Source organism: Trachinotus anak, unplaced genomic scaffold, assembly GCF_046630095.1.
Source record: "Trachinotus anak isolate AG129_WGS33_773 ecotype Australia unplaced genomic scaffold, CSIRO_AGI_Tana_v1 ptg000008l, whole genome shotgun sequence".
Lineage (NCBI taxonomy): Eukaryota > Metazoa > Chordata > Actinopteri > Carangiformes > Carangidae > Trachinotus > Trachinotus anak.
This window is the reverse complement of record NW_027273859.1, coordinates 938,030-1,082,208: the sequence shown is the minus strand read 5'-3', so window position 1 is coordinate 1,082,208 and position 144,179 is coordinate 938,030. Positions and strand designations below refer to the sequence as shown.

At 40.9% G+C, this 144,179-nt stretch overlaps 5 protein-coding genes and 1 long non-coding RNA gene across 14 annotated transcripts; 3 read left to right on the top strand and 3 right to left on the bottom strand.

Annotated features, from left to right (window-relative positions):
* Window positions 1–58,396: 58,396 nt before the first annotated feature.
* Window positions 58,397–81,947, bottom strand: LOC139623510 (microtubule-associated protein futsch-like). Of its 4 annotated transcripts, XM_071481766.1 has the most exons (12): window positions 81,791–81,914; window positions 78,168–78,193; window positions 75,070–75,206; window positions 70,143–70,328; window positions 69,442–69,613; window positions 68,893–69,072; window positions 68,645–68,767; window positions 68,299–68,432; window positions 68,181–68,211; window positions 67,965–68,091; window positions 67,323–67,398; window positions 58,397–67,243 (listed from the first exon to the last, which is right to left on the bottom strand). In XM_071481766.1, exons 3-12 carry the CDS (start codon window positions 75,202–75,204, stop codon window positions 60,962–60,964), a joined length of 7,446 nt encoding a protein of 2,481 aa, XP_071337867.1. In that variant the 5' UTR covers window positions 75,205–75,206; window positions 78,168–78,193; window positions 81,791–81,914; the 3' UTR covers window positions 58,397–60,961. The 4 variants fall into 4 exon arrangements, with proteins under 4 accessions (XP_071337867.1, XP_071337865.1, XP_071337866.1 ...); XM_071481764.1 differs by lacking the exon at window positions 78,168–78,193 and having other exon boundaries at window positions 81,791–81,947; XM_071481765.1 differs by lacking the exon at window positions 78,168–78,193 and having other exon boundaries at window positions 68,299–68,429; window positions 81,791–81,947.
* A 3,958-nt stretch (window positions 81,948–85,905) lies between these two features.
* LOC139623509 (uncharacterized) lies at window positions 85,906–93,479 on the top strand. The gene is made up of 3 exons (XR_011691534.1): window positions 85,906–90,243; window positions 90,319–90,409; window positions 90,481–93,479. It is a non-coding gene; the product is annotated as an uncharacterized lncRNA (long non-coding RNA).
* A 2,015-nt stretch (window positions 93,480–95,494) lies between these two features.
* gcnt4a (glucosaminyl (N-acetyl) transferase 4a) lies at window positions 95,495–98,527 on the bottom strand. The gene is made up of 3 exons (XM_071481762.1): window positions 98,016–98,527; window positions 97,880–97,939; window positions 95,495–97,633 (listed from the first exon to the last, which is right to left on the bottom strand). The coding sequence occupies exon 3, from the start codon at window positions 97,630–97,632 to the stop codon at window positions 96,343–96,345; it is 1,290 nt and encodes a 429-aa protein (XP_071337863.1). The 5' UTR covers window position 97,633; window positions 97,880–97,939; window positions 98,016–98,527; the 3' UTR covers window positions 95,495–96,342.
* A 260-nt stretch (window positions 98,528–98,787) lies between these two features.
* On the bottom strand, window positions 98,788–110,867 carry LOC139623506 (ankyrin repeat domain-containing protein 31-like). Of its 5 annotated transcripts, none has more exons than XM_071481757.1 (12): window positions 110,751–110,866; window positions 107,972–108,247; window positions 107,690–107,851; window positions 107,458–107,600; window positions 106,782–106,938; window positions 104,782–104,891; window positions 104,506–104,587; window positions 104,294–104,411; window positions 102,969–103,701; window positions 101,565–101,705; window positions 99,557–99,677; window positions 98,788–99,292 (listed from the first exon to the last, which is right to left on the bottom strand). In XM_071481757.1, the coding sequence occupies exons 2-12, from the start codon at window positions 108,234–108,236 to the stop codon at window positions 99,141–99,143; spliced, it is 2,184 nt and encodes a 727-aa protein (XP_071337858.1). In that variant the 5' UTR covers window positions 108,237–108,247; window positions 110,751–110,866; the 3' UTR covers window positions 98,788–99,140. The 5 variants fall into 5 exon arrangements, 4 of the variants coding, with proteins under 4 accessions (XP_071337858.1, XP_071337860.1, XP_071337859.1 ...); XM_071481759.1 differs by having other exon boundaries at window positions 98,790–99,292; window positions 104,294–104,390; window positions 104,521–104,587; XM_071481758.1 differs by having other exon boundaries at window positions 98,792–99,292; window positions 104,294–104,390.
* A 491-nt stretch (window positions 110,868–111,358) lies between these two features.
* Window positions 111,359–122,520, top strand: LOC139623505 (3-hydroxy-3-methylglutaryl-coenzyme A reductase-like). Of its 2 annotated transcripts, none has more exons than XM_071481756.1 (20): window positions 111,359–111,649; window positions 112,430–112,606; window positions 113,718–113,829; window positions 113,945–114,032; window positions 114,442–114,526; window positions 114,610–114,715; window positions 114,999–115,105; window positions 115,184–115,303; window positions 115,384–115,544; window positions 115,912–116,165; window positions 116,242–116,408; window positions 117,245–117,439; window positions 117,522–117,680; window positions 118,193–118,350; window positions 118,453–118,558; window positions 118,717–118,887; window positions 119,198–119,338; window positions 119,437–119,595; window positions 119,831–119,985; window positions 120,709–122,520. In XM_071481756.1, exons 2-20 carry the CDS (start codon window positions 112,442–112,444, stop codon window positions 120,761–120,763), a joined length of 2,664 nt encoding a protein of 887 aa, XP_071337857.1. In that variant the 5' UTR covers window positions 111,359–111,649; window positions 112,430–112,441; the 3' UTR covers window positions 120,764–122,520. The 2 variants fall into 2 exon arrangements, with proteins under 2 accessions (XP_071337857.1, XP_071337856.1); XM_071481755.1 differs by having other exon boundaries at window positions 111,360–111,649; window positions 112,385–112,606.
* Window positions 122,521–124,067: 1,547 nt separating this feature from the next.
* On the top strand, window positions 124,068–132,357 carry fxn (frataxin). Its single transcript, XM_071481763.1, has 6 exons — window positions 124,068–124,270; window positions 124,408–124,497; window positions 124,726–124,841; window positions 124,994–125,114; window positions 127,805–127,902; window positions 131,683–132,357. Exons 1-6 carry the CDS (start codon window positions 124,163–124,165, stop codon window positions 131,819–131,821), a joined length of 672 nt encoding a protein of 223 aa, XP_071337864.1. The 5' UTR covers window positions 124,068–124,162; the 3' UTR covers window positions 131,822–132,357.
* The last annotated feature ends 11,822 nt before the right edge of the window (window positions 132,358–144,179 follow it).

Genomic DNA, 144,179 nt, shown 5'->3' with positions numbered 1-144,179 from the left:
GAGTTTTTGACGTCGGCAGATATCAAACAGTAATCTTAGGATACAGTCAGCTTAACATGACTGAATGTGAGTGAATACTGTTCAGAATCAACAGTTGTGCGTTTTTTGGTGAAGCTTTTGAGTTTTTGACGTCGGCAGATATCAAACAGTGATCTTAGGATACAGTCAGCTTAACATGACTGAATGTGAGTGAATACTGTTCAGTTGTACGTTTTTGGTGAAGCTTTAGACGTCGGCAGATATCAAACAGTAATCTTAGGATACAGTCATCTTAAAATGACTCAGATGAGTGAATACTGTTCAGAATCAACAGTTGTGCGTTTTTGGTGAAGCTTTTGAAGTCGGCAGATATCAAACAGTAATCTTAGGATACAGTCAGCTTAACATGACTCAGATGAGTGAATACTCTTCAGTTGTGCGTTTTTGGTGAAGCTTTTGAGTTTTTGACGTCGGCAGATATCAAACAGTAATCTTAGGATACAGTCAGCTTAACATGACTGAATGTGAGTGAATACTGTTCAGTTGTGCGTTTTTGGTGAAGCTTTTGACGTCGGCAGATATCAAACAGTAATCTTAGGATACAGTCAGCTTAACATGACTGAATGTGAGTGAATATTGTTCAGTTGTGCGTTTTTGGTGAAGCTTTTGAGTTTTTGACGTCTGCAGATATCAAACAGTAATCTTAGGATACAGTCATCTTAAAATGACTTAATACAGTCAATACAGTTCAGAATCAACAGTTGTGCGTTTTTGGTGAAGCTTTTGACGTCGGCAGATATCAAACAGTAATCTTAGGATACAGTCATCTTAACATGACTGAATGTGAGTGAATACTGTTCAGAATCAACAGTTGTGCGTTTTTTGGTGAAGCTTTTGAGTTTTTGACGTCGGCAGATATCAAACAGTAATCTTGGGATACAGTCATCTTAAAATGACTTCATATAGTCAATACTGTTCAGAATCAACAGTTGTGCGTTTTTGGTGAAGCTTTTGACGTCGGCAGATATCAAACAGTAATCTTAGGATACAGTCATCTTAAAATGAGTCAGATGAGTGAATACTGTTCAGTTGCGCGTTTTTGGTGAAGCTTTTGAGTTTTTGACGTCGGCAGATATCAAACAGTAATCTTAGGATACAGTCAGCTTAACATGACTGAATGTGAGTGAATACTGTTCAGTTGTGCGTTTTTGGTGAAGCTTTTGAGTTTTTGACGTCTGCAGATATCAAACAGTAATCTTAGGATACAGTCAGCTTAACATGACTGAATGTGAGTGAATACTGTTCAGTTGTGCGTTTTTGGTGAAGCTTTTGAGTTTTTGACGTCAGCAGATATCAAACAGTAATCTTAGGATACAGTCATCTTAAAATGACTTAATACAGTCAATACTGTTCAGAATCAACAGTTGTGCGTTTTTGGTGAAGCTTTTGACGTCGGCAGATATCAAACAGTAATCTTAGGATACAGTCAGCTTAACATGACTGTATGTGAGTGAATACTGTTCAGAATCAACAGTTTTGCGTTTTTTGGTGAAGCTTTTGAGTTTTTGACGTCAGCAGATATCAAACAGTAATCTTAGGATACAGTCATCTTAAAATGACTCAGATGAGTGAATACTGTTCAGTTGTGCGTTTTTGGTGAAGCTTTTGACGTCGGCAGATATCAAACAGTAATCTTAGGATACAGTCATCTTAAAATGACTCAGATGAGTGAATATTGTTCAATTGTGCGTTTTTGGTGAAGCTTTTGAGTTTTTGACGTCGGCAGATATCAAACAGTAATCTTAGGATACAGTCAGCTTAACATGACTGAATGTGAGTGAATACTGTTCAGAATCAACAGTTTTGCGTTTTTTGGTGAATCGTTTGAGTTTTTGACGTCAGCAGATATCAAACAGTAATCTTAGGATACAGTCATCTTAAAATGACTCAGATGAGTGAATACTGTTCAGTTGTACGTTTTTGGTGAAGCTTTAGACGTCGGCAGATATCAAACAGTAATCTTAGGATACAGTCATCTTAAAATGACTCAGATGAGTGAATACTGTTCAGTTGCGCGTTTTTGGTGAAGTTTTTGAGTTTTTGACGTCGGCAGATATCAAACAGTAATCTTAGGATACAGTCATCTTAAAATGACTCAGATGAGTAAATACTGTTCAGAATCAACAGTTGTGCGTTTTTGGTGAAGCTTTTGACGTCGGCAGATATCAAACAGTAATCTTAGGATACAGTCAGCTTAACATGACTCAAATGAGTGAATACTCTTCAGTTGTGCGTTTTTGGTGAAGCTTTTGAGTTTTTGACGTCGGCAGATATTAAACAGTAATCTTAGGATACAGTCAGCTTAACATGACTGAATGTGAGTGAATACTGTTCAGTTGTGCGTTTTTGGTGAAGCTTTTGAGTTTTTGACGTCAGCAGATATCAAACAGTAATCTTAGGATACAGTCATCTTAAAATGACTCAGATGAGTGAATACTGTTCAGTTGTGCGTTTTTGGTGAAGCTTTTGACGTCGGCAGATATCAAACAGTAATCTTAGGATACAGTCATCTTAAAATGACTCAGATGAGTGAATATTGTTCAATTGTGCGTTTTTGGTGAAGCTTTTGAGTTTTTGACGTCGGCAGATATCAAACAGTAATCTTAGGATACAGTCAGCTTAACATGACTGAATGTGAGTGAATACTGTTCAGAATCAACAGTTTTGCGTTTTTTAGTGAATCTTTTGAGTTTTTGACGTCAGCAGATATCAAACAGTAATCTTAGGATACAGTCATCTTAAAATGACTCAGATGAGTGAATACTGTTCAATTGTGCGTTTTTGGTGAAGTTTTTGAGTTTTTGACGTCGGCAGATATCAAACAGTGATCTTAGGATACAGTCAGCTTAACATGACTGAATGTGAGTGAATACTGTTCAATTGTGCGTTTTTGGTGAAGCTTTTGAGTTTTTGACGTCGGCAGATATCAAACAGTAATCTTAGGATACAGTCAGCTTAACATGACTGAATGTGAGTGAATACTGTGCAGAATCAACAGTTGTGCGTTTTTTGGTGAAGCTTTTGAGTTTTTGACGTCGGCAGATATCAAACAGTGATCTTAGGATACAGTCAGCTTAACATGACTGAATGTGAGTGAATACTGTTCAGTTGTACGTTTTTGGTGAAGCTTTAGACGTCGGCAGATATCAAACAGTAATCTTAGGATACAGTCATCTTAAAATGACTCAGATGAGTGAATACTGTTCAGTTGCGCGTTTTTGGTGAAGCTTTTGAGTTTTTGACGTCGGCAGATATCAAACAGTAATCTTAGGATACAGTCATCTTAAAATGACTCAGATGAGTAAATACTGTTCAGAATCAACAGTTGTGCGTTTTTGGTGAAGCTTTTGACGTCGGCAGATATCAAACAGTAATCTTAGGATACAGTCAGCTTAACATGACTGAATGTGAGTGAATACTGTTCAGAATCAACAGTTGTGCGTTTTTTGGTGAAGCTTTTGAGTTTTTGACGTCGGCAGATATCAAACAGTGATCTTAGGATACAGTCTGCTTAACATGACTGAATGTGAGTGAATACTGTTCAGTTGTACGTTTTTGGTGAAGCTTTAGACGTCGGCAGATATCAAACAGTAATCTTAGGATACAGTCATCTTAAAATGACTCAGATGAGTGAATACTGTTCAGAATCAACAGTTGTGCGTTTTTGGTGAAGCTTTTGAAGTCGGCAGATATCAAACAGTAATCTTAGGATACAGTCAGCTTAACATGACTCAGATGAGTGAATACTCTTCAGTTGTGCGTTTTTGGTGAAGCTTTTGAGTTTTTGACGTCGGCAGATATCAAACAGTAATCTTAGGATACAGTCAGCTTAACATGACTGAATGTGAGTGAATATTGTTCAGTTGTGCGTTTTTGGTGAAGCTTTTGACGTCGGCAGATATCAAACAGTAATCTTAGGATACAGTCAGCTTAACATGACTGAATGTGAGTGAATATTGTTCAGTTGTTCGTTTTTGGTGAAGCTTTTGAGTTTTTGACGTCTGCAGATATCAAACAGTAATCTTAGGATACAGTCATCTTAAAATGACTTAATACAGTCAATACAGTTCAGAATCAACAGTTGTGCGTTTTTGGTGAAGCTTTTGACGTCGGCAGATATCAAACAGTAATCTTAGGATACAGTCATCTTAACATGACTGAATGTGAGTGAATACTGTTCAGAATCAACAGTTGTGCGTTTTTTGGTGAAGCTTTTCAGTTTTTGACGTCGGCAGATATCAAACAGTAATCTTGGGATACAGTCATCTTAAAATGACTTCATATAGTCAATACTGTTCAGAATCAACAGTTGTGCGTTTTTGGTGAAGCTTTTGACGTCGGCAGATATCAAACAGTAATCTTAGGATACAGTCATCTTAAAATGAGTCAGATGAGTGAATACTGTTCAGTTGCGCGTTTTTGGTGAAGCTTTTGAGTTTTTGACGTCGGCAGATATCAAACAGTAATCTTAGGATACAGTCAGCTTAACATGACTGAATGTGAGTGAATACTGTTCAGTTGTGCGTTTTTGGTGAAGCTTTTGAGTTTTTGACGTCTGCAGATATCAAACAGTAATCTTAGGATACAGTCAGCTTAACATGACTGAATGTGAGTGAATACTGTTCAGTTGTGCGTTTTTGGTGAAGCTTTTGAGTTTTTGACGTCGGCAGATATCAAACAGTAATCTTAGGATACAGTCAGCTTAACATGACTGAATGTGAGTGAATACTGTTCAGTTGTACGTTTTTGGTGAAGCTTTAGACGTCGGCAGATATCAAACAGTAATCTTAGGATACAGTCATCTTAAAATGACTCAGATGAGTGAATACTGTTCAGAATCAACAGTTGTGCGTTTTTGGTGAAGCTTTTGACGTCGGCAGATATCAAACAGTAATCTTAGGATACAGTCAGCTTAACATGACTGAATGTGAGTGAATATTGTTCAGTTGTGCGTTTTTGGTGAAGCTTTTGACGTCGGCAGATATCAAACAGTAATCTTAGGATACAGTCATCTTAAAATGACTCAGATGAGTGAATACTGTTCAGTTGTGCGTTTTTGGTGAAGCTTTTGAGTTTTTGACGTCTGCAGATATCAAACAGTAATCTTAGGATACAGTCATCTTAAAATGACTTAATACAGTCAATACAGTTCAGAATCAACAGTTGTGCGTTTTTGGTGAAGCTTTTGACGTCGGCAGATATCAAACAGTAATCTTAGGATACAGTCATCTTAACATGACTGAATGTGAGTGAATACTGTTCAGAATCAACAGTTGTGCGTTTTTTGGTGAAGCTTTTGAGTTTTTGACGTCGGCAGATATCAAACAGTAATCTTGGGATACAGTCATCTTAAAATGAGTCAGATGAGTGAATACTGTTCAGTTGCGCGTTTTTGGTGAAGCTTTTGAGTTTTTGACGTCGGCAGATATCAAACAGTAATCTTAGGATACAGTCAGCTTAACATGACTGAATGTGAGTGAATACTGTTCAGAATCAACAGTTGTGCGTTTTTTGGTGAAGCTTTTGAGTTTTTGACGTCGGCAGATATCAAACAGTGATCTTAGGATACAGTCAGCTTAACATGACTGAATGTGAGTGAATACTGTTCAGTTGTACGTTTTTGGTGAAGCTTTAGACGTCGGCAGATATCAAACAGTAATCTTAGGATACAGTCATCTTAAAATGACTCAGATGAGTGAATACTGTTCAGAATCAACAGTTGTGCGTTTTTGGTGAAGCTTTTGAAGTCGGCAGATATCAAACAGTAATCTTAGGATACAGTCAGCTTAACATGACTCAGATGAGTGAATACTCTTCAGTTGTGCGTTTTTGGTGAAGCTTTTGAGTTTTTGACGTCGGCAGATATCAAACAGTAATCTTAGGATACAGTCAGCTTAACATGACTGAATGTGAGTGAATACTGTTCAGTTGTGCGTTTTTGGTGAAGCTTTTGACGTCGGCAGATATCAAACAGTAATCTTAGGATACAGTCAGCTTAACATGACTGAATGTGAGTGAATATTGTTCAGTTGTGCGTTTTTGGTGAAGCTTTTGAGTTTTTGACGTCTGCAGATATCAAACAGTAATCTTAGGATACAGTCATCTTAAAATGACTTAATACAGTCAATACAGTTCAGAATCAACAGTTGTGCGTTTTTGGTGAAGCTTTTGACGTCGGCAGATATCAAACAGTAATCTTAGGATACAGTCATCTTAACATGACTGAATGTGAGTGAATACTGTTCAGAATCAACAGTTGTGCGTTTTTTGGTGAAGCTTTTGAGTTTTTGACGTCGGCAGATATCAAACAGTAATCTTGGGATACAGTCATCTTAAAATGACTTCATATAGTCAATACTGTTCAGAATCAACAGTTGTGCGTTTTTGGTGAAGCTTTTGACGTCGGCAGATATCAAACAGTAATCTTAGGATACAGTCATCTTAAAATGAGTCAGATGAGTGAATACTGTTCAGTTGCGCGTTTTTGGTGAAGCTTTTGAGTTTTTGACGTCGGCAGATATCAAACAGTAATCTTAGGATACAGTCAGCTTAACATGACTGAATGTGAGTGAATACTGTTCAGTTGTGCGTTTTTGGTGAAGCTTTTGAGTTTTTGACGTCTGCAGATATCAAACAGTAATCTTAGGATACAGTCAGCTTAACATGACTGAATGTGAGTGAATACTGTTCAGTTGTGCGTTTTTGGTGAAGCTTTTGAGTTTTTGACGTCGGCAGATATCAAACAGTAATCTTAGGATACAGTCAGCTTAACATGACTGAATGTGAGTGAATACTGTTCAGAATCAACAGTTGTGCGTTTTTTGGTGAACCTTTTGAGTTTTTGACGTCGGCAGATATCAAACAGTAATCTTAGGATACCGTCATCTTAAAATGACTCAGATGAGTGAATACTGTTCAGTTGTGCGTTTTTGGTGAAGCTTTTGAGTTTTTGACGTCTGCAGATATCAAACAGTAATCTTAGGATACAGTCATCTTAAAATGACTTAATACAGTCAATACAGTTCAGAATCAACAGTTGTGCGTTTTTGGTGAAGCTTTTGACGTCGGCAGATATCAAACAGTAATCTTAGGATACAGTCAGCTTAACATGACTGAATGTGAGTGAATACTGTTCAGAATCAACAGTTGTGCGTTTTTTGGTGAAGCTTTTGAGTTTTTGACGTCGGCAGATATCAAACAGTAATCTTGGGATACAGTCATCTTAAAATGACTTCATATAGTCAATACTGTTCAGAATCAACAGTTGTGCGTTTTTGGTGAAGTTTTTGACGTCGGCAGATATCAAACAGTAATCTTAGGATACAGTCAGCTTAACATGACTCAGATGAGTGAATACTCTTCAGTTGTGCGTTTTTGGTGAAGCTTTTGAGTTTTTGACGTCGGCAGATATCAAACAGTAATCTTAGGATACAGTCAGCTTAACATGACTGAATGTGAGTGAATACTGTTCAGTTGTGCGTTTTTGGTGAAGCTTTTGAGTTTTTGACGTCGGCAGATATCAAACAGTAATCTTAGGATACAGTCAGCTTAACATTACTGAATGTGAGTGAATACTGTTCAGTTGTACGTTTTTGGTGAAGCTTTAGATGTCGGCAGATATCAAACAGTAATCTTAGGATACAGTCATCTTAAAATGACTCAGATGAGTGAATACTGTTCAGAATCAACAGTTGTGCGTTTTTGGTGAAGCTTTTGACGTCGGCAGATATCAAACAGTAATCTTAGGATACAGTCATCTTAAAATGACTCAGATGAGTGAATACTGTTCAGTTGTGCGTTTTTGGTGAAGCTTTTGACGTCGGCAGATATCAAACAGTAATCTTAGGATACAGTCATCTTAAAATGACTCAGATGAGTGAATACTGTTAGGTTGTGCTTTTTTGGTGAAGCTTTTGAGTTTTTGACGTCGGCAGATATCAAACAGTAATCTTAGGATACAGTCATCTTAAAATGACTTAATACAGTGAATACTGTTCAGAATCAACAGTTGTGCGTTTTTGGTGAAGCTTTTGACGTCGGCAGATATCAAACAGCAATTTTAGGATACAGTCATCTTAAAATGACTCAGATGAGTGAATACTGTTCAGTTGTGCGTTTTTGGTGAAGCTTTTGAGTTTTTGACGTCGGCAGATATCAAACAGTAAACTTAGGATACAGTCATCTTAAAATGACTCAGATGAGTGAATACTGTTCAGTTGTGCGTTTTTGGTGAAGCTTTTGACGTCGGCAGATATCAAACAGTAATCTTAGGATACAGTCAGCTTAGCATGACTGTATGTAAATGAATACTTTTCTGAATCAACAGTTGTGCGTTTTTTGGTGAAGCTTTTGAGTTTTTGACGTCAGCAGATATCAAACAGTAATCTTAGGATACAGTCATCTTAAAATGACTTAATACAGTCAATACTGTTCAGAATAAACAGTTGTGCATTTTTGGTGAAGCTTTTGACGTCGGCAGATATCAAACAGTAATCTTAGGATACAGTCAGCTTAACATGACTGTATGTGAGTGAATACTGTTCAGAATCAACAGTTGTGCGTTTTTTGGTGAAGCTTTTGAGTTTTTGACGTCGGCAGATACCAAACAGTAATCTTAGGATACAGTCATCTTAAAATGACTCAGATGAGTAAATACTGTTCAGAATCAACAGTTGTGCGTTTTTGGTGAAGCTTTTGACGTCGGCAGATATCAAACAGTAATCTTAGGATACAGTCAGCTTGACATGACTCAGATGAGTGAATACTCTTCAATTGTGCGTTTTTGGTGAAGCTTTTGAGTTTTTGACGTCGGCAGATATCAAACAGTAATCTTAGGATACAGTCATCGTAAAATGACTTAATACAGTCAATACTGTTCAGAATCAACAGTTGTGCATTTTTGGTGAAGCTTTTGACGTCACCAGATATCAAACAGTAATCTTAGGATACAGTCATCTTAAAATGACTCAGATGAGTGAATACTGTTCAATTGTGCGTTTTTGGTGAAGTTTTTGAGTTTTTGACGTCGGCAGATATCAAACAGTAATCTTAGGATACAGTCAGCTTAACATGACTGAATGTGAGTGAATACTGTTCAGAATCAACAGTTGTGCGTTTTTTGGTGAAGTTTTTGAGTTTTTGACGTCGGCAGATAAACAGTAATCTTAGGATACAGTCAGCTTAACATGACTGAATGTGAGTGAATACTGTTCAGAATCAACAGTTTTGCGTTTTTTCGTTGAAGCTTTTGAGTTTTTGACGTCGGCAGATATCAAACAGTAATCTTAGGATACAGTCATCTTAAAATGACTCAGATGAGTGAATACTGTTCAATTGTGCGTTTTTGGTGAAGCTTTTAAGTTTTTGACGTCAGCAGATATCAAACAGTAATCTTAGGATACAGTCATCTTAAAATGACTCAGATGAGTGAATACTGTTCAATTGTGCGTTTTTGGTGAAGCTTTTGACGTCGGCAGATATCAAACAGTAATCTTAGGATACAGTCAGCTTAACATGACTGAATGTGAGTGAATACTGTGCAGAATCAACAGTTGTGCGTTTTTTGGTGAAGCTTTTGAGTTTTTGACGTCAGCAGATATCAAACAGTAATCTTAAGATACAGTCATCTTAAAATGACTCAGATGAGTGAATACTGTTCAGTTGTGCGTTTTTGGTGAAGCTTTTGAGTTTTTGACGTCAGCAGATATCAAACAGTAATCTTAGGATACAGTCATCTTAAAATGACTTAATACAGTCAATACTGTTCAGAATCAACAGTTGTGCGTTTTTGGTGAAGCTTTTGACGTCGGCAGATATCAAACAGTAATCTTAGGATACAGTCATCTTAACATGACTGAATGTGAGTGAATACTGTTCAGAATCAACAGTTGTGCGTTTTTTGGTGAAGCTTTTGAGTTTTTGACGTCAGCAGATATCAAACAGTAATCTTAGGATACAGTCATCTTAAAATGACTTAATACAGTCAATACTGTTCAGAATCAACAGTTGTGCATTTTTGGTGAAGCTTTTGACGTCGGCAGATATCAAACAGTAATCTTAGGATACAGTCATCTTAAAATGACTCAGATGAGTGAATACTGTTCAGTTGTGCATTTTTGGTGAAGCTTTTGACGTCGGCAGATATCAAACAGTAATCTTAGGATACAGTCATCTTAAAATGACTCAGATGAGTGAATACTGTTCAATTGTGCGTTTTTGGTGAAGTTTTTGAGTTTTTGACGTCGGCAGATATCAAACAGTAACCTTAAGATACAGTCATCTTAAAATGACTCAGATGAGTGAATACTGTTCAGTTGTGCGTTTTTGGTGAAGCTTTTGAGTTTTTGACGTCAGCAGATATCAAACAGTAATCTTAGGATACAGTCATCTTAAAATGACTTAATACAGTCAATACTGTTCAGAATCAACAGTTGTGCGTTTTTGGTGAAGCTTTTGACGTCGGCAGATATCAAACAGTAATCTTAGGATACAGTCAGCTTAACATGACTGAATGTGAGTGAATACTGTGCAGAATCAACAGTTGTGCGTTTTTTGGTGAAGCTTTTGAGTTTTTGACGTCGGCAGATATCAAACAGTAATCTTAGGATACAGTCATCTTAAAATGACTCAGATGAGTAAATACTGTTCAGAATCAACAGTTGTGCGTTTTTGGTGAAGCTTTTGACGTCGGCAGATATCAAACAGTAATCTTAGGATACAGTCATCTTAAAATGACTCAGATGAGTGAATATTGTTCAATTGTGCGTTTTTGGTGAAGCTTTTGAGTTTTTGACGTCGGCAGATATCAAACAGTAATCTTAGGATACATTCAGCTTAACATGACTGAATGTGAGTGAATGCTGTTCAGAATCAACAGTTGTGCGTTTTTTGGTGAAGCTTTTGAGTTTTTGACGTCAGCAGATATCAAACAGTAATCTTAGGATACAGTCATCTTAAAATGACTCAGATGAGTGAATACTGTTCAGTTGTGCGTTTTTGTTGAAGCTTTTGAGTTTTTGACGTCAGCAGATATCAAACAGTAATCTTAGGATACAGTCATCTTAAAATGACTTAATACAGTCAATACTGTTCAGAATCAACAGTTGTGCGTTTTTGGTGAAGCTTTTGACGTCGGCAGATATCAAACAGTAATCTTAGGATACAGTCATCTTAAAATGACTCAGATGAGTGAATACTGTTCAGTTGTGCGTTTTTGGTGAAGCTTTTGACGTCGGCAGATATCAAACAGTAATCTTAGGATACAGTCATCTTAAAATGAGTCAGATGAGTGAACATTGTTCAATTGTGCGTTTTTGGTGAAGCTTTTGAGTTTTTGACGTCAGCAGATATCAAACAGTAATCTTAGGATACAGTCATCTTAAAATGACTCAGATGAGTGAATACTGTTCAGTTGTGCGTTTTTGGTGAAGCTTTTGACGTCGGCAGATATCAAACAGTAATCTTAGGATACAGTCATCTTAAAATGAGTCAGATGAGTGAACATTGTTCAATTGTGCGTTTTTGGTGAAGCTTTTGAGTTTTTGACGTCGGCAGATATCAAACAGTAATCTTAGGATACAGTCATCTTAACATGACTGAATGTGAGTGAATACTGTTCAGAATCAACAGTTTTGCGTTTTTTGGTGAATCTTTTGAGTTTTTGACGTCAGCAGATATCAAACAGTAATCTTAGGATACAGTCATCTTAAAATGACTCAGATGAGTGAATACTGTTCAATTGTGCGTTTTTGGTGAAGTTTTTGAGTTTTTGACGTCGGCAGATATCAAACAGTAATCTTAGGATACAGTCAGCTTAACATGACTGAATGTGAGTGAATACTGTTCAGAATCAACAGTTGTGCGTTTTTTGGTGAAGCTTTTGAGTTTTTGACGTCAGCAGATATCAAACAGTAATCTTAGGATACAGTCATCTTAAAATGACTCAGATGAGTGAATACTGTTCAGTTGTGCGTTTTTGGTGAAGCTTTTGAGTTTTTGACGTCAGCAGATATCAAACAGTAATCTTAGGATACAGTCATCTTAAAATGACTTAATACAGTCAATACTGTTCAGAATCAACAGTTGTGCGTTTTTGGTGAAGCTTTTGACGTCGGCAGATATCAAACAGTAATCTTAGGATACAGTCAGCTTAACATGACTGTATGTGAGTGAATACTGTTCAGAATCAACAGTTTTGCGTTTTTTGGTGAAGCTTTTGAGTTTTTGACGTCAGCAGATATCAAACAGTAATCTTAGGATACAGTCATCTTAAAATGACTCAGATGAGTGAATACTGTTCAATTGTGCGTTTTTGGTGAAGTTTTTGAGTTTTTGACGTCGGCAGATATCAAACAGTGATCTTAGGATACAGTCAGCTTAACATGACTGAATGTGAGTGAATACTGTTCAATTGTGCGTTTTTGGTGAAGCTTTTGAGTTTTTGACGTCGGCAGATATCAAACAGTAATCTTAGGATACAGTCAGCTTAACATGACTGAATGTGAGTGAATACTGTGCAGAATCAACAGTTGTGCGTTTTTTGGTGAAGCTTTTGAGTTTTTGACGTCGGCAGATATCAAACAGTGATCTTAGGATACAGTCAGCTTAACATGACTGAATGTGAGTGAATACTGTTCAGTTGTACGTTTTTGGTGAAGCTTTAGACGTCGGCAGATATCAAACAGTAATCTTAGGATACAGTCATCTTAAAATGACTCAGATGAGTGAATACTGTTCAATTGCGCGTTTTTGGTGAAGTTTTTGAGTTTTTGACGTCGGCAGATATCAAACAGTAATCTTAGGATACAGTCATCTTAAAATGACTCAGATGAGTAAATACTGTTCAGAATCAACAGTTGTGCGTTTTTGGTGAAGCTTTTGACGTCGGCAGATATCAAACAGTTATCTTAGGATACAGTCAGCTTAACATGACTCAAATGAGTGAATACTCTTCAGTTGTGCGTTTTTGGTGAAGCTTTTGAGTTTTTGACGTCGGCAGATATTAAACAGTAATCTTAGGATACAGTCAGCTTAACATGACTGAATGTGAGTGAATACTGTTCAGTTGTGCGTTTTTGGTGAAGCTTTTGAGTTTTTGACGTCAGCAGATATCAAACAGTAATCTTAGGATACAGTCATCTTAAAATGACTCAGATGAGTGAATACTGTTCAGTTGTGCGTTTTTGGTGAAGCTTTTGACGTCGGCAGATATCAAACAGTAATCTTAGGATACAGTCATCTTAAAATGACTCAGATGAGTGAATATTGTTCAATTGTGCGTTTTTGGTGAAGCTTTTGAGTTTTTGACGTCGGCAGATATCAAACAGTAATCTTAGGATACAGTCAGCTTAACATGACTGAATGTGAGTGAATACTGTTCAGAATCAACAGTTTTGCGTTTTTTAGTGAATCTTTTGAGTTTTTGACGTCAGCAGATATCAAACAGTAATCTTAGGATACAGTCATCTTAAAATGACTCAGATGAGTGAATACTGTTCAATTGTGCGTTTTTGGTGAAGTTTTTGAGTTTTTGACGTCGGCAGATATCAAACAGTGATCTTAGGATACAGTCAGCTTAACATGACTGAATGTGAGTGAATACTGTTCAATTGTGCGTTTTTGGTGAAGCTTTTGAGTTTTTGACGTCGGCAGATATCAAACAGTAATCTTAGGATACAGTCAGCTTAACATGACTGAATGTGAGTGAATACTGTGCAGAATCAACAGTTGTGCGTTTTTTGGTGAAGCTTTTGAGTTTTTGACGTCGGCAGATATCAAACAGTAATCTTAGGATACAGTCAGCTTAACATGACTGAATGTGAGTGAATACTGTTCAGTTGTGCGTTTTTGGTGAAGCTTTTGAGTTTTTGACGTCAGCAGATATCAAACAGTAATCTTAGGATACAGTCTCTTAAAATGACTCAGATGAGTGAATACTGTTCAGTTGTGCGTTTTTGGTGAAGCTTTTGACGTCGGCAGATATCAAACAGTAATCTTAGGATACAGTCATCTTAAAATGACTCAGATGAGTGAATATTGTTCAATTGTGCGTTTTTGGTGAAGCTTTTGAGTTTTTGACGTCGGCAGATATCAAACAGTAATCTTAGGATACAGTCATCTTAACATGACTGAATGTGAGTGAATACTGTTCAGAATCAACAGTTTTGCGTTTTTTGGTGAATCTTTTGAGTTTTTGACGTCAGCAGATATCAAACAGTAATCTTAGGATACAGTCATCTTAAAATGACTCAGATGAGTGAATACTGTTCAATTGTGCGTTTTTGGTGAAGTTTTTGAGTTTTTGACGTCGGCAGATATCAAACAGTGATCTTAGGATACAGTCAGCTTAACATGACTGAATGTGAGTGAATACTGTTCAATTGTGCGTTTTTGGTGAAGCTTTTGAGTTTTTGACGTCGGCAGATATCAAACAGTAATCTTAGGATACAGTCATCTTAAAATGACTCAGATGAGTGAATACTGTTCAATTGTGCGTTTTTGGTGAAGTTTTTGAGTTTTTGACGTCGGCAGATATCAAACAGTAATCTTAGGATACAGTCATCTTAAAATGACTCAGATGAGTGAATACTGTTCAGTTGTGCGTTTTTGGTGAAGCTTTTGAGTTTTTGACGTCAGCAGATATCAAACAGTAATCTTAGGATACAGTCAGCTTAACATGACTGAATGTGAGTGAATACTGTTCAGTTGTGCGTTTTTGGTGAAGCTTTTGAGTTTTTGACGTCAGCAGATATCAAACAGTAAACTTAGGATACAGTCTCTTAAAATGACTCAGATGAGTGAATACTGTTCAGTTGTGCGTTTTTGGTGAAGCTTTTGACGTCGGCAGATATCAAACAGTAATCTTAGGATACAGTCATCTTAAAATGACTCAGATGAGTGAATATTGTTCAATTGTGCGTTTTTGGTGAAGCTTTTGAGTTTTTGACGTCGGCAGATATCAAACAGTAATCTTGGGATACAGTCATCTTAACATGACTGAATGTGAGTGAATACTGTTCAGAATCAACAGTTTTGCGTTTTTTGGTGAATCTTTTGAGTTTTTGACGTCAGCAGATATCAAACAGTAATCTTAGGATACAGTCATCTTAAAATGACTCAGATGAGTGAATACTGTTCAATTGTGCGTTTTTGGTGAAGTTTTTGAGTTTTTGACGTCGGCAGATATCAAACAGTGATCTTAGGATACAGTCAGCTTAACATGACTGAATGTGAGTGAATACTGTTCAATTGTGCGTTTTTGGTGAAGCTTTTGAGTTTTTGACGTCGGCAGATATCAAACAGTAATCTTAGGATACAGTCATCTTAAAATGACTCAGATGAGTGAATACTGTTCAATTGTGCGTTTTTGGTGAAGTTTTTGAGTTTTTGACGTCGGCAGATATCAAACAGTAATCTTAGGATACAGTCATCTTAAAATGACTCAGATGAGTGAATACTGTTCAGTTGTGCGTTTTTGGTGAAGCTTTTGAGTTTTTGACGTCAGCAGATATCAAACAGTAATCTTAGGATACAGTCATCTTAAAATGACTTAATACAGTCAATACTGTTCAGAATCAACAGTTGTGCGTTTTTGGTGAAGCTTTTGACGTCGGCAGATATCAAACAGTAATCTTAGGATACAGTCAGCTTAACATGACTGAATGTGAGTGAATACTGTTCAGAATCAACAGTTGTGCGTTTTTTGGTGAAGCTTTTGAGTTTTTGACGTCGGCAGATATCAAACAGTAATCTTAGGATACAGTCATCTTAAAATGACTCAGATGAGTGAATACTGTTCAGTTGCGCGTTTTTGGTGAAGTTTTTGAGTTTTTGACGTCGGCAGATATCAAACAGTAATCTTAGGATACAGTCAGCTTAACATGACTGAATGTGAGTGAATACTGTTCAGAATCAACAGTTGTGCGTTTTTTGGTGAAGCTTTTGAGTTTTTGACGTCAGCAGATATCAAACAGTAATCTTAGGATACAGTCATCTTAAAATGACTCAGATGAGTGAATACTGTTCAGTTGTGCGTTTTTGGTGAAGCTTTTGAGTTTTTGACGTCAGCAGATATCAAACAGTAATCTTAGGATACAGTCATCTTAAAATGACTTAATACAGTCAATACTGTTCAGAATCAACAGTTGTGCGTTTTTGGTGAAGCTTTTGACGTCGGCAGATATCAAACAGTAATCTTAGGATACAGTCAGCTTAACATGACTGTATGTGAGTGAATACTGTTCAGAATCAACAGTTTTGCGTTTTTTGGTGAAGCTTTTGAGTTTTTGACGTCAGCAGATATCAAACAGTAATCTTAGGATACAGTCATCTTAAAATGACTCAGATGAGTGAATACTGTTCAGTTGTGCGTTTTTGGTGAAGCTTTTGACGTCGGCAGATATCAAACAGTAATCTTAGGATACAGTCATCTTAAAATGACTCAGATGAGTGAATATTGTTCAATTGTGCGTTTTTGGTGAAGCTTTTGAGTTTTTGACGTCGGCAGATATCAAACAGTAATCTTAGGATACAGTCAGCTTAACATGACTGAATGTGAGTGAATACTGTTCAGAATCAACAGTTTTGCGTTTTTTGGTGAATCTTTTGAGTTTTTGACGTCAGCAGATATCAAACAGTAATCTTAGGATACAGTCATCTTAAAATGACTCAGATGAGTGAATACTGTTCAGTTGTACGTTTTTGGTGAAGCTTTAGACGTCGGCAGATATCAAACAGTAATCTTAGGATACAGTCATCTTAAAATGACTCAGATGAGTGAATACTGTTCAGTTGCGCGTTTTTGGTGAAGTTTTTGAGTTTTTGACGTCGGCAGATATCAAACAGTAATCTTAGGATACAGTCATCTTAAAATGACTCAGATGAGTAAATACTGTTCAGAATCAACAGTTGTGCGTTTTTGGTGAAGCTTTTGACGTCGGCAGATATCAAACAGTAATCTTAGGATACAGTCAGCTTAACATGACTCAAATGAGTGAATACTCTTCAGTTGTGCGTTTTTGGTGAAGCTTTTGAGTTTTTGACGTCGGCAGATATTAAACAGTAATCTTAGGATACAGTCAGCTTAACATGACTGAATGTGAGTGAATACTGTTCAGTTGTGCGTTTTTGGTGAAGCTTTTGAGTTTTTGACGTCAGCAGATATCAAACAGTAATCTTAGGATACAGTCATCTTAAAATGACTCAGATGAGTGAATACTGTTCAGTTGTGCGTTTTTGGTGAAGCTTTTGACGTCGGCAGATATCAAACAGTAATCTTAGGATACAGTCATCTTAAAATGACTCAGATGAGTGAATATTGTTCAATTGTGCGTTTTTGGTGAAGCTTTTGAGTTTTTGACGTCGGCAGATATCAAACAGTAATCTTAGGATACAGTCAGCTTAACATGACTGAATGTGAGTGAATACTGTTCAGAATCAACAGTTTTGCGTTTTTTAGTGAATCTTTTGAGTTTTTGACGTCAGCAGATATCAAACAGTAATCTTAGGATACAGTCATCTTAAAATGACTCAGATGAGTGAATACTGTTCAATTGTGCGTTTTTGGTGAAGTTTTTGAGTTTTTGACGTCGGCATATATCAAACAGTGATCTTAGGATACAGTAAGCTTAACATGACTGAATGTGAGTGAATACTGTTCAATTGTGCGTTTTTGGTGAAGCTTTTGAGTTTTTGACGTCGGCAGATATCAAACAGTAATCTTAGGATACAGTCAGCTTAACATGACTGAATGTGAGTGAATACTGTGCAGAATCAACAGTTGTGCGTTTTTTGGTGAAGCTTTTGAGTTTTTGACGTCGGCAGATATCAAACAGTGATCTTAGGATACAGTCAGCTTAACATGACTGAATGTGAGTGAATACTGTTCAGTTGTACGTTTTTGGTGAAGCTTTAGACGTCGGCAGATATCAAACAGTAATCTTAGGATACAGTCATCTTAAAATGACTCAGATGAGTGAATACTGTTCAGTTGCGCGTTTTTGGTGAAGCTTTTGAGTTTTTGACGTCGGCAGATATCAAACAGTAATCTTAGGATACAGTCATCTTAAAATGACTCAGATGAGTAAATACTGTTCAGAATCAACAGTTGTGCGTTTTTGGTGAAGCTTTTGACGTCGGCAGATATCAAACAGTAATCTTAGGATACAGTCAGCTTAACATGACTGAATGTGAGTGAATACTGTTCAGAATCAACAGTTGTGCGTTTTTTGGTGAAGCTTTTGAGTTTTTGACGTCGGCAGATATCAAACAGTGATCTTAGGATACAGTCTGCTTAACATGACTGAATGTGAGTGAATACTGTTCAGTTGTACGTTTTTGGTGAAGCTTTAGACGTCGGCAGATATCAAACAGTAATCTTAGGATACAGTCATCTTAAAATGACTCAGATGAGTGAATACTGTTCAGAATCAACAGTTGTGCGTTTTTGGTGAAGCTTTTGAAGTCGGCAGATATCAAACAGTAATCTTAGGATACAGTCAGCTTAACATGACTCAGATGAGTGAATACTCTTCAGTTGTGCGTTTTTGGTGAAGCTTTTGAGTTTTTGACGTCGGCAGATATCAAACAGTAATCTTAGGATACAGTCAGCTTAACATGACTGAATGTGAGTGAATATTGTTCAGTTGTGCGTTTTTGGTGAAGCTTTTGACGTCGGCAGATATCAAACAGTAATCTTAGGATACAGTCAGCTTAACATGACTGAATGTGAGTGAATATTGTTCAGTTGTTCGTTTTTGGTGAAGCTTTTGAGTTTTTGACGTCTGCAGATATCAAACAGTAATCTTAGGATACAGTCATCTTAAAATGACTTAATACAGTCAATACAGTTCAGAATCAACAGTTGTGCGTTTTTGGTGAAGCTTTTGACGTCGGCAGATATCAAACAGTAATCTTAGGATACAGTCATCTTAACATGACTGAATGTGAGTGAATACTGTTCAGAATCAACAGTTGTGCGTTTTTTGGTGAAGCTTTTCAGTTTTTGACGTCGGCAGATATCAAACAGTAATCTTGGGATACAGTCATCTTAAAATGACTTCATATAGTCAATACTGTTCAGAATCAACAGTTGTGCGTTTTTGGTGAAGCTTTTGACGTCGGCAGATATCAAACAGTAATCTTAGGATACAGTCATCTTAAAATGAGTCAGATGAGTGAATACTGTTCAGTTGCGCGTTTTTGGTGAAGCTTTTGAGTTTTTGACGTCGGCAGATATCAAACAGTAATCTTAGGATACAGTCAGCTTAACATGACTGAATGTGAGTGAATACTGTTCAGTTGTGCGTTTTTGGTGAAGCTTTTGAGTTTTTGACGTCTGCAGATATCAAACAGTAATCTTAGGATACAGTCAGCTTAACATGACTGAATGTGAGTGAATACTGTTCAGTTGTGCGTTTTTGGTGAAGCTTTTGAGTTTTTGACGTCGGCAGATATCAAACAGTAATCTTAGGATACAGTCAGCTTAACATGACTGAATGTGAGTGAATACTGTTCAGTTGTACGTTTTTGGTGAAGCTTTAGACGTCGGCAGATATCAAACAGTAATCTTAGGATACAGTCATCTTAAAATGACTCAGATGAGTGAATACTGTTCAGAATCAACAGTTGTGCGTTTTTGGTGAAGCTTTTGACGTCGGCAGATATCAAACAGTAATCTTAGGATACAGTCAGCTTAACATGACTGAATGTGAGTGAATATTGTTCAATTGTGCGTTTTTGGTGAAGCTTTTGACGTCGGCAGATATCAAACAGTAATCTTAGGATACAGTCATCTTAAAATGACTCAGATGAGTGAATACTGTTCAGTTGTGCGTTTTTGGTGAAGCTTTTGAGTTTTTGACGTCTGCAGATATCAAACAGTAATCTTAGGATACAGTCATCTTAAAATGACTTAATACAGTCAATACAGTTCAGAATCAACAGTTGTGCGTTTTTGGTGAAGCTTTTGACGTCGGCAGATATCAAACAGTAATCTTAGGATACAGTCATCTTAACATGACTGAATGTGAGTGAATACTGTTCAGAATCAACAGTTGTGCGTTTTTTGGTGAAGCTTTTGAGTTTTTGACGTCGGCAGATATCAAACAGTAATCTTGGGATACAGTCATCTTAAAATGAGTCAGATGAGTGAATACTGTTCAGTTGCGCGTTTTTGGTGAAGCTTTTGAGTTTTTGACGTCGGCAGATATCAAACAGTAATCTTAGGATACAGTCAGCTTAACATGACTGAATGTGAGTGAATACTGTTCAGAATCAACAGTTGTGCGTTTTTTGGTGAAGCTTTTGAGTTTTTGACGTCGGCAGATATCAAACAGTGATCTTAGGATACAGTCAGCTTAACATGACTGAATGTGAGTGAATACTGTTCAGTTGTACGTTTTTGGTGAAGCTTTAGACGTCGGCAGATATCAAACAGTAATCTTAGGATACAGTCATCTTAAAATGACTCAGATGAGTGAATACTGTTCAGAATCAACAGTTGTGCGTTTTTGGTGAAGCTTTTGAAGTCGGCAGATATCAAACAGTAATCTTAGGATACAGTCAGCTTAACATGACTCAGATGAGTGAATACTCTTCAGTTGTGCGTTTTTGGTGAAGCTTTTGAGTTTTTGACGTCGGCAGATATCAAACAGTAATCTTAGGATACAGTCAGCTTAACATGACTGAATGTGAGTGAATACTGTTCAGTTGTGCGTTTTTGGTGAAGCTTTTGACGTCGGCAGATATCAAACAGTAATCTTAGGATACAGTCAGCTTAACATGACTGAATGTGAGTGAATATTGTTCAGTTGTGCGTTTTTGGTGAAGCTTTTGAGTTTTTGACGTCTGCAGATATCAAACAGTAATCTTAGGATACAGTCATCTTAAAATGACTTAATACAGTCAATACAGTTCAGAATCAACAGTTGTGCGTTTTTGGTGAAGCTTTTGACGTCGGCAGATATCAAACAGTAATCTTAGGATACAGTCATCTTAACATGACTGAATGTGAGTGAATACTGTTCAGAATCAACAGTTGTGCGTTTTTTGGTGAAGCTTTTGAGTTTTTGACGTCGGCAGATATCAAACAGTAATCTTGGGATACAGTCATCTTAAAATGACTTCATATAGTCAATACTGTTCAGAATCAACAGTTGTGCGTTTTTGGTGAAGCTTTTGACGTCGGCAGATATCAAACAGTAATCTTAGGATACAGTCATCTTAAAATGAGTCAGATGAGTGAATACTGTTCAGTTGCGCGTTTTTGGTGAAGCTTTTGAGTTTTTGACGTCGGCAGATATCAAACAGTAATCTTAGGATACAGTCAGCTTAACATGACTGAATGTGAGTGAATACTGTTCAGTTGTGCGTTTTTGGTGAAGCTTTTGAGTTTTTGACGTCTGCAGATATCAAACAGTAATCTTAGGATACAGTCAGCTTAACATGACTGAATGTGAGTGAATACTGTTCAGTTGTGCGTTTTTGGTGAAGCTTTTGAGTTTTTGACGTCAGCAGATATCAAACAGTAATCTTAGGATACAGTCATCTTAAAATGACTTAATACAGTCAATACTGTTCAGAATCAACAGTTGTGCGTTTTTGGTGAAGCTTTTGACGTCGGCAGATATCAAACAGTAATCTTAGGATACAGTCAGCTTAACATGACTGTATGTGAGTGAATACTGTTCAGAATCAACAGTTTTGCGTTTTTTGGTGAAGCTTTTGAGTTTTTGACGTCAGCAGATATCAAACAGTAATCTTAGGATACAGTCATCTTAAAATGACTCAGATGAGTGAATACTGTTCAGTTGTGCGTTTTTGGTGAAGCTTTTGACGTCGGCAGATATCAAACAGTAATCTTAGGATACAGTCATCTTAAAATGACTCAGATGAGTGAATATTGTTCAATTGTGCGTTTTTGGTGAAGCTTTTGAGTTTTTGACGTCGGCAGATATCAAACAGTAATCTTAGGATACAGTCAGCTTAACATGACTGAATGTGAGTGAATACTGTTCAGAATCAACAGTTTTGCGTTTTTTGGTGAATCGTTTGAGTTTTTGACGTCAGCAGATATCAAACAGTAATCTTAGGATACAGTCATCTTAAAATGACTCAGATGAGTGAATACTGTTCAGTTGTACGTTTTTGGTGAAGCTTTAGACGTCGGCAGATATCAAACAGTAATCTTAGGATACAGTCATCTTAAAATGACTCAGATGAGTGAATACTGTTCAGTTGCGCGTTTTTGGTGAAGTTTTTGAGTTTTTGACGTCGGCAGATATCAAACAGTAATCTTAGGATACAGTCATCTTAAAATGACTCAGATGAGTAAATACTGTTCAGAATCAACAGTTGTGCGTTTTTGGTGAAGCTTTTGACGTCGGCAGATATCAAACAGTAATCTTAGGATACAGTCAGCTTAACATGACTCAAATGAGTGAATACTCTTCAGTTGTGCGTTTTTGGTGAAGCTTTTGAGTTTTTGACGTCGGCAGATATTAAACAGTAATCTTAGGATACAGTCAGCTTAACATGACTGAATGTGAGTGAATACTGTTCAGTTGTGCGTTTTTGGTGAAGCTTTTGAGTTTTTGACGTCAGCAGATATCAAACAGTAATCTTAGGATACAGTCATCTTAAAATGACTCAGATGAGTGAATACTGTTCAGTTGTGCGTTTTTGGTGAAGCTTTTGACGTCGGCAGATATCAAACAGTAATCTTAGGATACAGTCATCTTAAAATGACTCAGATGAGTGAATATTGTTCAATTGTGCGTTTTTGGTGAAGCTTTTGAGTTTTTGACGTCGGCAGATATCAAACAGTAATCTTAGGATACAGTCAGCTTAACATGACTGAATGTGAGTGAATACTGTTCAGAATCAACAGTTTTGCGTTTTTTAGTGAATCTTTTGAGTTTTTGACGTCAGCAGATATCAAACAGTAATCTTAGGATACAGTCATCTTAAAATGACTCAGATGAGTGAATACTGTTCAATTGTGCGTTTTTGGTGAAGTTTTTGAGTTTTTGACGTCGGCAGATATCAAACAGTGATCTTAGGATACAGTCAGCTTAACATGACTGAATGTGAGTGAATACTGTTCAATTGTGCGTTTTTGGTGAAGCTTTTGAGTTTTTGACGTCGGCAGATATCAAACAGTAATCTTAGGATACAGTCAGCTTAACATGACTGAATGTGAGTGAATACTGTGCAGAATCAACAGTTGTGCGTTTTTTGGTGAAGCTTTTGAGTTTTTGACGTCGGCAGATATCAAACAGTGATCTTAGGATACAGTCAGCTTAACATGACTGAATGTGAGTGAATACTGTTCAGTTGTACGTTTTTGGTGAAGCTTTAGACGTCGGCAGATATCAAACAGTAATCTTAGGATACAGTCATCTTAAAATGACTCAGATGAGTGAATACTGTTCAGTTGCGCGTTTTTGGTGAAGCTTTTGAGTTTTTGACGTCGGCAGATATCAAACAGTAATCTTAGGATACAGTCATCTTAAAATGACTCAGATGAGTAAATACTGTTCAGAATCAACAGTTGTGCGTTTTTGGTGAAGCTTTTGACGTCGGCAGATATCAAACAGTAATCTTAGGATACAGTCAGCTTAACATGACTGAATGTGAGTGAATACTGTTCAGAATCAACAGTTGTGCGTTTTTTGGTGAAGCTTTTGAGTTTTTGACGTCGGCAGATATCAAACAGTGATCTTAGGATACAGTCTGCTTAACATGACTGAATGTGAGTGAATACTGTTCAGTTGTACGTTTTTGGTGAAGCTTTAGACGTCGGCAGATATCAAACAGTAATCTTAGGATACAGTCATCTTAAAATGACTCAGATGAGTGAATACTGTTCAGAATCAACAGTTGTGCGTTTTTGGTGAAGCTTTTGAAGTCGGCAGATATCAAACAGTAATCTTAGGATACAGTCAGCTTAACATGACTCAGATGAGTGAATACTCTTCAGTTGTGCGTTTTTGGTGAAGCTTTTGAGTTTTTGACGTCGGCAGATATCAAACAGTAATCTTAGGATACAGTCAGCTTAACATGACTGAATGTGAGTGAATATTGTTCAGTTGTGCGTTTTTGGTGAAGCTTTTGACGTCGGCAGATATCAAACAGTAATCTTAGGATACAGTCAGCTTAACATGACTGAATGTGAGTGAATATTGTTCAGTTGTTCGTTTTTGGTGAAGCTTTTGAGTTTTTGACGTCTGCAGATATCAAACAGTAATCTTAGGATACAGTCATCTTAAAATGACTTAATACAGTCAATACAGTTCAGAATCAACAGTTGTGCGTTTTTGGTGAAGCTTTTGACGTCGGCAGATATCAAACAGTAATCTTAGGATACAGTCATCTTAACATGACTGAATGTGAGTGAATACTGTTCAGAATCAACAGTTGTGCGTTTTTTGGTGAAGCTTTTCAGTTTTTGACGTCGGCAGATATCAAACAGTAATCTTGGGATACAGTCATCTTAAAATGACTTCATATAGTCAATACTGTTCAGAATCAACAGTTGTGCGTTTTTGGTGAAGCTTTTGACGTCGGCAGATATCAAACAGTAATCTTAGGATACAGTCATCTTAAAATGAGTCAGATGAGTGAATACTGTTCAGTTGCGCGTTTTTGGTGAAGCTTTTGAGTTTTTGACGTCGGCAGATATCAAACAGTAATCTTAGGATACAGTCAGCTTAACATGACTGAATGTGAGTGAATACTGTTCAGTTGTGCGTTTTTGGTGAAGCTTTTGAGTTTTTGACGTCTGCAGATATCAAACAGTAATCTTAGGATACAGTCAGCTTAACATGACTGAATGTGAGTGAATACTGTTCAGTTGTGCGTTTTTGGTGAAGCTTTTGAGTTTTTGACGTCGGCAGATATCAAACAGTAATCTTAGGATACAGTCAGCTTAACATGACTGAATGTGAGTGAATACTGTTCAGTTGTACGTTTTTGGTGAAGCTTTAGACGTCGGCAGATATCAAACAGTAATCTTAGGATACAGTCATCTTAAAATGACTCAGATGAGTGAATACTGTTCAGAATCAACAGTTGTGCGTTTTTGGTGAAGCTTTTGACGTCGGCAGATATCAAACAGTAATCTTAGGATACAGTCAGCTTAACATGACTGAATGTGAGTGAATATTGTTCAGTTGTGCGTTTTTGGTGAAGCTTTTGACGTCGGCAGATATCAAACAGTAATCTTAGGATACAGTCATCTTAAAATGACTCAGATGAGTGAATACTGTTCAGTTGTGCGTTTTTGGTGAAGCTTTTGAGTTTTTGACGTCTGCAGATATCAAACAGTAATCTTAGGATACAGTCATCTTAAAATGACTTAATACAGTCAATACAGTTCAGAATCAACAGTTGTGCGTTTTTGGTGAAGCTTTTGACGTCGGCAGATATCAAACAGTAATCTTAGGATACAGTCATCTTAACATGACTGAATGTGAGTGAATACTGTTCAGAATCAACAGTTGTGCGTTTTTTGGTGAAGCTTTTGAGTTTTTGACGTCGGCAGATATCAAACAGTAATCTTGGGATACAGTCATCTTAAAATGAGTCAGATGAGTGAATACTGTTCAGTTGCGCGTTTTTGGTGAAGCTTTTGAGTTTTTGACGTCGGCAGATATCAAACAGTAATCTTAGGATACAGTCAGCTTAACATGACTGAATGTGAGTGAATACTGTTCAGAATCAACAGTTGTGCGTTTTTTGGTGAAGCTTTTGAGTTTTTGACGTCGGCAGATATCAAACAGTGATCTTAGGATACAGTCAGCTTAACATGACTGAATGTGAGTGAATACTGTTCAGTTGTACGTTTTTGGTGAAGCTTTAGACGTCGGCAGATATCAAACAGTAATCTTAGGATACAGTCATCTTAAAATGACTCAGATGAGTGAATACTGTTCAGAATCAACAGTTGTGCGTTTTTGGTGAAGCTTTTGAAGTCGGCAGATATCAAACAGTAATCTTAGGATACAGTCAGCTTAACATGACTCAGATGAGTGAATACTCTTCAGTTGTGCGTTTTTGGTGAAGCTTTTGAGTTTTTGACGTCGGCAGATATCAAACAGTAATCTTAGGATACAGTCAGCTTAACATGACTGAATGTGAGTGAATACTGTTCAGTTGTGCGTTTTTGGTGAAGCTTTTGACGTCGGCAGATATCAAACAGTAATCTTAGGATACAGTCAGCTTAACATGACTGAATGTGAGTGAATATTGTTCAGTTGTGCGTTTTTGGTGAAGCTTTTGAGTTTTTGACGTCTGCAGATATCAAACAGTAATCTTAGGATACAGTCATCTTAAAATGACTTAATACAGTCAATACAGTTCAGAATCAACAGTTGTGCGTTTTTGGTGAAGCTTTTGACGTCGGCAGATATCAAACAGTAATCTTAGGATACAGTCATCTTAACATGACTGAATGTGAGTGAATACTGTTCAGAATCAACAGTTGTGCGTTTTTTGGTGAAGCTTTTGAGTTTTTGACGTCGGCAGATATCAAACAGTAATCTTGGGATACAGTCATCTTAAAATGACTTCATATAGTCAATACTGTTCAGAATCAACAGTTGTGCGTTTTTGGTGAAGCTTTTGACGTCGGCAGATATCAAACAGTAATCTTAGGATACAGTCATCTTAAAATGAGTCAGATGAGTGAATACTGTTCAGTTGCGCGTTTTTGGTGAAGCTTTTGAGTTTTTGACGTCGGCAGATATCAAACAGTAATCTTAGGATACAGTCAGCTTAACATGACTGAATGTGAGTGAATACTGTTCAGTTGTGCGTTTTTGGTGAAGCTTTTGAGTTTTTGACGTCTGCAGATATCAAACAGTAATCTTAGGATACAGTCAGCTTAACATGACTGAATGTGAGTGAATACTGTTCAGTTGTGCGTTTTTGGTGAAGCTTTTGAGTTTTTGACGTCGGCAGATATCAAACAGTAATCTTAGGATACAGTCAGCTTAACATGACTGAATGTGAGTGAATACTGTTCAGAATCAACAGTTGTGCGTTTTTTGGTGAACCTTTTGAGTTTTTGACGTCGGCAGATATCAAACAGTAATCTTAGGATACCGTCATCTTAAAATGACTCAGATGAGTGAATACTGTTCAGTTGTGCGTTTTTGGTGAAGCTTTTGAGTTTTTGACGTCTGCAGATATCAAACAGTAATCTTAGGATACAGTCATCTTAAAATGACTTAATACAGTCAATACAGTTCAGAATCAACAGTTGTGCGTTTTTGGTGAAGCTTTTGACGTCGGCAGATATCAAACAGTAATCTTAGGATACAGTCAGCTTAACATGACTGAATGTGAGTGAATACTGTTCAGAATCAACAGTTGTGCGTTTTTTGGTGAAGCTTTTGAGTTTTTGACGTCGGCAGATATCAAACAGTAATCTTGGGATACAGTCATCTTAAAATGACTTCATATAGTCAATACTGTTCAGAATCAACAGTTGTGCGTTTTTGGTGAAGTTTTTGACGTCGGCAGATATCAAACAGTAATCTTAGGATACAGTCAGCTTAACATGACTCAGATGAGTGAATACTCTTCAGTTGTGCGTTTTTGGTGAAGCTTTTGAGTTTTTGACGTCGGCAGATATCAAACAGTAATCTTAGGATACAGTCAGCTTAACATGACTGAATGTGAGTGAATACTGTTCAGTTGTGCGTTTTTGGTGAAGCTTTTGAGTTTTTGACGTCGGCAGATATCAAACAGTAATCTTAGGATACAGTCAGCTTAACATTACTGAATGTGAGTGAATACTGTTCAGTTGTACGTTTTTGGTGAAGCTTTAGATGTCGGCAGATATCAAACAGTAATCTTAGGATACAGTCATCTTAAAATGACTCAGATGAGTGAATACTGTTCAGAATCAACAGTTGTGCGTTTTTGGTGAAGCTTTTGACGTCGGCAGATATCAAACAGTAATCTTAGGATACAGTCAGCTTAACATGACTCAGATGAGTGAATACTCTTCAGTTGTGCGTTTTTGGTGAAGCTTTTGAGTTTTTGACGTCGGCAGATATCAAACAGTAATCTTAGGATACAGTCAGCTTAACATGACTGAATGTGAGTGAATATTGTTCAGTTGTGCGTTTTTGGTGAAGCTTTTGACGTCGGCAGATATCAAACAGTAATCTTAGGATACAGTCATCTTAAAATGACTTAATACAGTCAATACAGTTCAGAATCAACAGTTGTGCGTTTTTTGGTGAAGCTTTTGAGTTTTTGACGTCGGCAGATATCAAACAGTAATCTTAGGATACAGTCATCTTAAAATGACTCAGATGAGTAAATACTGTTCAGAATCAACAGTTGTGCGTTTTTGGTGAAGCTTTTGACGTCGGCAGATATCAAACAGTAATCTTAGGATACAGTCAGCTTAACATGACTCAGATGAGTGAATACTGTTCAGTTGTGCGTTTTTGGTGAAGCTTTTGAGTTTTTGACGTCGGCAGATATCAAACAGTAATCTTAGGATACAGTCAGCTTAACATGACTGAATGTGAGTGAATACTGTTCAGTTGTGCGTTTTTGGTGAAGCTTTTGAGTTTTTGACGTCGGCAGATATCAAACAGTAATCTTGGGATACAGTCATCTTAAAATGACTTCATATAGTCAATACTGTTCAGAATCAACAGTTGTGCGTTTTTGGTGAAGCTTTTGACGTCGGCAGATATCAAACAGTAATCTTAGGATACAGTCATCTTAAAATGAGTCAGATGAGTGAATACTGTTCAGTTGCGCGTTTTTGGTGAAGCTTTTGAGTTTTTGACGTCGGCAGATATCAAACAGTAATCTTAGGATACAGTCAGCTTAACATGACTGAATGTGAGTGAATACTGTTCAGTTGTGCGTTTTTGGTGAAGCTTTTGAGTTTTTGACGTCTGCAGATATCAAACAGTAATCTTAGGATACAGTCAGCTTAACATGACTGAATGTGAGTGAATACTGTTCAGTTGTGCGTTTTTGGTGAAGCTTTTGAGTTTTTGACGTCGGCAGATATCAAACAGTAATCTTAGGATACAGTCAGCTTAACATGACTGAATGTGAGTGAATACTGTTCAGAATCAACAGTTGTGCGTTTTTTGGTGAACCTTTTGAGTTTTTGACGTCGGCAGATATCAAACAGTAATCTTAGGATACCGTCATCTTAAAATGACTCAGATGAGTGAATACTGTTCAGTTGTGCGTTTTTGGTGAAGCTTTTGAGTTTTTGACGTCTGCAGATATCAAACAGTAATCTTAGGATACAGTCATCTTAAAATGACTTAATACAGTCAATACAGTTCAGAATCAACAGTTGTGCGTTTTTGGTGAAGCTTTTGACGTCGGCAGATATCAAACAGTAATCTTAGGATACAGTCATCTTAACATGACTGAATGTGAGTGAATACTGTTCAGAATCAACAGTTGTGCGTTTTTTGGTGAAGCTTTTGAGTTTTTGACGTCGGCAGATATCAAACAGTAATCTTGGGATACAGTCATCTTAAAATGACTTCATATAGTCAATACTGTTCAGAATCAACAGTTGTGCGTTTTTGGTGAAGCTTTTGACGTCGGCAGATATCAAACAGTAATCTTAGGATACAGTCATCTTAAAATGAGTCAGATGAGTGAATACTGTTCAGTTGCGCGTTTTTGGTGAAGCTTTTGAGTTTTTGACGTCGGCAGATATCAAACAGTAATCTTAGGATACAGTCAGCTTAACATGACTGAATGTGAGTGAATACTGTTCAGTTGTGCGTTTTTGGTGAAGCTTTTGAGTTTTTGACGTCTGCAGATATCAAACAGTAATCTTAGGATACAGTCAGCTTAACATGACTGAATGTGAGTGAATACTGTTCAGAATCAACAGTTGTGCGTTTTTTGGTGAACCTTTTGAGTTTTTGACGTCGGCAGATATCAAACAGTAATCTTAGGATACAGTCATCTTAAAATGACTCAGATGAGTAAATACTGTTCAGAATCAACAGTTGTGCGTTTTTGGTGAAGTTTTTGACGTCGGCAGATATCAAACAGTAATCTTAGGATACAGTCAGCTTAACATGACTCAGATGAGTGAATACTCTTCAGTTGTGCGTTTTTGGTGAAGCTTTTGAGTTTTTGACGTCGGCAGATATCAAACAGTAATCTTAGGATACAGTCAGCTTAACATGACTGAATGTGAGTGAATATTGTTCAGTTGTGCGTTTTTGGTGAAGCTTTTGACGTCGGCAGATATCAAACAGTAATCTTAGGATACAGTCATCTTAAAATGACTTAATACAGTCAATACAGTTCAGAATCAACAGTTGTGCGTTTTTTGGTGAAGCTTTTGAGTTTTTGACGTCGGCAGATATCAAACAGTAATCTTAGGATACAGTCATCTTAAAATGACTCAGATGAGTAAATACTGTTCAGAATCAACAGTTGTGCGTTTTTGGTGAAGCTTTTGACGTCGGCAGATATCAAACAGTAATCTTAGGATACAGTCAGCTTAACATGACTCAGATGAGTGAATACTGTTCAGTTGTGCGTTTTTGGTGAAGCTTTTGAGTTTTTGACGTCGGCAGATATCAAACAGTAATCTTAGGATACAGTCAGCTTAACATGACTGAATGTGAGTGAATACTGTTCAGTTGTGCGTTTTTGGTGAAGCTTTTGAGTTTTTGACGTCGGCAGATATCAAACAGTAATCTTGGGATACAGTCATCTTAAAATGACTTCATATAGTCAATACTGTTCAGAATCAACAGTTGTGCGTTTTTGGTGAAGCTTTTGACGTCGGCAGATATCAAACAGTAATCTTAGGATACAGTCATCTTAAAATGAGTCAGATGAGTGAATACTGTTCAGTTGCGCGTTTTTGGTGAAGCTTTTGAGTTTTTGACGTCGGCAGATATCAAACAGTAATCTTAGGATACAGTCAGCTTAACATGACTGAATGTGAGTGAATACTGTTCAGTTGTGCGTTTTTGGTGAAGCTTTTGAGTTTTTGACGTCTGCAGATATCAAACAGTAATCTTAGGATACAGTCAGCTTAACATGACTGAATGTGAGTGAATACTGTTCAGTTGTGCGTTTTTGGTGAAGCTTTTGAGTTTTTGACGTCGGCAGATATCAAACAGTAATCTTAGGATACAGTCAGCTTAACATGACTGAATGTGAGTGAATACTGTTCAGAATCAACAGTTGTGCGTTTTTTGGTGAACCTTTTGAGTTTTTGACGTCGGCAGATATCAAACAGTAATCTTAGGATACCGTCATCTTAAAATGACTCAGATGAGTGAATACTGTTCAGTTGTGCGTTTTTGGTGAAGCTTTTGAGTTTTTGACGTCTGCAGATATCAAACAGTAATCTTAGGATACAGTCATCTTAAAATGACTTAATACAGTCAATACAGTTCAGAATCAACAGTTGTGCGTTTTTGGTGAAGCTTTTGACGTCGGCAGATATCAAACAGTAATCTTAGGATACAGTCATCTTAACATGACTGAATGTGAGTGAATACTGTTCAGAATCAACAGTTGTGCGTTTTTTGGTGAAGCTTTTGAGTTTTTGACGTCGGCAGATATCAAACAGTAATCTTGGGATACAGTCATCTTAAAATGACTTCATATAGTCAATACTGTTCAGAATCAACAGTTGTGCGTTTTTGGTGAAGCTTTTGACGTCGGCAGATATCAAACAGTAATCTTAGGATACAGTCATCTTAAAATGAGTCAGATGAGTGAATACTGTTCAGTTGCGCGTTTTTGGTGAAGCTTTTGAGTTTTTGACGTCGGCAGATATCAAACAGTAATCTTAGGATACAGTCAGCTTAACATGACTGAATGTGAGTGAATACTGTTCAGTTGTGCGTTTTTGGTGAAGCTTTTGAGTTTTTGACGTCTGCAGATATCAAACAGTAATCTTAGGATACAGTCAGCTTAACATGACTGAATGTGAGTGAATACTGTTCAGAATCAACAGTTGTGCGTTTTTTGGTGAACCTTTTGAGTTTTTGACGTCGGCAGATATCAAACAGTAATCTTAGGATACAGTCATCTTAAAATGACTCAGATGAGTAAATACTGTTCAGAATCAACAGTTGTGCGTTTTTGGTGAAGTTTTTGACGTCGGCAGATATCAAACAGTAATCTTAGGATACAGTCAGCTTAACATGACTCAGATGAGTGAATACTCTTCAGTTGTGCGTTTTTGGTGAAGCTTTTGAGTTTTTGACGTCGGCAGATATCAAACAGTAATCTTAGGATACAGTCAGTTTAACATGACTGAATGTGAGTGAATACTGTTCAGTTGTGCGTTTTTGGTGAAGCTTTTGAGTTTTTGACGTCGGCAGATATCAAACAGTAATCTTAGGATACAGTCAGCTTAACATGACTGAATGTGAGTGAATACTGTTCAGTTGTACGTTTTTGGTGAAGCTTTAGATGTCGGCAGATATCAAACAGTAATCTTAGGATACAGTCATCTTAAAATGACTCAGATGAGTGAATACTGTTCAGAATCAACAGTTGTGCGTTTTTGGTGAAGCTTTTGACGTCGGCAGATATCAAACAGTAATCTTAGGATACAGTCAGCTTAACATGACTCAGATGAGTGAATACTCTTCAGTTGTGCGTTTTTGGTGAAGCTTTTGAGTTTTTGACGTCGGCAGATATCAAACAGTAATCTTAGGATACAGTCAGCTTAACATGACTGAATGTGAGTGAATATTGTTCAGTTGTGCGTTTTTGGTGAAGCTTTTGACGTCGGCAGATATCAAACAGTAATCTTAGGATACAGTCATCTTAAAATGACTTAATACAGTCAATACAGTTCAGAATCAACAGTTGTGCGTTTTTTGGTGAAGCTTTTGAGTTTTTGACGTCGGCAGATATCAAACAGTAATCTTAGGATACAGTCATCTTAAAATGACTCAGATGAGTAAATACTGTTCAGAATCAACAGTTGTGCGTTTTTGGTGAAGCTTTTGACGTCGGCAGATATCAAACAGTAATCTTAGGATACAGTCAGCTTAACATGACTCAGATGAGTGAATACTGTTCAGTTGTGCGTTTTTGGTGAAGCTTTTGAGTTTTTGACGTCGGCAGATATCAAACAGTAATCTTAGGATACAGTCAGCTTAACATGACTGAATGTGAGTGAATACTGTTCAGTTGTGCGTTTTTGGTGAAGCTTTTGAGTTTTTGACGTCGGCAGATATCAAACAGTAATCTTAGGATACAGTCAGCTTAACATTACTGAATGTGAGTGAATACTGTTCAGTTGTGCGTTTTTGGTGAAGCTTTTGAGTTTTTGACGTCGGCAGATATCAAACAGTAATCTTAGGATACAGTCATCTTAAAATGACTTAATATAGTCAATACTGTTCAGAATCAACAGTTGTGCGTTTTTGGTGAAGTTGAAAATAAATCAAAAACTTGGGCTGTAAGCACATCTACACTCCTCATTGAAAAATCTGGATCCGGCCTTATGCCCCACCCACCACAAGTTGACAGAATTGGTTCATACATCATATAGCTAATATAACCTATGAATCCCTGGCTGTCTGAATCTGTTCTTATCAGACTATTATTGGTTCACTGCAGTTCTAAGGTGAAAATCCACAGCCATGGTGTTAAGATCTTATTTTGTTCATGGTATTATATAAAAAACATCATATGGACATGTGAACAAGGTTAAAACCTTGATTTTTTTTTATCAAAAGCCATCTTAAAAACACTGTTTTAAAATGAAAAGATAGTCATGTAGTGCTGTAAAGACTGACAGCTACTGTCTGAGTGTCCTCCTGACATTGCTCTGTCCCTTTTGTCCCTCATCATTCTGTTCAGTGTGCTCTCACCTGCTCCCTCTGTGCCTTCTCAGCAAAGGAGACTCTTTCAGGATAGGCCTGGACTAAGTGATCCTCTTTCCCGCAGCCAAAACACTTTGTAGTATCTGAAGTTCTGTATGTTATGTTGTGTGAATTTATGGATTTGGTATGTTTAGCTAGTAGTCCCCTGGTCAATAAGATTTAATGGCCTTAGTCAGAAGGTACTAGGGTGAAAAGATTTAAGGACCTTAGCTAAAAGGTTTTAGGTCAAAAGGTCTAGGTGCCACTGGGAGATGGGTGACTCCCTCATTTTATGTAAGCAAGCCCTTTTTCTGTATTTACAGAAACCATATGTTTTACCTTAGGTTCACGAAAACAACCAGCCTATATAGATGGGGAGTTAGAGCAGTTGTTCAGAGGAGATTCACATTGGCTTCGACTCCTCTCTCAGGCAATCTCGAGTGCTTGATTTGATGCTGGACTTCTTTGTAATAAACCTCTTTATATACAAGTAAGACGGTGTCAGCGGAGTTTTCTTCATCATCATCACATCATCGCTGCTTAAGAAACAACAAGAATTTGGCGTCACGAACAGGATTTCGAAGAAAGAGAGACAAGAATTTGGCGTCACAAAGTCCGGACGTGTTGTGACCTGCGGCGTCTCCAACAACTTCAGCGCACCTACTCCCGCACCAAGCCGCGGATACGGTGAGCATTTCTCACATGATTGGGCGCTGGTCTGTTCGTTGAGGCTGTTGTGTGTTTGCTGTCAGATCACACCGTAAAGAATGTGTGTGTGTGTGCCATGATGTGTTGATGTGTGGAGTGAGGCTCCGTTCTAAATTGGGTTTTATTGCGTTGTGAACAACGCAACAGGGGGGAGTATAATAGAGAAGATAGAGAATAAAAGTTTAAGAAAGGAAGAAGAATAAAAGTTGAAGTAAAAGAAGTAAAGAAGATAAGAAGTTGATGTAAAAAGTGTAGAATAGCCTAATTAGTAACGATAAGGTGAGCTAAACAACATCGTGCAAGATTAATGAAGATTGGGCCCTCAGCTTCTTAACGGTAAGACATGTGTGTATTAGTCACTGCGTGAAAGTTGGCTTTGAGGAATAGTCGGATTTGGCTGAAAAAAAAAAAGAGGAAAGTAGCAACCCTGGGCCCAGGGGAAATTGGAAACATGGAAAAAGAGACAAGGTAAAAGAGAAGATAAAGGTAAAAGTAAAGAGACAATAGAGGAATAGAAAGAAATGAGAAAATAAGAGTTAAAGAAAGAAGCCGCAGATTTGGACAGAAGCCCTCTGGGAGGCGGTTTTAGACGGGCCAAAAATCCTGGAACATCACTAGGTGAATTTCGGGTCAGTTCTAGGAACTGGAGGTGTAGAAAGGAAAATTCAATTGTAAGTTCCCACTCGAACACTAGTTGACGAACAGTGTCTGAAGCAGCCTCTCATTGAATATCTACACCTCATAAGGTAGCATAAATTTAGAAGGAAAAAAAGAGAGAAAAGAAGCGGTGAAAAGCATGCTATAGGAAAAGTATGAATGAGTTGGCTTTGAGAATTTGGGATTAAATGCTGTTTGTGTTTTTTGGGATGATGTTGAATTTGCTGTGTGCTTTTATTTTGTGAGTTTGCTCTGTGCCTTTGTTTGTTGGATGATTGGTCTCTGCCCGTGTGTCTGTGTGTGTGTGTGGAGCGCTGTCTCAGCTGTGTTCCAGCTGTGTGTGAAAGGCTGCGGAATGAGTTGGTTAATGTGGTTTATGTTAATGTGATAGATTTCATATTGAATAGGCATATATAGGTTGTGGTTGAGAACAGGAGATTTAGTAATCTATAAGGGAAGATATTTTGTCATTTAGTGTTAAAAACTTATGAGCCTCAAAAATAAGAGGACTTTATATGTATGTGACTAAAAACTTATGAGCCTTTGAGGGGGACTTTGATAAGATCTATGAGCCTCTTTCGAGGGGACGTTTTCAATCTGTAAGAATATATGAGCCCCAAAAAGGACGTATAAGATTTTGAAGAGAACTGGGAAAATTAGTGAGGATATTTTGTGTGCATAAGTATGGGTAAAAAGATTTAATAAGTATTAGAAAGGGAAATAAAGTAAAAAATTTTTTGATTAAGTTTATTGATTTTGGAGTGTGAGTTAGCGATGAGTGCAATGTGTGGTCCTTCTCTGTCTTTCTTTCTTGTTGTCTGTGAGTTTCTCAGTGAGTCTGTGTGTGTGTGATTGTATGTAGTGGATTTGTCTGTTTAAAGAACATACAGTCTTATTCAAAATAGGGTAGAAGATAGATTTGGCTGTTAATGGAGGTTCTGTATTTTTGGTGATTGACTGAGATTCTGCTCTGGTTTGTGTGTGTGTTCTTTGTTTCTGACTCTGTGCTTTGTCATGTGGAGTCTATCTGATCTTGGGGAGATATACGGAAATTGGGCTAGATGTTCACTCTCTGAGAGTTAGAATATACTGGAAGTTCTTGCTAATTTTAAGAGGTGGAGCAAGGGGGATACCCCACATAGAATGCAAATAAGATGGCTCTTTCTAATAGGAGGAGTGGTGAGGGTGCTCCCTCCCTTCTCTCCTTGTAAGGTAGTGTAATGGAGAAAGATGTTAGGTCATTATGATTTGGCAGTTTGTAGGATATTGGAATCATTGTAGAGTAAAAAGAGTACTAGGAAATACAGCTTGTGGATAATAATATACTATTGGAAGATTTAAGATGCTATTAGAGTGAAACAAACTAAAACATCTAAATTGATAATGTATTGTATGAAATGATAACTTGGTGTTTATTAATGGTTGTAGTTTAAAAGAAGGAAAACATCTGATGTAGATAAAAATGACCTAAGTGTTGGCAGATAATGTGCGTGAATCACACTGAATTGTTTATTGTGTTGTTTATAAGGACCTAGTGGGTTCATAAGATACTGAATTTTTGTCTGTTTTCTCTTTTTCTTCCTTTATCCACCTATGGTGTATGAGAGTGGGAGGAGGAGAGAAAGGAGACGAAGTGCGTCTGACTTGGGATCTTCCAAAGCACAGACGAGAAGGCAGCTGGCCAGTGCGTCACATGGATTGAGGCTTGCTGACGACAGAGTGTGCAGCTCCTGAATCCAGGCTGATCAAGGCTAGTGCGGTTTTATCCACAAACTCTTTTAACAAAACCTGCATTTTAAACGTTTGTGTGAACATTCATTTATAGTCATTGTTGGTGATACACATTTAGTTTGCTCTCACTTATAGGCTGTTATAAGAACATTTTTTAATTTGGAGTTAATAGAATACATCCATCTCTCTACATATGCAAAAGATAATACATGTTGTAGTCATTTAGAAGAAAAGCTTGGCAACGGACTGACCAGTTAATGCATTTAATCAATTAATGGAATATAATTATTGGGTTTAAATACTGTTGAGAGTTGCAAATGTGAATTTTATTGTCTGTGTATGGTTTATTCTGATCTGAGCTGCATTGAGGATTCAATATTGAAATTATTTGATGATTTTCAAGTGAATGAGTGTGAGCATTGGGTGATAATTAGGTGATTGACTTGTTACAAAGGGGGAACACGATTGGTGATAGTTTGTCCTGGTGGAAGTGTGTGACCTTTTGAGCTTTATATAGGATTGGACTTTCTTTTTATTTGCAGGATATTTGGGGAAGTTTTACTTAAAAATTTGGTAGATTGTGTGTTTAACCAATAGCATATGTGGACCCAGTGTTGTAATTTTAGTTCATATTAATAAGCCTTTTGATTTCTTTGAAGTTGGCAAATTTATTTCATTTTTCTTTTATTTACTGTGGGAAAATAGTGGCTTATAAATAATTTAAATAATTCTTAACTAGTTTTAATAAATAGTCTTAATTTACAATAAAGGGAATATAAGGGAACTATTACGATGTCGAAAATGGACACTAAAAATTTGAAAGTAATTACTCCTGTTGATGTAGTACAGAAGAATAATTCTTTAATTAAAGGCATTGCAAAGATGTCAAAGAAATGGCATAAGCGCTGGCCTGAAATTGATCAACCATGGCCAGAGGAGGGGACTCTTAACCCAGATGTGATTAAGACAATGCAGGTGCTTGTGTCCACATATAAGGCAGATCAAAAGAAGGGTAAAAAGGGGGTAAAACGTAAAGAAAAGAGACAAATAGAACTTGGCATTCTCCAGTTGTTTGAAAATGAGGGACAGAAATTGATAAAAGCTGCAAAGGATAAGAGAGATAGGGGTGTAGAAGAAATAGGAAAAAATGCAAAAGAAATAGAAAAATTAATGGCAGAAATTAATGCACCTTTCTCACATACGGAACCAGTAAAGAGACCCCCACCTTATGAGAAGGAGGTGAAGTTTAAGGAAATTTATCCCCAGCTCCCAGTGATCAGTCAGGAGGGTAGATATCAAATCTGGAGATGATGATGACCAAAGTGATCTGGAGGGAGCCATGGGTGGATATGAACCTGCAGTCAGACGGATACTGGCTAGAGCGGAGAAAAGAGGAGGCAAAACATGGAGGAAAAAGGACCCAGAAGATGATAGCTCTAATGAAAGTGAGAATGGAGACAGCGACGGAGACTCTGAGAGCGAGGGTCCTTCATCTTCGAGAGGGTTTTCTCCGACGACATCCAGTACCAGAGTAGAAGAAGACCGACAGAAGGCAATAAGAGAGGTCGAAAGAAGTATAGACGAATGCATTTCGTTCTTGGCAAAAGCTACCAGATCAGAAAGCCGAAAAGCACTGGAGAGCCAATTAGAGGAGCTGCAGATCCAAAAGAAAGAATTGCGGAAGAAAGGTTCCCAAAAATCGGACACGAAGTATTCATTGCGCTCAAAGAAAGGGGAGACATCTGAGAAGATGTGTCCAGTGGTTATCCGAGGACAGAATTTGGAGTACAAGCCCTGGCAGAGTACAGATATGTCAGACATACTTGAGAAGTTACCTACTCTTCAAGATGGAGCACATCCTTGGATTTCGAAGTTGGAAGAGATTATGGTGGGAACGCAGTTTGCCATGGGAGATATTAAGAGACTTTTGGCTAACCTCCTTGGGGTTCCAGCTATGGAAGAGATTCTACAGAATGCTGGACTTAATCGGTATGTGGGAACAGCTGTGAATGATCCGGAGCTGTTTGCTGCAAATAGAGGTAGAGTGTGGAGAGCGCTGAGAGATACATTTCCAACAAATGTACATCCTGATAATATTCTTATTGAGCCATTGGGACAGGAAGAAAACCCGAGGGCCTACGTGTCAAGAGCCCATCAAGTGTGGAGAAATATTACAGGAAATGACCCGGATTTGAATCAAATGGAGCAGTCAATTCTGCGAGTCAAAATACAGAAAGGGCTGCCCCTACCAGTGAGGAGTAAACTGGCAGAGGTGGTTGGTCTTGGAAGTATGACAAAGGGTGTTTATACGGATCATATAGCCCATCAAGTGGAGCTATATAGGAAAAAGGAGCATGATCAGAAAGAGCAGGTTCAGAGGATGAGGAGCAGGAAAGATGATGAAGGTTGTGATGAAAGATCCTCAGCAGGTGAATGTGATGCATTACAGAAGAGAGAAACTAAGTGGAAGGCATATGGATTTGATTCCTCGGTGTTACAAATCACAGATCCATGGGCAAGTAGGAACTTATGGTTCCAACAGGTAACTCATTCCGTAAGATCGGTTAGGAAAATGAATTGTCCATGTGTGGTGAAAATCCCATCACCAGGAACATGGCCTTCAATTTTAGAGACGGTACCACAACCACTAACTGTTGTATGTCAATTTTATGCACTATCGTGGTTGTTGTATCAGCAACAATCAGCAAAGGATATGTTGATGGCTTTGTCGGTGCATCTGTTTAGACCTAGATTTAATTGTTCTTGGTTAAGGGAGTTACCATATGTGAATCTACTGGATCAGTATGAAAATATGATAACAGCAGTTCCTGATGCAATGGAGGTGAAATCTGTGAGGGCTACAGACTGTTTTTGTTCAAACGATACCCATAATGGGCCTGGGATGTTTATGGGAATATCAGACTGTAACAAGTATATGATGAATTTGGGTAAGCGTAAACATAAGGCTAGTGATGACTTGTATGAAGTGACCTTTTATGTACCACATCAAAAACAGAGTAGAACTTTGATGGTGCGGAACCAAATTTTGCCTGGAAACGTGACTATAGGGAATTTCAAGGATATTTGGTGGGTTTGTGGTGATAAAGCATACATATTTTTACCGTATGGGTGGACAGGATGCTGTTATATGGCAACGCTGAAACTCCCATATGAGGTTTTTGCTATCCAGAGAGGAAAAGTACCTGATGAGGTCCAATCTAATGCTATTTCTGGGAGTAGAAAGAAAAGGGAACTGGCACAATTTCACAATTTGGAGTCCTACCATTGGAGGATAAGTCTAGGAGAGAAGTGGGGTATAGGATTATTTCCATGGTATGGTGTGACGTTTTTGGCAGATCACATTGATAATATTACTTACACCCTACAGGGTTTTGCAAATGAGACTATAAGAGGTTTTGAATATTTGTCAAATACTCAAAGGAGTCATAGATTGACATTGCTGAAACATGACATGGCCCTTGACTATATTTTGGCCAAACAAGGTGGTATATGTGTGGCTTTGAATTTAACTGGGGATGCTTGTTATACTTTGATTCCTGATAGTTCTGATAATATGACTAGTGTCATAGAAGCACTGAGGCGTATAAGAGATGCGTTTGGCCCATCGGAAGGAGCTGGATGGACTACGAATGCTTGGTTGCAGGAGAAATTAGGACCAGTTGGAGCAGTGTTGGTTCAGATTTTGGTAGCAGCTCTTCTATCATTGTGTGTGATGTTTTGTTTTTGTACGTTGCTGTTGACCTTTGCGAAGGCTATGATATTGAGATGGGTTGGTATTGTGATGCCTGGAGATCAAGGTCAGATGCCATTATTACATAGGACAGACACAGACGATGATGAGGTAGAGGTCATAGAAGGCAAACTAGTAGAGCAATATCCATTTTGAATATCTGAATCTTTAACATATATTTTCTGTTATTGTTTTTTAGTAGTTTCTTATTATGGAGTGGTATGATTAAAGGGGGGAAATGGAAAAGGTGATTTATAACAAGGAATAATGTGAAAGTACGATATTGTGAATTTCATGTCTACTTATAAGGTGTTAATTTGCATTTGATGTTTCAATTTGCATCTGTTGTTTCTGCAAAGATACTGTTTGGTGTTTTCTTTTTTCCTCCTAGAACGATATTGAGGGAAGACCACTGTGAGGGTGGTTGGTTCTTCAGGAATTCTGACATTCTGAAGACGTTCAGATATGGACAATAAAAAGGACTGGCCAGATTTAAAACACCATCAACACTACACTGGGAGTCGACGCTGCTGAGAAGCTGCAGTGTGATGCATTTTTCTGTTTTCTCTTACATATATTTTTATAATATTGGATTTTGTTCTGTTTATTGTAATCTGTGATAGTAATAGAGGACGTTTATATAGTAGTGATAATTTAGCCAAACTATTATGTCTTGCTTAGTTTTGAGTTTCTTTATTACATGAGCAGTATTTTTATAGTGCTTTATAAAGTTTTTGTTTTAATTGATTGAAGAATGATGTTTTCTGCTATTGAGTAAATATACTGGGATCTCAGATGTTTTCTTTTTTTTTCGGGGATGCTTAGGGATATTGGTGTTAGGCAGGGAAAGGTCCATTGGAAGGTGCGATGGGTCGACCAGCCTGAATTTGGACATTGTTTTGATTTTATTTTCTGAGGTTTCCATATGTATTTGCTTAAGTCATATCCCTATACACATTGTCAAAATTCCTCTTTTTAATTGGTCTGGAGTACTATATGTGGTCGCCTAAGGCAGAGGGGCCGCGAGAGAATTTTCCTGTCTAGATTGTTTGATGGACATTTCAGGACAGATAGCTGCCTGACAGGTTTTTCACTCTCGCACTCCATAAAGTTGCTAAATTACTAAGGTTATGCTGTAGGAGAAACTGTTATACTTCTTATAACTGCAAGCATGTATGTGTTATTCATTTATTTTTCGAGACTCTGCGTAGTCTCGAAGGGGGGAAATATGTAGTATCTGAAGTTCTGTATGTTATGTTGTGTGAATTTATGGATTTGGTATGTTTAGCTAGTAGTCCCCTGGTCAATAAGATTTAATGGCCTTAGTCAGAAGGTACTAGGGTGAAAAGATTTAAGGACCTTAGCTAAAAGGTTTTAGGTCAAAAGGTCTAGGTGCCACTGGGAGATGGGTGACTCCCTCATTTTATGTAAGCAAGCCCTTTTTCTGTATTTACAGAAACCATATGTTTTACCTTAGGTTCACGAAAACAACCAGCCTATATAGATGGGGAGTTAGAGCAGTTGTTCAGAGGAGATTCACATTGGCTTCGACTCCTCTCTCAGGCAATCTCGAGTGCTTGATTTGATGCTGGACTTCTTTGTAATAAACCTCTTTATATACAAGTAAGACGGTGTCAGCGGAGTTTTCTTCATCATCATCACATCATCGCTGCTTAAGAAACAACAACTTCAAGGCCCCAAAGTTGACAATCACCACATATCAACCTTCACACCAAAAACTAGACGGAGGTCCTTATCTTTTTTACTGAAGATTATGTGAACCTGCCATCTATGAGAGACAACATGTTTCACCAGTGAAGACCTTCCTGACCATCCTGACTGCAACCTCTTGAATGGGGAGATGAACCTCCTGTGTCTCGACAGTTCCTTCAGAATCTCATCACTGATGAATGGTGATATGTTTAGAGATCATCATTGTCTTTACTGGTGTAGTCAGTGGTGAGACTTATACAAAAGTGTTGATCAGTACACTGCTCTCAACAAGTTTCTTTCTTTGTCTTTTCAATATCAACCAAAAAAATTACAACTGTACTGTAAATCTGAACACCTGATTTAACATTGCTGTAACCCCCAACTCTCTCCACGACCAGACTGCACTCACCACTAACCAGCTTGTAGGGATTAGGGTTTTATCTTTATCTTATCCATACACTTTTTGACCCAGCTAATAATATCACTTAAGAATTAGATAAATTAAATAAAGAACACGCATTAGCATTGTCTTGAATTGAATTGGCTTTTTTATCTGAGCAGTTGCTCAAATTTGTGGTAAACGAAGGCGGATTTCCTTTTAGTTTTTTCTAACAATTGGCTATTGTTAGAAAAAGCGATGTTGTTATGTAAATAACACTGGAAGACATTGGACAAAATTGTTGAAAATATCTCTTTTATGCTTGTTGATAGATGGTTGTTTGATAGAGTTCTTATTGGCCTTTTACTTTTTATTGCACTTAAAATAACATAAAGTACAGCAACAGTGCATTTGAGTCATCTTTTCTTCACCTGGTTCTGTGTCCAGTGTAGCCTCTCTGCCCTGCTGTTTGTTCCGTGTGTGTGTGTGTGTGTGTGTGTGTGTGTGTGTGTGTGTGTGTGTGTGTGTGTGTGTGTGGTATTTTCAGTTAATGTTTATCTTGCGGCTGGCTGTCATAAATGAACCAATGTATGGGAAATGACGTGTTGACTTGAAATATTGATTTTCAGCATTAACATTGTCGATTATGGTGACTAATTGCGTCACCCCAGGCACGTGCACAGACAGAACCAGCCCTTTTGGCCTCTGACCAGATAAGTGCTCTTTTTACAATACTTTTTTATTTTTTTTATTTCTCCTTTTCTAATTTTATATTTAAGTTATTAAATTTGGCTCGTGGCATCAGTTCTCATCTAAAAAGCATGTCAAATTGACCAATAACTGTGTTTGAGTTACATTTCTGCAAGACCCTCCCTTTTCAGCTTCCCTCATCACAGTATCCACAGTTAACCTACACAGACTGAGAGGACTGCAGAACAGCACTTTTAACTGACCTGCCTTCACCGGTGACAAGTAACAAGTGTTTGTCCTAAGCCTTGGTATTGTTTGTCACTGTTGTGAAATTAAACTACTCTGTCTGAATCCACAACAGTTAACTGATTTCTCTCAAAAAGTAGCCAGGGCCTTTATTTTACCCCTTACCTTTAGAGGTAGGTTTCTGTTTCTAACTCCCTCTGTTTGAAATGTAGAATTGATCTTAGCAAAGCCTCATTTTGGTCAACTCTCATCTCTCGTGTTGAAGTTACTGCGTTACGTATTGATGAAAAGTCAACACTTCCATGACCATTTCAAATTAAAACCCCTCCAGTGTTACAGTGAAACAAAACAGATGAACACACTGTGTACAGGGGGACACATGTTACACAGAACACAATTAGCCTAATTGTTGCTGCATTCTAGTTTGGAAGGTAGATTGGTTGGTTTATCATTATTTTATATAGTTAGAGACCAGCTTTTTTCAGTTTGACATTAACAAATCTTTATTTGTTGAGACTGAATTATTATTTTATAGACAAATCTATACACATGAAAATGCCCTAAAACACAGTGTGTCATTGTTTTCTTTGGTGTTGCCTGTTCTTGTGATAAATGTAGAAAAAGTCAGTACTAAAGACCATTGTCTCTGTGTAAATTGATAATTTATCTGCAAGTGTACAGTATTGAAATGAATAAATATGTAAGTAACTTTATTGAATTTAATAATTATGAGAAGAATGTCCCCCTTTCCCCTTGAGCACCTGCCCCTCAAAATGTCTGTGCATTGACCTGCTGCAGCCCTACAAAAGATTCCATCAAATCAGTCTTACAAAGTGACCACAGAGGTTTGGGTTGATTCTTCTGGGCTCTCCTCCCTGACATGCACGATGTTGGAGGACAATGTCCATCTATCAACCCAGGTGTCACAAATGTCCTTCAAAGGTCTTGCCTGTTCACTGTGTCCTCGTGACCTCCTCCTGCCTGCTGACTGTCATAATGGCCTCCCTCTGCTTCAACAGCACATAAATGTAAAACTCATCATCATCCATACTATCCTGTTCAGGAATAACCTGCAGGACAGCCACAGAAAATACACACTGCATCATCATCTCTGAGTTCTAATTCTGACAAGTTTCCTATGAAAGTAATGGTTAGGTCCATCTGACTAATGTATTATTGTATATGAAATCATCAGATGTCATAAAAATAAAACTGATTCTGATTCTGATTCTGATTCTCAGATGATTAATACTGAAGCATCAGTTTTCAGCAGTATGTTACTCTTTGAACTACTTTATATAGAGTTTTATATAAAGGGTCACCAGATAAATCTGAAGGGTTGTCAGATGATAATTTGGAGAGGAAAGAAGAAAAAAAAATTCCAATACATAAATCTGTTTTCAGTTTTTGGACTTTTTCTCTAATCTTTGATTTTTGATGAGATGTATCATTTGAACATTTAGGATTTCACTGTTCAAATAATACATAATATAATAATAATACATATCACCAAAAATCAAACTACGTCAGAACTTTAGAGGGAAGATCACTTTTTCCCTCACTCTGCTTATTAGGAGACACGTGTCAACATTAACACAACAAACAGCAGAACCCTCCTCATTGCCCTAGCCATCGCTAAGAAGACTCATGAACTGGAAATGAAGGAACACCATCAACACAGCATTCTGGAAAAACTTACTCTAGCAATATATCTCTCTAGAATATTCATCAACTCACAATAACAGCCCAATATCACAACCATACCCCACATGGCAACCCTTCATTAATTTTCTACACTCCTGACTTCTTCCTTCTCTCATTATCTACGTCATTATCATTATCACTATTAATACTTATTATTATTATTATTACTATTTTTTATCACTATTATTATTATTTTTATTTCTCTATTAGATGGTCCCTTAATTTATTCTGTTTTATCTTTCTCTTTTTATCCATTGTATTCCTGGGTTTGCTTTTCTCTTATTTCATAATGTTACAATTTTTCACCATTATTAATATTTCCATTATTATCATTATAATTATAATTAATTTATTATTGCTGTTATAATATTATTTTGAAATATTATTCATTCATTTATTTAGCTATTCACTTTTTGGTATTGTTAATATCTATTTATTTACTCAATTTATTTCATATATTAAGGGCAAGTGAATGTCTTTTAATGCACTACATTAGATAGGGTTTAAAAAAAAAAGAAATACTCAAGTATTATACCTTGAAATTGTTCTAAAGGTATAAGACAAACTGAACCTCCGCATCCATTGATAAACTCTATGGCCTTATTCATTACCAGCCAATAACATGCGTCTTACAAGTAGACAGATGTAAAATGAACAAATAAGCAAATGAACACTTATGCGTTTAGCCAGTCAGACAGAAGGGTCCATTGTTAAGGTGTGTGTGTGTGTGTGTGTGTGGTGTGTGTGTGTGTGTGTTTGTGTGTGTGTGAGACAGAGAGAGAAGGAGAGAGAGCGAGAGAGAGAGAGACTGCGAGAAACAGAGAGAGAGGGTGCGGAGGAGCTGGGCAATCATCGGCCGTGCACAGCTCTAATGAAATAAGCTTTTAGCCACTTGAAAGAGTAAAATATTCTCGGTTCATTGTGAAAGTGTGGCGGCACAACTGAGTAGGCAGTCTTTTAGTGTGGCCCAGGACACGTTTGCGTTCACATTGCTAAAAGAATGTGGTCACAGACATGATCTGATGTGGTCGCAATGCAGTTTGGGTGCTACATCTGTACTAAGTGCGGACCACCCGTGATCGGATCACCCCTCTCTACAACAAAATCTCTACAACAAAATCCACTGCTCACAACTGATCACCCATAATTGAAAGGATACACGATCAGCTAGCCAACACTAGCTAGCTAAACTGTAACTTAGGGCAAAAGTTAACTACCTAACATTAGCACTCCTCCATAAACACTTGACATAATCAAATTCAGATTCTCTGGTGGTAAGAAAGTAAAGTGTCTTAAACAAGCAAGATCGTTAACCACTGCTACTTACATTTACCTCCAGCGTACAGAGCGTGAGGCGACAAAAACAGATGCGCAAGGATGCGAGTGCCCTGCAGGGCATGTGGTGGCAGGATGCTCTGAAGGGAGTGAGGCAGGTAGATCAAAGAGGCGGTGCGATGTTTTGATGTGGGAGAGAGACTAACCGTCCAAGTTAAATAAAGGTGTGATCCAGGGGCGACTGGCGGCGGTGATTCTTTGATGTGGGACAGACAAGCAGAGCAAAATTTAAATAAAAGGTATGATCCAGGAATGTGTAAAATAGTATAAAAACAACACGGAAAACAGAGGTGAGTGGTTAGCTGAATGGTTAGTACATATAATACATAAAGCTTTTTTTTTTTTTTTTAGAAGCGCAGTCGCCGGTTCGACTCCTGACAGCCCCGACTCTTTCATGCATGTCATTACGCCTCCTTTTGCCCCTTTCCTGTCACTCTCTACTGTCCTATCTAATAAAAGCAGAAATGCCCCAAAATAATATTTAAAAAAACATTCTTCCTGTCCATCACAGTCAGAGGGTGTACCCCGCCATCTGATAAGCGGCGTGGAAAATGAATGAAAAAATGAATGATTTGCTGCGTGAGAATTTCATTTCTGCGTTATCTAACATTCAATGTGTATTTAGTAAAGCCATGTTTCCTTGTTAAACTGATACGTTCATTCCTTTTCCTTGCTCGTTTCAATGAGACTAATAATAATACAGTTAGAAAAACTGACGTTGCTGCTCCATAAGACACTCTAGACATGATAGCATCAGAGGGTTATTCAGACTCTCTGCTGCTGCTATCCATGCTGTTATGCAGGCAGGTGTGTTGCTCTGTCTCTGTAGTTCTTGAACTGTCTCATGATTCAATAACAGGTTTTTTTAGGTTTGTATGCCTTTACGAAAATGATGAATGTAATTGTGCCTCAACACTGAAATCTAGTGATATAATTCTGCATTTTTGGTTAGCATAATAAAAGAATATATACTGAATGTGCTTGCGGTCCATTAAGTCGGAACATCGCGCACAGTTTGTATGCATTACAATAGTCTTTGAGCTTAATGTCAGTTAAAATGATCTGCTGTTGAACTTGTGATTATTCATTTCTGTATAACATTACAACTACAACAGCTAGAGGTGCTATGAGAACAGCATATAATATGTCTAGCCCATGTAAATATCTATGTTTATGTATAAATGCTTATGTTGTATGTTACATAAATATAGGTATATCCATCCCATCTATCTATCTGATAGACAGATAGATATATAGACACACACACACAAATTAAATATATATTGCTAACGCCGTCGCAACACCTTATACCATATAAAATTAATCATAAAGATATTTTTAATATATGCTCACACACAAATTTTACTATGGATATTTCATATATGTTATAAACATATCTTCATAAACTGTATATATGTGATAATAGTATTATAACTAACATATATGGCAACATCATTCTTGATATAGGGACATATGTGTCAGATAATACATTTCTGTATGGGAAATTGTAATTTCCCACACAATTTCTGGGACTGACTGAATGACTCTCTATTACCCCATTTGAAACAAGAGAAAAAGGCAGCAAAATGAGTTTGACTGTGGAATGATTAGTGGCTGAACCGGCATGGTAACTTTTAAATGTGATAATGTATTCATATAGCTCATGTTCTGACATGATGAGTGGAGTGCTGGATGTGCCACCTTGCATTGACAATTTGCCAATAATCACAGCAAATGAGACAGTTCATGACATCACTGACATAAAGCCACCATCAAGTGATGCCTCCATATACCAGGCCACCCAACTTTCCCACTCCACCAGGGGTTGTCACTGAGGATGATCTAATGGGAAAATCATCCATCAACTATGAGGACTGTCTAAAGCAACTATCAACATTCCTCATACTACTAGTGCAAAGGTTCCCGTGCAGGTGCAAAGGTTCTCATGTGGAGTGCCAATGCCTTCCCCTCATCAAGATTTCTATCACTTCCAGGAGATCAGCAAGCATCATGGAATGGGTGAGTAAATGAAACCTTACTTACAACCAAGTTGTAGGCCTACTGTACGTCAATTTATTAGTCAATTTATTGTCATTGTATTCTTCCATTAGAGAATGTTAATTATGGAAGTTGTCTCAAACGTAACATACATAATGTACATTGCACTTGGCTTTTTTGTGCCTTTATTATAGAACAATGGAAACTGACAGGAAAAGGGGTAGAGAGAGGAAAATGATATGCAGGAAAGAGTCAGGCCAGTTGGGAGTCGAACCAGTGACTGCCTGCTAAGAGCATCTTGCGCTCACGTGGTGCACGTCCCAACCACTCGTATCCAGGCTGGCCTGTACATTGTAATTTTGTGACCCAGACAACAGTTGTGTGAATTGTGTTATGTATTTGAGTTTCTGAGGTCAGCAAGCATGACTCCCTGCTCTTAGGTCACATTGCACAGAAAATAACTCAGATTGAGTGAATACTGTTCAGAAACAACAGTTATGCGATCACTGTGAAACTTTTCAGTTTCTGAGGTTTGCAGGCATAAAACATTAATTAAAAAAAAAAGTCAACTGAGAACCACTCAGTGTGAGTGAATACTGGTCAGAATCAACACTTGTGTGATTTTTGTCAAGCTTTTCAGTTTCTGAGTTTTGCAGGCATGAAAGACTAATTTTCAGGGGCAGTTAAATGAAAATCCCTCAGTGTGAGTGAATCCTGGTCAGAATCAACACTTGTGTGATTTTTGTCAAGCTTTTCAGTTTCTGAGGTTTGCAGGCATGAAACACAAATTTTCGGGCGCAGTCAACTGAAAACCACTCAGTGTGAGTGAATACTGGTCAGAATCAACACTTGTGTCATTTTAGTCAAGATTTTCAGTTTCTGAGGTTTGCAGGCATGAAACATTAATTTAAAAAAAAGTCAACTGAAAACCATTCAGTGTGAGTGAATACTGATCAGAATCAACACTTGTGTGATTTTTGTCAAGCTTTTCAGTTTCTGAGGTTTGCAGGCATTAAACAGTCATTTTAGATCACAGTCAACTGAAAACCACTCAGTATGGGTGAATACTGGTCAGAATCAACACTTGTGTGATTTTTGTCAAGCTTTTCAGTTTCTGAGGTTTGCAGGCCTGAAACAGGCATCTTCAAAGATAGTCAACTGAAAACCACTCAGTGTGAGTGAATACTGATCAGAATCAACACTTGTGTCATTTTTGTGAAGCTTTTCAGTTTCTGAGGTTTGCAGGCATGAACGACTAATTTTCGGGGGCAGTTAAATGAAAATCCCTCAGTGTGAGTGAATCCTGGTCAGAATCAACACTTGTGTGATTTTTTGTCAAGCTTTTCAGTTTCTGAGGTTTGCAGGCATGAAACAGTACTTTTATAATAAAGTCAACTAAAAACCACTCAGTGTGAGTGAATACCGGTCAGAATAAACACTTGTGTGATTTTTGTCAAGCTTTTCAGTTTCTGAGTTTTACAGGCATGAAAGACTAATTTTCAGGGGCAGTCAACTGAAAACCACTCAGTGTGAGTGAATACTGGTCAGAATCAACACTTATGTGATTTTTGTCAAGCTTTTCAGTTTCTGGGGTCTGCAGGCATGAAATGCTTTAGAACACAGTCAACTGAAAACCACTCAGTGTGCGTGAATTCTGGTCAGAATCAACACTTGTGTGATTTTTGTCAAGCTTTTCAGTTTCTGATGTCTGCAGGCATGAAACAGTCATTTTAGAACTCAATAAACTGAAAACCACTCAGTGTGAGTGAATACTGGTCAGAATAAACACTTGTGATTTTTGTCAAGCTTTTCAGTTTCTGAGGGCTGCAGGTATGAAACACTATTTTTTGGGGGCAGTCAACTGAAAACCACTCAGTGTGAGTGAATACTGGTCAGAATCAACAGCCATGCCATCTTTGTGAAATTTTTGAGTTTCTGATGTCTGCAGGTGTGAAGCTCTCGTTTCAGGAGACAGTGAACTGAAAATCACTCAGTGTGAGTGAATACTGGTCAGAATCAACAGTTGTGTGATCTTTTTTAAATTTTTGACTTTCTGAGGTCTGCAGGCATGAAGCATTATTCTTAGAACCCAGTCAACTTAAAATTATTGAATGTGAGTGAGAACTGCTCAGAATCAAAGGTTTTTTGTGATTTTCTCACTCTCTTTAGGCAGGAACTGGGGACGAAGTCTGCTGATGATCAGACATATCACCTGTGTTTCCATCACTGTGTCTTGTCTTTATTGGAGGAATTGTAGTTATGAAGGTTCTTAAAATTTCTGTAAAGCAAATTCACAGATTTGTTTATAAAATTGATATACTGTATATTTTTGAAAACCATTCCTGAAAACATATGAAACGTGAAACTTGTGTGGTACTGAATTGTGCAGTTATACGTTAAACTGTGTTTCATCATTTTTAGGGTTAGGGTGTGTCTGTGTCTTTTGAGAGCCGTTACAGCAGGAAAAGAGGCAAAAATTAGTGGGTTCACCCGGGTTTTGTGTTTACATCAATGCCGTTTGGAGCCGATCGGAGCAGGAGCCAATAAATACCCGGGTCTGCTGCAAATTCATTTAACCCGGCTGTGAATGCCGATTAAACCCTTCATCATTGCCGACAAAAGCCAGATGTTAGTGGCTCTTATCAGGTTTTTTTGACCAGTGGAAAATGGGCGAAGTTAGCTCCGTGTATAGCTTATAAGCTATTTTTCTTACCAATATCAGCATTGAAATAGAAAAGGTCCAGGGCATCGGACAATTTAGAGCAATTTGTAATGTGAAAATATATACAAAATGTGTGTGTGTGTGTGTGTGTGTGTCTGTGTGCCTATGTGCAATCAATATAGCTGTTGGATGGAGTCATGTTTCCTTTCAGTATAAATTTGTTAGACTGTTATGAGATGCGGAAGCTCTCCCGACGGTGGGTGTGGTTTCAGTGCCTCCAGCGGACATGCCCCCAGCGTTCCAGAGGTGATGATACTGGTTATTTTTTCACAAGTTTATTTATATTTGGCAATATTTTTATTCATTCAAATTGTGCAGAGGGTTAAATATGCCATTTTTCTGTGGTGTGGAAAACTCAGAGCTCATATGTTTTTCTGCTTTACAGAATCTTTAATAGAGTATCATTAACCTGTGTCTAATTGTCAAGGTGGTTTCGTATATTGGTGCTAGGGTTGTCTCCAAGAGGCAGCTGGAATACTCTGTACAAACCTCCCATTAAGAAATGCAATGTGAATCTCCAGTGGAGGGTAGTGCATGGGGCCATGCTACAAAGAGACATGTGTTGTGGATTAACATAGAGCAGGATGTCATTGTGTGTTTTTTCCCAGGTTGATGAAACTTTACAGATCAGCTCATCTATCCCAGCTCCCTCCTTTTCTCTTTGTTGTAGCACTGGCTTGCACTTTAAGGGCATTTTTTTTGTTTACAGGTATTCTGCACAGCACATGTCACTTTGTATAGTATTTTTCATGAATCACTTTCTCAGTTTCTGAAAACAGTAACAAAAATTGTCTCTATGTCTGGGTTTAATCTGAACATGTCATAGTCATGAAAAATATAAATATATATATTTTTTTACCATTTTAGCAGCTGCATATGGAGAAAGTTGAATTTTAGAGGCATTTTCTGACAAAAATCAGAAATTAATTAAAAATTAAGAAAATCCAACATTCAAGTATCCTGCAAATTCCATGTAGACAGATTGCGGGATACTTGATGTTGCTCAGAATTTGTCAGTGTGTTTTGAAAACACACAAGTGTTGATTCTGAGAAGTTCTCACTCAGACTGAGTGACTTTGAGTCACTGTGTTTTGCAACTGCCTTTTCCAACCAGCAAGTGTCAACAACTAATATATTGTTGAAAGCACTGACAAACTGAAAGAAGATGAAGGAAAAGATGGTTTAGTGTGACTTTTGTGATAAACTGTCTCAAAAACACCATAAAAGATTGCTTTGAGTTACTGGTGCCAAATAAAAGCTCATTTTGAGCTAATTCACAAGTTCAAACTGTTATTTTTCCCCAGAATGTTAGAAAAATGCATTTCCTTTGCAGAAACACCAAAGACTGAGGTAATAATAAAGGGAAATGGTTAATGGAAGGTGTCGATGTTGTGTTACAAATAATTAAGGAAGACTTAGAGTTACTGTATAATGGGGTCATCCAAACACAGAATGGAGAAATTGATTTATTTGGAGCTGTAGTTTAAATATGTGGTGACACCCTGGCACAAGATGTGCTTGCTTGATTTAAGGAAGGGGTTGGTTTTGCCTATCGTAAGTATAGGCGTGTAAATGCACTTTTGAGGAAATGCAAGGAAATTTTGATGAAACACGTTTTACGAAAAGGACATTGGATAAACACATAAGACAGTGCCTTGAAATAGAAAGAGCTAGCACAGAATTCTTGAAATCATCCCTCAAAACCACCTGTGGGATAAACAGAAGAAGCATGACCTCATTCCTCAAATACCTCAGGATATAATGCACATTATTCTTGAGGGTGTTGCACCCATGGAAACATGTGTGTTAAAATACCTTGTTCCCTCCGGACACATGAAATTGGACGTTTAATTCAGCAATGCCAAGTTTTCCTTTTTCACCAGTAGACATACGTGACAAACCATGTCTTATCAGTGTAAGCACCCTGGCATCTAATGATTACAAACTTAAACAGTCTTCTTGCCAAATGTTGATATTGTTGAAGATTTTGCCATTTCTGTTGAACAGTATAGAAAACAATGTACATGTTCAGTTTGTTTTGGACTTAACTGAGATAGTTAAGATACTATTTGCCCCTGCTTTATCTGTGCAAACTGTGTTAAAATGTTTCAGATGGTTCTCAATCATTTGTTTCAGCTTTAAGCAGCTTTTCCAAAGAATAATGTAATTCCTAAGCAATATTACATGCTGCATCTCCCTGCTCAAATTCTTTCTCTGGGCCCTTTGATAAGGCATATGTGCATGAGATTTGAGTCTAAGCACAGTTTTTTTAAACAGAGGTCAACTAAATTGAACTTCAAAAATGTTTGTGAGTCACTTATGAAGCATAATCCGCTTTTTGAATGTTGTCAAAATAAAATAGGCACTGACCATTCAATTTTTGAACATGAGAAGGAATTGGGCCTGGTCTCAGAAGTGACAAATATGGAGTTCTTTACAGCAAAGATTTGAGATTTTTGGGGGATTGATGCCATACAGCATACAGTCAGAATAAAGTGGCTCATTCTGAATGGCAACAAGTACATCAGTGAAAGTTCTCTGATGTTCATGAATGCAGATGAGACAGTTCCTGCATTTGGACTCATAAAAAATATTTCTGCTGTTGACAGTTCATTGTATTGTTTTGACTATCAAGTTTACAAGATTCTAGGTTTGAATAGAGATCTTTTAGCATATGAAGTTGCTGTCCCTAATCTTGCCAAGGCAACAGAATTAATAGATGCTGATAAGCTTGTTGATTACATTGATTTAGGTTCTTTCAAAAACCATGTGTATGTTTTGACAAAATATATCCTTGATTACGTTATTGCACTCAAAGATGGAAATTAATAACTGTTTTGATATGATTGGGAAACACATTCTTGGAAGAAATAACAGTTAAACTCATTATTGAATGAAAACTGAGTTTTATTTAGCCAAAACAATTATTTCTGATGTTTTGAGAAAGTAGCTTAAAGAACTCATATTAAACAATCTTTTCCTTCATTTTCTTCAGTGCTTCCAACAGTTTATGAGTTTCTGAGGTCTGCTAGTAAGTAACGGTTGTTTTAGAACACTGTACTAAAAATCACTCAGTGTGAGTGAGAACTGCTCAGAATCAAAAGTTGTGTGATTTGAACATACACTGACAGTCTCTTTGCTAAAACTGTTCTCCCTTCATATTACATGAAGCTTTAATGTTTCTGGAAAGGAAACACATTTTTCAAACATTGGTGGAATAAATAACTGTTTACCTTTAATAATGAGTTTAACTGAGTTTTTTTCAGTAAAAATGACCATTTCTGATGTTTTGAGACAGTAGCTTAAAGAATTCATATTAAACAATATTTTCCTTCATCTTCTTCAGCATGTATCAGTGCTTTCAACAGTTTGAGTTTCTGAGGTCTGCTGGTAAGAAACAGTAGTTTTAGAGCACAGTGCGCTCAAAATAACTCAGTGTGAGTGAGAATTGCTCAGAATCAACAGTTGTGTGATTTGAGCATACACTGACAGTCTCTTTGCTAAAACTGTTCTCCCTTCATATTACATGAAGCTTTAATGTTTCTGGAAAGGAAACATATTTTTCAAACATTCTTGGAAGAAATAACAGTTAAACTCATTGTTGAATGTAAACTGACATTTATTCAACCACAGTAACTCAAAGCAGTCATTTCTGAGGTTTTGAGACAGTAGCTTGAAGTATTCATATTAAAGATTTTTTTGGGGGCCATTTTGCCTTTATTGGATAGGACAGTAGAGAGTGACAGGAAAGGGACAGAGAGAGGGGGAATGACATGCAGAAAAGAGTCAGGCCAGTCAGGAGTCGAACCAGCAACTTGCACGCGAAGAGCATCTGCACTCATGGTATGAGCCCTAACCACTCAGCTATCAGGTCACCCTAAATATTCATGTTAAACAATCTTTTCCTACATCTTCTTTAGCATATCAGTGCTTTCAACAGTTTATGAGTTTCTGAGTTCTGCTGGTAAGAAATGGTAGTTTTAGAACACAGTGTACTCAAAATCACTTAGTGTGAGTAAGAACTGCTCAGAATCAACAGGTATGTGTTTTGAGCACACACTGACAAAATCTTTGCTAAAAATAACCCGAACCCTACAGGGCCCCTCAGCTGAGACTGATGCTTCTCCACCTCGGCTCTACCCACTGGATTTCCCTCCACTCCCGCAACTGACTAATAACTCCTCACAGTCAGTTACAGCCCCCCCCCACCCCCCCACCCCCCCCCACCCCCCTCAGACTACACACTCAGACCTCTGTACAGCAGTAACGGAGGGAGAGAAGGAGCCCATCCTAGTGGTCCAGCTCCCTATAACTCACAGCGCTTCACTTTTTTCATATTTTGTTATGTTACAGCCTTATTCCAAAATGGATTAAACTCATTTTTTACCTCAAAATTCTACACACAATACACCATAATGACAAAGTGAAAAAAGTTTGCTTAAAATTTTTGCAAATATATTAAAAATAAAAAACCAAAAAAATTCACATGTACATAAGTATTCACAGCCTTTGCTCAATACGTTGTTGAAGCACCTTTGGCAGCAATTTAGCCTCAAGTCTTTTTGAGTATTATGCTACAAGCTTGGCATACCTATGTTTGGGCACTTTCTGCCATTCTTCTTTGCAGAACCTCTCAAGCTCCATCAGGTTGGATGGGGAGCGTCGGTGCACAGCTATTTTCAGATCTCTCCAGAGATGTTCAATTGGGTTCAAGTCTGGGCTCTGGCTGGGCCACTCAAGGACATTCACAGAGTTGTCCTGAAGCCAGTCCTTTGTTATCTTGGCTGTGTGCTTAGGGTCGTTGTCCTGGTGGAAGATGAACCTTCATCCCAGTCTGAGGTCCAGAGCACTCTGGAGCAGGTTATCATCAAGGATGTCTCTGTACATTGCTGCATTCATCTTTCCCTCGACCCTGACTAGTCTCCCAGTTCCTGCTGCCGAAAAACATCTCCACGGCATGATGCTGCCACCACCATGCTTCACTGTAGGGATGGTATTTCCTTCAGACATGATGCTTGGCATTCAGGCGAAAGAGTTCAAGCTTTGTTTCATCAGACCAGAGAATTTTGTTTATCATGTTCTGAGAGCCCTTCAGGTGCCTTTTGGCAAACTCCAGGTGGGCTGTCATGTGCTTTTTACTGAGGAGTGGCTTCCGTCTGGCCACTCTACCATACAGGCCTGATTGGTAGAGTGCTGCAGAAATGGTTGTCCTTCTGGAAGGTTCTCCTCTCTCCACAGAGCAATGCTGGAGCACTGTCAGAGTGACCATGGGGTTCTTGGTAACCTCCCTAACTAAGGCCCTTCTGCCCCGTTCGCTCAGATTGGCCGGGCGGCCAGCTGTAGGAAGAGTCCTGGTGGTTCCAAACTTCTTCCATTTACGGATGACTGGGGCCACTGTGCTCACTGGGACCTTCAATGCTGCAATTTTTCTGTACCCTTCCCCAGATTGGTGCCTCCATACAATCCTGTCTCGGAGGTCTACAGACAATTCCTTGGACTTCATGGCTTGGTTTGTGCTCTGACATGCACTGTCAACTATGGGACCTTATATAGACAGTTGTGTGCCTTTCCAAACCCCAGTTGGACTCCAATCAAGTTGTAGAAACACCTGAAGGATGATCAATGGAAACAGGATGCATCTGAGCTCAGTTTTGAGTGTCATAGCAAAGGCTGTGAATACTTATGTACATGTGATTTTTTTTGTTTTTTATTTTTAATATATTTGCAAAAATTTCAAGTAAACTTTTTTCACTTTGTCATTATGAGGTATTGTGTGTAGAATTTTGAGGTAAAAAATGAATTTAATCCATTTTGGAATAAGGTTGTAACATAACAAAATGTGGAAAAGGTGAAGCACTGTGAATACTTTCCGGATGCACTATATATATATATATATATATACATGTGCTGATAGTAATAGATAATAGACATAAATCTTTGTTAGTAAGTGCTGGAGTCATATTTAAATGCAAAAACTCAGATAAAACAGATAAAAATCACACATATGAGTACATAATAAAAGTAATAAAACATATATAGAGTATAAAATAGTACAAAGTAGTGCCATGCAATGAGATCGATGTCTATCCATCCACTCTTTCCTTGCTGTGGTGTATATATGCCTATGTAAAAAAATAAATAAATAAGTTGATAAAAACATTATTTAAAAAAAATGTATTAAATAAAATACAGTATTTGAACAGACTCACAATTAATAAGAGGGGAGTTCCCCCAACATACCTGCTCTTATATTTATGATTAAAAAATATTTAAAGAGGTGCTTTAAAAGGGATCGTAATGGCCGCAGAAGATTTGCTGTAGTTGTTGTTTGCCCTGGCCATTGGCCCTGGTATGACAATGGTCAGAGCACAAGACCACCAAACAGAAGATCCACAGCCGCTTAAACCTGTGATGTTGCTGGTTTGGTACTCTATTGAATAATAGAAATCTTCAGTATATTTATTACTGCTGAACTCTTTAGAGCTAGTCATTAGGCAATCCTGCCCCATACCTTTTTTGAATGTACATTTGTGAACAGATCATGACACACTGTTAATCTTACAAGTGTTTATTCTATTTCTGTACTAAAGTGAAACTAAAGCTTTTTTACAATCTCTACTACATTAGGGAGACCCTAGACTGAGTAGGACAATTTCCTGTGTGTGGAAATCTTTTATTCCTATAAATTCCTGCAGTGCTAACACAAAATCAATTCTGTAGTTTAGGTTGATGTTGAAAAGGTAAAATGTTCTATGCTACTGTGTTTAGGTAAAACATAAGTTGCAATATTCAACCACTTGGTGCTTAATTTCATTAAACTATGACCCCCCCCCCCCCCGCAAGAGGCAAATAAACAATTGAAAAACTATCTTCAGAAACTTTTATTTTCCATAAAAATAGTAATTTCAGATCATGGAAAAATAACTACAGAGAAAAGTTAGTACACAGAAAACATTAATGAAAGAAAAATAAAGGTTAAGGGTTAGTTATTCACATGAAATGACTGCTATTGCCTTCTGACTTAAATGGTGTATGCTATTAAGCACAAAATGCATTTATGAAAGATTACCGTTTTACATCACACAGCTAAATTAAAGCTAGCTTCCAAAAGTTCCAAATGATATAAACAACAAAATCAACACTTAAACTGAAGTTATTAACAAAAGGTATAATTTTGACTAAATAACATCACATGATTGAAACACGACTGAGGAAACTGGCTGTATGGCTTGACAAAATCCTCATCTCTACACGGTTAGTTTACTAAGTTAGTTAATAGTGTAACACATATGAGGTGCTTAAAATAAAATAAGAGAAATTAAAATTAAAAGGGAAAATATTAATATTAAGATCTGAGTTCTGCAGAAGGTTGTAAAGCAAGAATATTATACATTCAGTGCAATCAGAAAGTACTTAGACCACTTATTTCACATTTTGTCATGTTGCAGCCTAAAATCATTTAATTTAAGTCTGCATTCTGCAAATTTATTAAAGGAAAAAGTGAAATAGCACATGAAGAAAGTACTCAGACTTTACTCAGTACTTAACTGAAGCATCTTTGGCTGGGATTACAGTCTTGAGTTTTATGGGATATAACACAACAAACTTTGCACACCTGGATTTAGGGATTTCCTGCCATAAAAAAAGTTCAAACAATGGTGTAACTTCATCACTCACTCAGTTACTAAGTCATTTGAGGTGTATTGCTGGTCCAACCAGTAGATATGCAAACATTTCTAAAGTCCTGTTTTTTTCCAGTGGTAATATTGAGAGCAGATTGATTGAAGAAAATCAAGGAGAAAATCAAATTAAATGATTTAGCAAAATGTGAAGAAAGTGAAGGGGTCTGAATACTTTCCAAATGCACTGTATAAGTATAAAACATAATCTTTAGCCACTAGACATTCACATTTTTTTATGAAACATAAGAAAATATTTACAATATAAAAATATTAATTCACTACTTGTAAGAATTACTTTTAAAATACAAATTATGGATTTTTAGGGAAGCAGCCAAAAGAAATCCAATGTGGTCCTATTGTTGTGTTTTTACAGCTCTGGAAGGTAACTTTGGTAGCAATCATTTTATCCTCCATATTGAGAGGTGTGTGCTTGGACATATTAGGTTGAATAAAGCAGTGTGTTCTTGAATGATGTGATATTATGTTGCAGCAAAAGTAGAGTCAGGTCCAATTTCTTTGCTGGATGTATTTTTTGCCAGAGCCTCTGGGTCACCAGCTCAGTAGAGTCCATGCAGTGCTCTCATAGATTGTCACTGGATCTCACTCAAATGAGGAGACTGGATTTTTTGACTGTTTTAATTATGATTGTGTCAATCTGAACATGGCTGTAATGTTCTGAGGATTAACAATACATAGTGATGGCAACGTGGTGTTTAGTTTCTACCAAACCCAAGTGACAATTATATAAAAGATCAGGGTTGCTCCATGTTTAGGCTCTTTAAAAGGCATCTTAAGTGAATTTCCATTCGTAAATTCTAAACAAAACTTTGATAAATTAATCAAAAGAAAACACAAATGAATTTAAGTTTCCATGTTGTGAAAACATTTGGAGTGAAGATAAACAGCTGGAGCTAATTTTCAATTCAGGTGCCATTAGAGAAGAAGGGGGTGTGACAAGATGATGTAATCAAATGTAGAAAATATGTTGGAAATTTAATATTTCTGTTTGTTTTACCTGTTAATTTGAGGAACATTACAATGTCTTCATCACCCAACACAGCTCTGTATTTTTTGTCTCTTCAGTGGATATTTGAGTCACATGCTTCATGTATGTCATGACTCCAGTCCACATTTGCTTTCAATGATAAACCAAATTTTCCACCTCAGCCAAACATAAAGTCTTCCTTACAATATTTTGTTGTTTTTTGTAATTTACAGTCTAAAACATCTAAATTTGAGACCGTTTGGAAACACACTAATTATGTAGAGTCATTGATGATTATCATTGCATATAGATTTTTGCTTGTCCCGGTGCAACATGCTGGGTAAGGTCCACACTGGGAGGCCAAAATTTACAGCTAATATTTTCAATTGTAGTCATATTGGCTTTAAAGCAAGACTATATGACTTTGGCAGAGAGGTGACTGTGGACACAAGTAAATCACAAGTAACAACTACAGAATGATCCCATTCTTCATTATCTAGAGCCGATTATCCTTTGTAATGTCACAATTGGAGCCCAGCTCAACATTTTAACATTTGAACAGAAAATTTCTTCAAACGTTACATAGTCTCATTTTAATTCATAGTGACAAATATACTGTGGTTTGTCAGTCTACATTGTGAACCTGTACACTACAGAAGGCTTGCTTGCATTAAAAAAATAACACGATTCCCCTCTCCGCAGTTTTGCGACTGCACTGTACTTTAGTATTTTGGTGTCAATGTCAATGAGAGTATTGAGAACCACTAAACTCTGCTGTGACGCTTAGCTTTGCGAGTTGGTGGTACCTCAGTACTTTTTCTCTTGTGAACACTTCTCTTCTGAGCTGACTGAGGGCTCTTTTCTTCATCAGACAAAGACTCCTCTGATTTTCGGACTTTAGCACTGTGACGTCTGGGTTTAGAGTGGGGTGTTATAATTAAAGAGGGAACTGACCTCCCTCTTAAAACTCTCTTGTCAATCACAATAGGCTCCACCTCTTCCTCTGAAATATTCTGCTCATCTTCCTCATGCTCTTGACTTAAAGCTTCTGTCTCTACCTCTTCATCTGTATCTAATACTAAATTGAGGATATCCCCCTTTTCACTAGTACTCTCAATAGCTCCCATGTCTTTCTCTAAGTTTTCATTTTTATTATCTTCCTCAAGCTTCTCTACCTGTTCATTGGCAGAACATTCAGCTTTCCTGTTGTCTTCATCCTCATCCTCATCCACCTCCTCCTCTTCCTCCCTGTCAGTGGCTGCCTCGGTCTCACCCCCCTCCTCTTCCTCATCATTTTCTCTGTAATCGATTCTTGGTCTTTTTCGTATGGATCTTCGCTTTGGAAGTTGTATTTCTTCAACTTTGTCCCCATCTTTGTTTGTGGTTTTCTTCCTCCTTCTGAGATTTCTGCCTTCTACTGAGGGGTCCACAGTTTTATCTTCTTTACTTTCACCAGAGGAAGACTCCTCTGGCGATTCCATTTCTTTTGGCTCTAGCCCTCTGTTGTATATCAAATCAACTTTCTCCTTAGCCTGGTGCTCTGCAGTATCTTCAACTAATGGCTTTGTCTCCTCTCCAGTAGATAATGTTTCATTAGCTTCTGCTTGTTCCATAACATTTATCTCTCTACATTCAACTATATCATCAGTCAACAAATGCACGTCTTCCTGTGTTTTCTCATCCTCAGGGTTTTCATCTTCCTGCTGCTGAGAGTCCACTACTCCTTGGTCTTTCTGTCTTTTCAGTCCTCCTGAAGGAGTGGCGTGTGGAGTTTTTGTTTTGCTCCTAAGTGCTCTTGCTATAACTGGAGCTTCTTCCTGTGTCACTGCATAAGCATCTTCAGTTAGTGCCTCTTCTTCAGCAGTGGTGGTGTCAGATCCTACTTCTGTAGCAACAGTAGATTTTTCTATGACTGCGGATTCCTCTTCCTCAGCAGAGTTTGTCCATTCTGCTTTAGCTGTTGATATTTGGAGTGTGTCAGTATTGGTTTCATTCACAGCTGCCACGCTGTTATGCTCATTTTCAAGAACAGCTGTTTCCTCCGTAAAGGTATCCACAACAGAATCTCCTCCAGCTGCACTCTTAACCTGTACCTCTTCCAAATCTTTTTTCTCCACCTCCATTTCCTTCCACTTCTCTCCTTCCTCTGCCCTCTCTCCTTTCTCCTCAGGTGATTCCTCCCTTGCCACCTCTTCCTCTCCTTCAGTCTCTTCTGATGGGGTAGTAACTTCTTCTGCCTCCTGCTCTGGCTGACACTGTGTATGGGCTCTTTTGGATTTTAGTCTAGGTGTGGCAGGAGCGGTTCTCCTTCCCTTTCTCTGAACTCTTGTTTCTGCTGGCTTACCTGTGTCAGCACTCTTGTGACCACTTCTAAGAACTCTTGGTTCAACAACTGGTGCTTCCTCCTGTTCAGTAATATTTCTCTTATTTGTACTGGGTGTCTCTTGCTCTGTGAATGATTCATTCTGAGGTACAAATTCCTCATCATCCATTTCTTCTATTTTCTCATCGCTGTTGTTTTCATTCTCATCAGCTTTAGTTTCCTCTCCTTCACTCTCTTCAGCTGGAGTTGTTACTCCTTCTGTCTCCTCCTCTGGCTGACACTGTGTGCGGGCTCTTTTGGATCTATTTCTAGGTGTTGCAGGAGCAGACCTCTTTCCCTTTCTCAGAACTCTTGTTTCTACTGCTGGTTCATCTTCTTCTGTGCTTTTCTCTCCAGCTGCCTCCACTTCCACCTCATCATCTTGTTTTTTAGTGGCTTTGCCTCGTGGTTTAGCTCTCACTGCCTTTTCACCACTTCTCAGAATTATTGTTTCAGACACTGAAGCTTCCTCCTGATCAGAAACACCTCTTGCCTCGTCATGCTTTGTTATCAGCAGGGTGTTTTGTGCATTTTCTGCAGCTGCAGTCTCTGCCCCCTTAGATGTGGTGATTGACTGTTCCTCCTCCACTGCATATTGTGTTGTGACTGTTTCCTGTGCAACATCATACGAGGTCTTTCTGTCTTCTGCAGTTTGTTTAGCTGGAGCTTCTGTGTTCTCATCTGCAACTGTCTCAGTGGTGCCAGCCTGTTCCTCCTCTGGAGCATCTTGTGAGACAGCTTCCTCTGCCATAGTATCTGCTTTCTCTACTCCCATATACTCTACTTTCTCCATTTCTTGAGTTGTATGCTGCTCCTCAATATATTCCTCTTCCTCTTCTGCCTCCCTCTCCTCAACTCCTGTAGACCCCTCTCTTCCCTCTCCTCCTTTCTTTTCTTCCTGGAGTTGCTTTTGAGTTCTTGTTCTACATCTTTGAGCGACAGGGATAGACCCACCCTCCCCACCAAGAGCTCTGACATGAGTTACTGGTTCATCTTCACTGATTTCTGATGCTGCCTTCTTTTCCTTTTTGCCTTGTTTCTGTCTGCTTGTTGATTTATGTCTTGATGTGGCTTTGGCTGCGTATTTTCTACTTCTCAGTTTTCTCATCTCAGTGACTTTAAGTTCCTCCTCATCATCAACAATTTTAGCTTCTGTCTCCTCTACACACCCCTCACCTGTGTTTTCCTGTATTGTGACTAAATCTTCCACTTCCTCCTCCAATCCTTCTTCTTCCAGTACAACCTTCTCAAGCTCAGTTTTTTCTATCTCTGCAGGGGAACCAGGAACAGGTCCCTCTGCCACTGTTTCTTCCTCTTTAATTATTCCCCCCTTTTGCTCCTCTTCTGCATCACAAGTCTTTTCTACTAGAACACTTTCTTCAGCAGTTGCTGTTTCTCCCTGGATGTCATGATGGGCTTTTTTCAAGTCTACTAAAACCACAGTCACACTTTGGAGGTCAGAAAGCAGGGATGTCTTTTCCTTACTCTGTAGCTCCTCAGTTGACAGTATTGCCTCCTCTTCACTAGGTGTAAATACAGCTGAGTCATTGTGAGGTTTGGCTAATGCTGGGTCAGTCTCTCCTTGTACTAAATCACCTGCAGCAGCTGTTACTCCAGCTGTGTTCTCCTCTTCAGTCATTGGCATTGTTCCTTTCTCTGACACTTCTTCTTCTGCAGTAACAAGTCCCCCCTTCTCCACCTCTACTCCATCCTCCTCTTGGGCTTTCCTCTTGTCCCCATCTGTTGGTGGTTCTTCGTCTGATCCCAGAACTGCTTCTTGTTCCTCTACCTCTGCTTCCTCCGCTGATTCCTTTAGTTCCACTGTCTTCTCTTGGAGTTGTTTGCAGCTTCTGGTAACAGACTTCCCTCCCCTACTCAAAAATCTTGTTTTGACTGGAGGCTCTTCTCCAGATCTCTTTTCTGCAGATACTTCTCCCTCCTCCTTCTCTTCATCTTCCTGCTTTCTGCTTCTTCTGGCTTTTGGTGGAGCTTTTGATGTCTTTCCACCACTTCTCAGAAATCTAATTACAGCAGCTGGTGGTAATTCCACTTCCTCAATCCCCACGACTGGCTTCCTATCATTGTAATTTTCACTTGAGGCCTCTGCCTCCCTTTCTGCAAATGTCTTGGAAGTGACTTCTGACTGGTTCTCCTCTACATTTTGTTCTTCCTCTGCCACAACTTTCAGTTCCTGCACATCCATTTCTAGCTCTAAACTTTCCTCTCTTTCAGAAGCAACTGCCTCCATAACCTTTGCTCCCATCTCTTCAGTTTTTTCCTCTCCCTCTTCATTTGTCTGTTCTACAGCTGCTTCCTTGAATATTTCTGCTTCTTCTACCCTTGTGTCCTCAACACTTCTAGATTCCTCTTCTTCCTTTTGCTGTTCTTTCCTGATTTGTTTACTATTTGTTTGTGTACTTCTAGATTTACCTTTAGGTGTGGCTGAGATGGCTATCCTCCCCCTTCTCTGCGTTCTTGCTTCACTGTTTTGTGCTTCTTGTTCATCCACTTGCTTTCTTCTTCTTCTTGTTTTGTGTGTTGGTGTTGCTGTGACTGTCTTTGTTCCACTTCTCAGAGCTCTGGTATCAACAACTGGTGCCTCTTCAGCATAATTTCCTATGGGAATATCTGTTTCTGTATCTTCACAGACTGACTCTTTCTCCTCCACTATTACTGTTACTGCATCCATCTCTCCTTCAACCTCAACAGTGCCTGCGTCTGCTTCAGCCACCTCCTTTTCAGTGGTACCTTCACCTATGTTGTCTTCCCTCTGCTGTTGGTTGCTTCTCTCTCTGGCCTTGCAGCTTGCGTCTATGGTCTTCCTTCCACTTCGAAGAACTCTTGTTTCAAGAACTGGTGCTTCCTCTGCTTCACTTTGTTTCTCATCCATACTGGCAGATTTATACTTTTCCTTTTCAGCATTATTTTCTTCAAGCTCTTCCTTCTGCACAGTCTCTACCTCAGCAGTTGCATCCACAGAGTTTTCTGTAATATTTTCCTGTTTCTCTTGATCCTCCTCTTCCAACATTGGCATTTCCGGCTCTCTAGAACCTTGCTTCTCTTCTGCTGCTATCAGCTCCATCTGTTCCATTTCCGGAGCAGCACACTTACCATCAAATGTTTTTTCTTCTGCCTCTATCACACTAAGGTGATGGTAAGTTGTTTTGAAGTCCACTAAGATGACAGTGGCTTTCTGAAGCTTGGGGATTTCAGAGCCAATGTTCCTGTCTTGAGGCCCCTCTGCTCCTAGGATGCCAGCCTCATCTCGAACCTCATCAGATATTACTGTTCGTGAACCAGTGACACCGTCTGCCTCTTCCTCATTATCTGCTGCTGATACAATCTTTGTCTCTCTCTCAGTTTCCTTTTCTTCCTGTACTTCCTTGCATATCTCCTCCATATTCATCTCAGTTGAAAGTATCACATCCTCTGCTGCTTCCTCTACCGTTGGAATTGTAGCTTCTATCACAACAGATTCACAAAATACCTTGTGGTGTTCCTCTTTCTGTTTTTCTGCTGCTTGTTCATCTGCTTTCTCTTCAGCAGAACCTCCTTTTCTGAGGCCAGTTTGATCTGTGTGCTCTTCTTGATTTTGATAGCTTTTGCTGTGTTTTCTGGAGTTAGGTTTAGGACTGACCTTATGTCTCCCTCTCACAGTTCTCCTCAGTACAACAGGGGACTCCTCTATCTCATCATCAGAGGTCTCTTGTTTATCCTGTATCAGTGATGTTTCTACTTCCTCATTCTTTTGTTCTTTTCCAGATTCATCTGTGATTTTTCCCTCCTTGTTTTTCAGTGCAGTCTGTGCTGTAGAACTCTTCTTCACTACACTGTCTCCTCGCTCAGGCCCCTCTTCTTTCTTAGTCTCCTCTTCATGTGTCAGTTGTTCATCTTCATGCTGCTGCTTTTCATCCTCTGGTGAGTTTCCCACAGTAACTATATCCTCTTTTATGGAGGTAATGTCTTCTTGTTCTTTTCTCTCAGTTACAGCTAACTCCTCTACTACTTCAGTTGAACCATTATTCTCCTCTTCATCAACCTCTTTCTCTAATTCTTCGCATATGTTCTGGCTGTGTCTAGTATATTTGCATTTAGGTGTGGGGGTGTTCGAAACAGTTCTTCGTCTCAAAATTCTCCCTTTGTCCTGGGCTGTATCCTGTGACTTGCTGTGCTGTTGAGAACTCTGTCTGTGGGTTTCGTTCTGTACAAGTTTTATGACCTCTACAACAGTTTTTACTGTTCTTTCAGCTTCAACATCCTCTGATGTTGTATGTGTTGATAGACTTAACTCATGTTGAGTAATTACTTCTTCTGACTTTTCATCAGAAATCTTAATTTCAGTTCCCTCTCCTACTTTATCCAGAGTTTCTGCTTTCTTGTGCACTTCTAAAGGTTTTTCAGAGGATACCAATACTTCAGTGTCTTCCTTCTGACACTCTTCCTCTGCTTCCTCAATTTCTGATGCCACATTCTCAACTATTACCTGTGAGTCATTTTTCATAACTTGTATGACATCATCTTCTACTTGTGGCACCTCAGTCATAAGTGCAGCTATAACATCAGCCTCTTTTAGGTCTTGTGAGAGTGGGACAGTGGCGGGTTTGTCCAACATAACTGATTCATCTTCAGGTATAGTATGAACTACGTCCTCGCCTTTTTCTTCAGCAGCCACACTGAACATACCCTAAAAAGAAATATAAAAACAAGTTGCTGTACCAGTCATGAAGACAAGCACGCTAATAAGAATTTGCTTATACACACACCTCAGTCTGCTCCAACTCAGAGACATGTACAGAAACTTGTTGCTGTCTGGGGGTTTCTGGTTCAATATCCTCGATTCTAAGGGATGTTGAATATCACTTGTTAATTTTAAGTATTATATAATGTAAGTGTTTGATGGTGTGAGAACACATAGGAGATTATCTATGAGAGGATGCAAAAATAAACCAATCAAAATTATATTCTGATAAAATGCCTTCTTGCCAGTCATGACATAACATAAACTTGTTTGGTATCAGGAATTAATTTGCCCCTTTTCTCTTCATTGTATTTGTAATTGTTTTTTTTACTGATTGACCTGTTGCCTTTTCAATGTATGAATCTACTTTACAATATACTATTTTATTTGCAATGCCCCAAACCACTTTGCTTTGTTTGAACAGCTTAAGTAGAGCAGACTCTTAAAGTATAGGTTCACATTAGCCTAACCCTAACCCTCTGAGACCAACACACTTTGTACTGGTCATCCAAATAGAGCCCTCATTGTTGAAATGGTCAAATAGCTACAACACAAGACATTGACATTTGACTCATATTCGAAAGCACCTAAAATGGAAATTGTTAATTTTCTAATGTAAGTGCATTTATGACGTTTTCAGGAGTCATATCCCTTAATTCATACAGACCTGATTACTGTATCCTTAATACAGACTTTTTCTGATTTGTTCTCTTGAGGCTTTTCTGAGATGTTCCTTCGTTTTGAGCCACTACTTCTACCCCGCAATGCAACAGCCACATCCTCAGCCTCCGAAACTGTCCATGATTAGATTAAATGATACATACATTAATACGCAATCTAAGGGAAGGTTTACAGTGTAGATTTAAAATGACGAAATGCTCACCTTTGGTGGCTCTCAGTACTGTCACTTCCTCCTATAAATCAAAGAGATTGCTTTTACTTGTAGAAATTATTTATGTTTCAAATAAATGTTTCTCAAATTGGAAAAAATAACAATTCACCACAATTTCTACTGTGCACTCCATAGATCCAGCTTCTTTTGTTTGTGTGGTAAGTGTTTCCCTCTCCGCAGTCTTTTCAGTCACTTCAGTAATCACAAGTGATTCCTCTGTGAATGAGAGACTCTTGGATACTGCTGAGAAACAGAATAAGACATGCAGTATTTCATTGCTTACAAAAGTCCACTAACAGAAAATCAGTCGAATCATTTTGCAGTGCACTTTACAGAATTTGAACATTTCAGAATTTTAAGATGACTGAAAATACAATCTATATGATGTCAGATCTATATTGGTCCCGACCAATATATATTTCTAGCTCTATAGCACAGGTATTGTTCTTCCTTACCACCCAGATCCATTGCCTGGATCTTGCTGGCGATATTGGTCCTCTGGTTGGGTGCACCTATGCTCTCCACCTCCCACAGCAGGTCTATGTCTCCTGGGTACTGACACAGGTACTTCTCACACACTAGGAACAAAGAGGAGTTCATGAAACTTATAGTAATATACTGTTTATACCAAGCACAAACACTGCTGACTTTGAGAAAGTAGATTCATACTGCACAAATCAATAAGATATGTAGACTTGTGTACCTTTATACATGGATTTTGTGAGGGGATACCTCAACCCCAGGCAGTCCTCTTTGAAACTGAGCACAAAGTCCTCAAGCATCTGAAGGCCAAAGCCTTTACCACGCTGACATTTTCTAACATACGTGGAGTCCATAACAGGGAGCTGATAGGTTCTGGTTGAAAAAGAGTTACATAAGCTGCCTACAAGAGAGAGGAAGAAGCACAAAGTTGAGGACACCGTCAGAAGGGATGAACCAACAGATTATGGTTTAAAGCAGGCCTTGTATGGATTCAAAGCTATTAAATACTTTTTGGATGAATAGTTTCCAACACCACAGTGATTGAAACAACTGAGCAGTAAGCAGATTTAGCAGAAGGAGACAGTTCTGAATTTTTTCAAAAATCTGATTGTTCTTCAAAACAGACACCAAATGGAAGCAAACTAGACACCAAAGAACAAAATAACATTTGAGGCATAGCAGGGTTCAAAAGTCTGAGACCACATTCCCATATTTTTGGACCCTGCTGTATTTTTATGGAGATAAATGTATTTAACTTCACATAAATTACCTGAGGGTTTTACTGAATAAAAGCCAACAGCTTCTCCATTACTCCACAGGATTTTTGCATAATCTTTTTCTCTATGGCAGAGGAAGGGAAGCTCCTCAGAGCTCATCTCCTTAGCTCTATAGATGACACGATTAAGGATGTATAGAACGATTCTTTCTCCAACTGTCTTCACCTGAGGGACACACATAGAAAAACATGTTACTCCTAATATAAAAGTACCCAGTTTCTGGGGGCTGCCCAGTAGTCGAGTGATTTGGGCGCGTACCACGTGAGCGCAAGATGCTCTTAGCAGGCAGTCGCAGAGTTGACTCCCGACTGGCCTGAATCTTCCCTGCATGTCATGTTTTTCACTTTAGGTTTAAAGTAGTCATTCTCTTTCACTAGCAAATGTCACTGTCAATGTGTTTAATATCACTAAATATATAAATATTGACATTTAACATAAACTTCACAAGTGTCTTTTACATCTGATATGACATTGTGGTGTTGTTGTTTACTGAGTCTAGTAAACAGCCATTTTCAGGTGGACCTTAGCTTTCCTGGACTGTACCTCGATTCAGCTCTTTTGATTTAAAAACCAAACAGCCCCAGGTCCAAAACAACCTCTCTGTCAGCCCAAGGCTGACAGCAGCAGGTTTCTGATTAGAATGAATGAACATAGTGACAGTGGATTTCCTAGCTGATAAAGCATCTCCTGATACCTCCAGAGCTCCATCTCGAGCAGCATCTGCCGTCTTGAGAATATCGTCTACTGTCCACCACTGGTCCAGCAGGTACAGAGCCACTGCAATGAATGGGTCCCTGGGAGAGAAGAGGGCCAAGATCTTCTGTTTATCATTGAATCCATACAGAGGGATGAAGCCCACGCTGGAAATGTTTATGGTGACCTGAGGACAGAGTAGACGGCACAGTGGTCCAGTGCACAGTCTTCAATCATGTGAAGGATTTCACTGATATGCTGATCTTGAAAAAAAATTCAGGTTACATCCCTGGTTTTAATTTATTATACAGAATCCAAGGGCCATATTTATAATTTTATAATTTATAATTTTATCAGCTTTTTCTTATATGCAGAGATAAGGCAGTATACTGGAGGTAGTGTTTTAATGTTGCTTTTATTGTGTTCCTCCATGTGTAAAAGGGCGTCCCCAGACAAAACAAAAAACAATAGGTATTACACTTTTGTCTACCTTCTACAGAATTTATACAGAATTATGTCTGATTTGTAAGGCCATGAGATTTTTATATTCATGCATCATTTTGTCTTAAACCTCAATTTTCATGAAAGTATACATCCTTACAAGAATCATTTTTTACTGATGAATCTACCATTTCAGTTTTTCCTTGTTAATAAATTAACAAAAAAATCTAAAATTCTGTTTTCACTTCATTATTGTGGGGTATCGAGAGTAGATTGATGAGGGACAACATGAATTCAAATGTTTTTAGTATAAGGCTGCTACACAACTAAATGTAAGAAAGTGACAGGGTCTGAAAACTTTCTGAATGCACTGTAGATATTGCTTCTGGTGAATGTGACTGCTTGGTCTTAATAAGCTGCTACTCACCTCCTGTGTCTATACAGTTGAAGTTTACATACACTTAGGTTGAAGTCATTAAAACATTTTAACCACTCCACAGATTTGGTGTTATGAAGTCAAGTTTTGATAAGTCACTAAGGTCATCATCTATTTTGTGCATGACACAGTAATTTTTTTAACAATTGTTTCCAGACAGATTGTTTCACTTTTAATTCACTATGTCATAATTCCAGTGGGTCAGAAGTTTACATGCAGTAAGTTCACTGAGCCTCGACACAATTTGGAAAATTCCAGTAAATGATGTCATGGCTTTAGAAGCTTCTGATAGGCTAATTAATACGACATAATCTGAGTTCAGTGGAGGTGTACCTGTATTTCAGTACCTACCATCAAACTCAGTGTCTTTGCTTGACATCATTGTGATCACTGTGAGAGGTTTCTCTGGCATTCATGCATGTTTTACAAAGGGCCTGAGCTGAGCCATATAACGGCAGCAATCATACCACATCCATACAGGGTTAGTGGTATACAGCTCTTAAAAGTTTTCACATAGTGATCAATGCTCCATAACAATGGCTGTCGGTTGCCGCACAGTGCAACTCCCTGTGTAGGCTACTGTCTTAGAGCAGTGAGGAAGAATCGATTTCTGGGGAAACTGCCATTTTGTCTGGGTGTGAAACTATAAAGTTTATCAATACATTGTGTGGTATTGGGTATAGACTTCATAATTGCTGATTCCCAACCCAATATTTTAAGCAGTATCAGAGGCATTTCAGAAGTGTCAGAATTGGAACAACTCTATTCTGTAGTGTAAGCCATAACAGCATTTTGACTCATGAGTCAAGTCAAGTCAAGTCAGCTGGCCAAAGTGCTGTAGAAGGGACAATTAAAATAAAGAAAAGCACATATAAATACATATATACATAAATAAATAAATAAATACAAGGAAAGTGGGTAGCTATTACTGTAAGAGAGATATATAAACATAGTAACAAAAAAAAGAAAACCATGAGCAAATACACAATATGAACATGATAGTAAACTAGTGAATAAAAATGTATCTTTAGAAAATGGAGATGGAGGGAGCACATCTGATATCAAGTGACAGCTGGTTCCATAGAGCAAAGGCTCTGTCACCTTTTAGTTTTAGATGTGATCATGGGACATCCAGGAGGGAGGAGCGTTGAGATCTGAGAGGACCAGGAGCTGAGTACCAGTGGATGAGATCTGTGATATAAGGTGGAGCCTGAACATGATGTAAAGTGGAGCATGGCCATTAAGGGCCTTAAAGGTCATCAGCAGGGTCTTAAATTGAATTCTGAAGTGAACAGGAAGCCAGTGAAGGGAGGCTACGACTGGGGTGAGGAGCTTGTGCTTTTTAGTACCAGTCAACATCCTTACAGCTGCATATTGGACCGACTGTAAGTGAGATAGTGAAGATTGAGGAAGGCCTAAGTACACAGAATAACAACAGTCTAGACGAGGTGTTACTTTCTCCATATCACTGAAGGACAGAATCAGTTTCAGGTTGGAGATGGTTCTTAACTGATAGTAACGACTTTTAACAGCAGAGGTGATGTGTTTATCAAGGAAGAGCTCTGAGTCAAGGATTACACCAGTTTTTTTTTCCACGAGGCTTAACATATGGGAAAAGTTGGTCTAGTTTACTTGCAAGTAGGCTTCTGGATTTAGAGGGACCAAATATAAATACTATGGTTTTGTTGCTGTTTAACTGAAGGAAGTTGTTTGTCATCCAGGCCATAATGTCTTTGAGACAGTCTGGGAGAGGTTGGAGGGAATTGGTAGATTTTAGAAGGAGGTACAGTTGTGAATCATCAGCATAGAAATGACTGAGATGGTATGTTTTCTGATGATGTTTCCAAGGGGGAGCATGTACAGGCTGAAAACAACTGGCCCGAGACCTGAACCCTGAGGGACCCCATAGGTGACAGGTCAATAAGCACTGAGAATGTCCTGTGTTTCAGATAGGATCTGAACCAGTTAGGTGCCATATCCTTAACACCGACCCACTGTTCGAGATTGTTTTAAAAAGGATGTCATGTTCGACTGCATCGAAGGCAGCACTCAGATCTAATCGAATGAGGATGGCGTTTTTCCCAGTCAACAGTGAACAGGAGGTCATTGGTCACTTTAACAGACCTTTAACAGGACTGTGGAGGCTGTGAACCCTGATTGGGATCAATCTGGGATATTGTTGCTCTTCAGAAATGGCTGCAGTTGTGACAGGACAATTTTTCCAATATTTTTGAGATGAAAGGCAATTTAGAGATGGGTTGATATTTATTTAGACATTTAACATTGAGGTTGTGATTTTTGAACAGAGGCTGGACAACTGCATGTTTAAAACCTGTGGGGACAGAGCCAGAGGCTGAGGATGAGGTGATAATGAGTTGAACACTAGAGCCAAGTGTGTCAAAGGCATCATTTCTGATGTGTGAGGGAACAACGTAGTAGTGAGTTTCATGTCCATAACAGCATTTCTAAACTCGGACAGAGTAACCTGTTGTCCTGTTTCTTTCTTGGCTGCTGTTTGGAAATCAGCAAGATCGTTTTTAAATATTTCTAGTGAAACTGAGAGGTGATCTTTTTTCCATCCCTGTTCAGCTCTTTGACAGGCCTAAGGGAGCGGGTCGAATCATCCAGCCACTGATAGGTTTTGAGTTTGGGATGTTGATATTTGAGGGGCCATAGGGGTAGGACAGCTAAGCAGGAGTGGAAGACAGAAATTATTTTATCTGGCCTCAGAGGAGGCTCTGCAGCAGAAGAGATGGAGGTTGTGATGGCCTCTCTTTGATATGCTTCGGCAAACTGAGATGCATTGAGAGGATTTATATGGAGAGAGTAGGAGCCAGATGTTTTGGCTCTGGGCAGAAAACTAGATAAGGTGGCACTGAATACAAAGGGTTTATGATGAGAGAATAATCTTCAATGTTGAGATTGTCAATAGTGAAGCTGTATGATAGAATGAGGCTACATGCCAGAGGAGGCAAAAAGAATAAACAGGACACGTATGATATCTTTTGTTGTAGGTTTACCTGGACAGCGCAGGTGGATATTAAAATCACGCGGGTTAACATATATACCAGTCATCGAATGTTTTGGCAATTCACCCCTCCCAGTGCTGGTAATTTGCATGGTTGATTACCGATTATAACAGGGATGATACAGCTCTCTGGATTGTCACAGAGATTAAATGGGATGGGCTCTCAGTACTGGTCTTTATAATGGTCAGCAGGGTGGGCTAGTGTTCAGTTCAGGAAGTGAGCTCCCAGAGAAAGAGGGCGTTTCCGAGCGCTGTGTGTGATTTCAACAGTCAGTCATATGGGTGAGACAGCACCATGTGCTGCATATTGTTGATGAGACCCACGTTATGAGTTCTGCAGGTGAGCTGCAGCCAAGTATGAAGAAGTCTGCTGAAACAACCACAGCCTCGAACTACTGTGGGAAGGGGCCCGGAAACAAAATCACTGTTCCCACAATGTTTAGGAAGTTTAGGAGCCTCCCAATAATCATTGTTCATAGGGAGAAGAGTAGTCAGGGAGAAGTGGTCTGGGCTGTATCAGGGCACAGCAGGCTGCCTTCAGCAACCTAAATACACATCACATTAATGGCTATGATTGATTGGTCATCGGGGCTGTAATGTTGAAGCAGCAGCACCCATCTTTGCAGAGGGATTCCCCACTGTGTCCAGAGGAATAAGACCTCCAGAACTTCTCTTGATCACATTCTCCTTCAGCAGCCTGTGGCGAGAAGAGGAAGAGGATTTTGCCAGGGACCACTTGCTCCTTCCTTGTAGTTGGCTGGCTGATCACCTGAGTGGTATCCGCAGGTGGTGGAGGTGCTGCCAAGTCCAGTGAGAGGGGCATCATAGCGGCGTTAGACGAGTAGGCTGGGGCCTCATGAGTATACGTACATTGAAGTATATCCACTAATAGAATACAAAATTGTGAGACTTCTAATCTAATGTCTTATCTTTAGACATTAGATTTCGCTTGCTGACTTTTAAGGTCCCTAAATGAGGGGATGGCCCAGTCAGGAGTGAGTCAGGGCAGGTGTTGTGTTTTACCTGGGTAGAGTCAGAGACAGTGAGGTGCTCAGGAGAATCAGGGCTGCTGTAGAGGAGGTTGTTCATGTAGTTGTGGGCTGACTCTTCCAGTTCTTCCAGACCAACATTAGCCAGGAGATCCACAGGGAACTTCATACCTACACAACACACAACAGACAAAAGAGAGAAGGAGCAGTGACCCCCATTCAGCTCAATCCAATTCAATTTTATTCAAAGCTCTTTACAGGGTCAGGTCGAGACCTGACTTTATTATAGAGAAAAACCAACAGTTCCCACAAAGAGCAGCAGGGTGGAGGAAAAACTTGTTTTAACAGGAAGAAACCTCCCACAGAAGTGGGCTCAGGGTGGGCGAGTCTGCCTGGATCAGTTGGGTTTAGAGGAGCGGTGAGGTGGGGTAGGGTGTAGGAAAATGAGAGAGAGGGACAAGGATCAGCTGTATATACTGTTGATTGTTGATTGTAATGATGAAAATAATGATACTAATACCCATAGGTGTTAGTATTATTCATCCATTACTGCCATCCATTAACACACCGAGATACCTGTGACTGTGGAGTCATGTGGAAGGCAAAGACAAACAGACACAGTGACAGAGATGGCAACAGATAAAAACTCACATGATCTTTAACCTTGTTATGAAAGATGAGTAAAACAGATCACACAATGAAATCACTTTGACTGGCCAATTCCTAGGCAGCACTAGGAGGAAGGCTGGTGTTTTTCTCTAATTCTCTTATTGTTCACAAATCCCATCAAAAGAACAAAACCAGCAAGCTTATAAATATATAATTTCAGTTTTTTTTATAATGTTTCAGTAATTTACTAAAACAGCTGCTGACTGCAGCTTTTAAACAAACATCACTCGAACAGGAGGAAATAGTGCATTTGTGGGGGACTATTTTCAGCAGCAGATTAATCAACATTTGGTGCTCTAGTGAGTATTTGGGGCACCAGGACAGTGTGTGTTTAAATAGTTTCTAGAAACAGCGGAGCTCTATGTTGCAGAGGAAGAAGATATATCAGGATTTAACACACACACAGTTTGTGTTATTGACAAGAAGAAAACTATAGAATATTGACATCTTCCTGTCAGCTCCCAGCAAATTTTGTTTGACAGTTTCACTGTTTCACAGGTCAACAGTTCAGTGCTGATGCTGATGCATTAACATAGTCTGACTAAAGGAACTTGAAAATTGTAGGGTTAGGTGTTTGGGTTACCCTCCAGGTGTTTGCTCTCACTGAATGACGAGTAGCTTTATGTGGGACAGTTTGATCTGAAAGTCAAACATCTTACACAGTTGTTTCATAAATAACTAGGATGGATGTTCTAAGCTAGTTCAGAGGGTCTGATACAGTAACCTAACCCCAACTAAAAAGCACTGTACCTCATAGTTCTCAGTGGAGTTAGTTTCTAATGTACAGCTGCTGTCACATAACACACTTGCTTAGCCACATTTCAAAGAGCTACTGAAATGAGATGCAGCAGCCCTCCTGGCTCTATGACATATTCTGTGTGGACAATATTTGTGATTTCCAGGACTTGTTGGGACTGCAGCAGCACCAACACAAACACGATGCAAATAGATCTAAAGTGAAAGAACTTCTGGAGTTCTGGGGAAGTACAATAGAAATTAATGAGTTTGAAAAGCCAATTTTAGTTTCTTTACATGCAAATGTAACTTTGTAGCACAAGGAAAAAATAACTAAGCTGTATGGCTGCTGAACAGCAGCACCGTCTGTCACGAATGCCATAAATAATGATGTCATATAAACTGTGAACATCATTTTGAACGGACTCTGCACGAGTGCATGTTAACAAGTCATTAAAAAAGGGTTGTAATTGTTATGCCTGCAGCCATTTTCTAAAACTGAATAAACTTTTTTTCATGTCCTATAACTCATCTAAAAAGCATTAGTAAATAATTTATTAACCTATCATAGCACCCCATTAGTCATAATGAAATGACAGTACAATTACAAAATTGTTCTGTCATTTCATTAATGCAAATTGTGTCATTGAGGTGTTTTATGTTGACGTGTATCTTACCTTTAGTCATGGTAAAATTAAATGCTTGTTTGCAAAAATGATTGCAGTGATAAATTAATGAATGGTCAATCTCACAGTGATATCCTCAAAAACACCCCAACCAGATAAACCCAAAGCTCACATGCTTCTTTCTAAACCATACAGTGGTGTGTTCAGGTCATAGTTTCTTTGTAGGATAAACTTGAACTGAAGAAGGAGGTAATCCAATCCAGGCCACCTGCCACAGTTAATCCTCTGTGATCTCTTCGAAGACTAATAAGATGTGCAAATTACCTTATAAACTTAGCTTCAGTTAAAATTAAAAGCCAACTTTAGTGTCTTCTGACTTTTTCTATTTATTAATGTTCTTAGAGAACAGGCACAGGTAGAGCTATTTTGATTTAGATTCAGTGAAAGTGAATGAGCATCTGAAGCTAAGACGGCTAACATGTCAAAGCACTTTCCTCTGGCTTCAAGTCAATTAAAAACCAGTCAAACTGTTTTTAATTTAAACCAAACTGCAGGCAGCCACATGCTGAGAAGTCTGTTTCAAATCAACAGCAAAACATGTTTTTCAGTTGGAGCAACTTTCATAAAAAAATTGTTCTACATCATACTGTAAATTAACAGCAGGAATAAAAATAAAAAACTGACTTTATCAAACTTAACTTTGGTCATAAGAATCAAATGATGTACACACACACGCCACACAGTGACATGAGTACTGTTCAGCTGTGATGTACACACACACACACACACACAGAGTTACAGTTGTGTTTGTAAGGCCTTTTCACTGGTGCCATTTTCTGTTGAACATGTCAGTTTGAATAAATGAGTCTAAAGGGAGGTTTCTAATGTTCACATGTACACCCCATGTGTGATATGGCTCGGAGGCGGGGGATTTCGGGGAGGGGCTGGGCTATGGCTTGAGTCTGTGCCACAATCAATACAAAAACACAAAAATTTGTGACCCAAACAAGTCACTGAAAAGTTTTCAAGTTATAATATGAAAGTTTTCCACATTCAAATGTCTACAAATGACTGGACCTATGTTACTGAGTTATGTTCTTACCTTATCCCAAATGTTTCCATCAATTCCTAAAACAGAGAAATAGTGATTTTAATCATGGTAAGGCTCCATTTCATTTGAGTGTCTGACCCCCCGATTAAGACTTGGACCCCCCAAAAAGAGGTAAAAACAACAGTTTGGGGGTTGAAACATTTATATTTCCTTCTTACCTGTCACTGTAAATATTACAGTATATATCCCATATTCATGTTTGGATCTTGTAATACGATTTCAGACCCCCCTGAAGCGGACCATACCATTTCTTCATATTGACGTTGGTTGAACCTCTCATCTACCTGCCTCACTCCATCAGTGGCTTACAGGGGTTAAATTGGGCCGTGTCCTTCATCATTATCATCATCATCATCGTATCACACTTGAATTTCTTTTGAAGACAGACAAGTCTTCAGACCACCATCAGCAAAGTCAGAAATATCTACAAATCTGTTGTCATTTATTCCCATGATGCTCCTCTCACATCGTGCGCACGAAGGCAGAGTGAGTGAGTTACTATGGTCAGTTAGTGTCAGTTAGTCAGGGTAGTATGCCTTTACAAAACTAAGGAATGTAATTGTGCCTCAATTATGTAAAGTGGTCTAATTTTACATTTTTGGTGAACATAATTTAAAATTACATTAAGTTAATTACATTAAAACCTTGCAGCATTGATGTTTCTCCTAGTTTTGATCCCCTGATCCATTTGTTATGGAGAGGACATCTCTGCGGATAATTCGACTGCAAGTAAAAACCTCCTGAAGGTCTTTATCATAAATTAGCAGTTAGTTAGATTAGCAGTCTAAACTCCCAACCCTTCCCCGATATCCTCCGTACAGTGTCGGTGAAACACTGACTTTGAATGTGAATCTGCTTTCAGTGCTTTTAACAGTTATAATCAGCGTTTATTGTGGAGAGGAGACCTCTCTAGATAATTCAGCTCCTGGGAAAAACCTCCTGAACCACTGACACTGAACAAATCCAAACCAGGAGAAGCTAAGGACAATGGTGGTGAAGACAATCCCACGCTATCATGACATCACTGTTAAACAAGACTGTTTTGATTGAGAGACCACCAGAGGTAGAAGTTACAGACACTTAAATATGGTTTCAGTAGCTGAAGACACCAACAACATGTTGTCAACATGTTTGTTACTGTCTGTGACCTGTGATCTGTTGTAGCTACACTCCACACACAACCTTCACACAGGCTAAGCTAATGTTAGCATGTTTAGTAAAGTTAGCTTGTTTAAGCTAACATTATATTGTTGAGGCTAACATAGCTACAGCTCACAACATAAGCTGCGACAGTCATCACTGTTTAGTCTGTTGAACTATAACTGACTGTATGTATATTATAATTACAGTTTAACATTTATGTCACATATTTGACCATTTCTGGGTCAGAAATATCCAAACAGCTGCAGGTCAGTTTTCAGTGACTCATTCACAATCGCCAAATTTATTTAACAGCAGCACTGTCCAAACATGCAGCCCTGCATCCATTATGTACTGCCATGTCTCACACACCCACACACTCAGCATCACCAGCCAAACAGAAAATCCAGTCTGTCTTTTGCGAGAATGAGAAAGAGGGAGAAAAACCTGGCAACTGGCTGCGTGTGTGTTCTTGTGTAGATGCATGGATCTGGTGAAAGTGGGCCCAGTGCTCCCTGAGGGCAGGGAGTAGTGAATACCACTTCTGTCTATAAACCAGACGTTTCAGCTCCACACTGAGCTCCGTGCTGATTCTAACTGCTTCATATGAGGCGTTAAAAAATAAGCGTATCCAACATTTCTGTGATTGGTGGAGGACAGTGGTTTCAAAATGGCTGCAAAGCCACCATCGCTGGCTCCAACACCTAAATGAAATTCACTTTTGACACTAACAGCACAGTCACAGAGGAGCTACAGATGTTTTTCATCAGTTTTCACTTAAACTCCTACAATGAAAACAGATGATTTACCTTTAATTCCTTCTGTGTGAATATCAGATGACCGGGAGGTTTTCCTGTGAATGTACAGGGCCAGATATACTGCTATTTATATAAGGTTCATTTTAGTCAGCACAGCCTCACTGATGTGGATTCTGGCTCCCCTACCTGGTACAGAAAGTAAAAACCAGGTGTGATACTAGAGGAAGGAAAAACTCAGGTGAGGTCCATCAACAAAACCTGAACCACAGCAGAGTTAAGAGTTAGTGGTATTTAGTCACCCAGATGTAACATGACCACTCAGTCACATGACACAGTCACATGACCGCTGACTCATTAACACACAGTCACACGATCACTGACTCATTAACGCACAGTCACATGACCGCTCACTCATTAACACTCATTAACGCACAGTCACATGACCGCTCACTCACTGTTCTATTCTTAGATATCACTGACATTAAATGAAGGCTTAATCTACAAACACAAAACTCACTTCACAGGTTGGTGACAAGTCCTCACTCACTGATGAAGTCAGGTAACATGATGACATCACATATAACTTCTTAAAGGGCCAGTGCATAGACTTAGAGAGACACCGATGATCACGATTTTAGCGGTTGATGAAGCCTAAGATTTTGTAACTGTTTTAGCTTCATTCCTGAGGTTATATTGCCCCCAACAATGAGTCTGCATGTTCACTGTGTTTACAGACCAGTTTGACCATTAACCTGTTGTAATTTATTATTATTATTATTATAAGGTATGATAAAGTTTTCTGATGGGTTGTTTTGTCTTAGACACAGACAACAGACGGACACAACATCACTGAGATCTCATTTGGAACAAGGACACAATGTGTCACTTGTGGTACATGATGTTCTGATAAGAAGAGCTACATAGAAACATGTAGGAGGCTGCGCTGTGTGCCCGTTTTAAAAACTCAGAGCCCAGAATCACATGTGAGTCAATACTTTGATAAACCTGAGTGAAAGAATAGATCAAACTCATAACAGGACAACAGTGTTACTTCTTACTTCAGTAAGACACAAAGACTGAAAACACATGCACACACACGTGTGGGGCTGTTGGAGGGTTAGGACCTGGTTTCAGGTTCAGGTTAGAATCAGGGTTAGGTCAGGAATTTAGCTTCTTAAGGTCAGAGGACGTGTTACGTCACAGAGTGTCCTCATAGAGATATAAGCACAGTGTGTGCGTGCAGATGAAGTAGCAGGGAATAGGAGTTAAACGTTTTCATCAGACCTGAGACCTGCAGACTTCAGGTCTTCAGTCTGCCCCTTTACCTGAGGTCTCAGTGAGGTTCGGGTTTAGAGCCTCGACAGTCTGATCAGTAGACTGACTGAGAAATACAACAAATACAGGCTGTGCTGGTCGGTAGATGACCTCACTGACAGCACTGTGTATTGACAGCAGGAGATTCAGGTTTGGACCCGGAACATTTTGTTCCCGGTAAAAACGCCGTCACTGTGTTGGCGCGTCGCCTCCGGCTATAGGTGCAGCGGCTCCGGATATAGTTCATCTACACCTGCACGCTCTGCTCCATCAGATGCCCCTAATCCCGTAAGTGCACAGGGAAAATAGCCACTAACTACAACAGATACATACATACACACACACACACACACACACACACAGAGCCGCGGCGCGCCAAGCAGCAAGGACACGCAAACTCACCTCCACTTTTCATAGAAATCATTTCTTTTGCTCAAAAACTCTGTTCACTGTCAGTCCTGTAAACTCCGACTGGGTTATGATGTTGTTATGTGCGTCGCTGTGCGCATGCTCGATACAAACCACCAATCCAGAGCAACTGCCTTATGTAACTAAACTGTAATCCAGTCTAACGCTGTAACCCTCAGACCGTGAGAGCAAGACTCTGGAACATCAGCATCTGCATAGTATTGCGTCTACCTGGTGACAGTAACCACTTGTCCACCTGTCCACCTGTACACATTCATGTGTGGAACAAACTTTTAATAATAACAACAACAACAACAACAACAACAATAATAATAATAATAATAATAATAATAATAATAATAATAATAATAATAATAATAATAATAACACGGACTGAATAGTGTCTATGACCTGATGAAATAATGCAGCCACAAATAAACAGAGCAGCCAGATCATTTTTATACAGTCATGTGTTTGTTTTGTGTTATTGAAGGAGTGAATGAGTGTATTGAATCAGGGTCCAGCTGTGTTCCTCCCTCAATCCCAGTGTGTGTGTGTGTGTGTGTAGTGACCTAGTTCCCTCCTCCTCCCACCTGTTCACCTATGCACCTGCTGCCACCAATCACCTCCACCTGAAGCCTACAGTGTATAAACCCGAGCCCTTCTCAGTGGTGCTCTGTTCAGCTGACTCTCATCAAGTTGTCTTTGAATCTGTCTGATCCTGGTTTTATCTGTGCTTCAGGTCCTCTGTCTCTTTCCTCTGTTCCTCTGTTCTGGTTTTCCTGCTACGCCCTTATCCAGGTTTGTCTTCAGTGTTTCCTGAAGTTGATTCATGACCTCCTGGCTCCACCACAAACAACTGGACTCTGTTTGAAACAAGTCTGAGTTCTGTTTTTGGTCCAGAGTTATAATGTTAAACTTCTCAGAGTTCATGATATGACAATACACACTGTGTGTATGTGTAACACAGTTTTTATGACACCTGTACAAACCTGTGACGAGGTCACTGTCAGGCTGTGGTAGAAGAAGTACTGAGATACTTTACCCAAGTAAAAGTGTCAGTACAATGATGTAGAATACTACATCCAGATCTTACTTCAGTAAAAGTACTTTAGCTTATCATTTGTTTTTGGAAGAGGGTGCTGGACCTGTCCACTCACATCACAAACATACAATTTAAAATTCAATAAAGAAATTTTTGAAAAAAAAAAAAGAAGCACTTTAAACATCAAAAGTAAAAGTACTGAGGATGAATGCTACTGTGTTACTGAACATATTCAACATGTGATAGTGAAGGTGGTGGAGGTATAGCTTATTTATCAACATTATAAAGTTGTTAGAGCCATTTTTTCTGTTTATCGCAAATTAGATTTTTCTCAAATTTGATTATTTATCAAGCTGAAGTAAATCCATTTAATCTATTATTTGAAATGAAATTTTAATCAATATTTCAGTTTATCTTTGAATCTGTTATCTATTGGGATTAATCAGATGATGAGCAACTGTGATTGTTTCTTTTTTGTGGCTTAGCAAACGTAGGTGGAGAGAGAGGAGGCACAGTCTTTGACCTCACATTATTATTATTATTATTATCATTATTATTATCATTATCATTGATAACACCATCACCTATAGTATATACAGTGGTTCCTGGTCTGTATCTCTCTCTTCCCTCCTCCATCTTTCTCCTCTAAACCCAACCAGTCAAAGCAGACCCCCCCATCCTGAGTCCGGTTCTATTGGAGTTTTCTTTCTGTTAAAGGGAGTTTTTCCTCCCCTCTGTCACCAAGTGCTGCTCTTTGTGGGAACTGTTGGTTTCTCTCTATAATAAAGTCAGGTCTGACCTGACCCTGTACAGAGCCTTGAGATAATGTATTATTGATTATTAATTATAATGACACTACACAAATAAAATTGAATCAAAATGAATTTTTATCTCTGTTTGAAATTTTATTTTATTTTCAGGTAATGCACACAAGTGGCTAACACTCGTGGGTTTATAGGACACCAAAAGTATAGTTGCAGGGGTCAAAAACTTAATTTCACTATAAACTTACAGCTCGGTCTTGAACCACATATTCTGCCTTCTCTCTCCAGCTCATCAGATAAAATCTGCTACAAAAAAAGTTCCTGTCCTGAAGCACAACTCAGGGTTTTCATAATTATCCAGCCAAAAGAAATGAACATAAATAGAGGACATTGTACTAAAAGGTACATCCCTTACATCCTCATAGGCAGGACAGAAAAACAAAAATGAACCTCATCTCTATTTCACACAGATCACACCGCAAACAAAGTCTGGACTCCTTTGGCATTGAACCTGACGTTCCTGAACGTTATTGTCCACACAGAGACCTTTGTCTTTGTTTAAATGATTCTTCACACTATGCTGTAGCTATTCTGTATTTTATCTGCAAACTTAAAACCAGTACAAAGAGCTAATGGATTAAACTTTAAGGACTATGTCTCAGTACACAAGGAAGAATGTCTAACTGGGGCCCCTCACTCCTGACAAAGCCACACTGTAAAAGCCTCAATCCAATAAAACCTTTTCCGGGATTTTATTGCAGCAAGCCATTTCAGGGTTCACAACCTGCATCCTGTATCCTTCTGAGGACTGAAGAGCGGGCTCCACACCAATCTGAAGAACTTTCTGAAAAACAACTGACGTAAAAGGGATGGAAAGTCCTGTAATTAAAATGAACAATAATAATAAGAATAATATCAGCCTGTTGTTTTACTGCTGAAACAGGATTCAGATATAGCTCCAACACCTTATTTCACTTGTGAACCCAAACTGCAACAACCCAGGAAGCAATAAGTGTGTCTTTTGTTTCTCTCACACAAAATAGTATTTTCTGAAGTTTCTCTGATTAAAACTTCCTTTTGTATAAACCCTTGGTTACCATCGTCGCTCAGACATCTAGAAATCAATCAAATGAAACACAATCACTTTTCTCTGCTCACAGATCATGTCCACATGATGGTCACAAATCAGTGGATGGACCCAAATGCAGACACAGGAGAGGCAGGTAAGGATAAATTAAAGTTTTCAACAGGTGAGGGGGAGAGGGTGTGAGCTGGCTGCAGGCTTTGCAGGTAGGAGTTTGTTGACAGCAATTCCTGAAGGCTGAAAGATGAGCAAATCTTCAGGTTGCAGACAGGCAGGCAAAAACCAAACGACAGGCTGTGACGCATTTTTTGAGCGAAAAAAAAATTAAACACGTTTTAATGTTACAAGAACACCATAATCTTCACATTTAGAATTACATTAAAAAAAACCAACGAACTAAAATAAAATAAATTTAAATTAAATACTCATTATTTATTTTCCAAAGCCACAGGGAGCCGCAGCAGAGGGATGAAAGAGCCACATGCGTCTCCGGAGCCAGGGGTTGCTGACCCCTGCACTAGAGCTAGCGTGATTAGCTATGTGGTCATATGTGCATTGTTTCACAAACGATTTAAGCAGTCGCATGGTTGAAGCTTTTGACATGTCACCCGAGTGTGCCGGTTCGTTTGTTTAAATTAGCGGCAGTACGTGTTGTTTAATTATAGTTCATGCCGATCATTTGTGTGCCGTCTGCTAGATTGTTGTTGTACCGGCTTGCAGTCTACGCTCCACGGGCATATCATCATCTAGTGGCGATTGAATTTATTGCCACTAGATGATATAAACCTACGTAACAAGAAGTTCAGTAATCAGTTTAGTTAGGCTCTATAGGCAATATGAGTAGTATGTGTAGTAATTTGAGGCAATTTGTATCTGTACTTCTGTGGGGTGTGTGGGTTTATTTCATACATATTTGTGATATAGATGTTGTACTGTGATATTATTTGATTGCAGAAAACATCAGAGTGAACATTAAGGGTGCCAACTACAAACCCAGGTGTCATCATTACTGGGGATGCACCGAAAATTCGGCCACCGAAAATTTTCGGCCGAAAATGACCCAAAAGTGCATCTTCGGTTTTCGGCCGAAAGACCTAAATCACTGAAACAACACGGCCGAAACTTGTGATCACGCGGCAGACAGCGCGTCCAGCACACGGGAAACGGGATCGCGAGCAAACAGCGCAGCCAGCAGCACGCGGGAAACGGGATAAGAGCCAGCATGTCTGCGGTGTGGACTTATTTCACTATCTCAGAGAAAGACCCACGAATAGCGATTTGCAAAACATGCAATGCTGAAATTTCAAGAGGGGGTGCATCTGCAAAGAGTTTCTCCACGTCGGGTTTAATTTATCACCTGAAAATATAATAGACATAATCATTTCTTTCGGTGTTTCGGTTTTCGGCCTTGGTTTCCTCATTTTTCGTTTTCGGTTTCAGCCAAGAATTTTCATTTTGGTGCATCCCTAATCATTACATGCTACATAGTCTGAAGGGCGAATACAAACCCCCATCCTGAACCACCCTAGCTTAAAGTAACCCATCCAGTTTTACACTATAACTATAACTATGAGAACTGTAACTATGACTATAACTATAACTATAACTATGACTGGGACTGAGACTGAGCTGGAAGCCTACCACACAAACAGTCTGGTGGAGACTGGATGCAGTTGCAGGGTTTAAAAGCTGAGCAGGGCCTAAACCCAGTGTACCCCCCTAAACCCTAAAATCTGATCCCACATGGAGTTTACTGACATCACCTAGTAGAAAGAGAAATGGGACAGGTCACATTACTCTGTGTACTATTCTGTGTTTGAGACTTAAGTGAGAAAGTGAGAGAGAGAGGGGGAGAGAGAGACAGAAAGATCACACCCTAGTCATACAAAAGACAGAAAAAAATAAAAAACACACAAACTCACAACGAGCAGACAGGTATCACAGAGGAGTCGTGAGGGTCACAAATCAACATCATTTTATTTTAAGGGGTCACAAGCCAAAAAGATCAGGTTGTATCACAGAGTGAATTTGAAACTGATTCTGTTACAGCCCTATTGTTTTCCCCCAGTGTCCTCCTGTGTTTATCCTTTCCCTGTGCCTCTTCTCTCGACTCTCCCTGTGTGACTCCTGCTCCAGTGCGGCAGCCTGTTCCTGCTGGAAAATCTCCACCTGCCATGCCACTATGCCATACCTGCCACACCACTCACCGTTGGATTCCCTCCTGTAACTGCTGGAACTCTCACTAACTCCGTAACATCCAGTCTTGTAATAAGAACCTCTTCTATTAACACCGTTGCTGTTTGTGCCGTGTCTGAATCTGCTTAGGGGTCCAAACAAACTATTGCCAATTTTACATGACAGATATGTTTCAATTTAAAACTAAAACATCTCCATCCAGACAAGAGTTTTGCCTCATTTTATGAATAATCTCCATCCATACTAAACACACCTGAAAACACATCACATGACTATTCACCTACACTGAGCATGTGTGAGCTGGTGTAAACAGGAAGCAGATTGTCTCCTCTCAGTTGGTTAGTTCCAGTGAATCCTCTGAAAGAGGAACAGCAAAGACAGCTGTAGAGTTAAAATCCATAACTGAACTGAACAACAGCTGCAAAGACAACAAGGTCAGTAACACTTGTAATTGATTATCTGTGATGAGGTTCAGTCAGTTTCTATTGCTGGTCATTCCACCATGGTCAAAATGTGCAGAAAAGCCTTAGAGAAGCTCAGTTATTTACCTCACAGCAACCTAAATGTTAAGCCGTTTGAATTCTCTGAATATGTATCATACAGTCCTAATAGAGAGGTCACTGACTAAACTCACTGTCACATGTTCGAATATGAGCAGATAACAACTGCACAATACAAAGTATTCTTTGTCAGTTCCTGGTCCAGGTCTCAATTAAGAGAAACCTTAATTACAACAAAACATTGATATGTTATTGACACTAGAGTTCTTTGTGTTAACTATTTGTGTTTGTCCCTTTCATGACAATGTCTGTGTGCTGACCTCAGCCTCATCAAACATCTTATAATGAACTGGATCACAGACTCAGAGCCAGGCCTCACCAACAGATTTAGGATCAGTTTCAACATGTTCAACCATCATTTAGCTGATTTGAATCACTTTCTTCAGCTCAGTAGTTCAGTTGAGTCCAAGCTGTCGCCCATTATTGATCAGTTATCATATTGTGATGTAACATACTGTGAATCCTCCTCTTTAGTCACAGTCTCCAACAGTGATTCACTGATTAGTTCATTCATGTACTGAATAACTGTAACCAAAGCTAATTGTGAGTAAGTTGAGCAGCATCCATATTCATCACAATTTTCAATATCTGCAATAATCAATAATATTTGTATTTGTGTAACTCATTGTTTATAAGTTTCCCTTCTTAACCAAATAATTGTCACATGAACATGATCAGTGTAAACGCAAGGAGTGCTTTATTTTATTTATTTAAAAGGTATTTTTGGGGCTTTTATTTGATAGGACAGTGGAGACTGACAGGAAGGGGGCAGAGAGAAGGGGAATGACATGCATGAAAGAGTCAGGTCAGTTGGGAGTCAAACCAGCAAACTTGCCTGCTAAAAGCATTTGTGCTTGTGTGAAACGCGCCCTAACCACTCGGCTATTTGGTGGCTCCCAGTAGTGCTTTATTAATCCACCTGTTTCACCATGAATATGTCAGGACCAATGTTTCATAATAATATTTTCAGTGGTAATTTTAAACTAAATGAAAGAGAAATAAGGTCGGAAAATGATTCTGTGTTATTTTATGTTTCAAAATACATGATGTTTTGAGCTGTCTCTTTAATGTGACATGTTTTCATTGAGTCCCAGTAGGTGGCACTGTCCACTCAAACTTTATTCTGCTTGTGGTTTCACAACAACCTCGTCAGTGACTCTCCAGCAGAGGAGTCGCTCAGGTGATCTGCACCTCTGCTGCATCGTAACAACTATATGAAATGAACAAGGATTTTGGATAATGGACCTGAAACTGTCGAGATGTGTCGTCAGTAGTAAAATAGTTTTTGTTGTTTGTTTACCCATCTTAATGTAAACATGGTTGAAAGTCATAAGAAATATAATTAGACTGAACATTGAACCATCAGCAGACAGTGAAGAGAGTAGATGAGAATGATCACAGACTCAGGTCATGATTCATGAATTTATTTAATTTTATGTTTACACTGGTGTTTAAATCAGGCTTCAGCTACCAACCAAACAACACTGCATTTTAATATTTACTGAATATTCATCTCATTATTTCTTTAACCACACCCTCCACCTTATGACCTTGAAACATTTACGATCTACAGAATACTTCTTTATCATTAATCTAATTCATTCAATTAATTTGATAATTTTTAATGCTGTTACTGGATTACACTGATGTGCTGCAGAGCGTCATTCAGTGTGAATGACACTCAACTCTATTTCCACCATAGTTTATTTCCCAAACAATTAAAGGAAGCAACACAAAAGAAGAATCTGGTCTAGATCTTAAAATGGTCTTCAGACATACAGGAGGTTCGTCTGTAGTACCAGAGCAGCCTTTCACTCATCATTAATACAACAAAATGAAAACAAGCCCAGAGTCATGGCTCTCTTGATCCACATCCTCCTATTACCCTACTAGATCCCTATTTTCCCAATAGAACCCTCTGATCTCTAAACACAGGTCTGCATGGTAAAAGTAGAATGGGGGCAGAGCCTTCAGCTATCAGTGAAACCAGCTCCAAGTCTGGGTCCAGGATCAGAGCCTTCAGCTATCGGTGGAACCAGCTCCAAGTCTAGGTCCAGGATCAGATCCCGTCTTTACAGTTAAGATCAGGCATAAAACTGTCTTCTTTAATAAGGCTTATAGTTAGAGCTGGACCAGGTGAGTCCTGAAGCATCCCTTAGTGATGCTGCTATCAAGCTAGACTGGTGGGGAACTCCCATGATGCAGTGAGACTGAAGCATGGTGGTTCTCTTGAAGGACAGACAAAGAGTTTCTGACTCATGAGGTTGATTCATCCTGACTTTGCAGGTCTCTGACTTCAGAGTACAGGTGAGTACAGTTGAGTTCTCAGAACCAGAGCTCTGTTTTCTTACACAGACTGAAATTGACTAATAAGGAGGAGGATGATCAGTTTTTCTCATGGACTTCACCATGGTGTGTTTCAGCTGTTGCTGTCTGGTCATGTTCTACCCCTCATGGTGTCCATTGATCACTAACTGTTCTCTCCTTTGCTGCCACTGAAGTCATCGGTGCCATCACAGTTAGATCAACACATCTCTGAAACAAACTGAACCTTCATGAAAGAGGAGTTATCACAGGACTGATCTTATCAGTTATTTTAACTGCTACACGTTATAGTAACCTCATGTAGCAGGACGCAGTCATTGGCCCAGTGACGTCACTCAGGAGGCGGCCCCAGCCAATTGCGGTGGGTGAATGCAGCATAAAGGCGGGCATAGAACACCTGTCTGTCGTGTGCTTGCCGGAGGCTAGGCTCCGTGATTTCCTGGCGTCCGGCACTTCCGCCCCTCTGGTAGCAGGTGGGCAGTTGGCCGTGGCTGCACTTCTCTCCACGTTGTCCCATCCAGTGCTAATTTTAGTTATTTTGGTTATAGAGGATCGCTTGGGTGTTGCTGCTGGCTGCATGCTGCTCACCGTTGCTCACCGCTTCTTACCGCTCTGCACGTCGCTCGCTGCTCGCTGCCGGTAGGTGAGCCTTCTGTCTCAGTGTCTTCCCCTGTGGTGTTGCACCTGTAGCGACCTGTGTTTGTTTATAGGTCGCTCGTGTATAGCGCCGACCCTCCGCTCCATGCCGTGTGGGCCGGGACTGCCTGACCGGGTAAGGATGTCCATGTAGCGGCTCAGCGCCGGCTAATCTACCGCTGAACCACTGCTGCTTTGTCTCGCTGGAGCTTCCTGGCGATCAAACACCGCTTGCTGCAGACTGACTGCTTGCCTATTACTACTTCGCTGTTTGCCTGAGCTTCCACTGTCGCCATGGCCGACTCGGCCCCTGCTCGCCTTGCCTGGCTTTGACTGTTTGGTTGGCTGGGTGTCTGTGGTGCTGCCCGTTGCTGCCTGGGCGTACCTGTGGCTCGGCAACGCGGTCGCTTTTTGTTCATCCAGCCGTGTGTGTGTGTGTGTGTGTGTGTGTGTGTGTGTGTGTGTGTGTGTGTGTGTGTGTGTGTGTGTGTGTGTGTGTGTGTGTGTGTGTGTGTGTGTGTGTGTCTTTTCTTTTGTAACTCCTAGATTTGATTAGTTGGTAGCTTTAAGTTTATTTCTGGTTATTTCTTTTGGGGTATTGTGGATTGTAATTAATTTGTGATCTTGTATATTTTGAGTAAGCAAATTGGTTTGCTATTGTGCCTAATTATTATAGATTTTGTACATTTAAGTTCTTTATTCATTTCTTTTCTTTTTGTTATTGGTTATTATTTTTGTTTCCCTCCGTTCTTAAACTGCCCCCCCCCAGTTCACTTTATTCTTATTTTGTTGCAGGTGTGGTGTTCCTGGTATCCCCTTTTTGTTGACCCATCCGTCACTGGAAGGCCTCAGCCCTGATTGGCCCCCCTTTTAACTTCCCCAGTAAATGATTTCATTTAAACCAGAGTTTTAAACAAATTGATTGTGATTAATAAAATAATAATATTTTGTACTTTTGAACTGCCGTCTCTGCCTCGCTTTATTAGCGGACCTGAGTGCCTCCTCTTGAGTTAGTTCACTAAAGTCTCTGGGTGAAACTCCCAGGGTGGCGTTGTCTGGCAACCATTATTTAATTAACATCACTCTAACATTAAACTAACTAATCCACCTCCTCGCGCCACCACACTCACTTTCTGTGAATAGTCCAAGAACTTAAACCTCACATTGTGACATTGTTCATTGTTCCTCTTTGCACCATCCTCACATATAAACTCAGTTCACTATATCAGCAGATTTTTTTTTTTTTTTTTTTTTTAAATGAGACATTTCTCCCACAAGTCTGTCACTGCTCAGGAGCCGAGCTCAGAGTGTGAGAGAAAAGTTATCACCTTTATTTCTGCTATTCCAGGCAGCTCCCTCAGTGAGATGTTGGTTGGACCCAGCGGCTGTCTGCACAGACAAGGCCTCCATTATACTCTGAACTTTTTTTCCACCAGCCTTCAGTTATAAAGGTGCTTTTCATGCTAATGACATAAGGTCCATATCTGTTCGAGTGACTGAGAGAAAAGGTTATGTTAGACTGGATGACTGAGGCAAACGTAAATGTTTTTGAAAATGAAACTCTTGCTTCTATCTTACATTCTCAAAAGCTTGACTATTAGTTTGCGCAGGCAGATATTTGCATTGAGGTGTGGTAAGGACAGCAGTGTGTGGCAACCTGATGCACAAACAGAAAAAAGTGAAAGTACTGGTAACAAACTTTCCCATGAACGTCACATTTAGTTCACCTCTGTAGAATCCTGATGTGCACACTCCAAACCTCAGACACACATACACACTGATGAAACCAGTGACTCATTCAGAAATGTTCTCAATCAGGTTTTCAGGGCAGTTCTTATCTCAAATAAACACCTCTAACCTCTGACCACAGCCTCAGGTAGAAACCACATTCCCTTCCCCCACCCATCCCTGGAGTCATAATCCTGCCATCAGGTTTCCTCCACATGAACAAAGACGAGTTGTTCATCCAGAGGTAGTCCTGGTCCATCGAGGTACGAGGCGTCATCACCACAGGAAATGGGCAGGGCTGATGACAGGAGGCAGAGTCTGGACCTGCACACACGCTAACAGGAACCTGGACTGGACCTCTGACTTATTTGCACTGAAGGCTGTTCTCCACTCCAGTCCTCTCTAATAAAGCTGAATATTATGTCATTTTATTTGTCATCCCATCAAAATATACAACAGCTTGTTCTTGTCAAACTGTGTGTGTTCTGCAGTTGTGTGTCATCAGGACGAGTGAGGTGAAGTCCTTCTGTATCCTTTCCTATCCTTCTGTAACTCTGTATCTGGATCCCTCTCATCAGCCACTGAACCAATCGCTTGTGGCTGAACCACAGTGGTTTGGACCAATCAGCTTTGTATGAGGGAGGAGCTCCTGTCAGCTGTGGGCATGTATTATGTTAGAGGTTAGTGTTTATACAGGAGTATGGGAGTGAGTTAGTTTGTTGAATTTTCAATTCAATACAATTTCATCAAGTGTAACGTATTTATGAAGTGGAAGGATTTCTCAACCATATTCAGGGAAGAGTTGGTTTTTAGACTTTAACTCAGAAGTTTTCACTGCAGGAAAAATGTTCAATAAATCGGTGGAAACAAGTTTTCAGAAACACTCATGTGTATCCACCCTCATGTACATCAATATGACATCTATATTTCTATACATATCTATTTACCAAACTTCTAAAAGAGTAGCTCTACTTCATTTCTCTTCTTACTTCTTTACATCAGTTATGTAAGTGTTGACTAAAACATCTGTGAGACCATTCAAAAGTGACCTTTGATCCACTTCAGTATAATACGTTTATATTTTCTGACACACAAAGTGAAATTTCAGTTAATTCAACCATAGTGATGAAAACACTTCTGTCATTCTGAAACGAAATAAATACAATGTTGTTTCATTTCATTTCATTTTCATTGAGTGAGAGGAGACATGGGACCTGAGATGATCCTTTATTTAACCATTTGTTGGGGAAAGTGTGAGTCTCAGTCCATACTGAGGACTGAGACCAAATTGCTGTAGAAGTTTTATAGATTTTTTGACAGTGAAAACGTGCTGTGTGCTGACAAGGCAGACTTGAAGGACTGGGAAGAAATATCCTGTAGATGTGATACCCTCATTGAAATCTGTTGAAACTATTGAAAACCTGCCAACTACTGTGAATGGGGAAGGTTTAAAGCCAAAAACTGCTACAGAGCAAATTAAATAAAAAGGTCCAGGGGGTTTTAAAGGACTCGCCAACAGCTCTGCTGAAACTGAATCATAAATTCACAGACTTGGACAATGACACGGCTCCTCTCTTAATGAGCCTGGGCAAGAGCAAAATAAACAGCTCAGCTTGGACTGTGTCCAAAATACCAGACCACAGTGAAAGAATGATGCTTATTGTTCATTGTATACCTGCAGATAGATGGACATGTAGGAGGGGGCAGAGGTTTCGTATTCAAGTTTCACCTGTCCTCCGCAACCCCTCTGCACCATGGAGCAGCCATGAATCAGCTTATTGTGAGGAGGAGGCCAGCATAGGAGACGAGGATAAAAAATGAGGCCAGTGGTGACGAGCCTGTCTTTATCCATTCCAGTGATACCTGAAAAAAGACCTAAGAGCCCTGTGCTGCACCAGGGACACATTTCATCACAGAGAAGAAGGTAGACCTCAGAAAATATCCAGTCTCGTGGTGACAAACACTCACCATGAAGTCTGTTAGTGTTGGCTGTTTCCTAAACAGACAGACACATGGTGGGAGAGTTAAAGGACTCTGTAGGACTGTATAAGACGATCGGACTCTATTGGACTATATAGGACACTATAGGACTTTATAGGACTCTACAGGGCTCTACAGGACTCAAAAGGACTCCATAGGACCAATAGATCCTCAGACTTTTGTCTGTAAAGTGACAAACATCACACGTTTCCACAGGCTGACCCCCTCTTGACTGAGGTGGACAGTCCTGTTTCCTGTGACCTGTGAGTCTGGAGGGAAAACTGTCCAATCTGAAACAACCACATCAAGACACATCTCAGTCTGTGGTCTGTCCGGTAAATATATATTAGTTTTCCTGTATGTATCCTGGATTCTGAGTGGGTCCTCCTGGTGAGATGAAGGACACTTTTAGCTGCTCTTTTAGAACAGGTTGAGCTGGACTAGGTAGAGTCAGTTCAAACGCCTCAATCAAAGTGATCAACTTCTAGTCTCAGGTCCACCTGGTCCACCTGGTCCACTGGCTCTCTTGCTCTGGGTCTTACAGTTTCTGAGAAGGGGTTGAAAAGAAACAAGGACCCAGTTCTAATAGCTAAAGTTGGACCTTCTGAAGGTTTCACAGATTCCCATCGTCATGAAGTCAGCTGAGGAGAAAAGACAAAAGCTGATAAAAGTTCAGTCGGAAATATGAGCTGATGCTGTGCAGTCACCACCTGCTGCTGCTGCACCTCATCCTTTGTTACCTCAGTATAAACCACCTGCTCCTGTTTCAGCCTGTCTCTGGCTCATCACCACACTGCAGATTAATTATCAAACATCCTCTCTGGCTGTCTTCAGACCTTTTCAAGCTGGTTTACTCCGACAGACTGAGGAGTCAGAGCTCACCCACACTCACTGGTGTAGTTTGTCAGTCCCATTCAGTCATCAGTATCTGGAGCCACAGATGAAATTAAAACACCAATTTCTACCATCAAATGAATTTAGGATGAGATGCAGAAGAAAAACCACAAGACTTAATCTACATGCTCAGCAGAGGCCATTAAACTGGTCCTGTTCAACTGTTACATAATGTGTATGTCCTGGACACATTTAACACCTATCTACTGTATCTATATTATTTTATTATCACCACACACTCTCACCAGCCTCCGTCTGCAAAACGTGCATCACATGATGTCACCATCATGATTGTCTGTGTATTCAATGACCGATCACAGAGACCTGCTGATTCATTCATAAAGAGCCACCTGGTGTCAAACACTCTTTTAACTGAGCCTTGTTCTTTATTATTAATTTATTATGAATAAATTGTTAATAATTCAGACATATGACTGACGACAGGTGGGTCACACCTGAGACCAATACTACAGCACATGAAACCAGTGAGAAGCATCATACTTTTATTTAGAAATAAATAAATCAACGTGTTTCCCAATCAACTGGTATCTTCAATAAAAAAGAAAAAACATGACACCAACATCTTTGGTTTTTCTACTCTCAGTATCAAACTGTACGGATATTTTAACACAACACAACATAAAACTGTAACACAACACACAACACTGTAACAACACACAAAACTGTAAAACAACACACAAAACTGTAAAACAACACAAAACTCTGTAACACAACACTCTAACACTGTGACATGAGACAATAAGTGGCACTTATTTTAAAGAAAGCACTTCTTGAAATATCACATTGTACTTTAGTCACAGGCACTTTTTCATCTTTGTGTTTCTAATGAGATCCTTCAGCCTGACAATGAATGAAGTCATGTGATAAGAACTCTCTGCTCAGCACGTGCAGTGTCCTGCTGCAGGAGGATATAGACCAGCAGAGGTGGAGAGAGGATTCAAATCCCTTCACAACAGTAATGATTATTAATAAATTAATAACTGATTATTAATAAAAATAATTAACAACAGGTTAAAGTCCAGCAAACAATACTTTAGAAAAAGTTAACTTAAGTAAAAGAAATAATTTTTAAGGCTGATCCCTGTCACTGTTGAAGTACTGATGCATTCTGGGTGTTAGGTAAACTGCAGAAATCCACATTCTATGACTTCATCATGAATTTTAACCCGCAGTAATTTGAAGCCATCAGACTAACGTGTCCAGGTTCAGTCAGTTTCAGTGAAGAAGGTTAAAGAGTTGAACAGAAGAAACTCACATGAACCCAGAACTGACAGTGATTGAAACATAAGAAACAATCATGATCCTTCTCCCCTTCATGTTTTCACGTACTGACGTTTCTCCATCAGCTTCTCCTCCAGACACTTGATCAGGATCGGGTCCACTTTGGGGTCAAACTTGTTAGCAAACCAGTGGCCATAGTTCAGGAGCCAGCGAAGTTCAGCAGCTCCATAGATGCAAACACTCCTCATGTGGGAACCTGTGCATGCTGGGTAAAGGTTTCCCTCTAAATAGTTCCACTTTACTAGTCGTGTCTTGCTCTTCAGATCTGTAACGTCTGCCTCAGACCTGGGGATGTGTCCTGGGACCCCAGGGACCCTGACAAGAGTGGCCCAGAAGTGTTCATCTGGTGAGTACGTGTCAGCAGACCATGCCAGAAAGTCCTTCGCCACCTGGCTGCTGCTGATGTAATTTAAAAAATCTCTTGACAGGACAAAGTATGCGCTTCCAATGAACATCTCGATTCCGTGAGGAGGAACATCTTTGGCCACCGTGGTCTTGACAGGAATACGACGGTACTCATAAGGCACGTTCTTCAGCTCGTGCTGGAAGCGGAAGCGCTGCTTCTTGAGTTCACTGGGTCGGCTGGACTCCAGCATGTTACTGCCATTCAGCTGCTTCAGCTCCATCACCAGCTCATAGTTTGACTTGAGAGGAAAGTCCTGGCCACACAGGTTGATGACATACTTCCATTTGACCTCTGACCTTAGCAGGTCAGAGAGGCAGTTGAGGTCAGCATTGAGCCTGCTAATGTGGGCATATTCCACAGACTCCAGTTTAGAGGCAGTGAACACATTTGGAGTGCACTGAGCCAGGTTTGTAATGGCCTTGATGAACACTGGAGAGGCCTTCAGGTCATAGTGAATGCAGTAGATGTTATGAGGAGCATAGATAGCATGAAGAATACGCTCCACCATGGGTGCGTTCTTATGCACAACCAGAGAGTAAGCCAGTGGGAAGCTCCTCTCTGCATCTGACACTGGGACCTCATCATAGGCCCTTGTTTTGATGAATGTTTGACAGTCTGAGGTCAGACTCACAATGCTGTCATCATCCACGTCTATTATGACTTTCTGTTTGATCTCCAGAGCTTTGCCAATCTCCACAGGATCCAGCTCGTAAATCGCAGTGCAGTTGACGTCATACCTGCAGTTGTGGACTCTGGATAAACTGACAGTGATTCCATAGGGCTCAATGTAGACACTGTCCCTCACTGTCACTTTAATGTAGACCAGCTTGAGCAGATAGACCACCAGCAGAGACAGAGAAAACAGGAAGCACCTGTGTCTCAATCTATGTAGATAGTGAGCACATCTTAGTCTCATTCTGGGAACAAAGGGATAAAAAACATGAGAATGAAAACTCAGGCTATATGATCAGAATAAGTGAAATAAGTTGAATTAATAAATCCTCACTGTAATATGCCTTAGTTATCTTTACATTTTTAGGGTGCATGAAATTCTTGAGCAAAGTTCACTAGATGAAACTTTCTTTTCCTCAAATAATTTACTTCATGAACTCATCTGGTAAATGTGTAAAAATACCAGCAGAAGCTGGTTCTGGTCTCAGCACCTTGCTCTCTGAAGTGGTCTCTCAGCAGCTCCATGCAAACATCTCCAGTTCCACAAGAACCTTAATGTGATGAGAACATGTCCAGTCAGTGAGAGGAATAAAAGAAACCACGTTGTGAAAACATCAACGACCTTACCTGACAGACTCTGTACTCTGTACGGCGGGAAACCTTAAGCTCTGTGCATGAGGAGCCTCAGGTCCGCCTCTCCACTACACACCAGTCCTACTTCACACTGAAAGACCCCTCCAACAGGAGTCACATGATGAGGCCCAGAGTACTATTCTACTTTACGACCGGTACCAACAGCTTCACGAAAAGACAGTGCGGAAGAAAAATCCGCCAATGAGTACAGACGCAGCGCTGAGACAAAGCCGAGCCGAGCCGAGCCGAGCCGAGCCCCATGTGCCGCCTCAAGAGCTTCATCTCGGACCGGACTGACTGTTGAGAGAGGAGTGGCCGCAGGGAGCAGCAGTCCGCCCACTGCCCGGTCACAGCCACATCATACCCGCCCGATACATTCACCAGCCACCCATTAATGATTAATCCTGCTCGGCACAACCGACGACAGTCCTGGAGGGAGGCGGGGCAACGGTGCTCTACACACCCGTCCATCATGTTCAGTCCTGAGTATATATAAATTTATATACAATCTGAGTTATGTACTGTATAAATACACATATATAAATACATATCTACATCATGATTTTTACATAAAGAAGTGAAAGTCAGAGTCAGAGCTAGTTAGAAGTCAGAAGTCTCTCTGAAGTTAGCATCAGAGACTGGATCTGGTTCAGGGTCAGGGGGAGTTAGTGGCTACTGCATCTGGACCATCTGTAAGGGTTTCACTGTGAGTGAAGGAGGGTCAGTCAGAAGAGCATGACATCCAGATTTCTTGGTTCGGGTAAGGGATGAAGCAATTTTGATATTACGATAACGCAGCTCAAAGTTTAACCACACACCTTTGTAAACTTTATTTTCTTTATTGTTTCAATGCTGGAAGCAACTGGAATATCACATCTGACAATGTTACAGATAAACTCAGCACATGGGAACATCTGTGCATCCATACAGGGGAAAACTACAGCCTACTTCCCACAGCCAACCAGAGTTAATCTGACAGAAACAGTTACAACATGAAATGTCCAGTACAAACACAATTTAGAGGTGGTGTTTGAATAACCACAAGTCGCTCCAATGAACTGATCAGAAACTGAGTGAATAAGTTAACACAAACACAGTTCTGGACAAAATGTGGTCAGGTTATATTAATTCACTGGACCAGTCTTCAGACTCTGAACTGCCCTTCTTGAAGAGTGTCTCCCAGTGACCGTCCATCACAGCAGTAGGCAGTAGCTCTTCCTCGTCCACCAGGTGGATGATCTTGATTCTCATCAGATGGTTCAGTGCTGCCTCTGCACAAGTGCAAACGGAAATCACACACATTCAAAACCACATGAAATTCCACTTTAAATAAATGAATAATTGACTTTAATGAGTGTGTTTGCAACAGTGCTCAGAGTCCAGGTGGGAGATACATGAGGCACGTGTTTAACTATTGACACAGCCTCGACTCAGTGGCTGCCTGCCTTCTTTGTTTGAGTTGCTCTGGAGGAAATGGCAGAGGCAGGAAGTGTGGAGCTGAGGGTTAGAAAAGTCAGCACACAGGAACAACAGACCTGCGGCCAGCGCCTTGACCCTGCAGAGTTCAACATCGTCCTCAGGCTGTGTCTGTGCCAAATGTCCTTCAGCCTCCATGTTCAATAAATACTGAGACAGGGGCTCGTCTCTGAACGTCACCTGGAGAGAGTGAAGGAGGTTATCAGAAATGTCCGTAACACCAGGGACAGGTCTGTTTATAAATGATGACTCATTAATGAGAAGATGGGACATGTGAAACCTGAGGGCCAATCAAACAGCAGCACCATGTAACCCCTAAACAGACCTTGCTGTATCTTTCTCAACAGACCCTGACAGGCAGGAAACAGCAGAGATGGAAAGAAAATAGTCTGTGACCTGATTCTTCACAATCTAAATCCTGCTGGGACGTTAGGGCTAAGACCAACAGAAACTCTACAAACCAGCTGACTGACACTTCCTGTCAAACTTCCTGTAAAAAGAATGTAAATGTCACCACATTACTGTATGGACTGCTGTAATGTGGACAAACTGACTGGCTGCTCATTGGTTGAAACCAGTGTGGGGCAACTTTAAATCAGCTAAGCCCCAGCCCACTCAGGCATTCAGGGATAAAAAAAACTGTATTATTGATACATAAACATCTTATTTTAAAGTTTAAACATCTTTTTAAAATGTGTTCTTTCAACATTTTTTGAACACAGTTCCAAATCAAAAGGTATTTTAAGGCCTTTTCATGAAATTTTTAACTAAAATAATTATTGAACAAAGTAATCACTGTCACATCATCATCACTGTGCACCAATCACCTCTGAGGGGAAATGAAGAACTGAGTGAATCAGAGCTGTGATCACAGCTCTACAAAGAGGTAACGGCACAAATCACAGTGGTAGACGTGTTTTATATTAGGCCTATATGATAAGCAGTGAGAACAAATCTTTGGCTCATTATGGAACTGTGGACAGATTTAGGTGATGAATGGAAACACAGTGGAGGATTTAACGAGTACTAAGAAAGAAGTTTCTCTGCAGAGCCTCACGTGTCATGAACGTCTCTTAACACTGTGCAACACAATACATCACAGACAACTCTCCAACCCTCTGAGGCTGTTCTAAAGTCCACCTGACTGACCCACACATCTGAAGCTAATTTTCAGACACAGTGTATGTGCACTGTGCACACGCCTATGCAGTCACACCTATGTAGTCACACCTATGTAGTCATGACTATGTAGTCAGGCCTTGTGCTGCTTTGTGCTGCTGTGCCTGTGTCTCTGATGCTCGTAGGTGGTGGATGGACTGTAGAAAGGAATAAAGGAATAGATCGTCCTCCTTTTATTCTTGCCTTTGACTGTGTCTCCTCTCTCACTAAAGGGACTACAAATCCACACAGTCAGTGAGCGCCATCTCACATTCACAGCTGAGATCAGCTCACCAGATGTTTACATTTATTTTTTCTAGTAAATTTTTTCTCTCGCTGCACCTCTCCTGAAGTTCTCTGGTGCCCCTCAGGGGAGACATCCCTCACACTTTGAAAACTGCTGGTTTAAACAACACAGAGCTTCTTTGTACCATGACTGTAACAACCCCCTTTAATTCTGGTTTGCAGCCTGCCTTTCTGTTACATGTCCTCCTTGTCTTCCTGTGTCCCCCTGTCTTCCTGTTACATGTCCTCCCTGTCTTCCTCTGTCCCCTGTGTCTTCCTGTGTCCTCCCTGTCTTCCTGTTACTTCTCTAATTGACCACCTTTGAGTAAAGCTGATATGAACTGAAGCTTCACAGCAAAAAGACAAACATCAAATAAACAAACAGACAGAAGGTCTGAGTTCATGTGGACATGTTGCCTCAGGTATTGGTCAGAGTCCAGAGGTGGTTTATGATACTATAAGACAGGATCACTGGATCCCAGCAGTGGTCTCATAGTAGTGGATGAAGAGACTTTCTAAATGCAGTGTTACTGTCCGCCTGAACATTAGCCCTGAGCTCCACTGATCAGCCAGTGGACTCAGTACTTCCTGTTTCTGCAGCCGCTCCTTGGGCTGCTGTCTAACCTTGTCCCAGGCGTACGCTGAGCTGACTGGGATGTTGTTACCAAGGATAGACTCCAGCCAGCGCTCTGGAGCCAGGTGCAGCTTCCCTCTACTGTCCTTTAAGGAGCCATCACTCAGCACATGAGCAAGGTGCCAGTGACCCTGTGGAGAGAACACAATAGGTTGTTTTCTCCTTCAGTGAAGTAAGAGGTGTTGATTGTGTTATTGCTAAGCACACAGACATTTACATTTACTTATTTGGCTGTTGATTTTATTCAAAGGAACTTGCAAGTGAAGAATATCAGTAAAGCTTCAGTGCAGTGGAAACCTTGGTGTAAGTAATACATCTATTTAATAAGTGCAAAGAGGTTATACAGGAAAGTATACCAAAAGTGCATAGTAAGTGCTAGTTAGACATGTTAAGGGTTTGGAGAGGAGGTGCTCTCTGAAGAGATGAGTCTTCAACAGGTTCTTGAAGATAGAGGGGGACGCCCCTGCTCTGATAGATTTCAGGAGCTGGTTCCACTATCGGGGAACCACAGACCAGAACAGTCGGGACTGAGACTGTCTGTGTGCAGAGATGGTGATGACAGACCACATTCATTAGAGGAACACGGTGGAGGAGAAGGAGCATCAGGCTGCATGAGTTCAGACCCAGAAGTCTCTCTGAAGGCAGCATTAGTGACTTGAACTTGACATGGGTGTCCATGGGTATCCAGTATAGGTCAATGAGTAGCACAGTGACATGTGCCCTTTTGGGCTGATTAAAGACCAGGTGGGCTGCCGCGTTCAGGTCTAAGTGAGTGCCTTCTTGCTTAATGATGGTTTTTTTTTTAATGTATACCGGAGACCACAGGAATGGGGAATATCTGTGCTACTTAGAACAGATACAGTGCTAAGTAGCACAGAGTTTTGAGTGCAAGATAGATCACCTTGTCTGTGGCATTGCTTGGTGGATTTGCACAGGTAGTGCTGGTCTTTACCTGAGTAGGTCTTCACATGAGGAGGGCTAACACCTCAGTGACAGTTTGAGGTAACTGAACGCAGCTGTTCAGATGTCGGGTTTGATTGAAAGCACCTGAGTACCTCCTCAGAGTTAGCACAAAAGGATTGTTTTGTGGAGACGTGAGCTCGTTCACACTCCCCTGCTGCCTGAAACTCACAACAACCGGCCAACAACTTCCAGAAATAATGCACAGTTAACTGCTTTCCAAATAGCAGCAGGGACACTGTACACAGGAATATCTATGAATTAAGAAGTAGCACTTACATTACAACTGCAGCCTCCACACGCCCTGTGAGCTTGTTTACCTCGCTTATCGATTGTTTGGTTTGATTATTTCCAATTATTGTTGGTAAATAAAGTGTTAAAGATAACAAGATGTTATAGTCAGAGGTTTCATGGAGAGAGTAGCTTTGACTGACCTTCAACAACAGCTGTAGAGTACTTCCAGGTGCCAGGACTCCCCTCAGGATGAGCTTAGATAGGTGTCTGCTGTTGTCTTCAGCTTGTGTCTGAATCAGTGCATTCTTTACTTTCATCTGAAAGTTAATGTGTTGTACAGTATTTCCGGGTTGAGAGGCGCTGCTCTGACAGCTGCTGGTGCGCTTCTTCAGAGAGGGAGTCTTCATCCCCTGGGTGAGTGATGGAGGAAGAGGTCTGGGCACTGTACGGTCTTTGGTATTGTTTGGAGTTGCCAATCTTGATGGTGTCACTGGTCTGTGGCCCTCTGATCTTATTGGTGTGACTGGTCTGTGGCTCTCTGATCTTACTGGTATCACTGGTCTGTGGCCCTCTGATCTTGATGGTGTCACTGGTCTGTGGCCCTCTGATCTTGATGGTGTCACTGGTCTGTGGCTCTCTGATCTTGATGGTATCACTGGTCTCTGACCCCCCTTTCTTTGTCTGTCTTGATTAAAGCTGTGTTCATCTACAGGTTCCGAGGGGGCTGGTGTGGAGAAGTGATCTGGCTGCTGTCTCTCTGCTGCACTGCTTCCATGGCTGGAAGGCTGATTGGACAGTTTGGCCCTTACGGATACATAGACCTCCGCCAAATGCATTTGTTTCTGGAGGATTTCCACCAAGTTCCTCTGACATGAAGCGAGGGAGACAAGCTGACTTTTCAACACACGTCTCTGGAGGGAGTCAGACACACTCCTGCAGCGAGAATCAAACAGCACTGGTGTTAAAATGAGCACAGTGACAGTAACAACTGTCAGTGGGAGAGTCATGTTAGTCAAAAACTGTATAAAGACTGCACAAAGCTTCAGAGAACAACAGCATCACAGTAATTAACCACATTAAACCACAATGTACATGCATGTGTGCACAACTCTGGTAATTACAGCTGAATGAAGAAGTGACTAACATCCAAAACATTTAGCTCTGCCTCTCCATCTCCTCCTTTTAAACAGTGGAGCTGACCCACGTCCTCAGACCTCACTGCTGTTTGTGAGTGAAACTTCATTAACAGGCAAATGTTTCAGAACATGAAATTGATTTTATTAAGTCTTAAAATCTCATCTGAAGATGCCACTTCAGACCTCCTCTATTGCTGTCCTGTAATCATCAGCATTATCACTGCAGAATCTACCAATGTCTACTTAATAATAATTGTACTGTAATTGATTTTCTTATGTCATTCTGACATGTTTTAAAATGAATGCGTGTGACACAACATCTTATGCTGCTGAACTCAGCTGAACTCAGCTGAACTGGAGGATGAGAGGAGGTCCTGAACTGGACTAACCGGTATCTTTGGGAGAGATGATCCTTCTCCAGATGTTGTCTGAAGAGCAGCTCAGTCAGCACACTTTGGATCTGTGTCAGAGCAGCATGATACCTGCCTGAAGACACCTGCAGTAAATCTATTGGCCAATCACAGAGCATCACTCTCTGTACTTCCAACATTAACATGTAAATAAAGATTATTGCTGCTTTGACTGTCTAAATCTGTTCTACCTGTGTCCTTCAGACCTGTTAGAGGCCATGTCAACATGTCTGCTTGGTTTCTCACTACCTCCTCCATAGCCACTGCCACAGCCTGTGAAAGTTAGTTGGAGAGAAATTTGAAAAATCAACGCTTTGAAACAAACTGCATGTCTAAGAAGGACAGCATTAGATGACTGAACCTGTGCCATAAATGGATAAAAAGACCTTTTATGCATGTACGTTTAATCCAGCCTCACCTGACTCTAATGCACAGTCTGAAGGTGTTTGAGTGTAAGGAGCTCTCACATCATTAGAGTGTTTCCTCCTCAGCTGAATGGCTCTGTCTCTGTCACCTGACTCTTTGGACCATACTCTGTCACTGCGGCTGAGACTGAAGCTGCTCTGGCACTGAGCCTCTGAGGATGAAGAGTCCTGTGCTCAGACCACCTCAATACCAGCCACCACTCTAAAATTCCAAAGTCTTAAAGTTTTCTGCCATTGAAATAAACAACAGATCCAACACAGTTTATAGTGATGAGTCCTGTTCTGAGGTTAGTGACTTTAAATACAACCCTGTTTCCAAAGAAGTTGGGACACTGCGTAAAATGTAAATAAAAACAGAATGCGATGATTTGCAAATCCTGCAATCCCATATTTCACTGAAAATTGAAGAAAAACTAATCAAATGTTGAAACTAAGAAAACTTGATCTTTTTATGAAAAACATCTGCTCAATTTGATTTTGATGCCAGCAACATGTTTCATAAAGTTGGGACAGGGGCAACAAAAGACTGGAAAAGTTGTGTCTCAACACCTGGTGGAATGTCTCACAACTAATTAGGTCAATTGGCAACAGGTCAGTAGATGGTTGGGTATAAAAAGAGGTTCCCAGAGAGGCAGAGGAAGAGGTCCAATCTGTGAAAGACTGCATGGGCAATAGTGCAACAGTTTAAGAATAATGTTCCTGGGGCGGTGTTTAGCTCAGTTGGTCTCTCAACTGCCCTATAGGGCATGAATAAAGGCATGAAAAAGCCAAAAAAAAAAGAATAATGTTCCTTAATATAAAACTGCAAACTCCTTAATATAAAACTGCAAAGAATTAGGCCCTTTGGCAGCACTGCAATTAAAAACAGACATGATTCGGGAACACTTCTGAACACCATTGTCTGTGAACACAGTTCGTCGCTTCATCCACAAATGCAGGTTGAGACTCTACCATGCAAAGAAACCATATCTAAACATGATCCAGAAACGTTGCAGACTTCTCTTGGCCCGAGCTCATTTGGTCTGAAGTGAAATGGAAAACTGTCTTCGGAACAGTCTGATGAATCAAAAATTCAAATTCTTTTTGGAAATCATGCCGCTTCCTCCGGGCTACAGAGGAGAGGGACCATCCAGCTTGTTATCAGCAAACAGTTCAAAAGCCAGCATCTGTGATGGTATTGGGGCATTAGTGCCCATGGCTTGGGTAGCTTGCACATCTGGGAAGGCACCATTAATGTTGAATGGTATTTACAGGTTTTAGAGCAAAATATGCTGCCATCCAGACAACGTCTTTTTCAAAGAAGGCCTTGCATATTTCAGCAAGACGATGTTAAACCACATTCTGAGCGTATTACAATAGCATGGCTCTGTAGTAGAAGAGTCCGGACACTAAACTGGCCTGCCTGCAGTCCAGATCTGTCACCCGCTGAAAACATCTGTTGCATCATGAAACTAAAAATACAACAAAGGAGACCCTGACCTGTTGTGCAGTTGAAATCCCATTTCAGGCAAGAATGAGACATTTCACTTTCAAAACTCCAGCAACTGATCTCAGCTCCCAAGAAAGAAGAGGTGATTAACACAGTGGTAAACATGACCTTGTCCCAACTTCTTGAAACGTGTTGCTGCATCAATTTCAAATTGAGAAAATATTTTTCGTAAAACAACTAAATTTCTCAGTTTCAACATTTGATGTTGTTTTTGTTCTATTTTCAGTTAAATATGGGTTTACATGATTTGCAAATCACCACATTCTGTTTTTATTTACACTTTACACAGTGCCCAACTTTTTTGGAAACAGAGTTGCAGTTCAAACTACTTTAACTTCCACTGCATTGACCAAACTGAGGTTCATTAAACTCTTTGTACCCAATGCAGTAAAATCAACAGATTCTTCATCACCTGCCCAATGACAACAAAATCAGTTTGTAAGTTAAACTATTATCACATTCATTCATTCATGTGAATTAGAGGAACATTCACCAAACTGTGAACCCTGAAAACACTGACTGAAGTCCAGTGTGGAGTGTGAAGGTAGCTCACCTGGTAGTCTGTACTGTACAGGTGTGCCCCCAGGCTGCTCATGTCCAGGAGATGTTTGGGAGGTGAGGAGCAGCTCTTTGATTTTCTCCTCCTTTGTCAGGTCCAGTCCACTGAGGTCGCTGACACTGGATCCACACTGGAGGAGAAGCTTCACCACCTACACAACACACAGTCACAGCCTCCTGAGAGGGGGTGGAGAGCCCCCACCAGCCAGTGGATTCAGGTACAGAGATTTCAGCGGATTTTATAACTGACAACTGTCACGTCACGTTCAGAGTCAATAACTGTTGCTAAATGCAACTGTCTGACACAACAACACTGCATCATGTGATGTTTGACTTTTGTACCAAGCCTCATCCAGGACAACAGTGCTTTAATGTAATTTAACACACGCTTAAATATGTTCACATGACACAAGCTACCATGAGGAATAAACAGCTGATGACCTTTGAATCGAGCAGATTATCAGTGTTGGTGAGGATCACATGAAACTCTGACCTTTGACAAACCCTGTTGTTTATATTCACAGACCTGACCTGAGACCTTATCATCAGTGGCGTATTCACTTTTACCTCACCAGCAGGACTTCCAGCCACTTAACCTCTTGTGGGGTCATTAAGTTAACATGTGAGTCAGTAACTGTTCAACTGTGCAGTAACTGTTCATTTGTCTTAACCTGATAATGTCCAGAGGAAACAGCATCATGTAGGGGGGTGACGCTGTCACAGCTCCTGGCATTGACGTGAGCTCCAGCCTTCAGCAACTCCTCTACCACTGCCTCATCACCTGCAGCTGAAGCCTCATGCAGAGCGGTCCACCCTGACAATTCAAGAACTGTCAACAGTGGCTTCATGTTTGACAGGTAATGATGCTTCATGAGCGACAGCTGTCAGACTGCTTTGACGAACCTGCATAGTCCTCCATGTTGACACTGATTCCAGCCTGAACAAGTGCCATGACTTGTGCCAGGTCTTTTCTCTTACATGCTTTGTGCAGCACAGTCTCACCTTTCTCATTCCTCTTGTGAAGATATTTCTTTTTGGGGATTTTCACACACGTTGAGACATTCTCTTTGAAGATGGATAAAATCAAGGTTTAACATAAATGAAGATAAAAGATGACAAATAAGTTATCCAGAGTGTTTTCGGTTACAGTGCTCCAACACATGTGCATCATGTTTCTTTAGTTACCTGGTTGAACTGCAGACTCAGCAGGGCCTGAAGCAGACTGGACACTGCTGGACGTCCCTCCCTCTGGTGGTTTCACTGGGTTTATCTCCATCTTCACCTCCTGCTCTTTGTCTCCAACTAGTGAACCTGGATCATTTCTCTCCATGTCCCCTGCTGCCACTCTGATTTCACAGACATTAAGACCATGCAACAGGCTCAATGAGTCATCATCTGAAGCTGACACATCTCCATTTCCCTGATGCTCCTGATTGCAACTGTCAGTCATCTGCTGGACGTCTGTGGAGGAACAATACAGAGGTGACAGTCACTTTATCACAGTGGGAAGGTTCTTCAAAAAGCCCTCAAACTAAACAACAAAACATGTCAGTCCACACAACCACAAGAGTATTTTCTGATCTGACACAACTTTGTTTGGTCATGGGTTAATGTCTGTTGGTAGGAGATAAACAGCAGTTTCCTGTGCTAACATCACCCTCACCTCTTTCCTCAGAGGTTTTATGGTAAAGTCTTTGCTCCTTGAATGATCACAAGTCGTAATCACATGGCCATCAGAGTTTTTCAGGTATTTGAACAAACAACATTGAGACAGTCCTTCAGGAGAAGCTACAGCTATTTCTCTTAATCCAGAGATGGTGAAGTGACTTTTCCCTTCACAATGCATCAACGAAATTCAAACTAAATTATTTTCCATGATCTCATTATTCCTATATAACAATGTTTCTATTTTTCTTGCTTCATACAAAAACCAGTGAGGAGATGTGTCACTGTGTCAGCAGCTCTTGGAGTCTGTTTCTGTAGAGACTGGGGGTCTCCTGTTGGGTTAACACAGATCAGGACGTCTCAGGGCCTCGGTCATCTCTGAGTCACTGGGCGTCCCGGGTGTGGTGTTTTCTCATGAGTTAGAGTTAACTCAAACAACCACAAAGGGTCACGACTTCTTTAAACTATTTATTTCTTGTACCCAGGAGAAGTGACAGAACTCTTATATCCCGTCACATCATCACAGAGGTGAAGGAACAGACACTGCATCCCTCTACATTCACACTGTTTGTGTTGGACAGACACCAACAGCATCCTCCAAAGTGTTTAGTTACTGGACAACCAGCAGAGGGAGTTCAAGAGTCATCACTGTCAGTTCAGACTGAAGTGTCACCAAAAGTCTGCAAATAAAAAATAATTGTTCATGAAAACTTGGACTCATCATAACATTGCTTTTGTGTTGTCAGTGTGGGTCCTGAGAAGGCTTGAGTCAGTGTGTGTCTCCATTTTCCCCATGTTCAATAAATTCCAGGTCCAAAGACTGACCCTGACAGAGCAGGTCAGAGAACACCCTCCCCTGTATTGGAGCATCATTCACTGTATTATCATCTATCATCAGATATGTTTCATTCAGTGGACCAGTGCTACAGTCAGCACCACAGAGATAACCTCTAACCCCAACTAAAACCTCTCCATCAGGGAAAGACTGGATCTGAGCAGGGAGCTCCATCACCACTGTATCTGTGTCAGCAGCAGAAACATCAGACCTACCTGGAGGTCAGAAGACTTGAGTTAAATGGGCCACTTTAAGATCACCCACTAGATGGCAGCACAAACTAAAACATATGGTTGCTAATAAAAGTGACAGTGAATGTACACACAAGAAATAAACTTAAAAGAGAGAGACTATGAAGATGTCACCTTCTCTGGTGGAGAATACACCTGTAGACCTCTTTACACTGTCAGTTCTCAGGTGAACAGTGTGTGTTGTCATGTTTCACTACAACAGGCCCAGGACTACCAGAACAGGGTTCTGAACGTTCTCTGCTGGGTTCTGTGGCTCTAATCCAGATCTTATACGGCTGACCTAGTTTCTTCCATATAAAGTCCTGTTTCTTACATATTACAAAGTCTAGTTTCATCTGTGACTCATGTACATTCAGTCTCATGGACAGAAACATGTTGCTGGTTCTTTAGTTCATACTGCTCTAATGAAGCAACTAATGATGATTTTGATTATTGATCAATCTCTTGATTATTGTTTTTGTTTTCTTTAAGTTTGATCTTTAAAACATCATGAAACAGTCCAAACTCAAGGCTATTCGGTCACTTTCAGGGCAGCACATCCTTATAGCTGTACTTAAAAAATGACTTTAACATAGCTCTAAATTATTTTAATTCTAATTTGATAACTTATTATTATTATTTAATTTTTTGTTGACTTCAGCTATACTCCTTAATATTTTTTCAGACCTTTAACGCTAAGCAGTAAAGAAGTCTAGTTCAGTATTTTTACTTTCCTCTCAAACACAGCTGAGCCTAAATTAAAATTAGTAAAGAGGCTCAGACCTCTTGTCTGAATCAGAAGTTTTCTCTTTATATTTAGTGTAGTTAGTTAATACAGTGTGTTGTAAAGCAGAAGCCCCTCTACAGGACGTCAGGGCCACAGTCAGTCCACAGGTGAACACAGTGAGTTAGCTGCTATTGTTTAACCACAGTAAAAACACTGAGGTACAGTGTTGTTCTCTGTATTAATCCACTATGTCAACATGAACGTTAGCTAGCTGCTAACAGCAGTTAGCGTTAGGATTTTCTAACCGTGAAGTAGCGAAACCTCTGAAGCTACAGCAGCTAACTGTGAGTGGTAGGTTACCCGTTAGGGTTCGTAAGAGTTAGCTACGGTTAATCAGGGTTAGTTAGGGTTGGCTACTTCACCTGAACTATGTAGTGAGCAGTTTACCTTCAACTGGATAAATTAAATTAACTAATGTTGAAGAAAACAGAGTTTAACGTCACTCACTTTATCACCTGTCTGAAGGTGCTTCGGTGTGACGTAGCAGCGCTGTGGTGCCGTCAGTCAGACAGTACAGTCCTGTCTGTGTGATGGTATTAGACATAACACCAGGGTTTGAATTATAGTGGCCTATATATATATATATATATATATATATATATATATATTAGGGATGCAAATTTCGTGAATTTTTCTTAACCAAATAGATTCCTCAGTTTATTTTCCACACACCATTTGCAGTTTCACGTTATAACAATAAAGTTAAACAATCACATTATGATTAAATGTTTTATAACAAGTTACGGTTTAACAGCATAAATGATATATTGTTATATCATTTATATAACGGGATAAGTTTGTATTTTGTTTTGTTTATGTTTTGTATGTTGACCTTTGAATTTCAAACATCAGCAGGGCTGAGGGAGGATGAGGATGAAAACACATGAAACACTTGGTGTAATGTGCTCGGCTCAGTTTGGTCACACGGCCATCATCATAGATTCACTTATCACCAATGAAGCCGTTAAACGATACTCATCATTTTACTTTGTCTCTGTACAACATAGCACAGTGTAGCTTCCGCTTTAACTGTGCGTGCTCCCGCGGCGGGCCCGCCGTTCTGAGCAAGCCGACAGGACCCGGACCGGTGACCCGGACCCGCTCCCTGACAGACCATAGCTACACAGTGGTGGTGAGATTAGTCGTCCTCACTCTAGCCACGCCCCATTAGTGGCGTCGCCTAGGAAACGGGGCGTGGATAAAGCGCTCCTGAAACAGGTGACCAACGTGATTGGCTGAAGTGTCGGATGATGTGGTAGCGTGCCATCGTCCCATCTGTCCTCCGCGGGCTGCTGGAGCAGGTCGGAGTCGGTCAGCGTTAGTCTCTCACTCTCCACCTGCTCACGGTAAGTCGGTCTCTCTTCTCTCAGTGTTAACGTGTCGTTACCGTGTACTGAGCCCTGAGGGGACCACACCGACGACTCAGTCCAGTTTGATGTAGACGATGGCAGAAAGAGACTGGGAGCGGAGCCGCATCCCTGCCGCTGCGGTCACGCGTCCAGCGGATAGACAGACCGGCTGCAATTGGTGTTTATTACTGCTTTAATGTGGACCAGTCAGTCATAACGTGAAAATGCACAGTGTAACAGCAATGTTTTTTTGACCGAATTATCACAACTGAGGCCAGAGAAGTGATTGTAGATAATAGATTATGTTGTTCCTGATTTTTGTGCTGGTTTCTCTCATGTCCTGGTTTATATTTGGACACCAGGCCGTAGATTATATAAGAAATAAAAATCTTTACCTGTTGAAACACCTTTGAAGAAGGTACAACCAGTAACATGAAGGTTTCCACTCCCTGTTGTTTCTGCCTTAACATGACTCGATCTAAAATTTTAAAGACCTTGTTAAGAAATATTTTCAGGCATCAAAGCAACTTCTCATAAGTGTTTGACTCAGAGGGCACACAGTAAATAAAAGACAGAACCACCATGAAAACCTCCTGCATTTAGACTATTATTGATGTGAGACCTGTGGACCAACCACTGTCATTTGGTTGAATTATCTGTCTGTCTGATCTGATAGTTGATTTTTGACTGTGGTTGTGTTTTCTGTGACCACACCTGTGTACACCTGCACAGTCTCCTGTACATTCTCCAGGTTACGTTGCTCTTTGTGTGTGGCAGTTCTGGTGCACCATGCTGACCCGTCTGTTCCGTATGCATGGCCTCCTGGTGGCGTCCCACCCCTGGGAGGTGATTGTTGGCACAGTCACTCTGACCATCTGTATGATGTCCATGAACATGTTCACCGGCAATGACCAGGTCTGTGGCTGGAACTTTGATTGCCCCAAAACAGAGGAGGTGAGTCAACGAGATGAGTGTGTATTCACATACTCTCTTCACCTGCAGCTCAGATCATATGTCACACTGACAGAACATGATCCTTTGACATGCATCACAGCTCTGACAAATGGTCATTCCCTCCATTCAGAATTGATATCCATTGTTATGACCTATATCTATAAATCCTCGGCTCCAAGTATGACAGTCAGTCAGTTCATCAGTCCAGACCAACACAACATCTACCAGATAGTTCACCATGAAATCTGGTCTCATCTAGCACCTCATCACTTCCTGGTGTCTTCACTGTTGAGCTGATGACCTCACAGTGACGACATACTCAGGAAGTCACTGCTGCACAGGAACAACCTGGAACATGACCCATGAACCAACAAACAAGATAAAACAAGATAACTAGAAAATACATTTCCTGACCCCATCTGACAGAGCAGCTGTTCATCTTCTGCCACAATATGGATTTTGTAATAATGTGATAAACATACACACATGTTGGTTTTATCACACACACAAGGGAGATCCGCTTCCACATCACCTGATGAACTACGTGACACCCACAGGTTATGTACGTCACCGCGTCACGTTAAAACCTCACAGGAGCAAGGAGGCTTCAGTTTTCTGAGTCAGTCTCCTCCAACTGGGACCTCCTCTGGGACCACAGAGCTGTGTCCTGAATATCATACAATTTTACAGTATATTATACAACCTTACAGTATATCATACAATTTTAGTATATTACTATATTATACAGTTTTACAGTGCATTATACAACTTGAAGTGTTTCTCTTGATTGACGATCAGATTTTTCTGTATAAATAAATATAAGAACAGTTGGTGCTGTTTCTCAGCTGAGACCAGGATTTGGTTCTTTGTGTTCAGGAGTCAGCAGCATTCACACAGTAAGTGAGCTTCAGAGATGCTGTTGGGTGGATCTTGTTACCTTAGGGCAGAGTCAGACCAGCTGTTTCCCCCTGTTTGAGTCTTTGTGCTAAGCTAAGCTAACCAGCTGCTAGCTGTAGCCATGTGTTAGCCTTACAGTGCATCCAGCTCCTCCTTTAAGTCTTATTATTTGTAATGAGTTTCTAATTGATCAGATTGTCTTCTCTTTCTACAGCAAATTCTGAGCAGTGACATCATCATCCTCACCATCACACGCTGCATCGCTATCGTCTATATTTATTTCCAGTTCCAGAACCTGAGACAGCTGGGATCCAAATATATTTTAGGTAAATTACTGATGGTCACGTGTCATATGATGTCACAGATGACTGATGCAGTGGGTCTTTGAAGGGAGCAGAGCGCCTGACCTGAAATAAAAAGCAGCTCTTCCTCTGTCCACAGGCATCGCCGGCCTCTTCACCATATTCTCCAGCTTCGTGTTTAGCACGGTGGTCATTCACTTCCTGGACAAGGAGCTCACAGGCCTCAAGTAAGGACCCGGTCTTTATTCCGTCCTCTCAGTGTCTCTGTGAGGACCCAGTCCTCATCCTGTCTTCTCAATGTCTCCGTGAGGACCCAGTCCTCATCCTATCCTCTCAGTGACTCTGTGAGGACCCAGTCCTCATCCTCTTCTCTCAGTTTCTCTGTAAGGACTGAATCCTCGCCCTGTCCTTTCAGTGTCTCTGTGAGGACCCAGTCCTTATCCTGTCCTCTGCTCTGTCCTTTAGTGAAGCTCTGCCCTTCTTCCTGCTCCTCATCCTATCCTCTCAGTGACTCTGTGAGGACCCAGTCCTCATCCTCTCCTCTCAGTGTCTCTGTAAGGACTGAATCCTCGCCCTGTCCTTTCAGTGTCTCTGTGAGGACCCAGTCCTTATCCTGTCCTCTGCTCTGTCCTTTAGTGAAGCTCTGCCCTTCTTCCTGCTCCTCATCGACCTGTCCAAAGCTTGTGCTCTGGCCAAGTTCGCTCTGAGCTCCAGTTCTCAGGTGAGAAGAAATGTTCAGTCGTCACATCACAACCTGAGGTTCATCTGTTCACCTGACTGGATCATTTCACTCTCACCTTTCAGGATGAAGTGAGGGACAACATTGCTCGTGGCATGGCAGTGCTGGGACCGACCTTCACTCTGGATGCCCTGGTTGAGTGTTTAGTGATCGGAGTGGGGACCATGTCAGGTACTCCTTTGAATGAAATGTGAGGTTTGATAACTCAGTTTTCATGATGAAGATCAGGTGAAAACAGCCACATTTAAACTGAACCTGAAAAAGCTTTGAGGAAGTAAACTTGGTGTGAGTCACTGAGGTCAGAGTCCGCTTCCTGTCTCAGAGTGGACCCTGGTTGCACCGCTCACTCCTCAGCAGACAGGACAGAGCAGAAGCTCTATCTAACCCTAACCCTGGCTCTCTGTTTGGCCCCTCTCAGGTGAATTATACCTGAGGATGTTTTTGTGTCTCTCAGGTGTGCGGCAGCTGGAGATCATGTGCTGCTTCGGCTGCATGTCCGTCTTGGCCAACTACTTTGTGTTCATGACCTTCTTCCCTGCGTGTGTGTCTCTGGTGCTGGAGGTGAGGCTGCAGTCTGGTTGTATGTGTGTATGTGTGTGTTAAAGTGGGTCTGATTGACTGTTGTGTTTGTTCCTGTAGTTGTCCCGTGAGAGTCAGGAGGGCCATCCTATCTGGCAGCTGAGCCACTTCTCCAGAGTGCTGGAGGAGGAGGAGGACAACAAACCCAACCCTGTGACCCAGAGAGTCAAGATGATCATGGTAATGGCTCTCGTGCATCTCGTGTTCCTTTGTTGTTGTCTGAACATGCATGTGACCTCTGCTCTCTGCCCCGTCTGCAGTCTCTGGGTCTGGTGATGGTTCACGCCCACAGCCGCTGGATCGCTGAGCCCTTGTCCATCAACACCACGGTGGGTGTTCCACAGGTTGGCATGGAACTGGACCACCTGTCCCCCAGGAGGATCGAGCCAGAGAAACCGCTCTGGCACTTCTACCTCACCAGGTGAGGCTGGTGATTTGCCTGCATGTGACAGAAATTAAGGAGTGCTGATTCACAGTGGACAGTAACTGTTACAGACTATTGTAGCTGCAGCTCTGACCTGCAGACACTCTGCAGACATGAGCTGTTTGTACTGATGTTATTGAAGCTTTCAGGAGGTCACTCACTAAACCAGTGTTACTGCCCGACTGGTACATAAACCTGATCACTGATTGACAGTGGACTGTGCTATGGTCGTACTGGGAGACCTGTCATTGAGGCCCTGAACTAACATGGCTGCCAGTGTCTTTTTTACTTTGATGTCATGATTAAAGCAGGGACCGCTTGACTTGTGTGAGGAAGCTAAAGGAAATGCCACTGTCCTCTGCAGGATGATCACCATGGATGTAGAGCAGGTCATCTGTCTGGCCCTGGCCCTGCTGCTGGCGATCAAGTACATCTTCTTTGAGCAGGTTGAGACAGAGTCTACACTGTCACTGAAGAACCCCATCACTCTTTCTGCCCCCGCTCTAACCCTGCGACGGCCCATCGAGACCTGTTGCAGGAAGGAGCTGCCAGCTCCTCATCCCCTCGCCCCTGCCCACAGCGTGGCTGCCCTGGGACGCTCCAGCAAGGCAGAGAAAGGTGTGTGTGGACTCAGTGATGATGCTGAAGCAGACCTGTGTAGACCTGTGGTTCACACTCCACCTTATCTCCTCAGATGAGGTTATCCGGCCCCGGTCCCTCCCAGCTGCTTATCCCCAGCCAAAGAGCATCTTTGTCATGGGGGAGGAAGAGGAAGAGCTAAAGTCTGATGCTGCTAAGCCGGACCTCCCCCCAGAGCCCAGAGACCTGGACCAATGTGTGGCCATCCTCAACAACCCTAAGGTAACATCACACATACACAGTAACACCTGACAGCTGATCACTCAGCTCCTGTCAGGTGGCTGAGCGGTTTACGTCACCTCGACCCACATCCCAGCTCCCTCAGGTGTCAGTGTGGGTTGTGGCGTCCCTTCCCACCAATCAGACTGCAGGGTTTGAGGAGTTGTGTGATTTAATTAGGCTGTAATGAGATTAGTCACTGTGGTATCTCTTTGAGGCTCAACCAATTAGATTATGACGCCAACAGAAAATACACTGGCTCTGTTTGGCCACTCTGCACTCACCTGAGTTTCCCAGTTAAGATTCTGTGTCCTGGTACACACACCTGGAGGGTCACACAGGTAGTGTGACAGGTACACATGTATACATATGACATAATAATATGTGGACAGAGACACTATCTCTAGATAGACTCACACCTGACGTAACACAACCACATACACAAATGTCATAGCAGGTGATCATCACTGTCACCAACAAACCATAACAAACACGTCACCTGCAGCGAGTGGACTCTACTGTCTGCCACATCCTGCAATGCAATGTGCTGCCATTTCAGGATGAGAAAATGATCTGTTAATGAGACACAAGATGATGATTAATGAATTAATTAATTCACAGCTCATTATAAACAGCTGATTTCTGTTATAGAGGGTGAAATCACAGCAGATGTGTTTCATATAGACTGACATGTGTTGTGTTTCAGTTAACGTGAACACACAGCAGTCTGTGTTTTCTACAGTGTGTACAGTCTGTTGTGTCCTGTGTGAAACGACTCCCAAACAACATGAACACACTACACACTGAACAGTCAGTGGCTGCATGAATGTGTGTTGCAGCTGGGGCCTCGTTTCCTGAGTGATGCTGAGGTGATGCTGCTGGTCAACTCCAAACACATCCCAGCGTACAAACTGGAAGCCACGATGGAGCAACCGGAGAGGGGCGTGGCCATCCGCAGACAGATGATTTCCTCAAAGCTGCCCTCTCCCTCTGCACTCTCCTCCCTGCCATACACACACTACGACTACTCCAAGGTGAAAGCACATGCGCGAGCGCACACAGACACACATACACACACACAGCAGTCCTCTCTGTAACACACTTTCTGTTTCCCAGGTTATGGGCACCTGCTGTGAGAATGTAATTGGTTACATGCCTGTACCAGTGGGTGTGGCTGGACCGCTGCATCTGGATGGGAAGCAGTTCCAGGTTCCCATGGCAACCACAGAGGGCTGTTTGGTTGCCAGCACCAACCGCGGTTGTCGAGCAATTGCTGTGAGTGTGAGATTGTTGTTTTCCTACAGAACAAAGTAACAGGTAACAAATCTCCAGTTGCTGCACTCAGTCAGTCCTCATCATCAATAACACACACAGACACAAAGACACACACACACACACACACAGACCCAGACAGACACAGACAGACACACACACACACACACACACACACACAGATACACACACGCACGCGCACACAGGTTATTTTCAAAACATTCAGTCTAAAAATAAAATGAAATGTAAAATAGTGGAGCGCAGGAGGGTCCACCAGGAATGTGAGGTGTTCCTGTCACAGTGTGATGTCACAGTGACAGACAGATGACTGTATGTCATCCTGCTGATCTGACCTCAGATCATTAAATTCTTTCTAACAAACCAGGTTGTGACTGAGTCTTGTTTTATCTGTTTCTGTCACTTTGCTGTTTTTTCACACTTCAGTACAGACTCTTGTCATAGCACTGTCCTCTGTTAATATGAACTGTGGATCTTGTGGCCCCTATGTGCTGCAGCTGGGAGGCGGAGCCAGCAGTCGTATCCTGGGTGACAACATGACTCGAGGACCCGTGGTGAGGCTGCCCTCTGCCTGCCAGGCTGCGGAGGTCAAGGCCTGGCTGGAGAGCACGGACGGCTTTCAGGCCATCAAAGAAGCCTTTGACAACACCAGCAGGTAAAAGATGACATCTGACACGGACAGGACTAAAATTCAAAGTATGGGCTCAGTGTGGGTGTGTGTGTGTGTCTACATATTTTTTTTTGTGGTTGTTTTCAGGTTTGCTCGGCTCCAGAAGCTGCTGGTTGGTATGGCTGGAAGAAATCTGTACATCCGCTTTCATTCCAAGACTGGAGACGCCATGGGGATGAATATGATCTCTAAGGTAACTGTGTGTGTGTGTGATCAATAGAATACCATCACAGTTTGTCAAATGCATTTCAAAGCAACATGACCTACAGTGGTACGCACATGATGATCACATAACAGACCTGCAGGGATGTGACAGACATGTGACCTGTGTATCACCTGTCCTACTTGCAGGGCACAGAGCAGGCTCTGAGCAGACTTCAGCAGCACTTCCCAGAGCTGCAGGTGGTGGCTGTCAGCGGAAACTACTGCACCGACAAGAAACCAGCCGCCATCAACTGGATTGAAGGTCGGGGCAAGTCTGCCGTCTGTGAAGCTACCATCCCTGCTAAAGTGGTCAGAGAGGTAGGAGGAGCCAGGACTGAGAGTGCTGCTTCCTGCTGTTGGCGCTGATTTCTCACACATATTTTAGGGGGAGGGGTCAGGTATTAAAGGGTCCTGCGCTGTTTTACTGTCATCTGTTAAAGGTCCCTCCAGGTTAGAGGACAAAGTTCAAGCATCTTCGCAAGATTTTTTAGTGTGATATTCTGAAACTTCAGTTAAACTCTGACTAACATCTGGATCCATTTCATGCTCTATGTTTGTCGTTCCTCCATCATCCACATCCTCATGTTAACTGACATCAGCAGACTCATGTTTCCTCCTCGTACTGCAGGTGTTGAAAACAACAACAGAAGCTCTGGTGGAAGTGAACATCAGTAAGAACCTAGTGGGCTCAGCCATGGCAGGAAGCATCGGTGGATTCAATGCTCATGCAGCCAACCTCGTGGCTGCCATCTACATCGCATGTGGACAGGTGGAGTAGCTCCCAGGAAATGTTTTGCACCACTTTATTACAGTGCCTTCTCCATTCCTGTGTTAATGTGTGTGTGTGCCTGTGTGTGTGTCCTCCAGGATCCAGCCCAGTCAGTGGGCAGCAGTAACTGCATCACCCTGATGGAGGCATCAGGACCAACAGGAGAGGACCTGTACATCAGCTGCACCATGCCGTCTATAGAGCTGGGCACTGTGGGAGGGGGCACCAACCTGCCCCCTCAGCAAGCCTGCCTCCAGGTACGCTCTCACACACACACACACATTAACAGCAGCAGCTGCTGTGGATCTGATGGAAACCAAACACTGAGCTAAAAGAACGGGAACACTGAACTGAGACTGATCAGGTGATCTCATTGGTCTGATGATGTGTCAGTGTCATGTTCACTAACAAAACAACCAGTTACTGCAGGTTTAACAGGTGTGTGTCTGTGTGTGTCTGTGTGTGTGTGTGTGTGTGTGTGTGTGTGTGCAGATGCTGGGTGTGCAGGGAGCCAGTCAGGACTGTCCAGGGGAGAATGCCCGGCAGCTGGCCAGGGTGGTGTGTGCCACGGTGCTGGCTGGAGAGCTCTCACTGATGGCTGCTCTGGCTGCTGGACACCTGGTCAAGAGTCACATGACACACAACAGGTAAGAGCCAGGAAGCTCAGCCCATGTCAAACAGTAGAGTCACATACAGTGTTGATGGAGACATCTGTCAGCATGTTTCCATCGCTACACAAAAGAGAAGCAGATGTTTCATCTGAAAAAACATCTGTGTTAAAGACAACAGCATCAAGGAAAATGTTGGTGCTTTGAAGTTAGCATAGCTAGTAGCTTAGCTTGTTTACACACAACAGCTGAGAAGACATTATGTAGATAAACAATGTGCACACGCGTCATTCATCAGAGAAACATTCAGGTTCAGGTTTATTCATCAGTGCTTCACGAGGATTTGAAAAAAACAAAACAAACAACAAACAAATGCAAACAAATTACTCAAGATAATAAAAACTATAAAAACACAATAAAAATTGAAAACACACAACTGTCAGTATAAATATCAACTGTATCATAGTGTGTCCAGCTGGAGCTGAGAGACAATGCTACACCTGTGATCCAGGTACATTTAGTTTGGTGCAGACAAAGACTCACCATACACAAGGTCCAAGGGTGGACCTAACGGTCTACACTGCAGGGGGTCTGAGCCAGTCCAAACAGACAAACTAATGTGGGTTAAACCACATTCAGGTTTTGCAGGTTCATATAAATGTTAAACTTAAACCATTTCAAGCCTTAACTTTTATACAATAACCTGTATACATGTTACACTAGCTGAGGTAGTCTAAGACAAAGTAACGGTCCCGTCTGCAGGTCCAAGGTGAATCTACAGGAGACCCCAGGAACCTGCAGCAGGAAGGCATCCTGAGAGCAGCGTCCTTCAGGAGCAGTAACCTCAGGAAATAATGGACAATCTGAAAGAGACCAATCAGTCATCATGAGAAACAGACCTCAGACTTTCTCCGAGTGACACAGGAAAGGATCAATACAGACTAATCAGATTGATCTGTAAGAGAGGATCCACATCTCTGAAGATAATATAGAACTGAGAGCAGACCATCACTGACTTCTTTAATTTCTGTGGTTGAGAATCTTAAAACACAAAAGCACTGATACCACAGACTGTACACTCTACACTGACACATTAAGGCACCACAGACTTTACACTGACCCTTGAAGGCACCACAGACTGTACACTGACACCTGAAGGTACCACAGACTGTACACAGACTGTAGGTTCACTGTAGGTCACACTGTGCGACATGGGTCTGACAAACATGGCTATGACATCATGGCTGATGTTTAACACCTGAGTCATCAGCTGGGACACAATCAATATACAAGACTAATACATCATGAGAGAGCACCATCATCTGGCCCACTGTCGTGGTCAATGAGCACAAATTGATTTGATTGGAGTAATAGTGATATTTATTGTATGAAAAAAATTCCCAGGAAAAGGAAGAAGAGGAGAATGTGGACGTGGCAAGGTGAAGGAAAAGAGGCCAACGTGGGCCGTTAATTTACAGGGGTTAGGTTAAGGGGTTAGGGGGGTTACAGTTAGGGGGTTACAATTAGGGGTTCAGGGGGTTACAGTTAGGGGGTTAGGGTAAGGGGATTAGGGGGTTACAGTTAGGGGTTACAATTAGGGGGTTACAGTTAGAGGGTTAGGGGGTTACAGTTAGGGGGTACAGTTAGGGGGTTAGGGTAAGGGGTTTAGGGGGTCACAGTTAGGGGATTAGTGGGTTACAGTTAGCGGGTTAAAGTTAGGGGGTTAGAGCGAGGAGACAATGATGCACATGGACGTCATTTCACGCTGCCTATTGGTTGGTTAACAGACTAGGCTTGTAGCAGCGGTCACAATATCATAATCATGCTCCAGGCTCTTTGGTCACATCATTGTGATAACGGCCATCTTTGAACCTCTCACAGTACGACGTTGGACCATGACCAACCTTCACCACATTTGTTTCAAGTCATGTTTCTGGACGACCCAGAGTCACACAGTGTTCCGGCCTTAAAGTGAAGCTATGTGTTGAATGTGTGTGGTTTTGACCTTCTGATGATTAACTCTCCATTAACAGCCACTGCTCCATTTGAATTATGTTCTCTGTGTCGACAAGATATTAGATGAGAAACAGATCAGATCAATAATTTACATCCTATGACTTTGTTTTACTTTTTTAAGTTAATGTTAAATCAGGAATATTTTATGTTCTTTTCAAACTTAATTACAAAATTAAAAATTCTTATCTATTTATTGTAAATGACGTCTGGCGCACCACCTACAGTACCTCCACAACCCACAAGGGGGCCACAGCCCACACTTTGGGAAACACTGCATAATCCCATTATACTGTGTAACTATACAGCAACAAAACCAACTGAACCAAAGAACTGTTTCAGCCCATTTACTACAAACGTGTGTGTGTGTGTGTGTGTGTGTTGAAGTGGCAGACTCTTGAGTCGAGCCTGTAATCCATTAATAATGTCTGCTTCTAATCAATACAGAGCTATGATGTCAGTGGCATCATCAGTGTTGTAATGTGTTGGTGATAATCCTGTTGTACCAGCAGACACAGAAAGAGATGTTGGAGATATTTTGTAATAAACACTTTAGGGTTGTCCTGTTTTGATTATTGATCAATGATGAATGATTTTACAGTAACTGTGACTCAGTTGCTCTCTCAGCCCAGTGTCATCTGAACCTCAGACATGTTCCTTGTGTCAGATGAAAACATTAACATGGTTTGTTTGAGGGTTGATAGATTATTGATTTTTACCAATAGATCTGAACATGAATGACAGATCCTGGAGCCAGATTCTGACACCTGATCAGTCCTGTAAAGAGTTTCAGATGAAGGGATTTAGAATTATTTATTATTATCAATAATTAATTATTTCCTGTAACATTGTATCATTACTAAATATATTTTTTGCACTGACTCACTACACACTAACACAACTAAGGCACGCACAATGCACAGAGAGGGGGAGACATGGAGGTGGATATGGGGCCCGGAGTTTGATTTTGGCCCCTGTCATTTTAATGTGGCCCCGCTCAAGTTAATTCTCTGGTGTTTCTCAATGTCCTGATGTTCCTAACCCTAACCCTGAAAACCAGAGTCTGGATGGGAATGTGGCAGGAAACCTGAAACTACAGCTTCAGAAAACGCTGAACGCTCTGTAAAAAACATGTTAACATTTATCACAGTCAACGAGATTAAACTGCATCAGTCCCAAAATTAAGATGGTGAACTGGACTCCTGAGACCAGTGAGACCTGCAGTCAGAGTCCATCAGTTAGACCTGCAGTCAGAGTCCAGCAGTGAGACCTGCAGTGAGACCTGTAGTCCTGCAGTCACCCTGCTGAATCAGCTTCACTGTTTCAGGGTCTAATCAGTGACAGTCAAAGTTACTCTTCTAATCAGATAACAGGCTTTAACTTTCTCTGCTCTGCAGAGCTCTCAGTCAGAAATCCTCCACTCATATGTCAGCGCTCAGCCTCGCCAGAGAAGCTGCTGTCCAATCAGATTATGGCCCAGAACATCTCACTAGTTGTGAGCACACCGATTGGCTGAGCCCTGGCAGACACTGCAGAGCAGAGTTGGCCGATCTGAAGTTACAGACACACCTCTGTTCACTTTAACACTTGAGGTACCAGAGAGGTTCAGAGAGACAGCTCTGTTCAGGTCTCTTGCTCAACAACTCCGTGGATGACTCCACATTCACACTGTAACCAACTAGAGGAGTCCAATGGCCCCTGTATCCAGACTTCAGCCAGGCTGTGGAGGGCTGGTCTGAGTCTAATGGAGCTGTTATTGTTCCTTCTTACAGACTGATAACAATTATTTGAATGAGTCATGTTAACAGTGCTGTTCATGTTAATCCACATGTTAAACCATGTGTCAGGGGACTAAAATGCATCCTTGATAACACAGTGTTAAATTAATTCATATTCATAGGATTTCTACAGAGCTCCAGCAGAGACCTCCTGTGGATTATATTATGTTTTATTTGTGATGAACATATTTTTACATCACGTAATGAGGTGAAACCTACTGGTATTTTAAAATCTTCCAAGTGAGACGCTGCTGCAGTCTGGGGGAAGGCCACAGGCCTCACCAGCTCCACCCTCCCGTCCACTGGCTGGCGCTGGTGACAATCAATACACACGAGCATAATAAACAGAAGCAGAAGAAGAGGAGGCGGAACAGGAAGTGAAAGACGCAGCGGACACCGGTGACCAAGCTGCAGCCTGACCCATTATGTCGTTCCTCACCAGACCTCCTCGTGTTGCTTCTCACATTTGTCTCCTTGTGAACCCACAGCTCCACGTGGTGACGTCACTGAGCACCAGAAGCCTCCGTAACCAGGTAACGACCCCCCCCCCCGTCCCGTGCTGATACGGTGAACGCGGTTCACCGACCCCGGGTTCTGTCATTCTTATCAGTGATTATCGGTAATTATCATCGGTAATGACCAGTTATTCATAGTGTTTTTTGTGTTCCAGCTCAGGAGCGTGTCTCCCCTCCCGGGGTTTCGTCCGTTCAGTGAACACATGCTCCCGGGCCGCGCAGCCGCCTGTCCCCGCCCAAACACAGTGAGTCCTGCTGCCAGACTCCGTTCAAAAGTCTCACAATTTAAGGATTAACAGACTAAACAGGTTTTATCTTGTTTTACTAAGTGTGAGGGGCTTCTCCAGCAGCAACAATGTATTTAAACTACCGGTCACGTGATTCAGGTGTTTGATGTGAAGCTGACAGTCAGACAGTCACAGTGCAGAGACTTGAAAGGATTTAACAGTGAGTCCTTGTTGTGTTTTGTTCAGTGTTCAGGATTTCTGTGTCAGTGGTTCCAGAGGAGAGGTGATGGAGACAGGTGGAGGAGGAGGAGCATCCACCTGACCCCCCCGAGCCTGGAGAACCCCACCCCTTTACAGACAGGGTAACCTGCAGCTCTCCTCATTTCTGAGCATCACCACCAGGTGGTGTGTATATAATGTGTAGCATTGTGTATATTGTGTACCTCTGTGTGTCTGTGTCAGTGATCAGGTGTGTATTGTGTAACGTTGTGTACCTTTGTGTGTCTGTGTGTAGCGACCTGTCTGAGGCAGCCTATGAGAAGCTGGTAGACCAGACTCTGGACGCTCTGGCTGATTTCTTCGAAGACCTGACAGACGAAGCTTTCACTGCAGTCGACTACGACGTTGTCTTCTCTGTGAGTCACTGTCTCGACTACAGCACCGGTACTGGTCACTCAAACTGACTGCTGATAGGCTGATGAGCGCTCACCTGAGAAGAAGGCAACAGGCTCATTGTCATGGTTCATTTTGTCACTATGGTGATGAGGAGTGTAAGAACTACAGGTGAAACAGAGGGAATCACACTGATTATCTGATGATATCAGAATCAGAATCAGTTTTATTGCCAAGTATGTTTCCACATACAAGGGATTTGTTTTGGTGATTGGTGCAATTGGAGGTTCTTGGAGGTTCTTGTAAACAACAGGTTTAGTTTCTGCCTGTATGTGGGAATCAGGTGGACCATGACATGGTCAGAGTGGCCCAGTGCAGCCCGGGGGACGGCGGGATAAGCTCCACTGATTGTGGTGTAACAGTGGTCCAGAGTGTTCCCCTCTCTGGTCGGGCAATTAACAAACTGTCTGTATTTGGGCAGTTCATGGCTGAGGTTACCTTTGTTAAAGTCACCAAGGACAATAACTAAGGAGTCCGGGTTGGTCCGCTCCACACACAGTATCTGCTGTGGCCTGTGGTGGGATGTAAACACCGACCAGGATGAATGAGGCGAACTCACAGGGGGAGTAGAAGGGCCTGCAGTTTATGATGGAAGTTTCCAGGTCAGGAGAACAGTGCTGCAGGATCACTGTCACGTCTTTGCACCAGCCACTGTTAGCATAAAAACAGATTCCTCCACCTTTCGTTTTGCCGGACAGCTCTGTGTCGCGATCCGCTCTGAAGAGTTGAAAGCCGGCCAGCTCCAGCGCAGAGTCCGGAATCGATCCACACAGCCACGTCTCCGTGAAGCACAGAACGGAAGATGAAGAAAAGTCTCTGTTCTTCTGCACCAGTAGCTGAAGTTCATCCAGCTTGTTGGGCAGTGAACGCACCTTGGAGAGAAAGATACCTGGGAGCGGTGTGCGAAGTCCGCGCCAGCGGAGACGCGCAAGCGCACCGGCACGTTTTCCTCTCTGGCGTTTCACTGCGAGAGTAACGGTCAGTGCACCTCTGACCAAAATGTCCAATAATTCCACAGGAGAGTCGAGAAAGGTGGAAAAAATCTTCTGGAATTGTTTCTCTGATGTTAATGAGCTCTTCTCTGGTGAAAGAGCTCCGGAAACCAAGGCAGAAAACTGAATTTATAAAGAAAATAAGGCAAAAAAAGTGCGTACCAACACACCGAGGCAGCCATCCGCGGCGCCATGGCAACTGGAACCTATGGAATATACAACTGGAATATATGATCTGTATTGGTAATTCTAACTCCCTCTGGACACATTGAAGGTTTTCTGCAACACATACAGTGAAACACCTGGAAACGCACACTAAGATCAATGGAGTCCTCCCCCAGACTAAAAGTTAGTGTTGCTCCCTCAGTGTTTTTATGTAACTTAGAGAAACCAGTAGAACCAGAAGCACAGAGTTCATTGTGACCCCCCACCAGAGCAATCTGTTCAACTACAACTTCCTGATAAAAATATTTTTTCATCAACTCTTCATCAGGAAAATGTGACTGAACTCAGGTTTACATTTGTGTTATTAACATGTTTACTGTTTCAGTCTTCTGTTAAAACCAGGTGGTGAAGAAGTTCATCTCATGTTACTGGTCGGGACATGTTACAGGTCTGGACATGCTACTGGTCTGTGATGGTCTGGTCAGACCTCATCAGTTTCAACATGAAGGTTCAGTCTCAGTTGTTCATAGGTTTGTCTGCTGCCTCTGTGTGAGGGACCACAGACATTAACATGAGGGTCCACAGACTTTAACATGAGGGACCACAGATACGTCTATCCTCTACGGTCTCGTGATGCCCCGATCACGTTGTGTTGCTGCTGATCCAGATCATGTTGTTTCTGCAGCTGGTTTAGTGTCTGTTTGTCTCTTTAGTGAAGTGTGATGTCCAGCAGGGGGCAGTGTGACCTGAACGCACACTGTCATCCTCAATCAGTCAACAACATGATTTAAAAAAAAATTCAACACAAGAAGTATCTGACAGGACAACTGAGTAACAAATTGTAATAATTCATTAATCACATGTTAATTTATGTGAATTAACACAATTATTAACAGACTGTAACAAAACATTTATATTAATATTAACATTAATCCTACTCATCAGATCAATCACAGCATCACTAGTACTGTCATATATCCTCTGGGTCGTCCACTCCACATATCATGTGACTATCTCAAGACTCTTGTGTCTTTTTTGGCTGCGCGACATCTGCAAATGTTTGTGACTGAGTGATGAATTGGTCGGCTGTGTGTTGGACTTCTCCCATTGGCTACTAATCTTTCAAAATGATTTGGCATTTACAATTTCTCCGACATCATCAGGGGGCATTATAGTGAAACAACAATCAAATCAAAAATAGTATTTACCTGTCAGCTCAGTGTTTGTCACACACTGTGGAGCTGTCCATGGTCCTGAAACGGGGGGGGGGGGGGGGGGGGCATGTTAACTTAAGGCAAGCTAACATGTCCCAGCTCCTGCTCTGTACTCTCCACAGTCATATGACTGGTCCACCTGAACATGTGACTTTGACTGGAAAAGGTATTCATTTTCTTCAATCAGAGCCATGTGAAGACAGTTTGTTTTGTGTCATTACTGTTGTGGTTGAACTGGTTGTGTGTGTGTGTGTGTGTGTGTGTGTGTGCGCGCATCTACAGAGCGGGGTGTTGACTGTGAAGGTGGGCGGGGACCATGGCACCTATGTCATCAACAAACAGACACCAAACAGACAGATCTGGCTTTCTTCTCCCACCAGGTAAGATTGTTGTTCCATACCTGAGTCCACACCTGAGTTCATATCTGACCTTTTTTTTAAGGAAAGGAACACATGCCCCAGACATCTTTGACACGCACATCAGAGTTACGGTGGCTCTGAAGGTCAAAATACAACAACATAACACAAAACAAAATGACATTTCAGATTACGGAAAGGGTGGGACAACACATCTTGTTTTTGATTGGACAGAGTCCCTGTTAACAATTGCATGTCATTTCCTGTTTCTTCTGCGTACTATCAACAGTGTTTCTGAAGGAATTTCAAACCGAGTTTGAAAGTATGGAGGTGGAGAGTGGAATTATGGGGGAACATTTTAACAAAGAACATACATATTATGTAATTCTTGATATGCTGCACGACATTGAAGTTTCTGATTGTGATGGGGAAAGGGAAACTTAACTTAATCAGCTGAGCGACTGCTCCTCCATTTATTGCACCTCTTACTGTTATGAATGTGTGTTGTAGACATTTGAGATAAACCTTTAACACTTTCTGAACCCCTGCCCACCCCTAAAGAGGCGTAGCATATCTTAACCTTGACGTTAGTTGAACGTCTCCTCTCCCTGTCTCACTCCTTTGGTGGGTCATAGGGGTTGAATGGGTCTGGAGCCCGTCGGGGTTGAGCTCTGTCTCCTTGAATATCATACCATCATATCAAACTTGTATTTTTTTAATCTCCCAGAAAATCTAATAGTGTATGAGCAGCTTATACAGTCTCTAACAGTGTGAACAGCACCATTTGACACACAGTAAAATCATTTTGCTGTGTGGTGACTGTAAAGTCGCTGCGTGATAAGACACTTGACAGCGCACAGACAGACACGCTCCGTGTCTCTGTGTCTCTGAAACTTTCTGAAACTTTCTTGTGATTTTAGGTTTATATGCCTTCACAAAAATCATGAACCTAAGAGTGCCTCAATTTTGATAAATGATATCACTGCCCCCGGAGAAAAAGTTGACCCCCCCTGACTGTTCTTGTAGTAGTAGCTATAGTAGCTATAATTTGCTCTCTACATTTCACTTCTTTTTCTGCATCTAGACCACATTGGACCAGGTCCAGATCAAAACACTAAGACATGTCAAACCTGGACTGGATCATCCCGAGAGGCTAAAGAAAGGTCCAATGTGGCCTGGATGCAGAAAAAGGAGTGAAATGTCTTTTTTTTTTTTTAAATATCCCAAAGAAGGGGTGGGGGTGAACAGGGGTTCAGACAGCATTAAAGGTCTATCTCAAATGTCTACAAAACACGTTCATAACAGTAAGAGGGGAAGTTAAGTTTCCCTTAACTTTCCCCTTAATTGCTGAATTGGAAGCTAACTGAGTAGCCTCCCCAAATATCAAGAATTCCATCATATGTATGTTTGTTAAAATATTCCCCTACAATTCCACTCTCCTCCATACTTTCAAACTCAGATTGAAATTCCTTTAGAAACACTGTTGAGAGTACGCAGAAGAAACAGCAAATTCCATGCAATAGTCGACAGGGACTCTGTCCAATCACAAACGAGGTGTTGTCCCTCCCTTTCCGTAATCTGTAATATTGTTTTGTTTTCTTAAATGTTTTGTTTTGTGAAATGTTGTTGTGTTTTGACCTTCACGGCCACCATACAGAGTGGTTCTCTGCTTCTCTACAACACTCACATCTGTCTGCAGCTGTCACCTCTCCTGTCGTTATACACAGAGCGGCTGATCACTGTCTGATCACAGATGATCACTGATCAATGCTCTGTGTTCATGCAGTCAACAGCTGAGTCTGGGTGAACATTTTAAACTTACAGTGATGAAGGAGTAAAACTGTCATTGTAGGGTGACAGGCAGTGGGGTGACAGGCAGTGGGTGTGGTCTTTTGTAACAGTGATGTTCAGTGTCATGACTCTGATCTGAACACCAGGTCTGAGCCACACCAGGTCTGAACCACACCTGGTCCGATACTCTGTTTTTTGTTAACAACAACAACAACAACAACAACAACAACAACAACAACAACAATAATAATGTGTGTATCTGCATTTTGACACAAAGCAACAGATTTTCTGATTAAGCTAAATAAACAAAATCATGAAGTACACACAGAGTTACAGGACTACCGCTGCTGGCACCACTGACATACTGAACTTACATATATGAAATATATGTACATATAAGATAAAAACATAGTCCTATATGTTAAACCTTAATTATATGTCTGGCTCATATGAATATGTATGTTTATATGGTACATATTACCACATACAACCCTGTTTCTAAAAAAGTTGGGACTCTGTGTAAAATGTAAATAAAAACAATGTGATGATTTGCAAATCATGTAAACTCATATTTAACTGAAATAGAACAAAGACAACATGTCAAATGTTTAATGCTGAAATAAAATTGTTTTATGAAAAATATTTGCCCAATTTTGAATTTGATGCCAGCAACACGTTTCAAAAAGTTGGGACAGGGTCATGTTTACCACTGTGTTCATCACCTCTTCTTTTTTTTTTTTTTTTAAATTATTTTTTTGGGCTTTTTATGCCTTTATTATAGACAAGTGGAGGCCGACAGGAAAGGGGGTAGAGAGAGGGGAATGACATGCAGGAAAGAGTCGGACCAGTCGGGAGTCAAACCGGTGACTGCCTGCTAAGAGCGTCTTGCACTCAACATAGTACGCGCCCTAACCACTCGACTACTGGGCCGCCCCTCATCACCTCTTCTTTTAACAACACTCAGTGTAAATGTTTGGGAGCTGAGGTGATCAGTTGCTGGAGTTTTGAAAGTGAAATGCTGTCCCATTCTTGCCTGATATAGGATTTTAACTGCTCAACAGTTCATGGTCTCCTTTCTCGTATTTTTAGTTTCATGATGCGCCAAATGTTTTCAGTGGGTGACAGGTCTGGACTGCAGACAGGCTTGTTTAGCATCGGACTCTTCTGCTATGGAGCCATGCTGTTGTAATACGCTCGGAATGTGGTTTGGCATTGTCTTGCTGAAACATGCAAGGCCTTCTCTGAAAAAGACATTGTCTGGATGGCAGCCTGTGTTGCTCCAAAACCTGTATATACCATTCAGCATTATTGGAGCCTTCCCAGATGTGCGAGCTACCCAAGCCATGGGTACTAATGGCCCCCCACACCATCACGGATGCTAGCTTTTGAACTGTTCGTTGATAACAACTTTGTTCTATTTCCAGTTAAATATGCGTTAATATGATTTACACATCATCACATCATGTTTTTATTTACATTTTACACAGTGTCCCAACATTTTGGAAACAGGGTTGTACATATGTCCATCCCAAACACTGTCAGTAGTTTATTTACACTAGAGTCCAAGACAAGTAGAGACAAACGTGTAAACATGTAGAATTTTGTGTGTTGTTTTAATGAAATATAAATTAAATATATATTGTTAACGCATGTGCTGGCAGCATGTTTTACCACACAAACAGTTTTCTGTCAAATAATCTGAGAGAACCATGAAGAGGATCTGAAGTTCTCAGAATAAAAACATAGAACACGTCAGTGTCTGTGAAGTCTTCAGCCAATCAGGACAAAGCTCTGTTGTCACAGGTGGTTCAGCCAGGTGCAGATGGTGGAGTGGTTCAGGTAGAGGAGGTTTAAATCACACAGTGAAATTAACGTTCATTTAAAACATTAAAGCAAAACTTGAATAAAAACACAGATTTGACACCATTTATTAAAACTCGTTAACTGAGGTTCCCTCAACAACAAATAAACTTTATTCTGAAGAGTCAGTGAGTTTCCTTCCTCTCTCTGCAGTGGACCGAAGCGTTACGACTGGACAGGGGAGCACTGGGTCTACTCTCATGATGGTGTCCGCCTCCACCAGCTGCTCTCCAAAGAGTTTTCCATCATCTTCAATAGGAACATTGACCTTTCTGACCTGCCCTGCTCCTGAGATCCTCACCTGCTCATCATCTACCACCATCACTCACTGAACACCTGTTCAGTCACGAACCAAAGACACAAAATATTTCCTGTATGTACAGCATCAACCCCTGATGACAGTAAAACTTCTGATAATGACCTCACACTTTATCAAACATTCAGGCTCCATAGAAACGCCTCAGTGTCCCTCACGTCTCCATGACAGTCGGTGTTTTCACTTCTGACTGACACTTTTCAACATTTCATGTGTAGCTGTACAGCGTACCTGCAGGTGCGCTCTATGTTTCTCTGAGCTCAGAAACAAACTCAAACAGAAACAAAAGCAGAAGCTTTGAACTGAATATCTGATCTTGTTCTGGTTTATTAGTAAATGTCTGGTCTAGTGTTGAACTGAAGATCTTTTCTGAACTGATCTGATTCTGATATTTGTCTGTAAATATTATATTTTGTCTTTAACTTATTCTGCTAATTCAAATTAAAATCACCCAGAGGAATTAATTCTTTGTGTGTCTGCGTACAAAAACATAAAGGGATATTGTGATATTCTGGCTGTAGTTGTTCTGTCAGTGTCAGTCCTTCAGTTCACACTGAAGTTCTTCACAGAAAACTTGTCATTTCTTTGCAAAGTGAGGCTGCAGCTTGTTGTAATTTGGGCAAAAGATGTGCTGTTGCACAGTATTCAGTTCAGTTTTATTTGTATAGTGCCAAATCATAATGTACATTATCTCAAGGCTCTTTACAGGGTCAGGTCAGACATGACTATAGAGAAAAACCCAACAATTCCCACAAAGTGCAGCACTTGGTGACGGGGGGCGGCAGTCCATCACAGGGCTGACACATAGAGACAAACAACCCCACACACACACCTACGGACAATTTAGAGTCACCAATCAACCTAACTTGCATGTCCTTGGACTGTGGGAGGAAGCTGGAGTACCCTGGGGGAACCCATGCTGACATGGAGAGAACATGCAAACTCCACAAAGAAAGGCCCCAGGTCTGGGGTACAAACTCAGAACCTTCTTGCTGTGAGGCGACAGTGCTAATCACTGCACCATCATGCCACCTATGAAAGAACAATAATTATAATAGTAATAATTATACATATTATTAGAATAATTCCAATCAATTAGAATTATTAGAATTATTATAATAGAGCAGCTAAATGCCATTGTCTAAACAGTTTGTGAGGATTAAATTACCACATGTGACAAGTGCTATTGAAGCAGGACTGAGGCCATTTGGGGTTTCAAACCCTTGACCTTGGTATCCCCAGAGAAGGTGACTTATGGGATGTGCCACTGGGTAACCATGTGCTGCAGACGCATTCACACAAGTTTAGGCTGCCACATCACATGTGCAAAACTGTCGCCCAACAAAGTTATGCACAAGGCAAGCGTTGGGAGGTATGCCAGCATCGGAGCTGCAGCTGTCACTGTAATGGGAAGTGTATTGTAACTGGTAAAGGCTAATTGTGGTATGAATTGAATTTGTTGGAATAAGTCCCACCCACTTCGACCAATCATCACTAAACTCTATGCCTGCACTCAGGAATCACCCTACATCATGCACAGCAATTTTCATAAAATCTGAGCAACTGTTACAATATGTAAACATTGATTTTTGGCGCCCCCTATTGTCTGATTTGTGCCAAATTTGAATAGAGACTGTGAATGACTTTCCAAAGGAGTATGTCAAGTTTCGTGTTGATAGCATTTTCTTTGACAAAGATATGCAACAATATGTGTTTTTTAGGTTCGATAAATCAGGTCCATATCCTCACAGTCACCTGCCAATCACACATCTAAAAATTGGTGGTAATAGGTCTTCGTTTGGGTAATATATGTAACAATTGGTATTTTGATAGCTAGCAATAAAAATTTTGTTCGTGCACAATTCTTGAAATAGCAAAAATATTTTGATAACTTTAGATCAGGTAGGTCTCACGATTATACGTGCCAAGTTTCAAGCACATTGATCAAAAACTGTAGGAGGTGTTCGGAAAAGTAGGTTTTTCATATTTTGCAATTTTGGGGAAAAAATTTCAGGCAGAAATGGGCGTGGCCTAGCTCATGATATTCAGCTGAATTCAGGGAACATGAGGATATAAAGTTTTTGAGTGTTGATATATGATTTGGGATTTATGGGCCAAAAGGTTTTTACCTTGATTATAGCACCCCTTACTGGTGGGCGTGCATCATTTTTTTTTGCGTCTGAGGTACGTGACAGCCCCTGTACCTACCCTGCAAAAAGCACCGCCCTATCTTGAACAGTTTAGGCTGTGAAAGCACTTTTAATGGTGGAAAAATAAAAATAGCTACAACTGCAAGCAGTTATGAACGGGGTCCAAGCCCTCCACACAGGTCGCCCTGCGGTGTCCAACAAAGTTGGACCCATAGCACAATGTGCATGAGACAGTGAATGACCTTCCAAAGGAGCATACAAAGTTTCATGTTAATAGCATTTTCTTTGACAAAGACTTGCAACAATATGTGTTTTTTAGGTTGTTCATTTAATCAGGTATGTGTGGAGATGTTATGTGCAAATCTTCAGGCAGATCTGGCTTAAATTGTAGGAGTTCAAAAAAGTATCTTTTGTATATGTAACGACTTGGTAAAAAAAAAAATTGAGGAAGTGGGCATGGTTTATGTCATATGATTAAGCCCCATTCAGGTAATGCAATGATATAAGTTTTTTGAATGTACCACCAAAAATGTGGGTGTTAAAAAGCAAAATGTGTTTACCTTGATTATGGTGCCCCCTGGTGGCACACATATGTAATTTTTGTTATGTCGTGTACAGGTATTCTATGTAATTCATGGCCCTCAGAATAATATTTCAGGTGAATTAAATACTTTGTATTTTTTCCTGTAATAAGCCCCACCCACTTTGACCAATCATAATTGTCTTTGGTGCATGGCCTCAGGAATGGTCTTAGAATCTACCCACCAAAGTTTGTAGAAATTGCTGCAGCCATTTATGAGATATAAACTTTCCACATTTGTAGCACCCCCTAGTTGCCGAGGTTCACCAAATTAGGTCTATATCCTTAAAGTCTCATGCCAATCACATGTCTAAGATTTGGTGCTAATAGGACTTTGTTTGGTCAAGATATGTAACAATTAGTATTTTGATAGCCAGCTAAAACTTACTTTGAGTCCTAGCTAATGGACCCCTAATAATAGAGAAGGAAAAAAGAATAAAAATTTTAAAATTTACAATAGGGTTGCATACGCTTCCCCCAGCCCTCTGTGGGCTTGGACCCCTAATAAAAATCTGAACAATTACAATAGGGTTCCCAGCACTACTGGTACTGGGGGATGTGTTCTCTCGCATACGCGTCCCCCAACCCAACGCGTGCTTGGATCCCTAATAATAACTAGACCTGTGAGCAGGTGTAAACAGGGAAAGAGCCACCCCATGCCCCCGGTCTCAAGTTGACACTGCGCGGGTCTGACACACCGGTCCACCACCACTGTGCAGGCATCAGGTCAGTGCACAATACACATTACAGGAAGATATTCAATATGATTATGTTTGACCTATCAGAACAATATTTGAAACACTACATATCTATTATCCAGAGAATGTTTGTGTATAATTTTACTGGCATTTGAGAAAGACTTCTGGCAATATAGATGTTGACTGATATTGCATACTATGAAAAATGTAGAGTGATGGACTTGAACATATTGAACATAGGTAACGACGCATCAAATGTTTGTCACAATTCAGTGTATAACCGCAAGAAAACACCGTTCTGTAGGAACTACTGGTGAACTATTATGAATTTTTGAAGTTTGGAAGGTGCAAAGTGTGGCATTTGAGATTTATTGTGATAAGCCATGCTCACTTGTGATCAATCATGACCCAATGTCATGTGTGGACTGAGGAATGATCGGAGATCATATTACATCACATTTAATACCAATCAGTGCAGCCAATTATGAGATATAAACTTTCCATTCTTATAGCGCCCCCTAGAGGCTAGATGACATCAACTTTTGTACACAGCCTCAAAATCATATGACGTATTATGACTAAGTCTCATGCCAATTGGAGTAATTTTTCCAAGGATATGCAACACGTCCTGTTTTGACTGCTGGCTACAGGAAGTTGTTCCTTTGTAATTTTGTCACTCTCTCTAAAAAATGCAACTGTTTTGATAACTTTTGATAATCAGTGTCCACAGATGCTGTATGCAAATCTATGCACCAATTGGAAGCTCCTCCCTAGGAGGAGTATGAAAAAATGGGTTTTGCATATTTAACAATTTTGCCAAAAAAATGTATGAATGTACTGATCTGCACATCAGAAATAAAGACAACTTTAAAAGACAGAAGACTGCTTGATAGGTGTTCTTACCGATGCCACCTGAACAGCACCGCTAACCACCAGAACCCAGGTTTATACACTAACTCTGGTCCTCACCAACGTTTATGGTCCTTCGAGTCAGATTGGGTGCTGATTTGGGATCAAGATGCAACGGAGCAGTGAAGCAGCATTAGGAGCTTGTCCAAAATGGCGAATGCGTCCATCGCGTTACCTTACCATGACTTACCTCCAGCTCCCCCCAGTCTATCAGTCACTGATGGAATGGACGACAGTGATTGGGCTCCACCTCCACCATGGCGATCAGCTAGTGAAGGTGCAGGGCCATCAGACAATGAAAAGGAGCAAATGGTCTCAGTCATAGAAAGGATGATGGGTGAGCTACAGTTCCTGAAGCAGATTGACCAAGACTAGCATGTCATCTACTCCTAAAGTAAGTTATTCACCAGGCATCATGCCACCAAGCAGGCCTCCTCCATTTTAGCCCTTCACAGCTCTGGGGATGCCAACATACCCCCATACCTCTGGTTCCTCAAGCTATAGGAGCCAGTATGAGCCAAGGTCACATGGTATGTATTGAGGCCAGTTCTAGGCAGGGGCACAAGGGAGCAATGCCCCCCCAAATGCTCTGCCTGCCCCACTAACCCAAAATATCCTTCCCTCACCCAGCGACACCATGTCCACATAGCAAACTAAGCATGAGCCGTGGGTGGCACTTTGGCAAGAGCGGTGAAACAAAATAATCGCGGAGTAATTAATAGCGGCCATGATAGCAGCAGACTTTTGACTCCGTAGCACAATGATTTGCTGAGGAATGTGTCAATCACTCCTGCAGCTCTCCTTCCCCGACCTCCCGCCCCCAGCTCTCACTAGCCAATGGTTGTCTGGCTATGTGATGAGCAATAGAGAGCGGCATCTGATCTCTGTTCGGTTGGTGCAGTCACTTGGCCGCTGTACACAACCTGTGCCTGTCCCAGTGTGTCACTCTCTGAGTAGGAGTTTCAGTCGGTCTGAGAGGCTTGCGTTTTGGTAGATTTATTAACATATAGGTTATTTGTCAGTTGTGTCCTGTAGTAGTTGAATTACTGTGGCAGAGCGGTTTAGCTGGCAGTGTGCTGGTGTAAGCTAACATTAGCTGCACTTTACACATGCTACACATGTTGTATGGGTCTTTCTTTCTTTTTTTCTTTCTTTCTTTCTCTCTTTTCTCTTCTTTTAGTGTTTCTCTCTGGGTTTGCTCTCTCTAACTCTCTTGAGAGATTGAGATTTATGTTTGAATTTCTCACATGCAGCTCTTTTTTTGTCTTTGTTAACTAGTGTTAGCTGCACATGTCTACAGATTTTCCACTAGTGATTCTCTTGCCAGCCTTTTCTCTCTTCCCCTCTCTTTCTCTGTCTCACAATGCACAGATTTCTTATCGTAAAACCTCACAACTCCAATACCACTGTTTCAGAGCAGCAGTCAAACGCCACAGTTTTTGACACTACTGCTTCTCCATCAAACACTTCCCAAACCATTGTCTTGCAGCCCAGTTGCCCAAGCAGTTCACTAAATGATTCCACTACACCCCCAGGCAGAGATTGTGATAGTAGCCCTGGCTTGAACAGTTTAAGCGCAACTTAGGCATGTCTAATGACAGAGATACTGTTTTGACCAAGCAAGGATTTAATAATTGGAAAACTGCATTGGAGAAAGAAAGTATGTTCCACATACAAGGAATTTGTGCTGGTGGTTGGTGCAATTGGGGATTGGGGGGATCAGTGACAGTGGGGCTCTCTAGCCTTGTTGATAAGACTGATAGCAGACGGGAAGAAGCTGTTTTTGTGCGAGAGGTGGGAGGAGTCAGCTACAATCTTCCCTGCACGCCTCAGGGTCCTGGAGGCGTACAGGTCCTGGAGGGATGGTAGATTGCAGCCAATCACCCTCTCAGCAGAGTGGATGATACGCTGCAGTCTGCTTTTGTCCTTCACAGTGGCAGCAGCGTACCAGATGGTGATGGAGGAAGTGAGGATGGACTCCATGATGGAGATGTAGAAGTTCACCATCATTGTCCTTGGCAGGTTGAACTTCTTCAGCTGCCTTAAGAAGTACATCCTCTGCTGGGCTTTCTTTATGAGGGAGCTGATGTTCAGCTCCCACTTGAGATCCTGTGTGATGGTGGTTCCCAAGAAGCGGAAATGCTCCACGGTGGCCATGGGGGAGTCACACAGGGAGATGGGGGTGGGTGGGGCTGGGTTTTTCCTGAAGTCCACTATCATCTCCACTGTCTTCAGAGCGTTAAGCTCTAGGTTGTTCTGCCTGCATCAGGTCACCAGACGGTCAGTCTCCCACCTGTAGGCAGACTCATCGCCATCAGAGATGAGTCCAATGAGAGTGGTGTCATCTGCAAACTTCAGGAGCTTGACAGACTGATGGCTGGAGGTGCAGGTGTTAGTGTACAGGGAGAAGAGCAGAGGAGAAAGAACGCAGCCTTGCGGGGATCCAGTGCTGATGGTCTGGGAGTCAGACACATGCTTTCCTAGCTTCACGTGCTGCCTCCTGTCAGACAGGAAGTCAGTGATCCACCTGCAGGTGGAGTCAGGCACGCTCAGCTGGGAGAGTTTGTCCTGCAGCAGAGCTGGGATTATGGTGTTGAAGGCAGAGCTGAAGTCCACAAACAGGATCCTGGCATAGGTCCCTCAAGAGTCTAGGTGCTGGAGGATGAAGTGGAGAGCCATGTTGACGGTGTCGTCTACAGACCTGTTGGCTCTGTAGGCGAACTGCAGGGGGTCCAGGAGTGGGTCAGTGATGGATTTGAGGTGGGACAGGACAAGGCGCTCAAATGATTTCATGACCATAGAGGTCAGGGCAACGGGTCTATAGTCATTTAGTCCTGTGTGCCTTGTTTAAGACAAAGGAAAAAAAAAAGACAAAGGATTCAGCCAAGCATGTATCTAGCCATTGTCATTTAAAGAATTACAGTAGCCTGGTCTCAAATGCAACAACGGGAAGCAACTGGGGAAACTATTGCAAACCTTCTGGGGCCCACACAGATAGAAAAAAATAGATACTATGTCAAAAGCATGGGAGAAGTAGTTAATTTCCTTGCAGTTAATGAGCTTCCTCTTCGTGGCAGCCCATGATGATGATGAACAAGTTTTTTCTGCAGGCCTCTTCCTAAAACTTTTTGAATACACTCTAACAAAGGACCCCAAACTGAATGAAATTACAAAAAGTATCCCTCAAAATGAAATGCAAAATAAACATCCAAAAACACTCAAAACTAAATAATTGACACACTGGCGAACTTAGTATTAAATGAGATCAAAAAGGAATATAATAATGCAGATCATACAGGGTTTAGTATTAAAATTGATGGAACTAGAGACAGATGCAATGTGGAAAATCTTTAAGTCATAATTAGGTTCGTGTGTGATGGCATTCCCAAGGAACACCTGATTGGTCTCCTTGATCTGAGTCAGCTGGATGCAGAATTTATGACCACTCATCTTTCTGTCTTGGATTACAATGTAGACTAAATCATCAGTCAGTGCTATGATGGAGCCTCAGTTATGAGTGGGATCAAGGGTGGAGTTCAGGCCTTGTTGCAAAAAAAGATAGGGAAGGATATTCCCTATATATACTGCTATAATCACCAGCTTCACTTAACAGTTGTCCATGCAGGCAGAGCCATGTGCAAAAACATTTTTGAGCTATCAAAATCACTGCACTCTTTTTTCCATCATCATTATGTGTCACACAACTATGATGTCCCCTCTCTTAAACGCTTACTAGAGATCAGGTGGACAAGTCATGACAATGTGACAAAGTGCCTTGTGGAAAACCAGGATCCAATCTTAAGTATCCTTTAAGAGGTTTCAGAGGACAGTGCAGCAGCAGTGGATATTTGCACAGAGGCATTAGGGTTGTTGATGATGTTGAGGAAGCATCATTTCTTTGAAAAAGAATAATTCCTCCTCAAAGTGCTAGGTGCCTTGAATGCCTGCAAATACTATTTTACAGGCTCACTCTATTGACCTGTGCTGTGCTGGGGAGGTAGTGAATGCATCTCTGAAGGCTCTGAAGGAAATAAGAGATGATGGCTCACTAATTTTGATATGGACAACCCTTCTCCACCAGCTAAAAGAAAAAGAACAATGAGCCCGCAGCTTACAGGTAGTGTTGTTTTATTCACTGCAGGCCACACTGAAACCTCTGTGACTCCTCACCAGGCTCTGAAGAGAGCTCTTCTCAACATTCTGGACAGAGCCATTGTAGAAATGGAGACCAGGTTCTCCAGGGGAAATCTTGATCTCATGAAAGCAGTGAACTGCCTTCTCCCTCAATCTCCCGCTTTCCTAGATGTTGCCATGTTGTAGAAGCTGGCCCCTGCAGAAGCTGGCAGGTACAGGTAAAAGTTATGATGGGAAAGAAATTCACCTCTACTGTTGCAGACCTCTCCACCATTTGCAAATGCCTCCAAGAGTTTAAGGAAGCCCTCCCTGATCTTCATCATCTTTATGTAACCGCTCTTGTGATTGGAGTATCATCTGCAGCATGTTCTTTCTCATCTTTGTCCCAGGTCCTAACCCCTTTGCGGCGCACAATGTTGCATTAGAGAAAGAGACACTTGGTGATTCTGGCTCATGAGAAGGCCATAACAACTGGACTGGACATGGACGAATTTGTTAGAGTCTTTGCACAAAGAAACAGAAGACTGATACTATAACGGTACACATTCATACACATTTGAGAACACACAAAAAAAGCATACATGGGGACATTCAGTTCTACTGCCCACCCATCCTAGGCAGTCTAGATCCAGGCCTGGTATGTATCTACCTTGCCCTCAAAAAGCTATACGTCTTCAGGCCCAAATAACCATCCCTCATTCACCAAGTCAAAGTCAAAGTCAAGTCAAAGTCAGCTTTATTGTCAATTATACTACACATACAGGACATACAGCACAATTGAAATTTCAGTCCTCTCGGACCCACGGTGCAGATAAAAAAATATAAAGATATAAATATAAAACATAAATGTAATGTAAACAGTTTTTTACAAAAGGACAGTGCCATGTAGTGCAATGATATAGTGCAGTGATACAGTGCATAAATAATCATGACAGTACATTGCAGTCAAAGGTGAGGTAGTGCGATAGTGCAATAGCAGAGGTTGGTGAGGTCCCTGGGGTGGTGTGTATGAATGAGTGTGTGGGAGTACAGTCCTAGGGGGATGGTGGTGGGCCTCAGATGTTGTTGCCACTGGGGGGGGCATAAAGTGGCTGGTGCAGAGGTGGGGGCATGAAGTGGCTGGTGCAGAGGTGGAGAGTCTGTAGGGGTGGAAGTGGAGTCAGATGCCAAGGTGGGGGCAGGGGAGAGTTATGTGTGCAGTGGGGAGGGTAGTGTGTGTGGTGGGGGGGGGGGGGGGGCTGTTGGGGGATGATTGTGTTGAATGTGTAGAGGGTGGAAAACAAGAGCCTCTCATTAGTAGGATGGCATACACACACCCCCCTTATTTTTATTTTTTTTTAATTTATTCTCTTCTTTCTCTTTATTTTCATTTATTTCACTACATCCTAAGTTAGACTCCCATACATGTCTTTTGTTGTCATTCCACTTTGTGACCATAGATGGCACTGTGATACCAGGTTCAGTGAGAGATGCCTGACTTAAGCCCATCCTACTCCCATAGGAGGCAGAATAAATTGGTGCTTGAGACAGTCGCACGCTGCTGAAACCGTGTTTGTGTCTTACTGTTCCACAGGTATGTAAAACGTGGAAAACAACATAAAAATTGGTCGGCATACTGCCTAGACATTGGAAAAACATTTGGTCACATTCATGAGGTTTAAATGTGCTTGATAACCGAGCTTGCACCTAATTTGTGTGTATGTTTATGTTGTGTAGCAAGCTAGCTTTTTAGCTATTGTTTTCACTGCCGACAGTGTGAAGGGCAGGTATTTGGTTTGGAGCTGTTGGACATGATTCTAATATGTTTATGGTGGTTTGTGGCGCTGTTGTGTAGTAGCCACCACCACATAATACCGGTTCACGTAAATGGATGTATTGTTCCAGGGATAAATGAAATCACTTACATGTATTCGGGTTGCTATAGTTATGTGATTTTTGAGGTCACGTTCATGTGTTTAGAATGGTTTGATGATTTTGGTGTATCTATCAATGCAGCCACAGTATACTCTTGTTTTTTTTGTGTTATTATTTATATGTATTGAAGAGATATGCAATTATAGTTAAACTCAAACATTTGCCTGATATTAACGCTGGAAATTCACCAGTTGAATGTGAATTGAGATGTTTCACATGTTATATAGGAGGCAGAATAAATTGGTGCTTGAGACAGTCGCATGCTGCTGAAACCGTGTTTGTGTCTTACTGTTCCACAGTCATCCATTGCTGTGTAACAAAACCGTTACTGGCCCGAGTACCCCTAGGCTTGAGGCCGGTAACAAATGCTGAGCTGAAGTCGATGAACAGCATTCTAACGTAGGAGTCTTCCGTCTCCAGGTGTGTGAGGGCTGAGTGAAGGGCAGTGGAGATGGCATCATCGCTTGAGCGGTTGGACCAATATGCAAACTGGAAAGGGTCCAGGGAGGAGGGGAGGGCAGACTTGATGTGCTGTATGACTAGCTGCTCGAAGCACTTCATAAGGATGGGAGTGAATGCGACCGGGCGGTAGTCATTGAAGGAGGAGGGAGGCGACTTCTTCGGGACCGGAATGATGGTGGTGGCTTTGAGGCATGTGGGGACAACAGCCTGGCTCAGTGAGGTGTTGAAGATGTCGGTAAAGACATCTGTGAGTTCCTCAGCACAGTCTTTAAGGACACGTCCAGGAATGTTGTCAGGACCCGGGACTTTATGTGCGTTGGTCCTTCTGAGGGATCTCCTCACGCTGTCAGGGGAAAGCGTCAGCACCTGGTCGCCGGGAGGAGGTGGGGTCTTCTGTGCCGGGGTGCTGTTGTCTGCCTCAAAGCGAGCGAAGAAGTCGTTCAGCTGGTTTAGCAGGGAGGTGGAGTTGTCACAGGTCTGTGGTGGGGCTTGTAGTCCGTGATGGTCTGAATGCCTCACCACAGGTTCCTAGTGTCTCTGCTGTCGCTGAAGTGGGTGGCTATCCTCCTTGAATACTGTCTCTTGGCCTTTCTGATGCCACGTGACAGGTTGGCCCTTGCTGTCCTTAGGCCCACCTTGTCCCCGGCTCTGAAGGCGGCATTTCGAGCCCTCAGGAGCCTGAGAACCTCCCCTGTCAGCCATGGCTTCTGGTTGGCCCGAACGATCAGGGTTCTGGTGACTGTGACGTTGTCCATGCACTTCCTCATGTAGGCAGTGACGGTCTCTGTGTACTCATGGAGGTCAGTGGAGTTGTTGTAGGTGGCTGCCTGTCTGAAGATGTTCCAGTTGGTGGTGGAGAAACAGTCCTGGAGTGCCTCAGAGGACCCCCTAGCCACACACGTACCTGCCTCCTTACTGGTTTGGTGACTTTTACCAGTGGTTTGTATGCTGGCATCAGCATAACAGTGGGGAGGTCTGAGGCACCGAGGTGGGGGAGGGGGGTGGCTTTGTAGGCGCCTCTCTGTGTAGTGTAAACATTGTGCAGTGTGTTGTTCCCACGTGTGGGAAAGTTGATGTGTCCCTGAAGTTTGGAAAACACGCTCTTTGGGTTTGCATGGTTGAAGTCCCCAGCTAGGATGAGGAAAGCATCTGGGTGGGCTGTCAGTTGCTCACTGATGAGTTTGTAAAGTTCATTCAGTGCCTCACTCCTGTTGTTGTTGGAGGAGGGATGTACACAGCTACCAGCAGTATGGCTGTAAATTCCCTTGGCAGATAAAAAGGCCGGCACTTAACAACCATAAACTCCGCCAGTTTTGAGCAGTGTTTGCAAACCACAACAGCGTCGCGGCACCAAGCATTACTGATGTAAACACAGAGTCCACCGCTGCGGGTCATACCTCCCTCGACGAGAGCGGCATGTTAGCTGGTCGAGCTGAATGGTGCAGTCCGGAACACTGTCGTTGAGCCATGTTTCCACAAACACAAGC

Excerpts from the sequence above, each read along its gene's own strand:
- LOC139623510 (XM_071481764.1), bottom strand. The coding sequence starts at position 81,812 with ATGATTTCTATGAAAAGTGGAG. Across the intron at positions 68,433-68,644 it reads CCAGGCAATGGATCTGGGTG|CAGTATCCAAGAGTCTCTCA; the intron begins GTAAGGAAGAAC and ends TCTGTTTCTCAG. Across the intron at positions 68,212-68,298 it reads AGTGCACAGTAGAAATTGTG|GAGGAAGTGACAGTACTGAG; the intron begins GTGAATTGTTAT and ends TTTGATTTATAG.
- gcnt4a (XM_071481762.1), bottom strand. The coding sequence starts at position 97,632 with ATGAGACTAAGATGTGCTCACTATCTACATAGATTGAGACACAGGTGC.
- LOC139623506 (XM_071481757.1), bottom strand. The coding sequence starts at position 108,236 with ATGACTGACAGTTGCAATCAGGAGCATCAGGGAAATGGAGATGTGTCA. Across the intron at positions 103,702-104,293 it reads CATCTCTCCCAAAGATACCG|GAGTGTGTCTGACTCCCTCC; the intron begins GTTAGTCCAGTT and ends TTCTCGCTGCAG. Across the intron at positions 101,706-102,968 it reads CTCTACAGCTGTTGTTGAAG|GGTCACTGGCACCTTGCTCA; the intron begins GTCAGTCAAAGC and ends TTCTCTCCACAG.
- LOC139623505 (XM_071481756.1), top strand. The coding sequence starts at position 112,442 with ATGCTGACCCGTCTGTTCCGTATGCATGGCCTCCTGGTGGCGTCCCAC. Across the intron at positions 116,166-116,241 it reads CTCCAGCAAGGCAGAGAAAG|ATGAGGTTATCCGGCCCCGG; the intron begins GTGTGTGTGGAC and ends TTATCTCCTCAG. Across the intron at positions 119,596-119,830 it reads CTCAGCAAGCCTGCCTCCAG|ATGCTGGGTGTGCAGGGAGC; the intron begins GTACGCTCTCAC and ends GTGTGTGTGCAG.
- fxn (XM_071481763.1), top strand. The coding sequence starts at position 124,163 with ATGTCGTTCCTCACCAGACCTCCTCGTGTTGCTTCTCACATTTGTCTC. Across the intron at positions 124,842-124,993 it reads CCCACCCCTTTACAGACAGG|CGACCTGTCTGAGGCAGCCT; the intron begins GTAACCTGCAGC and ends GTCTGTGTGTAG. Across the intron at positions 127,903-131,682 it reads TGGCTTTCTTCTCCCACCAG|TGGACCGAAGCGTTACGACT; the intron begins GTAAGATTGTTG and ends CTCTCTCTGCAG.